The sequence below is a fragment of the Nicotiana tabacum genome, chromosome 1, assembly GCF_000715075.1.
Source record: "Nicotiana tabacum cultivar K326 chromosome 1, ASM71507v2, whole genome shotgun sequence".
NCBI classification, from domain to species: Eukaryota; Viridiplantae; Streptophyta; class Magnoliopsida; order Solanales; family Solanaceae; genus Nicotiana; species Nicotiana tabacum.
Window position 1 is genome coordinate 95,705,888 of NC_134080.1, and position 144,179 is coordinate 95,850,066.

The following is a 144,179-nucleotide window of genomic DNA, read 5'->3' on the forward strand; positions in this document are numbered from 1 at the left end:
AGATCCCTTTAGGCACATACATTTTAGATCCCTAGTTTAGCTCAAACCTTCTTGGAGGGCTCAATGACATGTGTTCTTTCTTGTGGCCCCGGGGAACATAAAGAACGGTATCTTTTGAAGGCGCTGCCCCAATTTCGATTTCCACTTTCTTTTCTGTATTCTAAGGGGTGGGTTTACTCTTCTTCTCCCCCTTGTCTTGTTTTGTGACAGCCTTTGGCTTCTTTTCCACATCGGTTATGGCAATGATGGACTTTAGAGCTGGGTCAAACTCTTTGTCTTCTTAAATCATTCCAATAACCGGCCCGTTGTTGTGAGCCGATAATGGATTGTTGGTTACATTAGGAACGTCTTCGTCCTTTAGCACTATTCGTTTTTGTTCTATGAGGTTCTACACATCCCTTTTTAGGGTCCAACAATCATCTGTATCATGCCCTTCTGCCCAGCACATCGAGTACTGGCTCTCTAAGCGAGCGACAATGGGTTCTGCCTGGTTTGGGGTACAGGATACAACAAACCCATCTGGACAAGTTTGGGGAAAAGGCTGGAATATGACTCACCAATGGGTGTGAAGTTTGCCATCTTGGGTGGTTCCTGGGCATGGGCATTATAGGGGAAGTTGTTCTGTGAAGGTCGGGGATTATACTGAGCTTGGTGAGGAGGTTGATTTCTGGGAAATGAAGCTCGGTTTTGATTGAATTGTTGTTGTGGCCTAATGTAGGGTTGGGCATTCATCATTATGTATGGCTGAGGAACCATAGCATAGGCCACATCCTGATGGGGATAGTAATGTTGTGGGGTTCTTTCAGAGAAATAAAGTTTGGATTGACGGGGTTTTCTTACACTTGAAGTTGCCATTACTGTTTCTTCCTTCTTTTTTCGGTTTGCTACACCTCCAAACCCTCCTTGAATTGCTTGGGAGGTAGCCCTTATAGTAGACTAACTCAAGATGTGACCCTGGTTCATTCTCAACCATTTCACCAATTTTGATGGTTTCGGCAAATGGTTTTCCCATCGCAGACATCATGTTCTGATAATAATCAGCCTCTTGGGCTTGAAGAAAAACACTAACCATCTCTATTTCATCCATTGGAGGCTTGACTCCGGCTGCTTGTTCACTTCATTTGACAGCATACTCTCGAAAGCTTTCCGAGGACTTCTTTTTTAGATTTGACAATGAATTCCTGTCAGGGAAAATGTCGATGTTGTATTGAAACTGCCTGAGAAAATCCCGAGCTAGGTCATCCTAAATATGCCACCAAGATATATCCTGATCCATGTACCATTCAAAAGTAATGCCGACTAGTCTCTCTCCGAAATAAGCCATGAGAAGCTCTTCTTTTCCGCCAGCTCTTCGCAATTGGTTGCAGTACCTTTTGAGGTGGACTATGGGATTCCCATGCCCGTCATACTTTTCAAACTTCAGGGTTTTAAAACCCAAGGGTAAATGCACGTGGGGAAACATACATAGGTCAGCGTAGGATATGCTCTTCTGCCCGCTCAATCCCTGTATATTTTTGAGACTCTGCTCCATACTCCTCATCTTTCTGGTAATCTCCTCTTGTTTAGGGTTTTTTGTGGTTTCTTCCTGCCCTACTGTAAACTCATACCGGGGTGGCTGAGGGTAAGAATTAGTAGTGAACTGGGTTGGTTACATTGGGAAAGATGGTGCTTGAAAAGAGAAAGATGATGGATCAAAGCTAGGCTTGGGTAGAGTGGGTTATGCCGCAGCTGAACAAGGCAGCATAGTGAATATGTTTGAGGCCGCACCTGAGATTGACACCTGGGGGCGGGCCTCACAAGGTGTTCCAGCAAAGTAGGCTAAGATGGTAGGATATCCCAGTGGGGTGTTTGGATAACTTATGGGGATGTTGGAAGTCCCACTTGCCCTGGGAAATAGCTCAGGGAATCTAGGTATCGCACTTGGTGATTCTCTTCCGTTGGCCCAGGCGTCCCACATTTCCATCATGCGGAGACGTAGAATTCTATTTTCCTCAGCAGTTGCTGACTCATAAGTTGGGATGGCCGAGATCGGGCTATCCTCCGGAATAAGAACTGTTGGTAGATGACTTTCCGAAGACATTTCAACACTTCCTTTCGACCTTGTGAAGTATGGATGTGAAGCCATACTACCACAAAACCAACCACCTTAATACAGAACCTGTACCTAACAGTAGAAAACAAACTAGTCAGTTTAAAGCAATTAACACATAGGTACGCACGTTGGGGTGTGATGCACCTATATAGTTAAATGTGTTTCTACATGTTTTGCAACTGTTGCACGTTTCATCGCGGCTTTTGCTTATTTACCAATTTTCTTTTCTTTCCACTTTGGCCCTTTGATGTTTCTCCTCTTATTCCCATTTTCCTCTCTTTTCTTTCCTCCCTTTCCTTGCTATCTTTTTTTTCGTTTTTCTTTTGGTTTTTCTTTGGCTCTCTTTTTCTTTCTTTTTGGTTTTTCTTTCGGTTTTTTTCCTTCCACATCCCTTTTTTATTTGAGTTATTTACAAAAAATTATGATCGTATCCAATGAGGATTGCCTATGTATCATGACGCCGCGTGAATCAGATCATTACGAGTTTAAGAAATAAATGCAAAATAAAACATTTTTTTCTTTTCAAATTTTCATTAAAACAAAACCTTTAATTTCTCTATTACAAAGACTCGATCCTACATACTTGAGAATTGAAAACTACAACAGACTCAAAACAGACTTTAGGGAATGAAAATACAGACTCGAAAAATAAAACACAATCCGGAGTACATCAGTGCCTACAATCCTATCGTAGGAACACCAACTGGTCTTGTCGCAGGCCTACGTGCCATGTCATCCTGGAGGCGATAGAGATCGTCCATTATCTGACGGACAAAGATCATTACTGAGGCGAAGAACATGGACCTGGTCATGTCCTCGCACTCATTGCATTTCATCACGATGTAGTCGGCCCTTTTCCTGATGATGCTCTTTTCTTGCAACAACTGCCCAATCTGCTGAGATCTAGCCTCTAAGACCTGAGTGGTAGTATGATTCTGTTCTTACAAATGTTGTAGGTATCCCTCTGGATGTGACATCAAAGCATACCAATGTTCTCTCTCGACTTTAAAGCTCTTGGTTTGTTTGGCCATTTCATTCTCGAGAGTGGTTAGCTTTTTCTTCAAATTTGTGACTTCTCCATCGTATTTCCTTTTTAGTTGTCGAACAAACTCTACCCGCCCCTCGACGTTCTTTGCCAACTGTGCTCTAGCTCTTGCCAAACTGCCTTCAAATTTTTCTAGATCATTCCCGTACTCACATATTTTATTCCTAAGGCCATTAATGAGTTTTTCATCTGCTCGGCTTCTTTCCGGATTCTTGGCAGCTATCTTCATCCTTTGGATCTGGGCCCGGAGGATTTCATTTTCTTGGGCTAATTTTTTTTTCTCGCCCTCATCTGTAGTGGCTTGCACATCACTATCGAACTTGAGGTCTCTGATCTGTCCTTCTAACCTGCTTATGGTAGCCCGATATTCATTTTTTGCCAACTACTCCCACTGTTCTTGTGATGCTTCGACAAACTCTTGGAGGTGGGGTCTTTTAGCCGGCCTTCCAAACTCAACTTTCTTTTTGTACCAAGTAAGGTAACCGGCTGAGACATCACCTCTAGATAGATCACGCACTCGGGTATTTGCTGTCAGATATTGGCATTCACTCCAAATCTGGTGAACTACTTTTTCGTGAAACTGTCCATCAGAATGGATCTTGACCACATGGTGGCTAAGGTTTTCATCCTTGGGCACTATTTGACATCTCCCTAGCTGTCTCAAAACCCGGTATGTGGCATAAGGCTGGATGCTTTTGAGACCCATCAGGAGGAAGTGAGGACCGGTAGCTGTCATGTATATGATTTCATCAACAAGAAGCCAACCCAACGTCCACTCTATTTGATTTGTAGTGACAGAGGGGAGGCAAGATATCCATTCTGTGACCCCTTCTGGCATGTTAAACCCGTTAACCCTTGTATAAAACTCCCTATGCAACTTTTCCATGTCGACCCATAGTTCATGTACTAAGGACGATGACATAGATGCTCAATCATCCATATTTGTAGCAGCAAGTTGCACCCTTCAAAAAAGTCTCCTCCGGCTTTACAAGATGTGAGAGCTCGGAAGATTTCAGACACTATCATAGGTGCGAAGGTGCTTTTGGCCTGAGTAAGCAAAGTGTTGATGAACCCAGCTATCTGTACATCGATATTCCCATCTTTCCTGGGAAACACTAGAAGACCCAAAAATATCACCATGAAAGTGAAGCACCTATGTTCTTCCCATTTTAGTTGGTTCCCTTTGTTGCAAATTTTTCTTTCTGGATTGTTGAAACCCCCTATGTGTCTGTATCGCTGGTATATGAACTGTGGAGTGGAAAAACCAGCTGCCAAATCTGGGTATTGGACTCCCCTACTTATTTTTAGCAAATCTAGAAACTTGTGTGGAGTGATAGCTCTTGGAGCGACCAAATACTTGTGTCTCAGAGCTTCAGTGCTCCCAATATACCCAGCTATCTCTTCCAAAGTGGTTGTGAGTTCAAAATCCGAGAAATGGAACACATTGTGAGCTGGATCCCAAAATGTAACCAGTGCCTTTATTATGTCTCCTCTAGGCATGATCTTCAATAACCCCGTGAGACCCCCCAAGTAAAGTTTGACCACATCTTGTCCTGATTCACCCAGATTTTCCCACCACATATACAGTTTCAAAGGAATCTTGGTCATGACCGTCATTGGAAAGTTTTGACTCGTGCTAATTCTGCACATTTAAATTAAGGTGATTGGTTTTAAAACAAGCCGAATTTTTACAAAAGAGGTCAGTTTTGCAAGCATTTAAATAACACGGCTACTTTTACAAATACGGCCCTTCAGCACTTCGAAAGGGAAGATTTTAGGGTTGTGCTTGCTGGGTAGCCAACAATTTGAAAAAGGGCAGTAGGTGATTATTCTTGCAAAAACAGCCTTCCGGCGTCATTTTGGGGACATTTTGGGCTATTTAGACAAGAACGACACTACCTAGTTTTATTTAAGACAGAATAACAACATTTTATTTTTTGGGTTATTTTTGAAAAAATGAAGTTGGACCCGATAGGGGTTGCCTACGTATCTCACATTCCGGTAAGAATCAAACTTGCGTAGTTTGGTCAGTTTTGACAAAATAAAATAGAGAAAAGACATGAAACTTTTGAAACCAAATTCTTTTTTCTTCTTTTCAAAATTTCGATAGAGTTTCAACGTATTTTGGACACCAGGTTTTTTCAAAGGCGGGTAATTAATTCTATCATACCTCAATTTTATTTTCACAATTCCTTCCCTATTCTAGCAACCGGTCAACATGCAAACCGAAGCAAAAACTGTACAAGTAGCACGTAGAATATGCATCAGGATGGTCTTTGATTCTGGGGTCCACGTGTCCTAGACGGACCCAACCCCTGTGTTGAGTCCCCAAAGTCAAATGCACATGATGCAGATAAACGTTCCTACTAGGGATCCTGCATGAGGTTGAGTTATTCTAAGTTTAAAACCTGGGTATATTGTTCTACACTTGTGTACCCGAGAGGACAACTCGATCCGGGAGGGGGCTACGTACCGGGAACCAAAAGGCCATCCGGCTTTGTAACTTGTCTGAGCCTCTTTCTTATTTACAGGTATGACACTAACAGAAAGAGGAGTCACGACAGTGTGCACATCCCCGAAGATGAGAATAGAAGGGTTTCGTAACAGTTTATATACAGTTCAAATAATATCAAAGCGGTAAAAAGCGATATTTAGCACATTAGGCCCAAACATGCAATAAACAATCAGATAATAAATAAAAACCAATTATAAAAGTTATTCTAAGCTCGAATTCTTAAACCCTGAACAAAAGTTCTGGGTTATGATCCCCAGCAGAGTCACCAGAGCTGTCACACCTCCTTTTTTACATCCCGCAGGGGGTATGGGGAGTTTTTCCAATTAAAGTGACATAAATCGTAATGGGATTATTTAATTTATCAGAGTCGTCACTTGGATAGTTTAATTGGTGTCCTAAGTCACCGGTTCATTTTAAAATCCCAAATCGAGGAAATTCGACATTTATTTTTTAAAGTCCGCGAACCAGAAATTCTGAATAAGGAATTATGTTAACCCGGGAGAAGGTATTAGGTATTCTTAGGTTATATGGTTCTAACACGGTCGCTTAAATTATTATAATTGGCCTATTATCTGATTTTAATACATGTTACTTATTAACCGCTTTTAATAATTATTGTTACACATTGCAAATCATGTCACGGGAACCGTACCCACGATCTGCAACATGTTTAATTTTAAAGATTAAATTGTGACCGGGTCACATAAATGTACCCCCAGATTTTATAATTAAGGGTCACAACTAGGTCACGGAAACCGTACCAGTAGCTATGACAATTAATTAATCCACGCGCCTAAAGAAAACTACGAAAGGTCAAAGCATTTCTAAACTAATTTGGTATTTATATGAGGGCCATAAATTAAAAGATTTTATTTGTATATGGCACACCTTAATTATTTGATCTAAATTTGTGAGGGCCAAGTGTTATAGATTTAAAGTATGGCGCACCTCAAATTATTCTTTTTAAACAAAAGGTTGTACATATTTTAAAAGGCAAGCTAGAGCTATTTCTATTTTTGAACTAATTTAAAACTAACTATCACAACCACGCCATGGGAATTGTACCCGTAGTTGTAATAATTTTAATTGCGCGCCCAAAAGCAAACTACGGTGTTCAAATTATTTCCTAAAACTATTTTGAGATTATTGTGAAGCCATGAATCATGGAACTATTATAAAAAATGTGACATAATCACTTAGCCGATGGTCCAAGAAATGGAGAAAGTTGGTAATTGTTTAACAACTAAAGTAAGGAAGCTTGGTATTCACGAAGAAATGAGCCAACTATAGTTTTTATTGACTTGTCATCCAAATAAAGTGATACAACAAAAAATGAACAAACATTTTTATGAGGAACCCAACAGAATGCCATGTTCTTGATTTATTTAGTAGTATTCAAGTTCTGATTTTCATAGAAAACATACAAACAAGGATTGTTATATGGTGAGTAAAATAACAGAAAGATTGTTCAATTCAAGGTCATTTTCTTTTGTCTTCAAACAACTATTTGCGGATCACAAAATGCAAAGTTTTAATAGTAAAGGGCAAATGATGCAATAAGTTCTGAAGAGTTTTATACCATACAACACATCAAAGGGATAAAAATGTAAATCGAGCATAAAACCTTATGTTCGCAACATAAAGCTGTACATTACTAATTTGACAACTCCTAATGGCACATCACATTAACCAAATGGACCATAAGTTAACAACGAACTCTTTAGCTCTAAAGAAATTTCATTCAACTACTTTTTTAGCAAATAAAAGCAGTGATGTTTACCAAATAACCCTCATTCCCTTCAGATCTTCAATTCCTTCTTAGTAAGAAAAAGATTAGTTATTCTAATGTTAAAGATAGGCAAGTGACGATACATATTATAATTCTTAAAGATCTATGCTAAAACTCAACTAAGGAAGTAACTCTTCAATGCAAAAGGTTTTGAAATGCTATTGAAACTCTTTAACAAACACAGCGAAGAAGGCGTAACATGCTGAAATTAAGCAACAGAATACTTCAAATACTAAGACATATGATTGTTACAGTGCTATAGCAATGTGAGGTCCAATCAAATTTATGCTCACTCAAGCATTAGTGTAACTTAATAGAAGAAGTTGAAAAATGACATTCCAAATAAAATAAGCCAACTGAAAAGGATCTAGTAAACCTCCAACAACGGTTACTAATTTTCATTCAACAGGTTCATAACTTCAAAATAGGTCATGTGAAATTAAACAAAACTACAGGGATTCCATGTGTACTTAATTGAGAGCATGAAACAAGTGATTCACATAAACATCCCATTTTTGAGTTACTTAATTGTTTCAGTCAAATGGAGGCTAAATACACGTTTGGTAAACAAAAGAATCAGCACTAGTCATACTTGAACAAATAAGTGGAAAAGAAAACTAAATAGGAATCCAACAATTTTCATTCATAATTGAAATCATAATACGGAAAGGGTTCGAGCTAACCTGATAGAACAAATAAAAGCTAGAATGAACCGACTAAGAAAATAGAAGCAAACTCGCAAGAAAGCTCAGCAATTCCAGGAAAAAGCAGCAAAATCAGTGGAAATCAAACGGCAAATCCACAAGTTTTAGAACCAGAAATCACCTCAATCCAACTTCATTCTTAAGAACCCAGAATCAAACAAAATGCTGAAAAATAACGTTTTTTTTGTGCTTTCCTGATTTCTTTTGAAATGAAACTCGAACGAGGAAATAAACTCAAACCATTTTTTTGTTTTCAAACAAAGGGTGTCGACTCAGAGAATTGAAAGTCTCAGAAGAAGAAAAACTTCGTAATCCTAGAAATTTACTACTAAATTTTTCTGAAGATCTCATCCCAATTTTTTCTAGCACATAAGACTTACCTCATATATATAGCCTTCAAAAACTTTCAAAAATCTGCCCAAATCCTAAAAAATCTTCAGGTTTTTGAACAATTTTGGGACAAATAGAGGGCGTGGATTGATTCACATCTATCCATTGCTCCCATTCATCCAACAATTGTCCTGTTGGTACAAAAATCCGTGATTTTGAGGGAATATTCGTACTCCTCTCTAACAAATCCATTGGGAAATAGAGATGACGTGGAGAGGAGGGGACCAATAAGTGAACTTGGGTGAAACTTAGGCGAGTTGAGGTGAGTTCGAAGGTGAGGAAGATGAAGGAATAGTGCCCAGCGCCATTTTCTGATATTCTCTAGGGTTTGGGAAATTTTGGGGAAAATGTTATAAATAGGCTTATATATTGAAGGTCACGGACGGGTCGGGTTGGCGGGTTAGCCCGATTTGTTTGAGACTGGGGCGGTGAAGGTTTAGGATAGGGAATTAATTTGTATAGGGGAAGCTTTTGGGCTAGATTGGGTGCATGGGGCTAGCCCAAATCCAAAAATGAACCCCTATCCAATTCCTCCTTTATTTTCTAATTTCCCTTTTCTTTTCTTCTTTTTTTTTAATTAAAAACCTAATAATTAAAAAATCTTAAATTATCTAAAAATGTGATATTAAACTAATTAACTAATTATAAAAATTGTAAACATCACTTAATTCTAAATTAAAAGAGGAAAATCAATAAACTAAAATTAAAGGACAAAAATATAACAATGAGCTATTTTTTGTTATTTTTAAATTTTTATAAAGAAAATAATTACTGATTAATTCAAAAAATGTAAAAACAAATCCTAAATGCAATGCGTGATATTTTTGTATTTTTTTCATAATTTAAATAAAAATTAAGTATGCACAGAAATGCAGACAATTAATAAAAATCTACAAAAATTCATAAAAATGGCAAATAATTAAGAACAAATCTATCTTCTTGGATTTTATAGGAGCAATTCATATAGGGCAAAAATCACGTGCTCACATGAGGTAACAAGAATAAAACATAAGAGAACACTTGACATAAAATGACCCAACCTGATATACTAATACATATGACGTACGGGCCTATAAGGCAAAAATAGTCACTCGTACACTAAATGCAATGCATGAGAAGTATGTCAATAAAATCTCTAAGAACATCATAAGACCATTATGCCTTTGATTAATATCATGAAATAAGCTTTATCAATTTACGTATTTTCTGAGACCCATGAACATATGATAGAATAATAGGACATATGGGGAATCAAGAACATATGCATCTCTTGTATTTCTATGAATAGAGTCATTTATGAAAATTGTGCATTTGCTCGTTTTGTTTGTATCGTATGGATCATGCTATAAGAAAAGAAGGGATATCCTTAACATACCTGAGCCAATTTTCTTGACAATCCCTTTAACACACGTCAATTGTGCAAAAACACGTAATGACGGATCGAAGTAGGGGAAAATCCGTGTGATGTTCTTAAGAAATATTATACTGTGCTCTCTTAGAATTACAAATCTCGTTGCTATTACACCGTATAACTATGTGTGAAATTTTATTGAAGCTTCATCAATCACTTGGCACACCTAGCATCATACCTTAATAAGGTAAGAAATCTCTTAAAATTGTTGGATTTTGTTGAAGATTTCATATAAGCTCATTGTTTGAGATTTCATTCGTTAGCTAGCTTAGTAGAGACGCAAATATTTCCATTTGTGAATTAGAGAAGCTTTTAAGTTGTGGTGGTATGGGCCCCACTTTGATAAGATGACTAAGCTTCAAAACCCTTTAGATGTGCCACCTTACCTTGTGAGTCTGTCACTCGTTTGATTGAATCTTGTTGTCACCTTTATCCACCAAACTTTATCCACAACTTTCCAATTACATGCTAATCTCCCATTAACAATTAATAATTAATCAATTATCCAAATAATTAAGAATTATCTCAAACTACTTAAAATACTACTCACTTTTAACATACCTTATACACCTTACTATCATGGTCATGTGGTGCCTTGTATATGGCACTAGTTCATAAATACCGGGTATTGTAGCTTGGACCGTATTATATTCCATAATGTCAAATTTCAACGGAACTCATTTTCTTCGATTCGTTTACCCACTCACTTTCACGAATTTACTTATCACTTGTTTAAAATTGCATAATGCTTATAATCTCAAAATGTCGATTAACTTACGATGAAACTTTAACGTACAAAAATACGGGATATAACATCTCATTTTCGAGCTCTTATCAATTTACATATGGCGTACTTTTACGTACGAAAACATAAGGTGTAACATCATTTCCCCTTTTGGAACATTCGTCCTTGAATATTGACTGATGCACTTATTATTGTCGTAACTTATGTCTTCTGAATACTTTAGTACTCTTCTTGGCATCTAGGCAACTGTTCTGTGAATAAATCCAAAGGTTAGGGCATTCCTCCCTTTAGGCCTGTTTCTCACACCACGACTTGTGGTCAGAATTCTTCCAATCTCATAACTGTTGCTGCCTTTTGTCATGCAGCCTGTACGACTTTTTCCTTGTATGTGCGCCTATGCAACTCTTCTCTCCTTTTTCCTCCAGCTTTTAGCCAATCTCTAGGCATCACTTTGCGAACATATATAGAATTATGACAAGCTATACCTCTGGGTGTCTATAGGTATACTTGAAGTTCTTCGTTTGGTACTCTGTTTACGAATATTGTTATATCTTGTTTCATAGCTTTGGTTATATATCCTTATGGCTTTACTACATCTAGGTAGGTTAGTATACTATCACTCTTACTTCGATTTATCGTTACTGAGGTTTGTTACCAAACTCAAGGTTACTCTCGTTGCTTATCCTATATGTATAAATCTAAGTCCTTTAATGATTCTTCATTACCGTTTATCTTAAGAATGATAGCCTAATCTCATCTCATATTTTATAACTTTTATTCATCCATTGTTGATTCACCTCAATATTAATCTATAATCTACCACTGATAACTTGACCTCTTATGTAACACTGCTGCTAGGGCTCCATCTCATCGGGGAACATCTGAAATGATTAGACTGATCCACCTGGGGGCAATACCATGCTTCCATAACCGTATTTCATAGTATTATAATGTGATTCACCTTACGTAGGTATTTTAATCCTGTATAATTCACTAAATCATTACTCAATCGAAGGCCCAAACTCATCCATTATCTATCACAATTACACCCTCATTCCACTACCAGGGGCAACATTCCATCTCTTCTAAATACTACTAGTCTTAGACTCATTTGAGTTCATTCAGGCTATATGAGCTTTCTATAACTTAGAGAAACCATTAGCTCTTTTGTTTTCCTGGGCTTAATCCCGAGCTTATCCATTTCTCGTCACCTTCTCACTCGCCATTTCTTATTCTTACTCCTGTCTTCCAAAAATCTTGTCGTTTTACCATACTTTAGCTTGCGACCTATACATGTCTATTTATACTACTCGCAACCTTCCTTCAATTTGCTTGCACTATTGATTTTCTTATGTTAATCTGGAACATCAAGAGAGACATCACATCGTCTCTAACTCTTCTTTTACTCTCTTAACTAGACCTCTTGGTACCTGAAAACCATAGGCAGGAAGAACTGGCGATGCTTCTATCATTCCTGGATATTGAATCCCCGCTTTTCTAGCCTTCTATCCGAAGTAAGGACTATTCATAACCTTCTGCATTTGAGTATCTCGTACGTTGTTCACTTTTACCTTACTTACCTTAAAATCTTGCATCAGATCTTCTATCTCTTTCATGACCTCTTTTCCACATAGGTATAATTCATATTCACAACTTGAAGCTCTATTGTAATACTTGCACCTCTTGTGTGTACACAACCTGGTGAGAGCTTCATAATGACTTCTTATAAGGTTGGTACTTCTTCTAACTGACTTCCTTGTAGAGCCATTATAGAATATGGTTGTTGTATTATCTCTCTTGTACCTCTGATATTAAGAGTGATTCTGCCATGTTCTGAAGCACAATTTCTATAATTTTCTAGATCCAATAATCAGACTCCTGATTTACTTCGTTGTTGTAACTCTTTAGTTTTCTCTTCCTTCTAATCAGCCTTTATGTAGGCTTAAGCTATCTTTCGATATGTGGCTCATGGTACTAGTCATTACTTTAGCCTTACAAGGACGTTATGGAATATCCATGATACAATCTTCTAACAATTCAATACTTTGTCTATGACCCGGGCTCAATTATTTATTTTAACTTATACCGGAATCTTCTACGGCTATATGATTGTCAACATACATGCTGCATGGATAATACTCCAAACTCTTAAGTACGTTTATAACGTAACTAACTCTGGATCATTAATCGAATAATTCTTTTCATTCCTTCTCAGCTTTCTTTAAATGTAAGCAATTACTTTTCTTGGTCTTTCTGCCCCTTATTGCGTGCATACTTAGCTTACCTTAGTGCCCACACATTTTGGAATTCCATACAACTCATATGATCTTGAATATCACTTCTGATTTTACTCCCCGTTCATTAGCCACGGTAGGTGCCACTTTCTTATGGAGTGCATGCAATGTTGCTGTGAGACTGTTATTATAAGACCATTCCCTCTTTGGGTCACTGAGCTTAGGTTGAAGCCTTCTTCCTTACTTCCTCAGCTAGTCTTTCAGTGTAGTATTTAGGGAGGACCCTCTAACTCTTGTAAAGCTGTGAGCTTATTATGGACCTTTTGATGTCCTTCCTTGCATATAATTATCCGTAGTTACTTACCTACATGCCCTTGTTCTTGTAGGGTTGCTTCTGAACTGATATTTTGACTGTCTTTCCAATGTGACTCTCATTTATTTCCATAATACTCATACGGTATCTTTAACTACCCCAACTCCTAACTAAATATTTCTCAAGGTCACGATGTCATATCTGCAAGACTGAATTCCCCATGTTGGGGTTCACTCTGTTTATCTTGCACGATCTATTGATTTGTCTGTGTCCTCTTGTTTAGCCATAACTAGGCTCTTCCTGGATCAACTACTAACTACTCGTTGGCTCATTCTCATGTCAATATTTCGCATAATCTTCTTGGGTTATCTCCTTTATCTTAACTTACGTCTCGCACATGCTCCTTATCTATCAATAACATCTCGGGTAGGAACCCTTACTTCCATTCCTTGACATCGTGCTTACATAATATTCTGGAATCATAGCATATCGGTAGGATTTGGATAATTGTAATCTCGTTCCTTTCTCATTTTTATCGCATTCATCCTTTACCATTCCATAATTACTAGAACCACTTAATTCTGCCTTACTTCCACATTATTCCATATACCTATAGATGGTTTACCTCTTCCTCTTTGGCGTCTTTTCACATTATCGATGACCCTTACTCGCCTTGCGGTAATCCTTCTATACCAAGGATAACAAAATTCCTTACCCACGAGGGTGACACTTAGTGTAACTGGCACACATAGTCCCTTAAGCTTAACTTTACTCACATTGCTTGCAATTCCTGGATGACCATTCTCTGAATTTCTCATGAATATTCTTCTGTGGTCCATTCTATTCTCCCCGGAACGCAATATGAAATTCTCATGATTCCAATTATTATCAAATCACTCAGTCCCTAATTCATGTTCAGTTTATCTTGTTCACCAGCCCATACTGATTTATATTACTCCGGGGTGTAACTTTTACTTTTGGTAATCGCGTTAGAGTCACAAACTTATATCTCGAAATGAGGATGTGACTTTATGGCCTATACTCTTTTGTTGCCTCAAGGCCTGTCACCTCTCGTCTTTCCCTTTACTTGACTATAGACTCTGTAATACTATAATCTTTTTGATCTACCGTTGTCATCTATGTATCACATCTTACTCATAATGCTTCAGTAACTCTCTTCTTATTTCCCGCTAACATTTATGTCTATCACTTTATTTTGAAAACTCGAACAAGACATTTTTTTGCTTTTAGCTCCCCTTGCTCCATCCATTGGCTCTTCGAGTTGCCTAACATTCTCTCTCTACTAGGGACGGGATCCATACTAAAATAATATTTATCCTTTCCAGGCTTCCAGTGCCTATCTTTGTAGTACTCATATCTGGTTGTACTATTTTAGAGTGCACCATCTAGGTGTCTCACAAGGAGATCTATATCCTTCAGAAATGTCAACCAATGCAAACCATCCATCCATTATTTTGGGTCATTCTAACCCCAGTCGGATCTTGATATCCGTACTTCTCTTATACTACTTCTGTTAGCCCCCATAGGGCATAATTGAGATGGGTGTGGCCAATTGTACATACCTCAGTTATTGTTGAAGGTGACTCAACAATAATCTTCATTAACTGGGCGCCTCGTACCCTTCTTCATCTTGCTTCTTTTACTTGTTGAAACTTGTATCTATCTTCTAAATATCTCATTGATTTTCGCCATATCTGTGGATTGACATCCTTGCCTTAAGGTTCCTTATTAAGAAGTTATACGTCTTAGTACACACATGATCAACTGAAGACCTTATATTTACTCATCATAAGCATCATGAAAAATCACGTTCCCCTGTCTCAACTCTTCCATGACTGCATTCAATCCCCTACCAACCATCTTTCTAGATGTAGGTATCATCTTATTATGAATAGAATAGAATTTAAGAGTCTGAATTCTTACAAGTGAGCTCTACCACACGATCTAGAGTAAGAAGAAAGAGTTTCAGTCCTAAATACCCTGTAGCCTACTACTTATAAGTGTGGTGCACAACACACCCATAAACAAGATTCTACTAGACATGGCTTGTAGACTCCCTAGGACAGAACTGCTCTGATACCACTTTTGTTACGACCCAAACCGATGGGCCAAGACAGGAACCCAGTGCCCTTACTCAACCGAGTACCAACGTAACGTATCTTTCTCATTACATCAATATGGGTAAATGGGCCAAAAGGTCCGTATGAGGTAACAAGAATAAAATATGAGAGAACACTTGACATAACACAACCTAACCTGATATACTAACTTATACATATGACGTACGGGCCTATAAGGCCAAAATAGTCACTCGTACACTGAACATAGGCCGACAAAGCCATACAATCTTTCATATACATGACATATGTCTACAAGCCTCTAAGAGTACATAAATGTCATGAGGCCGGGACAGGGCCCCGACGTACCCATCAATACATGTCTAAATCATACTAACCAAATAAGCAACTCCGGAGCAAATGGAGCGCAACAACATCTTCCGCTGAGCTGATAGCCTACTTGGAGGATTCTCAACCTATCTATTGGGACCTGTGGGCATGAAACATAGTGTCCCCAAGTAAAAGGGACGTTAGTACAAATAATATACCGAGTATGTAAGGAATGAAAATCAGTAAATAATAGACATGAGAGAAATATGGAGTAAAAAACTTGACATGTAAGTTTGGATAGCTCTGTAAATCATGTGATACTTATAGTATCATGCATATGCATATGAGTGTATACCATGCATAGGTATATGCGTTCATAACATCATCAAGCTTCTGAGGGCATCCCATCATATCATCTCGGTCACTGTGGGCAAATCATCAACGTATACCAGCTGATCAAGTGGTGGTGCGTATATAACGCCATAACCTTTTCCCATATCCCATATACATATAATTTTCCCATATCCCATATACATATATATACATATATACGCGTATATAACGTCATCTGGTCATGGGTCAATGTACATGTATAAATGAATGCAATGCATGAGAAGTATGTCAATAAAATCTCTCGGAACGTCATAAGACCATTATGCCTTTGATTAATATCATGAAATAAACTTTATCAATTTACGTATTTTCTGAGACCCATGAACAGATGATAGAATAATATGACACATGTGGAATCATGAACATAAGCATCTCTAGTATTTCTATTAATAGAGTCATTTACGAAAGTTGTGCATTTGCTCGTTTCGTTTGTATAATATGGATCATGCCATAAGGAAAGAAGGGATAGCCATAACATACCTGAGTCAATTCTCTTGACAATCCCTCTAACATACGTCAATTGCAATAAATCACATAATGGCGGATTGAAGTAGGGAAAAATCCGTATGATATTCTTGAGAAAGATTGTACCTTGCTCTCTTAGAATTACAAATCTCGTTGCTATTACACCGTATAACTTCGTGTGAAATTTTATTGAAGCTTCATCCGTCACTTGGAACACCTAGCATTATACCTTAATAAGGTAAGAAATATCTTAAAATTGTTGGCTTTTGTTGAAGATTTCATATAAACTCATTGTTTGAGATTTCATCCATTAGCTATCTTAGTAGAGATGTAACCATTTCCATTTGTGAATTAGAGAAGCTTTTAAGTTTTAGTGGTGTGGACTCCACTTTGATAAGATGACTAAGTTTCAAAACCATTTAGATGTGCCACCTTACCTTATGAGTAAAGAGTCACTCATTTGATTGAATCTTGCTGTCACTTTTGTCCACCAAACTTTATCCACAATTTTCCAATTACATGCTAATCTCCCATTAACAACTAATAATTAATTAATTATCCACATAATTAAGAATTATCTCAAACTACTTAAAATATTATTCATTTTTAACACATCTTATACATCTTACTATCATGATCATGTGGTACCTTGTATATGGCACTAGTCTATAAATATCGGGTATTGTAGCTTGGACTATATTATATTCCATAATGTCAAACTTCAATGGAACTCATTTTCTTCGATTCGCTTACCCACTCACTTTCACGAATTTACTTATCACTTGTTTGAATCTTAAAATAATCTTATTCCCGAACTTATGTCGATTAACTTACGATGAAACTATAACGTACGAAAATATAGGATGTAACATCTCATTTCCGAGCTTTTATCAATTTACTTATGGTGTACTTTCACGTACGAAAACATGGGGAGTAACATCATTTCCCCTTTTAGGAACATTCGTCCTCGAATGTTACTGATGCACTTATCATTTTCATAACTTATGTCTTCCGAATACTTTAGTACTCTTCTTGCCATCTAGGTAACTGTTCTGTGAATAAATCCAAAGGCTAGGGTATTCCCCCCTTTAGGCCTCTTTCTCACACCACGACTTGTGGTCGGAATTCTTCCAATCTCGTAACTGTTGCTACCTTTTGTCATGCAGCCTGTACGACTTTTTCCTTGTATGTGTGCCTATGCGACTCTTCTCTCCTTTTTTCTCCAGCTTTTAGCCAATCTCTAGGCTTCACTTTGTGAACATATATAGAATTATGACAAGCTGTCCCTCTGGGTATTTATAGGTATACTTGAAGTTCTTCGCTTCGTACTTTATTGAACTTATAAATATTGATATATCTTATTTCATAGCGTTGGTTATATATCCTTATGGCTTTATTACATCTAGGTAGGTTAGTATACTATCACTCTTCCTTCGATTTATCGTTACTGAGGTCTATTACCAATCTCCAGGTTACTCTCGTTGTTTAACCTATATGTATAAATCTAAGTCCTTTAATGCTTCTTCATTACCGTTCTTCTTAAAAATGATGGCCTAATCTCATCTCATACTTTATAACTTTTATCTATCCATTGTTGATTTACCTCATTATTAATCTATAATCTACCACTGATAACTTGACCTCTTATGTAACACTGCGCCAAACTGTTTACCCTTAAAACTGAGAACAATTAAATTTGTACGCGGTTTAATTTAACACAAATAATCAAAGAATTGTAAATAAGTGAATTGAGATGAAATAAAACGATCAAACCAATGTGGCGAAGTAGTTAATCATTGCGTTATTCTTGAATGCTAATGGTCGGGTTTAATCGAGCCCTCGAGATAGAGCTAGGATCCAACTAAACAGTAAACAATTGAAGAATGCTTAAACAATTGATGAAAGCTAAACTAAATTTTATTTTCCTTGATATGTGTGCCAGAAACAGTCTCAAAAAACAAACGGATGCTAATCTTTTCCTTCCTTCTTTCCCACAAAAATATGATCTGCGGCCAATACTGAGCGTGATCCACGTTGCAATATTCAGCCAGCGATAGATATTTCGGCTCCCCGTTTGTCTTCTTTAGTCATCTTTCTCTTACCCTCGATTCTTCATCTCACTCGTGCTTGATTCTCTCCGGGCTCGGCCATGCTCGAGACCGTTGTATCATTTGTCCGATCCTGGTTCCAATCTGTAGGCACCTTCGATTTCACCTGAGCCCATGACGAGTAATGCCGTACCTCCCTTTTAGGGCTGCTTATCGGGCGGATTGGGCAGTTATTTACTTTTAATGGTTTGGCTTATCGGTTATCGACTTTTAAATGTATTAATCCGCTAGCCGCCCGATAAGGTATCGGGCGGATTGGTATCGATTTAACTCTTATCGGGTGGTTTATCGGCCTAGCAAAATTATCATTCATTCTAGGAATCTAGCAGTACTACCAGAAGAAGGAAAATAAGCAAAAAATTAGGACTTTGCCAATGAGTTATCCCCATTCATTTCTCGATTTAAGTAAGAATAATAATGAGCAACATCAAGGTTTGACTCTTGAGTTTATAGTTTCAGTATCAAATTATCATGTCCTAACAACTAAATCATTCCTCCACTCCTTCACCACTACTTCCACCAAACCTGTTATATCAGAGGATCTACTGACACGTGCAATGATGCTTCTCGATGCATGTTTCATTTTCAATCACATTGAGATAAAGCATATCAGACGCATTAGATAAAAAACAAGCAACAAAAGGGCATGTATTAATATGTTGGTTTTGTCAACAATACTTTGAGATAGCCTGGATTGACTTGGCTACAAACTGGATGTTTTTCAATGTTTTGATAGTAATCAGCAAGGAAGTTCGCAATCATGTGACCTTGCTTTCTGAATTCTTCAAAAAAGGATGAAACAACATAGTGTAAGCAACTAGATCAAAAACAAAAAAGTACAATAAAAGGAAAAAGAACACATTGAATCAATTCCACTTTCTTCTTATCACCATGCTTCTGTACTCATATGTACTGCAGCAATCAATATCATAGTCTCACTTCACAGTCTCAGCAATTAAAGTCACGGTCTCACCTGCAACCAGTATACATAAACAAGAAGTAGGTATATGAGTTTTTCAGACCCTACATACACATTTAAAGATAACCAACAAAAGTACAAGAGAAATAGGTACCAGAAGTAATCTTAATCCTTCAAAATATCAGAAGTTGATGACAACACTTAACTATATGAGTTTCAGACCCTACATCCACATTTAAAGAGCAAGGGTATAGTGAAACTCATATTTTAAGCATATTAAGTAGTCAGGGAAAAAAATTCATTGTGAAAAACTCAAATAAACTTATAGTTTCAGAAGAATCCAATATGATCATTTGTAATGTAGTTTCACAGTAAGCTAAAGAAATGTGACATGTCACATGTTTGAGGGTACCACATTAGCCTAAATTCGAATTATTACCAGATATATTAACACTACACGTCAATTACGAAAGGGTCTTTTCCATTGCTGGCTAAATCTGAAGAAAAAAATTAAAATAATGAGTCGTGCGATAAATATAAGCATATCAACAACACTTATATACAACAAATATAGTAACAATATTATAACCTTGTTCAAGCTACTCGATTTTATCAAGATCTTCCTCAACACTAATAGGTTGTTTTAATTTTTTATTTCGAAGCCAATCTTGAAGACATACTAGAGCTTGCACCAATTTAGGAGTTAATGAACTCCTAAATGAATCAAGAAGACGTCCTCATGTACTAAACGCACATATGGATGCCACACTTGAAACCGGAACAACTAATACATCACGAGCCATCTCCGCAAGAATAGAAAATCTAGTTGAGTTCAGTTTCCACCAAAGAAGAACATTAAATTCTTTAGTGTCATCCTCAGTTTCTTCACCTAAATATTTATCTAACTCTGTTCTAGTATCAATACCTCCACTCCCACTTTTATATTTTTTATATCTTGCATGAGTGATTCTAAAAGTCCTATATTTTGGGTGTTTGCTTGACTGGCAGAAAGCCCGGAAGTCGAAGTGTCCAATGAAGAACAATCTAAAGATGAAGCAAGTACAACACCTTTTGAGCTGGACTTTACATACTCACTAAATAATGAAGTCATGTACTTCGTCACTTCTGCTTGTATAGTTGCCCCCTGATTTACACCAAACATCTTTACAAGTGCATAGCCAACCGATTCGATCTTGTAACGTGGATACAAAATACATGAGATAAAAATTATCTTGTTCATTTTCCCTGGATCGCCCCAATACTTATCAAACTTTTCTTTCATATTCTTTGCCATTTCACTTAAAACTGTATCTTTATTTGCTATCAATTGCTTCAAATAAATAGAAACAACACAAATTTTAAGAAAATGAATATTCTATGTAACATAACATGATCCAGATATCTTCAAAGTAAGAAGATAGAAGATTTCAAGAAACTTTGTAATTCTTTTTACATTCTCCCAAACACTACTCAAAAGTTCACATGTAGGAATTCCAACATCAATATAAGAATGCTCAAGATAATGTCTCAAGCCAATTTCACTAGAAGCATAATGTGAAAATGCACTTTCAAATTCAACAGCCCTGCGCAACATCAAGTAGGTGGAATTCCATCTAGTTGGAACATCTAAGCATAAAGTTTTTTTAGAATTGAGTTTTCAGCATCAAAACATTCTTGAAACCTCTTCAACCTCGCAGGAGACTGCCTAACATATCTCACTGCATGCCTAACACGTTCAATATACACTAAAGATTCTTTTAAACCATCCTGGACCACAAGATTCATGATGTGAGACATATATCTCACGTGAAGGTGAGTACCATTCATCAAATTAGTTCCCATTTTTGTTAATTACTTAGATAATTCTTTTACTGTCACATCATTTGAGCTTGCATTATTAACTGTGACAGTGAAAATCTTATTTATCCCCCAGTCACGTAAGCACCTACCAATACCATTTGTCATATCTTCGCATTTATGAGTAACAATAGGACAAAAATTAATTATTCTCTTATGCATATTCCATTAACTATCAATCCAATAGGTAGTGATACACATGTAATTGATTCTTTGTATAGAAGTCCAGGTATCAGTGGTAATACATACTCTTTGTTTTGTTTCTAGAAAAAAACCTCTTCAATTTTTGCTTTTCTTCATTAAAAAATATCAAAACAATTCCTAGTTACAATACTACAGGAAGGGATCCAAAATTAAGGTTGCGCCACTTTCATAAAGTCTATAAAACCTTCTTTCTCAACAAAGCTAAAAGGAAGCTCATTAACTATTACCATACGACATAATGCCTTCCTACATTCTTCTTGATCAAATTTCCAAGTAACAACAGCTACGTCACCTTGACTACCCCTGGAGCAGATTGAAAGTCTAAATTTGATTGTTTTTTTTATCAACAATAGCAGGGCGTTTAGGACACATAAGCATAAGAGAAAGAAGTGTCGACGTACCATCTTTGGTCTTAAATACATACTCAATAAAGCAATAGTCACATTTTGCTTTTGTACTCCCTTCAGAAGTAATAGTTTCTGTAAAATGATCCCACACAACAGACCTTTTTCTCCTTTTGTTGGTTATATTTGACTTCATTGTTTGAGCTTGACTTATTGCATTTGAATTAGAAGCCCCACTTTCACCCATCATCAACTTATCACTTTGTATATTTTCATCCATGTATGAGTCACTGTAACAAAAAAATAAAAGGAATGAGAATAAAGACATCAAGTTGTAATAGACTATTTTTGAGCTTGCATTAAACAAAACTAGAGCTTGTTCTAGCAATGAACTAAACGATGAAAACACAGTTATTAAGGATCAACATTTAGTCTTGATTAATTAATTTAAGTGTCACTGGCTTCTGAGAAGGGATAGAAATAAGCAGAGATCATCGTGCCATATCCATGGGCTAAACAATACTAGCGCTTCGTTTGTAACTCACTAGCTCTGAGTTTCTTGAATTGAAATTGAGACAGAAAGGGCACAGTACAAAACATAAGAACAGAGAAATGAAGACGAAGAAGAAAACCCTAAAATTATCAAAATCAACAACAACTTCTTAAACTACTTAAGTTGCCTCAGATTGCACCTCTACTGTCATGTTTGATTGATAAATAACACAAAGTATTGGATCTTGGCAATCACCTCCTAAACAGCTGCAAATTTAAGAAAGTGACAAAAATTGGGATCCCAATCATATGCCCTAAAAATAGCCAAAAAGTACTCATAATATAACAACTATGTCTCCATCCCAAACAAGCTAGGGTAGCTATATAAATCATAACTAACCATGTTCCCCATTCAAAACTATATCAAGCAAACATTTTATAAAATAAAAATAAAAATGAAAAATACTACTTCTCGATATCTCCTATACTAGCATAAGAATCTCTAACAAGGTGTAGTTGAAATTTGTGAGAAATACTCCTTTGTAAAGTCCCAACAAAAACCAAAAAACATATTCATGATGTTAGAAAATGACATTTTTTATGATAATCTAGCTGAATCTCGTCAATCCCTACTAAACCACTAGATAAATTTTCTTACTACAAATTGTTCTAAAAACCAAAGAAGCTGCTCCTGTGAATTCATTTCAGAAGCAGAAAATTGAAACTTGGAAAATGTCACAATTTACTACTATTTTATTCCTACTGTAAACATATCCGTTTAACAAAATCGGCAAATTCAACAACAAATAGTGAGAAAAAATTGTAAATTGAAAAAAAAAATGACTAGCAAACTTCTGATAATTGAGGGAAAAGTTTGCTAGCCATAGAGCAGAGATGATAATGTTGTCCAAGGATGTGATGATGGACATCTTGTCAAGGCTATGCGCAAAGACATTGTGTAGGTTAAGGTGCATTTGCAAACAATGGAGAAGCTTAATCTCTGACCCATTTTTTAAATCCCTTCACAAGGCACGCTTATCTCTTAAATCCAGTTTGGTTTTTCTCCAAGAAAAATATTGTGGTACCTCTACTACTAGAGTAAGTATGTCATCAGTTAATTTTGATGGGAATCATAAGTAAGAGTACTTAGATAAGAAGATAAGAAGCCGCGAAAAGGAGAGACGAGACGGCAAGAGGGAGACCGGTGGCTGGTGGAAGTCGACGACGAGGAGGACTGGTGGGTGGTGGCTGCTGGTTTAGGCATTAGGGTTTCTATGATTTTGTCTTTTGATTATTTAGGAATGCGTTAGTTTTAGTCTTAGAGAATAGACTATAGAGACAGACGGGTCAACCGGTCAAGGGTTTTTTTTTTTTAATTATTCAAGGGTTTTTGTTTTTTTATATTTAATATATATAAATAAAAATAAATTATATATATATATATATATATATATATATATATATATATATATATATTCTTAACGGGTTAACGGATTATCCGTTAAGAAAATTGAATAATTCGCCCCCAAACCGATAAGCCGTTAATAAAAAAATTTCAATTCGTTCTCCGTCCGTTAAGCCGTTAAACTGATACTAGTAAGCCATTAAGCTTCGATTCGGTTTCGGATCGATTTTGAACACCCCTACTCCCTTTATAACAGAAAATTGGGGGTAACTCTATCCCCGATTTTACCCATATACAATAAGTAATACTAAGAAAGAGAATATGGCAAATTTTAAAAGCAGTTGACAAAGTCGCAAGGGTCATTATCTCCTAATAACGACGTGCTATTAATTTCACCACGAAACTCCCGCGTTTTGTGGCGCAACTTTTTGCCATTTTGCCCCCTTTTCCTCCTCTTCTCAATTTAATATTTTTGTGTTCATCATGATAATCCTACTTGTCCATAAATAAATTAAAATAAAAGAGGAATATTGACTTTTTGTACAGAAAAAAAAAGGATACAGACTGAAAAAAATCGAGTATGTTAATCTCAAATGTGGAAGCGATTGGCCTTTTGAAAAATATTACTACTAGTATCAACTTAATACATCCATATTATTAGAAAACCTCAAGAATATCACCACTAACCTTATCACCATAACAAGGTCTCATTGACAACATTTTGTTGTAATTATCTATAACGTATTGAATAACGGAATCAATCATCTGTTTTGATTCAAAAATTTAGAATATAATAAGTAAACTTGAGGGTTTTTTTTCCATCTACATGGTTGGCCCTTAAATATCACAATCAATGACATATAGCCTTTAATTTTATGTAGAAATTATACGGTAGTTGAAAGACTACACAAGAAAATATAATACGTCTATAATTTTTGACTCGCTCAAAAAAGGAAAAAAATGTCCTGAGCATTCTTCTTTTTGTTATACAAATCATCATGTTAAAATTATTTTTGTAAATATTCATTTCACCAGTAGACTGTATAATTAACTTTCTTAACAATATAAGAAGTGTCTTCAGGGGGATAACCAATTCAACTTGGGACTCGCATTTCTTCTTTCAATGGGTTACGTATAGCTTGTCCTTGTAATTCGGATGATCTATCGAATTTGGTGATCCATTACCAAGTCCAACAAGAAAAAGTTATACGAAAGATCAGCTAAAGAGTAGTCAAAAAGTCAGTAGCCAACACAATAGAAGAGGACGACACGAATAGCAAAAAACCAATTTTTTTGAATCTGCTGCCGAAAAGTTCCCAAATCCCTTTTTTGAAGGAAAAAACCATTGATATTGATTTTCAAGTATAACTCAATTCTCCAGATCAAGAATCGTACAGGGCCTATTACTGTTTGATTTATTGTCTCAGAGAGAAATATGAGCAATAAAAATCCTGTGAAGTTAGATGATGAGCAGTTGGCTGAACTGCGAGAAATCTTCCGGTCGTTCGACAGAAATGATGATGGGAGTCTGACCCAACTCGAGCTTGGCGCGCTATTGAGGTCACTTGGTTTAAAACCAAGTGCTGATCAGCTTGACACATTGATCCAAAAGGCCGATAAAAATGACAATGGCCTTGTTGAATTCTCAGAGTTTGTTTCACTTGTTGCACCGGAGCTTCTTCCTGCAAAGTCCCCTTACACGGAGGAGCAGTTGAAACAGCTTTTTAAGATGTTTGATAGGGATGCAAATGGGTATATAACAGCTGCTGAGTTGGCTCATTCCATGGCTAAGCTTGGACATTCTTTGACCGTGGAAGAGCTTACTGGTATGATCAGAGAAGCTGATACGGATGGAGATGGCAGGATCAGTTTTCAGGAATTCACTCAGGCGATTACTTCGGCTGCTTTTGATAACTCATGGACTTGATATCCTTAGGTATATCTTGTCAGATTCCTAGTTTAAATATTATGTTTTGTTCTTTTCCTTGTATGTTCTTTTAGTTAGTTTACTTCCGGACTTTCTCTGCAGATGTTAAGGTTCTTTGTATATATCATTTCAAAGGGTGTTTACTGTGTAATTAATGGAATGTATACTGAAATATCCTCCTCTGTCCGAGTTCTTCTCCCTTTCGTTTTACCTATAGTATTAAGTTTTGCTGGATTTTTGGATTTAAGTATATTTGATTGAGTAATTGACATAAGTGTTACTGGATGAATTTGGGCTTTGAATGAAGTGAATAAGTTAGATCTCAGATATCGTTTCTTTTTCCTTTTATGTCAACAGCAATGTGAAAATCTTTTTGAAAAAGCTTCCTTTGCTTAGCATGAATTTGTGAGAATAACGTGCCAGCAAAAGCATCAACACTATGTCTATGCGTCATTTTAGTAATTTGGCACAGTAATAGTTGAACTTGTAATTAACTGCTGAGTTCTCAACAGACATTAGGCAGCCAATTGTTATGGTTTTCAGTGGCAGTTTACTTAACCAAGAAATTAGGTTGCTCTTGCTTTTTCTCTAAGCTCCCTTGGTTCAGCCCATATATAGAGTATTCATAAATTTCATCCTAACTAGAATGGGATTGAGACGTCGTTTTGATCAAATGGACATTTTCCCAAAGCATAAAGGAATATGTGTAGAAAGATGGTGAGCATGGGAATAAGCCTTCTTTGTGCTTAACCTAGTGATTTAGGTGGAATGAACTTTTTCTGGCAGCAGAAAGGAATATGTAGTGCAATGGTCTGGACGGTGGGTATATAAGGCTCCTTTATACATAACCTAATCACGAGCTAGGAAATTTATAATCTCCTTGTTAATACTAATGTGCAATAAATTTTGTGGAAATAGACCAACTTATGTTCTATATATATTCTGATCAATGAACTTCAATTATCTAATTGTGGCAGGCCCTTATTCTGTGGCAAAGTAGAAATGGGTGTGGTGTGTTGACCATGATGAAGAAGAGAATTTCAGATGCAGTGTTGCTTCTGTTGTGCTTCCATCTTAATGCACTGCTTCTATCCGATAGAATATTTCTTTGCATTTTTCTCTATTGCTTTCTTAGACTGAATAATGTTTGAGTGATAATTTTCCTCTTCTTCCCTTAAGAGTAGATTACTGGATTTGAAGATATGTCATCTACTTCAGTAAAAAGACTCGGAACTTTTCGTATCACATTTCTTTGAATGAGGTTGGATGTTAGTCGTGAACTGCAATGGGTAAAAGTAGAACTATTATGGATTCGGAACTTGTTAATGTCTCATTAGGAACGAACGTGGAACCTAATACGTGGATGCTTATGGTTTTTTAATTTTTCCAGTTCTGCTGCAATACTGTGTTAGCATTTTATTGTGACCATGATGCATTACGATCAGGAATCATTATTAAGACTAGAATCATCAATGAGAATTACTCATTGGCTTTTAAAAATGGTAAAACAAACTCATTCTGTCTGTGTAATGTATATTGTTTGATCAGTGAATTAATTCCTCTAGCAATTAGCAACATGTTGCATGTTCTGCTCCATTCATATCTAACCTCCTCTTAAGAAAAAGAATGTAGGCGGTAGAGGCAATTCGCTGCATGCACTAAGGACAGTACGACGATGATTTTATCGAGGTCTTCTATCGTAAACTATTATATGTATCGTCTCATGAATTTGAGATTTGGTAGTACATATGCCATGCCGAGATGCAATTCTTTAGTTGAATAGAATCATACCTATTTAAAATGAATACATCACTTAACAAGTTCAAATTTAGACAGACAGGCTTGGTAGGTTTCAAAATGTATTCCTACACCCACTGCTTCCCTTAAATCGACGAATAAGTCAAGTATAGTTCACTCACCCAACTTCATGACAAACTACACCCCACTTGACATTCGATTCTCCCGTATTCTTTGCTGACTTCTTTTATATAGAGAGCTTCCCATTTGAGATCTTACTTTTATTACTGTTTACCTTGAAAATGGTAATTATAATTAGATTTGATTTTGTGGTTCTAAAAATATGTGATCTATTTTTGTGTTAGTTGTTAGGCAATAGATGCTAGATAAGATATTAGAAAATGAGATAACAACCTGTAGATAGTGTAAAACCAAACCAAATGGCTGGAGATCAGGGCCTCGAGCTTGCGTACACGGGGCCTCGAAGTCGAATCGGGCGCCCGGTCGAGGGCAATCGAAGGAGGATTAATAGTTATGGTAGCTTTGACGGAAGCCTTTTATGACCAATAATAAGCAATAAATGAAGAACAATAAATAGAACACAATGAATATAAGCAATAAATGCAAGTAATGAGATCAAGAGAATATGTTAGAGAGTAGAGAGAATATTCTTGTATATTCAATATCAAGCATCAGATCCTTTACAAAATGACAAGGGTCTCCTTTATATATGAGGGAGAATCCCAACATAGTACAAATGCATGTGTAATTATTACATAAAATAGATGGTACAACCATTCAGTCAGCCTGGTGTAGACTGTCACTGTTTGCGCAGGTGTTTGTCAGAAAATACAGCTCCTAGGGAACTTCCCACTTATCTGCGACAAACACATGTCCATTCTGCCCCGATGTCGGGCGCGATGGCTCCCCGAAGGCATCGAACTCTGGGCTATCCTCCGGGACCTTCGAGGTGAGATTGTGCAATGCCTTGTCGACCGTAAATGGGTCTTCCTGATTTTAGCTGTATACAGATAGTCCCCGCGTTTCTTAGAGTAAAACGAAGAGAATCGTCCTCGAAATATTGCTCATCGAGCGCCTCTATCGAAACAAATAGTTTTGCGCTGCCAAGCGAATGATGTAATAGACAGGGCCTCTAAAGGTCGCGTCCACACAATCCTCAAAATCTTCGAATTAATCATAGTGGTTGGCTGTCTTTTGGTCTGCTCCAATCGCACACGTCAGGCTTCTATAAATACTCATTTCTTCGCCCCTTCCTCTCTACCGCATCATCAGGCTCCTAATAAAGTTTTCTTTTCTCTTACCCATCTCCCGTGTCCTTTCCCGAAACGTGATTTTTCGTTTCTTCTTTGCAATCTTCTGGTAAAAATGGCGAACACTTCCACCTCTATCCCTCATGAAGATGCGCCTTCCTCTTCTACGCTCCCCTCTTAGGGTAAAGCAAGAGCATTTCCTAGTCCTGGAGAATGCATTCCAGAGGCCTTTGAGACGACCTCTGATTTTAAGGTCGAGAGACCTTCTTCGAAACCAGGGCGATGCGAACCCGCATCTCGATATGTTAGTTTAATAACGGACATCGAAAGGGTAAAAATCAACTGTCGCTGGGGAAATGCGGTGTTAGTGGAGGTTCCTTCTCGGGGGGAGGACATAACGACGTATAAGGCCGACTTCCTCAGTATGTATACTTATCCATTTACCTTCGGCCCGGCGGTGCCCTCCATGCCTTCGATAGACCCCGTGATCCTCGACTTTTGCGAACGATATCAAGTGACCCTCGACCAAATTCATCCGTCATTCTGGCGTATCGTTTACATGACAAGATATTATGTGAATATGATTGAGGGGATGCCCTTCACCCTTGACCATTTGATCAGAACGTACAGTCCCCGGCTCTTATGCGGGGGCTTGATTAAGCTCCATTGCTAGGCCTCGAGGGCCCTCTTTGCACTAACGAGGTTAGGAAGGGGGTGGATGAGCCGATTCGTCCGAGTAGGACTTCGGACTTGATTCTTGCAGAGAGGATGTCGTTCCCCAAAAGATGGAACATCAAACGTAAGTAGACATACTTAATTAAATGCCCATTTCTTTCATTTGGATACATTTCTTCGTGGACTGACTTCCTCCGCTGATACAGCTACCGCAACATACCCTGATGCGGTAAGGAATCTTTCAGGCTGAAACTGGACTCGATTTGCCCATATGTCGAGCGCGCGTGGTGCGATTATCCAAGGTTCAATGGGAATACAAGAATCACGATGGGACTTCATTGTCTGCTACAGTTTCAGTTTTACGAAGGTTGTTGCTAATTGCGCTCTCATTCCTCATGCTTGTTTTTGTATTTGGGCAGGTCTGGGGGAGGTCTTCTTGATGAGAGAAACTCTGCCCGGGGAATCGGGTACTCCAACACCCGATGAAGAGAGAGAAAGATGAGGGGGATCACCGGTTTGTCCTCCGAAATCCAAGAAAACTAGAATGGAAGATCCTAAGGATGGTTCAACGGTCTTAATTCCAGAAAGGTCGGGGAGTCCCCGAGCTGGAGGCGAAAGGAAAGACGATCCTTTGCTAGCACCCGAACGGGGGAGGATTTGACTACCTCTCATACTGTTGAGTTGGTGGCTTCCAAATCACTGCTCGGTTCCGTCGCTGCCCCACCTCAGGCTGAAGAGTCCTGCTGTGACGACTCGGCCAGTCGTCTTGAGAATTAGCACCCCGATCCCCTATTAACTACCTTCCCCGAGTTTATTTCTGCTATTTAGATTTTCCGGGATGTTCGGTTTTGTGTTTCGGAGAGTTTTGGGACACATAGTCCCTAAATGAGAGCTTAAGTGCTGGAAAGTTGACCATAGTCAGAATAGTGATGAATACGGACTCGGAATAGAAATTTGATGGTTCCGGTATCTCCGTTGGGTGATTTTGGACTTAAGGCGTGATCGGATTGTATTTTGGAGGTCCGTAGCTAATTTAGGCTTGAAATGCCGAAAGCCGAATTTTTTAAGTTTCCGGTCTGATAGTGAGATTTTGGTCTAAGGGTCGGAATGGAATTCCGAAAGTTGGATTAGCTCCGTAGTGTTGAATGTGACTTGCTTGCAAAATTTCAGGTCATTCGGACGAGATTTGATAGACTTTTTGATCGAAAGCACAATTTAAGAGTTCTTGGAGTTCTTAGGCTTGAATCCTATGTTAAATTGGTGATTTGATGTTGTTGTGAGCGTTCCGAAGTCTTGAACAAGTTTGAATGATGTCATGGGATGTGTTGGTATGATTGGTTTGAAGTCCTGGGGGCTCGGGTAAGTTCCGGGTAGGTTCCGGGATGTTTTAGGCCTAAAATCATAGCTGTTGCAGGTCCAGAGGAGTTGCAGACCTCTGAACCCACCAGTGCGGTCCGCACAGGATTTTGTGCTGCCGCGGTGGGGCTTTGTGGCCACACACAAATCCAGTGCGGTCCGCGGTGAGGAAAGTTTCACCGGTCTGACTTCAGAAGTTTATATATTTTGTTCTACAAGGAATTGTGAGATGATTCAAAAACGAAAGTTATAGCCCTTCGTGTCTAGTTTCCAGAAAGGTAAAGAATTCACAATTTGGACATCTGTAGAGAAAGTTATATCCAAAATACTAAAGCCTGTCACTGCAGTCAAATCCACCGCGGACAACAGTAGTTTTTGTGCGGTCAACGGTGGTTTTTGTGCGGTCAGCAGTGGTGGCAATCCGGGGGGTGCACTATAAATACGAGGTTTAAGGTTTTATTTCATATTTTGACTTAGAGAGCTCGGACTTTGGCAATTTTTCGAAGGTTTTCAAGAAATTTATCGGGGTAAGTGATTCTAACTCGGATTTGGCTAGAGTACATGAATCTATCATTGAATTCATCATTTAATTCGTGATTTGGGATGATTTGGGAAGAAAATTGTGAAATCTTTCGAAAATATAAAATGATGATTTGAAGGACCAAATGGTATCAGAATTGGATAATTTTGGCATGGTTAGACTCGTGAGAGTATGAGGATTCCGATATTATAAATTTTACCCGATTCCGAGATGTGGGTACGAGGGGCATTTTGGTAATTTTACCTAATTCCGCGTATTATCTTTGAATTTAATTGTAGAATTAGTTACTTGAAGTGTTATTTACATTATGCAATTGAATTGAATAGATTTGGGCCATTTGGAGTCGAGTACTCGTGGCAAGAGCGTGGTTTTGGATTGATTATTGAGCCGGTTCGAGGTAAGTGGCTTGTCTAACCTTGTGTAGGGGACCTTCCCCTTAGGATTGGTATATTTGGTAACTGAAATGCCTTGTACGTGAGGTGACGAGTGTGTACTTGTGCTAATTGTTGGAAATCCGGTTTTCTTTAAGTAATTACTAGTATGTTTCCTTTCCTAATTCTATTACTTGCACTATTAAGCCTGTTGTTAGCTTAGAAAAGTATGTCTAAGTGACTTAATTTCTTTATTTTCTCAACCTGCCTTACTTGACCTCTTGCAACATGCTAGGCTAGAATCACTTGTTGCCTTAATATGAAATTTTTGCCATTTCTGTATATTTTCCTGTTACTACTGTGTATTTATTTTGGGACTACGGATGTGGGATTCTGGTAGCTCCCCCTTGTCTGTTTATTTTGGGACTACGGATGTGGGATTTCGGTAGCTCCCCCTTGTCTGTTTATTTTAGCACTACAAATGTGGGATTCCGGTAGATCTCCCTGCACAGTTCTATGGAACTACGGGAATGCACCCGGTAGAATCCCCAAGTATTGGATATTTACATTTGGGACTACGGAACGGGATTCCGGTAGATCCCCGTGCACTATGAGTTGGACTACGGGACGGGATCCCGGGAGATCCATTGGATATGTACATATGGGACTACATGACAGTATCTTGGGAGATCCCCGATTGATATTATTGGTGCTGAGCTGTATTTCCTTTCCGTGTTTACCTTGCTTCTGTATAGTTGTTGCTGTCATGTACCTCCTGTGTTATTTTACTGTTGTACTTATTTATACTGTTCTGTTCTATATTGTCGATCTTTATATTTTATTTAACCTCAGTAGGGCCCTGACCTTCTTCGTCACTACCCAACCGAGGTTAGGCTTGGCACTTACTGAGTACCGATGTGGTGTACTCATGCCCCTTCTGTTCATGTTTATCATGTGCAGATCCAGGTACCGCTACTCAGGCCTACCATCCTTGAGGGAGGAGACTGCTCTAGAGACTTCGAGGTACATCTGTCGCATCCGCAGACCGAGAATTCCCTTTCTATTTTAGCCGTTAAACATTGCCCTTCTGTATTTTCTTTCTTGTTAGATATTCTGGAGTTAGACTGTTAGATATTCCAAAGGCTTGTGTTTCTGTGAGTTTTTGGGTTTTGGGATAGTGTACTTGGCTTTGAGAATGTTGTATTGTATATGTCGAGCGGTATTATAACTATTGTTCCCATTCAGTTATTTTGGTTTTTGATTATTTCTTTTGCAAGTTTCATTTATGTTCCGCATTTGTTATACCTAGTCATAGAGACTAGGTGCCGTCATGACAGTTCATGGAGGGCGAACTGGGGTCGTGACAAGTTGGTATCAGAGCTCTAGGTTCATAGGAGTCATGGATCACAAGACGGTTTATTAGAGTCTCGCTGATTGGTACGGAGACGTCTGTACTTATCTACGAGAGGCTATGTAATCATTAGAAAAATTTCCACTTCATTTGAATTCCTTGTCGTGAAAGATTTTTGATATTACAATTCTAAACTTCTATCTTCTATTCTCTCATCGATGGTGAGGACACGCGCTACCAGAGATGATCAGGCACCCGCGCCCCTGCGAGAGTCACCAGAAGTTGGGGCCGGGGTAGAGGCCGAGGATGCGCACGCGATGTAGCAAGAGCACCTGTGCAAGCTGCCACCGAGAAACCACCAGTAGTTACAGCCAGAGCCCAGGCACCGGATACGCCTACTGCTACTACTACTCCAGCACTTTAGGAGACCTTAACACAGTAAATGAGCATGTTTGGTACATTAATTCAGACGGGGTTGATTTAGGTTGTACCAACTACTTCACAGATCAGGGGAGGGACCCAGACTTCAACCATGCCCGCTCCAGAGCAGCGAGTTCCCATTGTTCAAGTTCCCGGTGTCATGGCGACATAGCCTGTGGTCCTAGTTCAGCGGGTGGTGAGGACCTTTCGCCGAGTAGAGGACAGGTGGGTCCAGGAGAGAGAGGATAGACGAGTTCAGGAGAGAGAGTATAGGGAAGTGAGGAGACCTTGTAGACTAGAGAGACCCACTAGTCCTTATTTTGGAGGAAGAGTATGGCATGGTAGAGGTTTTGTAGGTCAGCCAGCTCAGTTTGCATCTCAGATTTCACACAGCATTTCAGGTGTTCAGGGTTCTTGGAGTACCTGTACCGCACAGTTCCCACTGCCACATCCTCCCAGAGCTTGTTTTGAGTGTGGTGACACACATCATATGGTGAGGGATTGCCCAGACTTGGGAGGGGTGCACCTCCACAGACTTCTCAGCCACAGCGTGCCCCGCATAGTTCTCAGGCTATGGTTACAGCTCCAGTTGCTACCGCACCTGCTCAGCCAGCTAGAGGTGGAGGTCAGGGAGGTAGAGGTCACACTAAAGGGGGAGGCCATGCCAGATACTATGCCCTTCCTGCCCGTACTGAAGTTGTTGCCTCCGATTCTATCATCCCAGGTATTATACTGGTTTGTCACAAAGATGCATTGGTTCTATTCTATCCAGGCTCCACCTATTCTTATGTGTCTTCTTATTTTTCTCCACATTTGGGTATATCTCGGGATTCTTTGAGTTCCCATGTTTATGTTTCTACTCCTGTGGGAGATTCTCTTGTTGTGGACCGCGTTTATCGGTCGTGTTTGGTTGCTCTTAGTGGTTTTGAGACCAGAGCCAATTTATTATTGCTCAGCATGGTAGATTTTGACATTATCTTGGGCATGGACTGGTTGTCGCCCCATTATGCTATTCTTGATTATCACACCAAAACTGTGACGCTGGCTATGCCTGGTATACCACATGTTGAGTGGAGGGGTAATTTAGATCACACTCCCAATAGAGTTATTTATTTTCTTAAAGCTCAGCATATGGTTGAGAAAGGGTGTGACGCGTATTAAGCTTATATGAGAGATGTCAGTATTGATATCCCTTCAGTTGATTCAGTTCTAGTAGTACGGGATTTTCCCGATGTGTTTCCAGTTGATCTTCCGGGCATGCCGCCTGATAGATATTGATTTTGGCATTGATCTATTGTCGGGCACTCAGCCTATTTCTATTTCTCCATATTGTATGTCTCCTCTTGAGTTGAAGGAGTTGAAGGATCAGTTATACGAATTGGTTGATAAGGGTTTTATTCAGCCCAGTGTATCACCTTGGGGTGCTCCTGTCTTGTTTGTGAAGAAAAAGGATGGTTCTATGCGTATGTGTATTGATTACCATCAGTTGAAAATTCGGGAGCTAGATATCCCAAAGACTGCTTTCAGGACTCGATATGGTCATTACGAGTTCCTTGTTATGTCATTTGGGCTGACCAATGCCCCAGTAGCCTTTATGCATTTGATGCATAGTGTGTTCCGGTCGTATCTTGACTCCTTCGTCATTGTCTTTATTGATGATATTTTGGTGTATTCCTGGAGTCGGGAAGATCATGAGCAACACCTGAGGACTGTTCTTCAAACTCTGAGAGAAAAGAAGTTATATGCTAAGTTCTCGAAATGTGAGTTTTGGTTGGATTTAGTGGCATTCTTAGGCCATGTGGTATCGAGTGAGGGTATTCAGGTGGATCCGAAGAAGATAGAGGTTGTGCAAGGTTGGCCCAGACCATCCTCAGCTATCGAGATCCGCAATTTCCTTGGCTCGGCAGGCTACTACTGTCGTTTTGTGGAGGGGTTTTCATCGATTGCAGCCCCTATGACCAGGTTGACCAGAAGGGTGCTCCATTTCAGTAGACGGAGGAGTGTGAGGCGAGCTTTCAGAAGCTCAAGACAACTTTGACTACAGCCCCAATTTTGATACTGCCTACATGTTTGGGGTCTTATACGGTCTATTGTGATGCCTCGAGAGGTGTCCTCGGAGCGGTGTTGATGCAGGACGGTAGGGTGATTGTCTACACATCCAGACAGCTGAAGATACATGAGAGGAATAACCCTGTTCATGACCTTGAGTTAGCTGCCATTGTTCACGCCCTGAAGATTTGGCGCCATTATTTTTACGAGGTTCCCTGTGAGATTTATACTGACCATCGGAGCTTGCAACACTTGTTCAAGAAAAAAAATCTAAATTTGCACCAGAGGAGGTGGTTAGAGTTGTTGAAGGACTATTACATCACTACTTTGTATCACCCGGGCAAGGCCAATGTGGTGGCCTATGCTTTGAGTCACCAGGCGGAGAGTTTGGGGAGTTTGGATTATTTACCAACATCGAAGAGGCCTATGGTGATGGATATTCAGGCCTTAGCCAGCCAGTTTGTGAGATTGGAACTTTCGGAGCCTAGTCGAGTTCTAGTTTGCGTGGTTTCTCAGTCTTCCTTATTTGATCGTATCAGGGAGCGGCAGTATGATGACCTTCATTTGCTTGTCCTCAAGGACAAGGTTCAGCACGATGATGCCAGAGATGTGACTATTAGTGATGATAGGGTATTGAGAATGCAGGGTCGGATTTGTGTACCCAATTTTGATGGGATTCGGGAGTTGATTTGGAGGAGGCCCATAGCTCGTGGTATTCCATTCATCCGGGTGCCGCGAAGATGTATCAGGATTTGAGGCAGCACTACTGGTGGAGGCGAATGAAGAAGGATATAGTTAGATTTGCAGCTCGGTGTCTCAATTGTCAGTAGGTGAAGTATGAGCACCAGAGACTAGGTGTGTTGCTTCAGCAGATAGAGATTTCGGAGTGGAAATGGGAGCAGATCACTATGGACTTTGTAGTTGGGCTCCCACGGACTTTGAGAAAGTTCGATGCTATTTGGGTGATTGTGGATCGGCTGACCAAGTCCGCTCATTTCATTCCCGTGTGTACTACTTATTCCTCGTAGCAGTTGGCGAAGATCTATATCCGGGAGATTGTTCGACTGCATGGTCTTCCGGTTTCCATCATTTTAGATAGAGGTACTCAGTTCACATCACGGTTCTGGAGAGCCGTTCGGCATGAGTTGGGTACTCAGGGGGAGTTGAGTACAACATTTCACCATCAGACGGATAGATAGTCCGAGCGCACTATTCATATTCTTGAGGATATGCTCCGTGCATGTGTGATTGAGTTTGGAGGGTCTTGGGATCAGTTCTTGCCATTGGCGGAGTTTGCTTATAACAACAACTATCAGTCCAGCATTCAAATGGCACCGTATGAGGCTTTATATGGGAGACGGTGTAGATCCCCAGTGGGTTGGTTTGAGCCGGGTGAGGCTAGATTATTGGGCACAGACTTAGTTTAGGATGCTTTGGAGAAGGTTAAGGTGATTTAGGATAGACTCCGTACAGCTCAGTCCAGACAGAAGAGTTACGCGGACCGTAAGGTTCGTGATGTTTTCTATATGGTTGGAGAGTGGTTCTGCTTCGAGTTTCGCCTATGAAGGGAGTTATGATATTTGGGAAGAAAGGGAAGTTGAGTTCGAGGTTTATTGGCCCTTTTAAGATATTGAGGCGCGTTGGGGAGGTTACTTATGAGCTTGCCTTACCTCCCAGCTTGGCCGGAGTTCATCCGGTAGTCCATGTTTCGATGCTCCTGAGGTATCATGGTGATCCTCGCACGTGTTGGATTTCAGTTCAGTCCAGTTGGAAAAGGATCTATTTTATGTTGAGGAGCCAGTGACAATACTTGACAGGCATGTTAGAAATCAGAGGTCAAAGAACATTGCATCAGTAAAGGTTCAGTAGCGGGGCCAGCCGGTCAAGGAGGCGACCGGGGAGACCAAGCAGAATATGTGCAGTTGTTACCCTCATCTTTTCACTACTTCATGTATGTCTTTATGCTCATTCGAGGACGAACGAATGTTTAAGTGTAGGAGGATGTGATGACCCGGCCGATCGTCTTGAGAATAACGCCCCGATCCCCTATTAACTACCTTCCCCGAGTTTATTTCTACTATTTTGATTTGTCGAGATGTTCGATTTTAAGTTTTGGAGAGTTTTGGGACACTTAGTCCCTAAATGAGAGTTTAAGTGTTGGAAAGTTGACCGTAGTCAGAACAGTGTAAACACGGCCTCGAAATGGAAGTCTGATAGTTCCGTTAGCTCTGTTGGGTGATTTTGGGCTTAGGGGCATGATCAGATTGTGTTTTGGAGGTCCATAGCTAATTTAGGCTTGAAATGCCGAAAGTCGACTTTTTGATGTTTCCGATCCGATAGTGAGATTTTGATCTAACAGTCGAAATGGAATTCCGAAAGTTGGAGTAGCTCCGTAGTGTTGAATGTGACGTGCTTGCAAAATTTCAAGTCATTTGGACGAGATTTTATAGACTTTTTGATCGAAAGCATAATTTAAGAGTTCTTGGAGTTCTTAGGCTTGAATCCTATGTTAAATTGGTGATTTGATGTTGTTGTGAGCATTCCGAAGTTTTGAACAAGTTTGAATGATGTCATGGGATGTGTTGGTACATTTGGTTTGAAGTCCCGGGGGCTCGGGTGAGTTTCGGGATGTTTTAGGCCTAAAATCATAACTGTTGTAGGTCCAGAGGAGTTGCAGACCTTTGAACCCACCAGTGCGGTCTGCATAGGATTTTGTGCTGTCGCGGTGGGGGCTTTGCGGCCGCACAAAATCCAGTGCGGTCTGCGGTGAGGAAAGTTTCACTAGTCTAACTTCGGAAGCTTATATCGTTTGATCTACAAGGAATTTTGAGATGATTGAAAAACTAAAGTTGTAGTCCTTCGTGTCTAGTTTCCAGAAATGTAAAGAAATTACAATTTGGACATCCGTAGAGAAAGTTATGGCCAAATTACTAAAGCCTGTCACTGCAGTCAAATCCACCGCGGACAACAGTAGTTTTTGTGCGGTCAATGGTGGTTTGTGCGGTCAGCAGTGTTGGCAATCCAGGGGGTGCACTATAAATATGAGGTTTACGGTTTTATTTCATATTTTGACCTAGAGAGCTCGAATTTTGGCGATTTTTCAAAGGTTTTTCAAGAAAGTCATCGGGGTAAGTGATTCTAACTCGGATTTGGCTAGAGTACATGAATCTATCATTTAATTCATCATTTAATTCGTGATTTGGGATGAAATTTGGGAAGAAAATTATGAAATCTTTTAAAATGTAAAATGATGATTTGAAGGACCAAATAGTATCAGAATTGGATAATTTTGATATGGTTAGACTCGTGAGGGTATGAGGATTCCGAAAATGTAAATTTTACCCGATTTCGAGATGTGGGCCCGAGGGGTGTTTTGGTCATTTTCCTAATTCCGTGTATTAGCTTAGAATCTAATTGTAGAATCAATTACTTGAAGTGTTATTTACATTATGCAATTGAATTGAATAGATTTGGGCTATTTGGAGTCGATACTCGTGGCAAGAGCGTGGTTTCAGATTGATTATTGAGCCAGTTTGAGGTAAGTGGCTTGTCTAACCTTTTTGGGGGGACCTTCACCTTAGGATTGATATATTTGGTAATTGAAATGCCTTGTACGAGAGGTGACGATTGCGTACTTGTGCTAATTATTGGAAATCCGGTTTTCTTTAAGTAATTACTAGTATGTTTCCTTTCCTGTTTCTATTACTTGCACTATTTAGCATGTTGTTAGCTTAGGAAAACATGTCTAAGTGACTTAATTGCTTTATTTTCTCAACCTGCCTTACTTGACTTTTGTGCAGCATGCTAGGCTAGAATCACTTGTTGCCTTAATATGAAATTTTTGCCATTTCTGTATATTTTCCTGTTGCTGCTGTGTATTTATTTTGGGACTTAGGATGTGGGATTCCGGTAGCTCCCCCTTGTCTGTTTATTTTGGGACTACGGATGTGGAATTCTGGTCGCTCCCCCTTGTCTGTTTATTTTGGGACTACGGATGTGGGATTCCGGTAGATCCCCCTTGTCTGTTTATTTTGGGACTATGGATGTGGGATTCTGGTAGATCCCCCTGTACAATTGTATGGAACTACGGGAATGCACCCGGTAGATTCTCCCTGTACTAGGTATTTACATTTGAGACTAGAGAATGGGATACCGGTAGATCCCTGTGCACTATGATTTGGACTACGGGACGGGATCCTAGGAGATCCATTGGATATGTACATATGGGACTACATGACGGTATCCGAGGAGATCCCCAATTGTTATTATTGGAGCTGAGTTGTATTTCCTTTTCGTGTTTACCTTGCTTCTGTATAGTTGTTGATGTCATGTACCTCCTGTGTTATTTTACTACTGTACTTATTTATACTGTTATGTTATATACTGTCAATCTTTATATTTTATTTAACCTCAGTAGGTCCCTGACCTTCCTCGTCACTACCTAACCGAGGTTAGGCTTGAAACTTACTAAGTACCGTTTTGGTGTACTCATGCCCCTTCTGCGCTTGTTTTTCATGTGCAGATCCAGGTACCGCTACTCAGGCCTACCATCCTTGAGGGAGGAGACTGCTCTAGAGACTTTGAGGTACATCTACCGCGTCCGCAGACCGAGAAGTCCCTTTCTATTCTAGCTGTTAAACATTGCCCTTCTGTATTTTCTTTCTTGTTAGATATTCTGGAGATAGACTGTTAGATATTCCAAAGGCTTGTGTTTCCGTGAGTTTTCGGGTTTTGGGATAGTGTACTTGGCTTTGAGAATGTTGTGTTGTATATGCCGAGCGGCATTATAACTATTGTTCCCATTCAGTTATTTTGTTTTTTGATTATTTCTTCCGCAAGTTTTGTTTATGTTTCGCATTTGTTAGGCTTACCTAGTCGTAGAGACTAGGTGCCGTCACGACAGTTCATGGAGGGCGAACTGGGGTCGTGACACCTGTGAGGGTGTATCGGATGCTATTGCTGGCGGCCAAAATTTCCCTCGAGCCGAGGGGCGCTTGGCAAGCGATCTAGGGGAGCCTAATTTTAAAGCTCTTCAGAAGCAAGGGGCAGCCCCGATTGACCCAGTCGAGGTCGTTGAAGTGAGTGATTCCCCTTCTGAATCGGCCTTTGCTCTGAGGGAGATGCAAGATATCCCCAATATAGAGTCTCTCGGCATGAGGACGCCCGTGGGTGATAAATATATGTTCAAAAAGCCTTCTATTGTGCTTCAGGAAAAGCATGAGCCTTATATTTTACTTATTTTTACCGAGATCGACAGGCTATGCGAGCATGTAATCTATTTGTAAATTCTGCTTGGCGCTCCGACCTTTGCCCTTCTAACCTTTTTTCTTTCATGGTTCCAGGCCAAGGTGCTTTATGACCAAACGTTTACCAATTTTGAAGTCGAGCTGACTCGCCGCGAGGGCGAACATAAGAAGCTTACCTCGGAAGCCGATAAGCTCAGGGCTCTTTCTACCAAGAGGGAGGAAGAACTTCGTGGCCTTTGGGATTGCTTGGATGTGGTGTCCCGGGAAAAGGCTCGTCTTACTGAACAGGTTGCACACTCCTGTTTGTTTTTTGCCTGTATGTCTGACTGAATTCTGTACTTTAATATCTTTGGGCAAATTTTTGCAGTTTAAGGAGAAAGAGGTCCTTATGGTGAAGGAGCTCCGAGCTAGGGACTCTACAATTCTCGAGATTATGCGGCATCTGAGTGAGGTAATCTCTGAGAGAGATGTCCTCTGGGGAGAGGTAGTTTCAATCGGGCGTTGCCTCGAAGATGCGAGGGCCGAGAGTAGTAATCATAAGGATCTCCATACTGCGTTGGTTGCTACGATGTCCGAGGTCAGGGATGAGGCCGAGGCACTCATAGCCTCGCATAACAAGGACGCCTCTACTGCAAATGCTCAGGCCCAGAAGGTGTCCAAAGAGGCTGAGATGCGCTTGACCCGAGTAGTGGATCATGCCCGGTTAAAGTCCCGAAGATAGACGCTCGAGGATATATATGCGGGGGAATTGATTTAATTGCCGAAGTTGAGAGGGTGAAGACCCTAGAAGAGGGAGCTGCGGCCCTGCTTCCTTCCGAAAGCGAGTCGGGCAGCGACTCAGGAGGTGATGAAGATGGAGGCGAGGTCCGTGAAGGGGAGGAGGCAGTTGGAAACCCGGAGGCTATTGCCAAGGCTGCTTGAAAGCATATTTTCTGCCGTCGAAGGCATAGCTCCGGCGCTAGATTAAAGTTTTCATTTGCTTTTTGCCTTTGCAAGGGTTTTAAATGTAGACTTCATAATTGTACTCTTGTGAATCCTTTTGTATGTGTATCAATTTTTTGCCTTTTTCCGACTTATGGCATTCGTTTGGCAATTGCTCCGAAGTTGTGGGTCTCAATTTTAGACCTTTGTATTCTTTCCACCTTCAAGCGTTTATCAATGGTCGAGAGTCGATCTGTAAGTCTGTCATGTTGGCTCCGAGGCTACTTGCGCGAAGTTTTTAGATTCTCATGCGTTAGGTCGGTACGACCTTTTAATATAAGCTGGCATCTTAGGCTCTTATGCTTTTGCTCTTAGGCATATGCAATTAACTGCTTCGGGTTCAGTCTCCGAATCGATTAATTGCTGGCCCTTGGGCTCTTGCGCGTTGGGTCGGTACGACCTCTTGTATGGGCTGGCGGCAGTGGCTCTTACGCATTGGGTTGGTACGACCTCTTATATAGGCTGGTGACAGTGGCTCTTATGCATTGGGTTGGTACTACCTTTTATATGGGACGGCGATAGTGGCTCTTACGCATTGGGTCGATACGACCTCTTATATGGGCTGGCGGTAGTGGCTCTTACGTATTGGGTCAGTACGACCTCTTATATGGGCTGGCGATAGTAGCTCTTTACGCATTGGGTCGGTACGACCTCTAGTATGGGCTTTATTTTTCCCTATTTAAGGACTTTTTTGAAATTATGTTTGCCTAACTCTTCGACGGTTTGATAAAAACCTCGATTGTGAGTCGTTATATGGAGATGATCGAGCACCTCGAGAGGTTTTGCTCGGTGGCTGAGTGTTTCGAAGCCTATAGTTTGGAGCTGACATGGTCGAATCTCTTTTGCCTATGTCGAGGGTAGCCTGTTTAACCGGTTCTTTTCGAAGTATATTCATAGTAATTGAAGGCATGTGATTTTATAGCGACGCTCGGGCATCCCCGAGCACGTTAGTTTGGCTAGTACAGCCTTGTGACCACAGTCATTGTGTTTGGCCGGAGCCTTTAAGTCCCCGAGTGAAATAGTTTCGGTGTCTATATCGAGGGTATGCCTTTTTAGGGGTCTTACAAGTTTGATATATAGCCTTACCTTTAAGATCGGGTTCACGCCTTGCTTGAGGTCTTACAGATATTGGTACTTGGTACAAGTATGGTTCATGACTTGCTTGAGGTCTTACAGATATTGTTACTTGGTATAAGTAGGGTTCATGCCTTGCTTGAGGTCTTACAGATATTGTTACTTGGTACAAGTATGGTTCATGCCTTGCTTGAGGTCTTACAGATATTGTTACTTGGTACAAGTATGGTTCATTCCTTGCTTGAGGACTTACAGATATTGTTACTTGGTACAAGTATGGTACATGTCTTGCTTGAGGTCTTACAGATATTGTTATTGCCTTATATAGGTCTTACGAGACCGAGGCTGCCCGCTTGGGGTCTTATGGCCTCGGGTTTTTGATAAGTCGATAGGGGTGGCTATTGGTGGCAATCCCTGAGTCATCAAAAATTTCCTGGCTCGGGAGCCATTTCTTGTAAACTTGGTATTTTCTCATTGAGGGATTACGAGTTTGGAGTTTCCGACCCAGAGGTCATGTAGCTTTTGACTTTTTCGACGCCAGTCCCCGAGTGTTCAGGATATTTTTTGGCTTCTGGAGCCATTTTATGAGCTTGAAGTTGCCTCGTTGAGGGCTTACGAATTTGAAGCTCCGACCTGGAGGTTGTACGGTTTCGAGTTGTTGATGCTAGTCCCCAAGCGTTTGTGTTGTTTTTGGCTCTGGAGCCGTTTTTGCAAAAATACCGAGCTTATTTGAAATGCGAAATGCTTTGGAAAGTATTCTTTGATTACTTGGTACAAATATACATGTTTTCACTGTTAAGGTCTCAGTTATTCTATATGGACACGGTTCGTTCAACTGTTTGTCCCGGTACATTATTTTCCAATTAAGACCCCATTCAACACATCTTGGCTTCTCCGAGTAGGTGACCTTCCGGGGGGATGCCCCCCAGTATTCGAGGTTGATTGCAAAAGAAGCCTTGAATACTTGTTGAGTCTTCCTTAGGTAGCATATATGTGTTGCCTCGTTAAAAACCTTGTCGGTAAAACCCTTCTTGGGATAAAAACCCGATCGAAGGAAAAGAGTGCAACGCATGCTTTTGAAATTTAAGGCCTTTGAGCTTTTAGCAGTAATAGCATTTGAGCATTGATACATTCCAATTGCTTGGAAGCTATTCGCCTTCCATGGTGCCCAGTTTGTAGGATCCTTTGCCAACTATCCCGAGAACGCGGTATGGTCCTTCCTAGTTCTAACCTAGCTTTCCTTCATTAGGATTTCGAGTATTCAAGGTGATCTTCCTTAGGACTAAGTCCCCGATTCCAAAATGTCATAGATTTGTTCTCCTATTGTAGTATCATTTGATCCTCTATTTTTGTGCGGCTATTCAGACCAGCCTGGCTTCTCGCTTTTCATCCAATAATTCGAGAGTAGTAGCCATGGCCTCATTATTTGAGCTCTCGGTGGTGTGTCGGACTCTGGTGGTAGGTTCTCCGGCCTCGACCGGTATCAAAGCCTCGATGCCATATACCAGGGAGAAAGGTGTTTCCCCCGTGCTTGATTTTGGAGTTGTTCGATATGCCCAGAGTACTTCGAGTAATATTTCTCTCCATCCTCCCTTTGCGCCTTCCAGTTTCTTCTTTAAGTTTTGAATGATGGTTTTCTGTGTGGACTCGTCTTGGCCGTTTGCATACGGGTGGTAGGGTGTTGACAGGATCCTTTTAATCTTGTGATCCTCGAGGAACTGAGTCACTTTGCTTCCAATGAATTGCTTCCCGTTATCACGCTCTATCTCGGAAGGAATTCCTAATCGGCATATGATGTGGTCCCAGATGAAATTAATGACTTCTTTTTCCCTTATTTTTTCGAAGGCCGGGTTTCAACCCATTTCGAGAAGTAGTCAGTCATAAATAAAATAAATCTAGCTTTACCTGGCGCCGTTGGTAGAGGTCCGGCAATGTCCATCCCCCATTTCATGAACGGCCATGGTGACAAAACTGAATGTAGTTGTTCACCATGTTGGTGGATCATTGGGGCGTATCTTTGGCATTTGTCGCATTTGCGGACGAACTCTTTGGTGTCCTTCTCCATGATGTCCCAATAGTAGCCTGCACTTATTATTTTTCGAATTAAGGAATCGGCACCGGAATGATTTCCGCAGGTGCCCTCGTGGATCTCTCGGAGCACATAGTCCATATCTCTCGGCCCTAGACATACTGCTAGAGCGCAATCAAAGGTTCTTCTGTAAAGAGTTCTACATTCATCGAGCGAGAATCGGGCTGCTTTGGTACGCAGGTCCCTCGACTCTTTTGGGTCCGCGGGTAGCTTTTCCAAATAATCGATATATTTATTTCTCCAATCCCATGTTAGGCTAGTGGAGTTGATCTCGGTGTGGCCTTTCTCGATCACTGACTTAGACAGTTGAACAATAGATCCGGGGAGTATGTCATCTTCCTCGACGGATGATCCCAGGTTTGCGAGTGCATCAGCTTCGCTATTCTCCTCTCGGGGTATGTGGACCAGGGTCCATTCTTTGAAGCGGTGCAATGTGATTTGAATTTTGTCTAAGTATCTTTGCATCCTGTCTTCCCGAACCTCGAAGCTCCCATTTACCTGATTTACCACCAGGAGAGAATCGCATTTCACTTCGATGACCTCAGCTCCGAGGCCATTGGCCAATTCCAGACATGCAATCATAGCCTCATACTCCGCTTCATTATTAGTTAACCTTATGGTTTTTATAGATTGTCTAATAACGCCGCATGTAGGTGTCTTTAGACTATGCTGAGCCCGGACCCTCTTACGTTCGAGGCGGCGTCAGTGAACAAGGTCCATATCTTGGAGGATGTGCCCGTTTTTAACAAAAGTTCTTTCTCGACCATGGGTGCAAGGGAGGGAGTGAAGTCGGCTATGAAGTCTGCTAAAATTTGAGACTTTATAGCCGTACGAGGCTGATACTCGATATCATATCCCCCGAGTTCGATGGCCCATTTGGCCAACCGGCTCAATAATTCGAGTTTATGCAATATGATTCGAAGGGGATACATTATTAAAACACAAATATGATGGCATTGAAAGTAAGGTTTCAATTTTCGAGATGCACTTATTAATGTAAGAGCTAGTTTTTCCAGATGCGGATACCTGGTTTCGGCATCACCCAGGGTCCGACTTACATAATAAACAGGGAATTGCGTACCTTGTTCTTCTCGGACCAGCAAGCCACTTACCTCTATCTCAGATACGGCCAGGTATAAATATAATGTCTCTTCCTCTTTTGGGGTGTGGAGCAAAGGCGGGCTCGTCAAGTATCGCTTCAACTCCTCCAAGGCGCGTTGGAACTCCGGAGTCCATTCAAAGTTGTTTTTGTTTTTGAGCAAGGAGAAGAAATGATGACTTCTATCCGATGATCTTGATATAAACCAGCCCAAGCCTGCTATCCGCCCGGTCAGCCACTGTATGGCCTTTACATTATTTACCACCATAATTTCTTCGATGGCGTTGATTTTATCAGGGTTGATCTCGATTCCTCTATTCGATACCATGAAACCTAAGAATTTGCCTGATCCTACCCCGAAAGCGCACTTCTCAGGATTGAGTTTCATGTTTTAACTTCTGAGGATGTCGAATGTTTCCTGCAAATGAGTCAAATGGTCCTTTGCGCACAGGTACTTAACTAGAATTTCGTCAGTATAAACTTCCATGGACTTGCCTATTTGATGTTCGAACATCTTGTTAACTAGGCGCTGGTATGTGGCCCCTACATTTTTTAGCCCGAAGGTCATTACATTGTAACAGTACGTACCGTGCTTTGTGATGAACGAAGTCTTTTATCTATCATCGGGGTTCATTTGAATTTGATTATACCCCAAATAGGCATCGAGAAAAGTAAGGGTTTCATGGCCGGCAGTGGCATCAATCAATCGGTCGATGTTGGGCAGGGGGAATGAGTCTTTTGGGCATGCCCTGTTTAGATATTTATAATCTACGCACATTTTTAGTTTATTCCCCTTTTTGGGAACAACCACCACATTGGCCAACCATTCGGGATATTTTACTTCCCTAATTGACCCTATCTTGAGGAGCTTTGTTACCTCATCTTTGATGAATGCATGCTTTATCTTGGACTGGAGTCTCCTTTTTTGCCTCATCGATTAGTACCTGGGGTCGACGCTTAGTCGATTGGTAGTTATCTCCGGCGGGATCCCTGTCATGTCTAAATGGGACCGAGCAAAGCAATCGATGTTGTTAATAAGGAATTGAATGAGTTTTTTCCTGAGCTCGGGGGTTAATCCCCTCCCCAGGTATACCTTCCGGTTTGGGAGATGCTCGACCAATACGGCTTGCTCCAGCTCTTCGATAGTCGACTTCGTCGCAGCCGACTCTTCAGGGGTAATGAAGGTTCTGGGAGTGAGGAAATCCTATTCATCTTCCTCGAGGGTCTATTGGCTTCTCGACTCCTCCGAGGCGGAGTGTACAGAATTCAGTACCTCTTTATGAACCGCAAACATTTCCTTTGCCGCAAGTTGCTCTCTGTATATCGTCTTTATTCTGTCCCTTGTTGGAAACTTTATCATCTGATGGAGGGTCGACAGTACCGCCTTCATGTTATGTGTCCATGGTCTACCGAGCAAGGCATTGTACCTTGTATCACCTTTAATAATGTGGAACCTGGTCTTTCGAACTGCATCTGATATGTTAACTAGGAGAGTCATTTCTCCAGCTATTGCTTCGCCGGCCATATGGAAGCTGTTGAGGATTCGGGAGGTAGGTATGATCTGATCGAGCAATCTGAGATGCTCTCGATCTAATTACGTTGGTCGAGCTACCTGGATCCATGAGTACACATTTAATTTGGGTGTTATTTAAGAGAAACGAGATTACCAGGGCATCATTATGTGGATGAGACAGAGTCTCGAAGTCTTCTTCGCTGAATGCGAGGATGTCCTCAGATGCCCGGCCCCGGGTTTGTCCTTGTGTTGCCGTAGAAACCTTTATCTGCTTGATTACGGGTCCCTGGGGAATGTCGGTCCCCCCGATAATCATATGAACGGTGTGCTGAGGTTTTCCCATTTTGCTTCACCAGTTTGCCTCTCTTTCTTCTCGGGTGGGGTTTTTCCGAGTGTGTTGTTGATTTCCTTAGTGCATACTCTTGTTGGTGTGGGAACTTATGCCAACATGTTGAGTGTTACGTGAACCCACGTCCACGGGAATTGGTTCTGGTGCATTCTCAGGGTTTCGTGGTGGTACACCAACATCTGGAACATCCACCTCATTTTCTCCATGGTCTTCAAGGTTGTTGTTTTCACGTGCATTTATTGAGTTAGGCATTTTGATCTGAAATCAAAGATCTTGGAAGAAAATAATCATTATTATTTTTAGCCCCACGGTGGGCGCCAAACTTTTTACCTTGAAAATGGTAATTACAATTATATTTGATTTTGTGGTTCTAAAAATATGTGATCTATTTTTATGCTAGTTGTTAGGCAATAGATGCTAGATAAGAGATTAGAAAATGATATAACAACCTGTAGATAGTGTAAAATTCAAACCAAATGGCTAGAGATCGGGGCCTCGAGCTTGCGTACACAGGGCCTCGAAGTCGAGTCGGACTCCCGGTCAAGGGAAATAAAAGGAGGATTAGCAGTTATGGTAGCTTTTATGGAAGCCTTTTATGACCAATAATAAGCAATAAATGAAGTGTATACGCTAAAATCAGAGGGTCCAATTTTTTGTCATTACGATGCCTCGTCGGCACGTTTTCAAAGTCTTGAGGCTATGGTCGAGACTTACCCCCAAGGGGCTATCGACACCCAACCTCGGGGCAGTATGGATCAGTGGTTATGGTAAAGAAGTGGGAAGTTCCCAAGGTGCGTAGCTAGAGCCGACAAAGTCTGCCAGGCTAGTCTAAGCCCGCATCATGGCATTAACTAGTTGTACCAGTTCCATATCTTTGTAATAAATGTATTTGTACTATGTTGGAATTCCGCCTCACATATAAAGGGGATCCTTGTCATTTTGTAGGGATCGGATGCTCAATATTGAATACACAAGAACATTCTCTCTACTCTCTAACATATTCTCTTGATCTCATTACTTCCATTATTTCTTATATTCATTGTGTTCTATCTATTGTTCTTCATTTATTGCTTATCATTGATCATAAAGAGCCACCATTTTAGCTCTCATAACTGTTAGTTCTCCCTCGGTCACCCTAAGCTGGCCGCCGAACTCGACCTCGAGGCCTCATATACGACAGCTCGAGGCCCGATCTCCAGTTGTCTGGTTTGATTATCATATCATCTCTAAGCTATAATCTTTCCTTCTAATCTCTTACTCTAATTCATTGCCTAACAACTAGCATAAAAATAAATCATGTATTTTTAGAACCACACAATCAAATTTAATTGTTATTGTCATTTTCACGGTAAACAGTTTGGCGCCCACCGTGGGGCTAAAAACAATAGTGATTATTTTCTTGGTGGTTTAACTATATAAAGTAGGTTACCTTTCACACTTTTTCTTGACCAAAATCTTTGATTTCAGGTCAAAATGTCTAACTTAGTAAACAACAATCTTGAGGACCATGGAGAGAATGGTTTGGATGTTCCAGGTGTTGGTGTACCACCACGAAACCTTGAGAATGCACCAGAACCAATTCTCGTGGACGCGGTCTCACGCTATGCCCAACACGTCGATATAAGCTCCCACACTAACAGGAGCATACATCAAGGAGATCAACAAGAAGTCCAAAAAACCCCAGGTCGAGAGGAACAGAAGGTCAGCCTTCACGTTATTTTTGAGATGTTGCAGGCACAACAGCTGGCAATCGCTCAGCTGCAGAGCCACCAAAAACCCCTAAGTACAGCGGCCTCGGGAATAGCCCCTCGGACCAAATATGCACTAGAAAGATCAAGCAACAACGGGTCGGCAGCCGACCTCGCCATCGTAATGATGCTCGAGGACCTCACAAAGAGGATCGAGTTGGGCGAGAAAAAGATAGAAGCCAATGATAAAAAGGTCGAGACCTACAATTCCAGGGTCGACTAAATTCTGGGCACACCTCCGATCTTGAAGGGTGTGGATTCAAAGAAGTTCGTACAAAAGCCGTTCCCACAAGAAGCATCTCCAAAACCCATTCCAAAGAAGTTTAGGATGCCAGACCTTCCAAAGTACAACGGAACCTTAGACCCCAACGAGCACGTCACTGCCTACACTTGTGCAGTGAAGGGCAACGACCTAAGGGACAACGAGATCTAGTCCGTCCGGCTAAAGAAATTCGGGGAAACACTCTCGAAAGGGGCCATGATGTGGTATCACAACCTAGCTCCTAACTTTATAGACTCATTTGCCATGCTGGCAGATTCTTTCATAAATGCACATGTCGGTGCCATCAAAGTAGCAACAAGGAAATCCGACGTCTTCAAAATCAAGCAGAGGGAGAATGAGATGCTGCGAGAGTTCATATCTCGTTTTCAAATGGAACGAATGGAACTACCACCAGTCCCCGACGACTGGGCAGTGCAGGCCTTCACTCAAGGTCTGAATGAACGAAGCTCGATGGCTTCGAACCAGCTGAAACAAAATCTAGTTGAATATCCCGTCGTGACCTGGTCGAACGTTCACAACCGATATCAATCGAAAATCAGGTTTGAGGACGATGACCAATTAGGAGCCCCCTCGGGCTCGGTATACCCAAGCAGGCTTTTAGCGAAGGAGTCGAAGTCGAACAAAGAGAGATACCAACCATACACCGAAGATAGAAGAAATGCCCCGAGGCATAACATACCCCAGAATGATCGAAGAACGGACCGAGGGTAAAACACTCAGGGACTTGTCACCAGAGCTGGATTCGATAGGCACACAGGGCCAACAGAGGCACCTCGCTTATTAGAATACAACTTCAATGTCGATGTTTCAGACATCATATTCGCCATTAGCAAAATTTGAGACACCAGGTGGCCTAGGCCTGTATAATCAGATCCTTCGCGAAGAAATCATAACTTAGTGTGTGAATTTCACAACACACATGGGTACAGGATCGAGGATTGCCACCAGCTCAGGGAAGAAGTATCCCGACTACTCAGCAAAGGTCACCTCCAATAATTCCTCGGTGACCGGGCCAAAAATCAATTTCGGGAAAGAGAGGCGACCAAAAAGAATGAAACAAATGAGCCACAACATGTCATCCACATGATCTTGGGAGGCATCGATGCCCCATAGAACCCATGATCAGAAGAACAAAATATCCATCACTAGAGAAAAGCGAACTCGGGGTTACATACCTGAGGATGCTCTCACATTCAGCAACGAGGATATAGAGACCTTGTCTCAGCCTCACAACGACGTAGTGGTAATCCCTTCCTTGTGAATACATTTCAAATTAAACATGTACTTGTGGATCCAGGTAGCTCGACCAACATTATCAGGTCGAGGGTGGTAGAGCAGCTCGGACTGCTTGACCAAATCGTGCCCTCCTTTTGAGTCCTCAACGGATTCAACATGGCGAGCAAAACAACGAAAAGGGAAATCACCCTCCCAGTCAACATGGCCGGCACAACCCAAAATGCCAAATTCCATGTCATTGAAGGAGGCATGAGATACAATGCCTTGCTCGGAAGGCCATGGATACACTGCATGAGAGCAGTACCATCAACCCTTCATCAAATTATGAAGTTCCCAACGAAGGACGGAATAAAAACCATGTACGAGGAACAACATGCAGCAAGGGAGATGTTCGCAGTACACAACGTGGTGCCGACACCAGTACCTCCACCTTCGAAGGAGCCAAAGGATAAGCAAATAGTAAAATAGCGATAACAAGCTACACTCTTAGTTGTACCCAAATGAACAAATAAAGGACGGTACCGTGTCCTCGGAGCAAATACTGAAGGCCTACCGAGGCTCAAAGCGCCATCGCCACTAAGGTATAACCATCACTCTTTTAATTTTCACTTCACACTAACCTTTATGCAGGTGTCCGACTGAGACAACCGAAGCACTATCCAAATCGAAGACCTTAAGGTTTCAAAGTATATGTTGCACTCTATTCCTTCGACCGGGTTTTTATCCCAAAAAGGGCTTTACCAGTAAGGTTTTTAACGAGGCAACATCTATATGCTACCTAAGAAAAACTCAACAAGTATTCAAGGCTTCTTTTTCAATCAACCTCGAATACTGGGGGCATCCCCCCGGAAGGTCATGTACTCGGAGAAGCCAAGATGCGCTAAATGGGGTCTCGATAGGAAAATAATGTACCGGGCCAAACGGTCGAACGAACTGTGTCCGTATAGAATAACTGAGCCCTTAACAGCAAAAGACATGTATACTTGTACCAAGTAATCAAAGAATACTTTCCAAAAGCATTTTGCGTTCAAAGAAGCTAGGTATTTTTGCAAAAATGGCTCCTCTATCAAAAACATCCCGAACACTCGGGGACTGGCATCGAAAACTCAAGGCCACATGACCTCCGGGTCGGAAACCCCGAAATCGGAAGCCCTCAATGAGGCAATACCAAATTTACAAGTAATGGCTCCCGATCCAAGAAACCCTCGATGACTCGGGGACTGCCGCCAATCGCCACCTCCATCGACTTATCAAAACTCGAGGCCACAAGACCACATGCTGGAAGCCTCGGTCTTTTAAGACCTATATAAGTCAATATCTGTAAGACCTCAAGCAAGGCATGAACCACACTTGTACCAAGTGACAATATCTGTAAGACTTCAAGCAAGGCATGAATCATACTTGTACCAAGTAGTCAAAACTGTAAGACCTCAAAGGCATGTAAAACTTGTAAGATCTTACTAAAGGCATAATCTTGATCTTAAAGTTAAGGCTATATATCGAACTTGTAAGACCCCTAAAAAGGCATACCTTCGATATAGAAGACGAAACTACTTCACTCGGGGACTGAGAGGCTCCGACCAAACACAAATGACTAAGGTCACAAGGGTGTACCAACCAAACTAATGCGACTCGGGGACCCCCGACTGTCGCTATAAAATAATAGGCCTTCAATTACTTTGAAAATACTTCGAAAAGAACCGGTTAAACAGGCTACCCTTGACACAAGCAAAAGAGCTTCGACCATGTCACCTCCAAACTATAGGCTTCGAGATACTCAGCCACCGAGCCAAACCTCCCGAAGTGCTCGATCATCGCCATATAACGACTCACAATCGAGGTTTTAATCAAACTGTCGAAGAGTCCGGCAAACACAATTTCAAAAAGTCCTTAACGAGGGGAAAAATCCCATATGAAAGGTCGTACTGACCCAATGCGTAAGAGCCAGTGTTGCCAGCCCATACAAGAGGTCGTACCGACCCAATGCGTAAGAGCCACTATCGCCAACCCATACAAGAGGTCGCACCGACCCAATGCGTAAGAGCCTAAGGGCCAGCTTGAAATTCAAAAACTTGAGGGTCGAATGAGCTCGAGTCGAAACCCGACTCGGAGACTGAACCCAAAACAGTTGATTACATATGCCTAAGAACAAAAGCATAAGAGCTCAAACACCAGCTTATGCTAAAAGGTCGTACCGACCAAGCGCGTAAGAGCCTACGGGCCAGCCCAATGAGCACCAAGGCCATACCATGAATCTAAGGGTTCCTTTTAACTCGAAGACCAGTTCATCAAGCTAAAATCAAGGACAAGAGAAATGCATGAAAAATAAAATCGCAAGGCTTCATTTTATACATATATGCGAGAGAATACAAGCTTCATTTACAAAGTCCTTTGAAAGCACTCTACGCAAAACAAGGAAGGAAAGACCTAATCTAATCTACGTCCCCCTCGGGGACTATAGTCTGTCGGCCTCTTCCTCCCCATCTTCGACATCAGACAGAAGGAACTTAGCATCATATTCCTTCGACTTTGCCTGCTTTATCTCTTACGATAGATCGAAGCCCCTGTCATAAATTTCCTCGAGGGTTTCCCTCTGAGATTTACACCTCACGTACTCTTTATTCCTACTCTCTTGGTCGAGAGCCCTCTTTAGCTCAACACGAGAATCGGCAACATACTTCAAATAGACAACCACCTTTTTATCAGCCTTAGTTTGGATTGTTACGGCTTCAGCCCGGGCATCTGCGACTTCGGCCTTCATCTTCAGGAGCTTAGACTCGAGCCGAGGAATCATGTCCGTTTGGACCAAGTTGTTCTCATGAGCGTTGCGAAGTTGCACTTCGAGGGAGGAAGCCTTGGCCAAAGCATCCTTCTTAGCCAATATCTGGGTGTCCACCTGAGCCTTTATACCATCTTGCTCGAACATGGCTTGACCAACTTCATTCCTAAGGCGTTCCAGGTCCTCCGTCTTTTTCTGCAACTAAAGTAAAAGAAACATTAGCCTCGGAGGATAGAAGAGGAAATGCGCACTCCCTAGAAATAGAAGTTACCTGTTCCTTGAGGTAGCTTTCATCGTTCAGACTGCGACTCGCCTCGTACCGCAAGTGTGCCAACTCGTCTTCCCTTTCATCTCAAAAAAGCCTGAGGGATTTCTCCACATCTACGTCTTTTCGCAATCCATCCTCACATCGAAGTAGCTCAAATTCGAGCTTATAAAAAGCCTGTGGAGGAGAAACGTGATAAGAAAGTGAAAATTACAAAACTATAAAACCAGTACGAACGACCCAAACCTACCTCCGAGTAAAGCTGTTGAGCTTCCTCGAACGTTAAGCATACATCTACTAGTCTGGCTCCACCTACCTCGGTAGAACCACCCCGATTTGGGACACGGTCGCCCAATATACGCGCCCCTTGGCGTCGAACATCCATCAAAGTGCCTTCGACGGGAGAAAAAGCCAACGGCAGAGAACCCTCATTCCTCGAAGTACCTTCAATGGTAAAGGAAGATGGCAGCGGAGGAGGGACCATTTTTCTAAAGCCACAGACCTCAGGTACGCAGGTTCGGCCGATACGCCCTCTCTGAGCCTCCGGGCCGGACTCGTCTTGCTACAATTAATGTCATCCTGCAAAGGCCTTTTCTGCTTATTGTTATTATTATCATCCCTAGGTCCCGAAGCCAGCGGTCTTTCTCCCTCTCCTAGAGGGCACGACTTTGCTTTAAGGGACTCCCCAATGCTTATGATGACAGAGTTAGTACGTAGAAAGGAAAAGTGCCCTTCCGAAAAAAGGGGGAGCAAATCACATAGCACGTACCATGGTGTTTTGCCTCCCACCTATCCTTGGACAAAGCTCGCCACTTACGCTCATTGTAGGCCAAGTGGGTTGCCAACTTCCGAGCCCAATCCGACAGATCGGGTACCTCGAACGACATCCATGAAGTTGCTGCAGAAAAAGAAAGGAAGGCACATTTACGGAGCCCGCCTTCTCCGTAAGCAAAACTACGAAGGCATGAGTGTACCACTTACGTGTAAAATTCCATTCCTCAAGAAATGGTAGAAACTCCATAGGGATAATATCGACAGTCCGCACTCGGACGAATCGGCTCATCCATCCCCGATCTCCGTCTTCTTCGTCGTGAACGATGAAAGGCAAGGTGGATTGGCATCGCATGGTTAGCAGACTTCGATGGTGAAAGGGCTGGTATAGCCTGATACGATGGCTAAGAGTGAATTCAAGCCCTGCTTTCTCCGCAAAGAACCTCATCATCAATACTATCCGCCAAAATGACGGATGAATTTGCACCAAGGTAACCTGTTACTTTCGACAAAAGTTGAGCACAACCCTATCAAGTGGGGCCAACATAAAAGGGTACGTGTACACGTTCAAAAACCCCTCAGCATGGTTCATGATGCTCTCCTCCGGGGAAGGTACCCGCAGTACTACCTCTTCACCCCATCCACAATCCTTCCTCGCCCACTCAAGAAGATCCCCCCTCAAAACAGAGGCGGAACTCCCTTCTCTTTGCCGAGCGGACCCTGATGTAGCAGCCATGACTATGGTAAAATTAAGGAATTGGAGCGAGAATTTGAGCAAGGGCGTCAAAATTAAAATTATGGAGGACCTAACACAGGAAAGGAGAACTCTATAAAAGAGAATAACTACTCAGAATAGCGAAATCTTCAAATGAGCGAAAACAATCCTATATATGGAAAAAGCGGCGACTATCCGCCTGCCTCAAAAGCCAATTAAAAATACTGGCTAAAGCTTTTATCGCTTTAGGAAGATGTGCCGGCAGGATGGCCTTGGTCATTTCGTAACAATGTCATACACTTGACGTCGCCATACGACGTTTTGGGGTCAGAGACCCCTGCATCAACCAAGCCTCGAGATGGTACCCGATTTCGAAGGACTCCGTCAAAAATAAGAAAGGGCTCTAAGGAGCCATCAGTATATTTATAGGCCTCGAGATGGTACCCGATCTCGAGGATCTCCGTCAAAAAGAAGAAAGGCTTTAAGGAGATATCGATGTCATTGCAGGCCTCGAGATGGTACCCGATTTCGAGGACCTTCACCAAAAAGAAGATAGGCTCCAGGAAGCCATTTGCATAATTGCAAGTCCCGAGATGGTACCCGATCTCGAGGACCTCCACCAAGAAGAAAAAAGGCACTAGGAAGCCAATGACATCACTACACGTCCCGAGATGGTACCCGATCTCGAGGACCTCTACCAAAAAGAAGATAGGCTCTAGGAAGCCATTTGTATCCTTGCAAGTCCTGAGATGGTACCCGATCTCGAGGACCTCCACCAAGAAGAAGAAAGGCTCCTGGAAGCCAATGACATCACTACACGTCCCGAGATGGTACCCGATCTCCAGAACCTCCACCAAAAAGAAGATAGGCTCCAGGAAGCCATTGGCATCACTACACGTCCTGAGATGGTACCCGATCTCGAGGACCTCTACCAAGAGGAAGATAGGCTCTAAGGATCCATTAATATCATTACGAGACTCGAGATGGTACCCGATCTCGAGGACCTCTCTCAAAAAGAAGATAAGCTCTAAAAACCTACTCATATGGGCTTGGCCTCGAGGTACCATCTAAACCCAGGAAAGACCTCATCCGGGGTCTATCTGCAATGCCTTAAGGCTATCTACACTGAGTTCAAAACAAGTTTCCAGGTAGCCCGAGCTTGAGCGAACCCCCACTCGGGGACTGCTCCCGAAATCCTAAAGGCTACCTTTATTCTCAGGCATCCGAGCAAATCCCCCCATCGAGGACTATCGTGGGGTCTAAAAGGCTGAATCTCATACTGAAGTTTGAAACCCTACTCTTATTCAACTTGAAGTCAGGGATCCCGACGACCCGAGTTTATCAATCCAATCCGGGCTCAGTCCAAGGAATGGTAAAAGGGTTCTACGGGGAATCATGTTAATCAATCAAGAGCCAGAAAAAATACTTGCGCCCGGGCTCGATTTCGCACCAATTGGTGGAGTCGTGCATTTAGATTCTTCACAAACGCAGATAAAAGGAAATATAGCATAAATCAGAAACAAGTTGAAGAAACATCTTTATATTTATAAACATATTTTACAAAAGCCCACGAAGGGTCCTTAAATATGATTTATGCTATATTTCCTTTTATCTTTGTCTTTATAAGCATATTTTACAAAAGCCCACGAAGGGTCCTTACATATGATTACAAAAGCCCACGAGGGGTCCTTACACAGAAACAAAGAAGCAAAAAATATACATATAGTAAAAGCCAAGAGCCTAATCTATTCTCGGGGGTGCATCCTCGGCGGCAGTATCTTCGAGCACCATCTCCTCGGGGGTCTCATCTCGGTCTTCCAAAATGGTGTCTTCAAGGGAGAAGATGAAGAAGAGGAAAGTGAGAAGATAAAGAAGAGGAAAGTGATGAAGAAGAAGCACAAAAAGATGAAGAAAAAGCCATAGCCGCCAAAGAGCAAAAGCTTTTACCAGGCCAAGAAGATCATGACCCGATAGAAGACTTGGCGAGCGTCGGCCTTACAAAAGCTTTTACCAGGCCAAGAAGATCATGACCCGATAGAAGACTTGGCGAGCGTCGGCCTTACCTGCACGGCTACTTTGAGTCCACTTCTTGGAACATTGTGCCGTGCAAGTTAGCGGCCGGTAGCGCCACTTCACCCCACGAAAAGCAAAAGGGATGAAGTGCCACACTAGGCCAGAGTAGGGAGGTGAGCAGCGGTGTAAAGTCCGAACATCCTCCTGAGCAGCGGTGTAGAGTCCAAATATCTTCCTGAGTCGGAATAAATCGGCACCCCTATCTCATCGCCTCGAGCCAACGACGACAACAATAGCAACAACAACAACAACAACAACAACAAGAAGTCAGTGCCATCTCGCTCGGTAAGGGAAAGCCCTAGAAAAAGGCCATGGTGTGACTGATAAGAACTCCGCCATGTAACCTTAAGGCCACGTGCCTCAAGCATGGGAAATACCAATGGATGAAGATGAAGAGAAGGAAGGGGTGAAAGGCTGTTAGAGAACATTTGAATGAAGAGTTGGTTCAAGAAGGTCTCCATTTATAGAGAGGGTGGCAGCGTAACCGACGGAGCCATCAATGTCTTTGAAAGACGTATCAGCATGCACAATCAATGCGCTTTTGGGAACTGGGCCGGCGGCGACATTATCGCTTTGAAAAATAAGAATAGGCAATGCATTGAATGATTCTGGAAAGATGAACCGACGGGACGCCTCGGTTATCACAAAGGCTCACATCATAAGTATGACATCATCATGAGAAGATCGAAGAGATGGATATCGAAGTCATTTCTTATCGTTCCACTCTAAGAAACATGAGGACTATCTGTATACAGTAAAATCAGAAGATCGAATTTCCCATCATTGCGATGCTTCGTCGGCACGTTTTCAAAAGCTCGAGGCTATGGTTGAGACTCACCCCAAGGGGATATCAACTCCCGACCTCGGGCAATATAGATCAGCGGTTATGGTGAAGAAGTTGGAAGTTCCCAAGGCGCGTAGCTAGAGCCGACAAAGTCTGTCAGGCTAGTCTAAGCCCGCATCATAGCATTAACTGGCTGTACCAGCTCCATATCTTTATAATAAATGTATTTGTACTATGTTGGGATTCCCCCTCATATATAAAGGGGATCCTTCTCTCTGCTCTCTAACATATTCTCTTGATCTCATTACTTCCATTTATTGCTTATATTCATTGTGTTCTATCTATTGTTATTCATTTATTGCTTATCATTGATCATAAAGAGCCATCATTTTAGCTCTTATAACTGTTAGTCCTCCCTCGGTCGCCCTAAGCCGGCCACCGAACTCGACCTCAAGGCCTCATGTATGACAGCTCGAGGCCCGATCTCCAGTTGTCCGGTTTGATTATCATATCATCTCTAAGCTATAATCTTGCCTTCTAATCTCTTACTTAGCATCCATTGCCTAACAACTAGCATAAAAATAGATCACGTATTTTTAGAACCACACAATCAAATTTAATTGTTATTACCATTTTCACGGTAAACATGAAGAACAACAAATAGAACACAATGAATATAAGCAATAAATGCAAGTAATGAGATCAAAAGAATATGTTAGAGAGCAGAGAGAATGTTCTTGTATATTCAATATCAAGCATCAGATCCTTTACAAAATGACAAGGGTCTCCTTTATTTATGAGGGGGAATCCCAACATAGTACAAATGCATGTGTAATTATTACATAAAATAGCTGGTACAACTACTCACTCAGCCTGGTGTAGACTGTCACTGTTTGCGCAGGCGTTTGTCAGAAAATACAGCTCCTAGGGAACTTCCCATTTATCTGCGACAAACACCGGTCCATTCTGCCCCGATATCGGGCGCGAAGACTCCCCGAAGGCATCGAACTCTGGGCTATCCTCCGGGACCTTCGAGGTGAGATTGCGCAATGCCTTGCCGACCGTAAAATGGGTCTTCCCGATTTTAGCCGTATACAATTACCACAGGACGATATAATACAAGCTAAAAGTCAACATAATTTATATTATATTAAAAGCACGAAACCCCTTAGCGAAAATATCATTCATTTTTTTTTACCTTTTAAAATTTAATTTTATACTAGACAAAATAGTCCTTTGTTTATTTCCCTAATAGTTAAAACTTTAAAATTACTATATACTGTTTGTCAGTTTTTCTTTCTTTAATATTTTTCTCTTAATTTATGCCTACACATTTCTACATATTAATTCTCCTTCTACTATCTCTTTCCACAAAAAAATATGAACAAAGCCAAAAATTATTTATCTGGAAAAAAATAAACTTTTCTTCAAACTAGAGATATATAAAAAAAATTGTTAAAGTTTTATTCATGTCAATACATTTAAGCTGAATATATCTATCAAGATGACGAAGAATTATATGGGACCTAATTTCTTCTTTATTGAGTTAGTTAAATAAGATTAACTATTATTATTTTCAAGAACTTACACTTTAACTTTTAAATAATTTTTATGTAACTCAAATATAATTTTTAATATAATAGCTATATGATCTTTTAAAGTATGTATTGATGGAGATTGGGGTGCGTAACTAAAGACTAGTAGATAAAATAACCAAGAAAGCAAATTTCACTGGTCTTAAAATGGGATATGCCATTGATCAAGGGGAGGAACACCAAACACCTTTATCTATTAGAGTGCAAATACAATAAAGAAAAAAGTAGCACTGTGTTCCGGTTCTTTGGGATGGAAGATAATCTCAGGTCTTGATACACTTCCACAACAGAAATCAAATTCCAAAGAGAGCAACTCAACAATCAAGGTTGGTTGAAGTGCAAGTACTGGGCAGAATCCCAAAAAATGGGATATGCAATTGATCAAGGGGAGGAACACCAAACACCTTTATCTATAGAGTGCAAATACAATAAAGAAAAAAGTAGCACTGTTTTTCGGTTCTTTGGGATGGAAGATAATCTCAGGTCTTGATACACTTCCACAACAGAAATCAAATTCCAAAGAGAGCTACTCAACAATCAAGGTTGGGTGAAGTGCAAGTACTGGGCAGAATCCGAAAAGAATTTACAAGGTTGACTGGAAAGCACTAGGCAGCCAAAAGAAAACAGAAGCCGCAAAGTCTACAATTTAAAACCATAACGCTTTTAGTTATTGCCAGAACTAATTCTTGAATGCTTCAGCTCCACAAGTGAAAAGGCCAAAGCAGCAACAGAGTAGTTAATGGATTAGCTTCGTTGAATCCACTGCAATATATCCGGTCGGATCACTCCCTCAAAACCATGTTTCGCAAGATTCATGCCTTTGAAACTAGCTGGCAAGACAGTTTTGAACTGCCTGCACTGGATGCTTGTTCCAGCAGGGCTTCTTGGTTTGATCATCATAGAAATGGTTGGATAGGCTTTCTGCCATGTGTTCCTCCCTGAGGTAAACAGATGCCTGCTGCTGGATCCCTTATCCTGGCCAGCACCATATTTCTGGAATCCCTCCGGCTTTGGGGAGTGAGATGATTTCCTAAGCTGCTTACTTGCGCTCGTAATTACATTGCTATCTGAGGGATTTCCTCGAATATTAGCTGATGGCTTCATTTTATCAAGCCAACGAAGGATCCAATTCCCAAGATTCTTACCAGCTTCAATATCTCTTTCTTGTATCTTGCGATGAATGGTCAGTGCCATGTCAAAGGCAGCTCGTGTTCGCCTGGAAAAGAAAGAAACAATTTATAACAATATTACAACCAACAAAGCAGCCAAAATGGTAGAAAAGATCATGAGCAAGCATCCCACAGCAGGGAATAACCATTTTTGGCTAATTTGGACAAGTTGCAGTCACGGGTTCGAACCGTGGAAACAGCCTCTTGTAGAAATACAGGGTAAGACTGCGTACAATAGACCCTTGTGGTCCGTCCCTTCCTCGGACCCCGCGCATAACGGGAGCTTAATGCACCGAGCTGCCCCTTTGGACAAGTTGCAGTCACCAGAAAACATCTTAATTTTTTTTTTAAAAGGTGAGAATGTTATATGAAGCAGAGTGTTGGCCTGTCAAGAACTCTCATATTCAGAAGATGAAGGTAGCAGAGATGAGGATATTGAGGTGGATGTGCGGGCACACTAGAACGGATAAGATTAGGAATGAGGATATTCGGGAGAAGGTGGGCGTGGCCCCTGTGGATGACAAGATGCGGGAAGCGAGGCTCAGATGGTTCGGGCATGTGCGGAGGAGAAGCCTTGATGCTCCGGTGAGGAGGTGTGAGCGGTTGGCCGTGGTGGGTACGAGAAGAGGTAGAGGGAGGCCTAAGAAGTATTGGGGTGAGGTGATCAGGCAGGACATGGTACGACTGCAGATTTCCGAGGACATGACCCTTGATAGGAAGGTCTGGAGGTCAAGCATTAGGTTTGTAGGCTAGGGGATAGTCAAGCTTTCTCTTCTTCATACCAGGGGTGAGGCGGGTTTGATAGGGTTGATCTTAGATGGTTAGGGGTTAATGTTGAGTCCACACTATCCTTTCTGATTATCATAGCCCTGAGCCTTAATTACTAGGTATTGTTATTGGATGTCATCTATTTTATGGTTTTTATGCTTCTATTACTATTTATATGGTTTCTGCTGACGTTACTGATGAATTGTCTCTTCTTGATTTACTTCCGCCTTCCTGAACCGAGGGTCTATCGGAAACAGTCTCTCTGCCCCATCGGGATAGGGATAAGGTCTGCGTACACACTACCCTCCCCAGACCCCACTTTGTGGGATTTTACCGGGTCGTTGTTGTTGTTGTTGTTGTTGTATACTTCGTGCAAATCAGTTGAATACATTGGTGAATTTGATTCCATAAAGCAATAACAAAGCTGGGATTCAGAAGGGAATGATCGATTAAATTAAGAGAAACCCAGAGAAAAAGGATGGTGTGCATCAGTTGCCAGCATGATGGAGGTATTGTGGTAATGAGGCATCATGGCCGAACCAACATGGGAATTGATCAAGACTTATGAGTGAGATGAAGGCTGCTGACTTAAGCAAGATCTTGGTGGGCAAAGCATAAATTGCACTTAGTAATTGATACAAGAGTGCTGTTGAAAGAGAATCTCTGGCAAAGAAGAGAATTGAAAAAACGGAACAAGAATTATGAGAAAGAGAAAAGAAGAATAAAAGGAAACTGTGGAAAAGAAAACTCTGAAGGCAGAAACAAATGGGAAAAAGCAAAAGAATAAGATTGTCATGGAAGACACTCTGACGATGCTATTTAGCAACTAACAATCTTTAGTCTCATTAATGCATGAACTAGAGAGAGTTCTGCTTCCATATTAACCAGACACTAGTTCGTACAGTATACCCATGTCAACACAGCATGATATGGGCAGGGGGTGAAAATGTGGTTCATTTGGTCATTGATATACTACCTACCAACTCGTGACAATCAACTAGTAGAAGATTTTGATGAAGAGGAATATGGAGAAATTCTTTCTCCATATGTAAAAGTACTACACTCTTTAGCATCTATATGTTAACTTTTAAGTTTATGCTTCTTCGCTGTATTAGCCTACATTTATGCAACGCTTTGTTAATATCCTTGCATCTTGAACATAAAAGCATTGGATAATCCAACACCTCAAGAAGCACGCATGCCTAACATGACTACAAAAATCAAAGGTAATCTACACCCAGTTTTGCATATTTAAGTGTAACGTGCTCAACTACCACATACGTCTATTATCAGCTACAAGAATATTTAACAAACAACTTTTGCAAAGAGAACAGACAAGCAGATATTCCAGTCCCATTGCTAATAGAAAATTTATCTTCACAAAATTCAAGGAACAAAAGAAAGACGATGCACATGTAACGATCTTATTCGAACAAGATTGTCAAATGTCAGGTAGACAGACTGAAAAATGGAACACTAGTCCAACATCACCACTTACTGGAAGAGTGATCATATTAAGCACGAAGAGATACTTTCTTCAAGAATTGGGGATAATGTCTAGTATTTTATAAACATCGAAAATCCATATGAGCAATATTCAAACAAATAAGAAAAGCATCAAAATACAGAAGTCGGAATAGCAGATGTTTGCCATTCTATTTATGAGAAGATGACAATCCTTGTTGCTGAGAATGGCTAACAGCAGAAAGATGCATGGGACGGGTATCATGTCACAAAAGTAATTGGGAAAAAGAAGCATAAACTACTGATAATTGAAGAACCAGCACCGCAGAGCTAAGACGAAATAAAAAGTTGATGAAGACAAAACTATCAAAAGAAGCAGCAAGATCATATTCCAGCTTAGCCACCTAAGAGAAGTGATCCTCTCACGCAACACTTTGATTTGCAGTACCGACTAATCACCAGGATTTACAGAACCTATGCCAGAAATGAAATTGCATATGCATTCGGAATGGGCCCCAAAACTGGATACTAGACTTTGTTTTTTAAAACATCATCCAAAACACCATACTGTTTCTATTATTTAATCCATCAAACAGGAATTAGTGTTGCTACATCTTATTCGCTGATACATTTCTCTCTGAATTACTTTAATCATAGTAACTCCAATTAGTGTTACCCTAACTATCATTGTCTTAGAATGACAAATCATTTAGCCACGAAAAGGGAATCATTACAAATGACAATAATATTAAGATCTAATTGAAATCAAAAAGTACCTTTGAGCGAAAGCACGAAGCCTGGGGTGATTGGGAGTAATGAGCTTACGCTGAATCCTCAAGAAGAGCTTGTAAGTTCGTTTCAGACCCAAGAAATACGCCGTTGCCAATGTGATCTCCCATAGCACCATTCTCTCTCTTTCTCTACAACTTTCTTCAGGAAAGAATATCCAAATGAGAAAAGAGCATATTATGTTTGCTTGTGCTTTCTCTTCTTCTTCAATATGTATATTATGACTATATAGTGAACCGTTTTCGTTTTCAACAAGACCAAAAAAAGTCGTGGAATTCTGGGGAGCCGCCAGCATTTTCTCCCTTCTCTGCCTTTCTCTCTAATATATTTTGGGCCAGTTTTGGGCCACGATATGTATGTTTTATAGCAAATGAGATTGACCCAGCCTATTATTTCGTTTTAGTTCCATAGTGAATGCTTTTGTTTTCTTTTGATGGTCCAATTGAACACAAACTCTATCTACAATTTAAACTTTCAACAACACAATTTGATATTGCAACTTCTCAACCAAAATTCATCCGATTAATTTTGGATTTTAAGTTACATGAACTGAGGGTCGTTTGATTGGTGGACAAATTATGCCGGAATTATAATGACGAAATATTTGCAACATATTTTCTTCAAAAGGAGATTCATATTCACCGCCCCAATTACTTCGGAGAGCCAACCACAAGAACTGTTGTTTGTATCACAATAGAGCTAGAATTAATAAATGGTGAAGTTTTTAATCTTAAATCAATCTGACACATTCAGGATTAATAAACGGTGAAGTTTTTAATCTTAAATCAATCTGACACATTCAGGATTAATAAACGGTGAAGTTTTGAATCTTCTAAGCGAATAATAAATTGGAGTAGAAAATCACTAAGATTTTAATCTCCAAAACGAATATAAAGTCACTAAGACTATAATTTCCGACAAATGAGTAGAAAACAACGAAGTCTTTAATCTCAACGAACGAGATTTTCTCGAAGTAGGAGTAGAAAATCAGGAAGATTTTAGTCTCCATAATGGGTGTAAAAAATCACGAGAATTTTAATTCCCTTTCCAAATAATTTTTCAACTAAACCATTATAACACTTTAAACAGTTTGATCTCTTTCTCTAATCAAACACATGTATCTTCATCTTTACATATATTATATTCAGATCTCAAAAATACTCTAAGAATTAGTGTAAGCCTCATACTTACAGTGGAGGCAAATGAAAATAAAGTCACTGGACGAAATTTATTTGAAAGCCACGAATCCAATTGAAACGATCAGTACAAAAATCTCATTGGCATCGCACCAGTCCAATTTCATTAGGTGTATCGTTCTTGTATTTTGTCCTTTAGGCTACCATAATCAGAATAAGTCCTCAACCAAAAAGTACAAGCGCACCTTTAACGATCTATAAATTACGCCGTCAAAGTCGTTTCCTTTGACGTCTTTCTGACTGGATACTTCGTTATACATGAATCCGTCTTTCAATATTCTTGACACCAACTATCACGGGTTACCACTCCAATCACGAACGCCAAATCCCTATTATCTGTGGTAATTAATTTCGCTCAGTCCCTTGCATGCGTTTTTTAGATAATGTTGGAATCTGAAAAACTCCCTTTTACGGTGCCCAATAATATCCGAGTACTTCAAACACAATTTTCTTCAATCGACCATCGTAACAGAAATTTCATTAAATTTCTTAAGATTGTTAGGATTCTGGATTCAAAATCAAAAAATCGGAGAAGGAAAAATGTTAGTTCAATAAATAAAACATAAAATAATTTCGAACTCATAAGTTGTTTGTGTGTCTTTAGTAATTTTTAATCCCTTCGAACTCATGTGTGTCCAATATGAGTTGTTTGTGATTTGTAGTCCAATATGTGTGTCCTATAATTTCGAACTCATAGGTTATGGATTAATTTCTCTCATGATAGCTTAAGCAAATAATAGGAGGCAACAAAGCTACGAAATAACTAATATTTTCAACAAAGAGAAGCAATGTCTAACAAGTAGCAATTAAGCAAGGAAATACAAGTAAAGCATGTAACAGTTACGACAGGGAAAGAGACAATATGAGAAAAATGGGAAAGAAACATGCAAAAACAGATAAATTGGCGGCGCATAAGTACTCATCACCTCACATATATGCCGCTCTATGATAGCGGCACTACAAATCACAGAACATCAGTGCACTCAACAAACGGAGCAAATCACACTTGACACTTATATTTATTTGAAAAATAATGCAATAATGTAGAAGAGGGGATAGCTCGGGCTTATGTAAAACATTTCGAAGAGGATAAGTAGTTAACACACATATTGGGTGACACTGGAAATATGGTTTTAGCTTTCTAGATGCGCTTATTAATGCAAGTGCTAATTTTTGGAAAGCTTTTATGTTAAAAGTTGGGTTTAGGGTATTGTGTGAAATTTGGAGTGGGCATTTTTTAGACTTGTTAGAAATATTATAAGGAGGTTGTATATAAAATTTGAAGTAATTTAATGGAGATTTGGACTGGTTTTGAACAAGAATTACAACTGAAAATCGTGGAAGAAGTTCGTCTGCAAACACTTGTATAAAGGTGTATAAAAGTGTATAATAGTGTACAAGATGTGTTTATACACTCAGATACACTATTATAAAAGATTATACATAAATATACAAAAAAATTGACTTCGTCTTCTTCCTTGCGTCTTTTCTGAAATTTAACTAAAATCTTGCTCAAATCTACTCCAAATCACTTCAAATTTAAATTTTGAACTCCTTTGATATTTTCAATCAATTAGAACAACACTCAATCCAAACAACTAACAAACTCAAAAAACTCATTTTCGAAAGCAAAGCTTTGAATGGTCTTCAATGGTGGACTTCTACTCTTCAATTTTCTTACATTGCAAATAGGTGACACAAGAGGAGAAGCAGAGGTAGAGGATTAAATGTTATAGAGGCTCTCAAGATCTCAAAGAATGGCATTGAATGTCATGACCCAAACCGAAGGGCCGCGATGGGCACCCGGTGCCTTACTCAACCGAGTACCAATGTAACATATCTTTCTTATCATGTTATCATGAGTAAATGAGCCAGAAAACCCGTCATGAGATAATAAGAATAAAACATAAGAGACTACTCAACATATGAAGACCCAACATGATATACCAACTAATATATGTGACATACAGGCCTATAAGGCCGACATGACCATTAGTAAACTCGAAACATAGGCCGACAAGGCCATACAATTATCCATACACCTGACATCTGTCTACAAGCCTCTAAGAGTACATAAAATCATAAAGGTCGAGACAGGGCCCCGTCATACCAATCAATACATATCCAAAGCATACTGACCAAATAGGCAACTCCGGAGCAAGTGGAGTGCACCAACACCTTCGCTGAGCTGATAGCCTACTAGGAGGACTGTCAACCTATCAATCGGGACCTGCGGGAATGAAATGCAGCGTCCTCGGGCAAAAGGGACGTCAGTACAAATAAAGTACCAAGTATGTTAGGCAGGAAAGCATAAACAAGAATAGTAATGTAAAGAGAGAGATAAAGGAGATACAACCTGTAACATCTGAGTGCCTCTCGGGGCTATGATATGAAATGCATAATACATATATATACATAAACTTTTTAAAACATTTGTCTCTATGGGCATCATCATCATCATATCGTACCCGGCCTCAAAGAGGACTCGGTAAAAGCGTACCCGACCATTATAAGGTTCGGTAGAATCGTACCCGGCCACGTGGAGCTTGGTAAACCAACTGATCAGTGGTTGCACAATAGGTGTCGTACCCGGCCGACTATAGCGCGGCTCGGTAGAGTAAAATAGATACTATATATAATGCATGCTAGACTCATGGAATCACCTTCTAAACCTTTTGGAGTGACTTAAGAACACTATGGACATCCATACCCTCAATATGAACCTTAGTAGGATTCAAGGATCATACACACTTGCTTAGAATAATTTTATAAGGAAAGAACAACATGGACAACCTTAGTTCCTAGGAGTAGATCCGTTATGAAGTAGCGTATTCATTTCACTTTAGATCATGCCAAAAGAAAGAAGAAAGTGCCTTAACATACCTTAAACCCGTTGAGTCCTAAATCACTTCCAAGCAACTCTTCAAACAAGTCAACTCAATCTATCATAGTATAAGGAGATTCAAAATCAGTGCTGAGCAGAGGCTAAGTCTATAACTTAAGATAGTAGCTCGTTTACGTAAATTTTGGCAGCATTTCCCTGGTAACAAGAGCCTCCTCCAATACCATATACAAACAACAATGACCAGAGCAATCCATAAATACATAATTATCAATATCAAGACACCATATAACAACAACAAGTCACAACTACATTACGACGAGCGGCAAGCTCCGATTGGAATCCATATACCCCTTATTAATCCTTATAGACTTCTTACTTCAACATAAAAGTATCATTAACATAATAATGAATTCATTAATCAATGATTCCACCCTTAAACCATATATTTATAACAACGAAAATAATCCACAATTTCAACTATCCTCAATTAGCAACGTTATTCACTAGTTCATGTCTAGCCCATCCATTTAACTTAATCAACATCAAGATAACCTTATGCACAAGTAATAACACAATATAAATACCTCCTACAGTAACCTCAAGTCAAAATCCAAGTTATATTCAGTTTACAACAACCCTCAATAGCAATACAACACCATAGAAGTGACTTAAGCTAACCCAAGTATTATCTTGTAGTTTATCATCCTAACAACTTAACCAACATACAAGCAAGATTAAGCACAATTAGTAGGCTGTTATAATCACCTTAGATAGCAGCAACAACTTGGAATTTCATCCAAATACAGCCCACAACAATCCTCAATGACAACACAACCTTAAAGAGGTGTTGTTCTTCACTAGAACTAAGTTTTGATGTTGAAATATGGTGTAATCACTTTGGAATCACTTCAAACCCTTGTGGTATATGTTTAGGAGGGTTAGGAGAAGTTTGGAGACGAATTTTAGTTGAAAAATGAGCAAAAATAGGCGTTCAAATCGTTTATAAATTGAAGTAGGTCAACCACCGCCTAAGTGGGTCCCATTGGGAGCTGCTTGCGCGGTCTCGCGAAAACACGAATATCTCTCTACTCCGATGTCGTATTGACGAACGGTTTAATGCGTTAGAAACTAGACTCGTAGATCTTCAATTTGGTAGGTATAACACCCCATGATTCCAAGTATATTTGGATAAATTCTCAGATACATTTGACCTAAATTTCAGCAAATTTATTAATGTAACTTGTGATGACCTTTGCCAACTCTTGTTCCACAACTTGCTTGCCTTTGAAATGTAGAAAATGATTATCATACGACTAAAATAACTCATAGAATAACCTCCTTATCATGTTAAGAACCCTAGTCTCACCCCAAAGTACATATTATAACATTCCAAACTTGTCGACTTTTGACGAAACTTATTTTCTTCAATTGGTTTAGCTTCTAAGATTTCCAAGCCTCTTGGTACTCGTTATTCATGATCTTAAATATTTGTAACCTCCAAGGTAACATGATTAACTTACTTTATTTGCTTCCAAATATAATCTAATTTTCGAGCTTACATTAATGATTTACGACGTACTCTCACGTATAAAAACTTGGGGTGTAACATCTTTCCCTCCTTTGGAACATTCGTCCTCGAATGTTGATTGATGCGCTTATCTGTTTCATAAACTATAGCTCTTACGAATACTTTAATACTCATCTTTCCATCTAAGCCACTGTTTTGTGAATAAATCCAAACGCTTGGGCATTCCCCCCTTTTAGGCCTCTTTGTCACGCCATGACATGTGGTCGGAATTCTTCCAACATCGTAACATTTGCTACCTTATGTCATGCAGTATGTATGACTGTGTCCTTGTATGAGTGCCTAGCGACTCGTATTCTCTTTTTCCTCCATCTTTTAGCCAATCTCTAAGCCTCACTTTATGAACATATACTGAATTATGACAAGCTTTCCCTCTAAGCATCTATAGGTGTACTGATGTCTTTCGCTTGGTACTTTATCGAACTTAAGACTATTTCTATCTCTTGTTTCATGGACTTGTATATCTATCCTTATGGATTTACTACATCTAGGTAGGTTACACTATACCATAAAACTTACTTCGGTTTATTATTACCGAGGTTTGCTACCGAACTCCAGGTTACTCTTTCACTGCTTATCCTATATGTATAAATCTAAGTCATTTCGTGCTTCCTCATTATTATTCATCTAAGAATAACAAACAAATCTCATCTCGAACTTTGGAACTTGTACCCATCTATTGTTTATTCACCTTAATGTTGATCTATAATCTATCACTGATAACTTGCAACCTCTTACGTAATACACTGTCACTAGGGCTCACATCTTATCGAGGAACATATGAAGTGATTTTCGTGATCCACCTAGGGATAATACTATACTTCAATAACCGTATTTCATTGCATCCAACGCGATTCATCTTATGGGGGTATTCTAATCCCGTGCAATTAATGAAATCCCTTTTTCGTTAAATCATTACTCAATCAAAGGCCTAAGCATCATCCTCTTATCTATCACAATTACACCCTTATTCTACTGCTAGGGCAGCATTCCATCTCTTCTAAATGCACCTAGTCTCAGACTCCTCTGTGTTCATTCAGGCTGTACCGAGCATTTTATTACATATGGAAATCATCAGCTCCCTTGTTTTGATGGGTTTAATCCTGAGGACATACATATTCTCATCACCTTCTCACTCACCTTTTCATATCCTTACTCCTATCTACCTAAAACCGTGTTGCTCTACAATACTTTACCTTAGGACCTACACCGATCTATTTATACTACTCGCAACCTTCTTTTAACTTTCTAGCACCATAAATTTCCTTTCGTGCCTTCTAAGTTATCCTTAAATGTAAGCAATTACTTTTGCTGGTCGTTCTATCACTTGTTGCATGAATACTTGACTTGTCTTTTTGCCCACGAATACTATAATTTCCTGTACCTCATATGATCTCAAACATCACCTTTGATAGTTTTTTTTACCATTCATTAGCCATGATAGGTGCCACTTTCTTACGGAGTGTATACAATATTGTAGTGAGACTGTTGTTACAGGATCATTTACTCTTTAGCTCACTATGCTTAGGTGGAAACCTTCTTCCTTATTTCCTCAACTAGTCTTTCATTGTAGTACTTAGGGAGACCTTCTAGCTCTTGTAAAGTTGCGAGCTTGATATATCGTACACCCGAAGGTAATTTTCGTTATTCTTACTCACCTATAATAATCCTTAGTTACATAAATTTATGCCTTTGTGCTCGTAGGGTTACTTCTAAGCTCAAATTTTTATTGTCTCCTTAGTGGCACTCTCTCTTATTTTCATAAACCTTAAAAATGGTACCTTTAACTGCCTCAACTCCTATCTGCATTTTTTTTCAAATGATTGTGATCTCGTATCTACGAGACTGAATTCACTATGCTACGATTCACTACATTTATCTTGCATGATCTATTGATTTATCTGTGACCTCTTGTCTAGCCATAACTGGGCTCTTCCTGAATCAACTACTAATTACTCGTTGGTCCATTCTCATATATATATATATATATATATATTCTGCATAATCCCTCTTGGGATATATCCTTTGTCTTATTCTGCATAATCCCTCTTGGGATATATCCTTTGTCTTAACTTATCTCTCGCTACTAGCTCCTGATGTATCAAGTGTCCATTCACACTTATTTATCAATAACATCCTGGCCGGAAACTTTTACTGCCTCTCCCCTGTGTCGTGCTTGTATAATGTTCTGGAGTCGCAACATATCTGCAGGAACTGAATAAATGCAACATCATCCCTTTCTCCTTTTTACCACATTCTTTCTTTACCATTCCATAGTTAACTGAACCGCTTAACTCCGACTTAATATCATATCACACCATATTCCCCCCTTTAGGGGAGTACTAAGATTTAGTACTACGACGATCTACCTATAGTTGTTTTACCTTTTCATATTTGGCATCTTTTCACATTATCAATGAACCTTAATCACCTTATGGTAACCTTCTGTACCAGGGATAACTAAATTTCTTACACACGAAGGTGGCACCTACGGTAACTGGAATACTTAGTCCCTTAAGATTAACTCTGCTCAGAGTGCTTGCTTTAGGTAAGCGACTTCCTAAATGGCCTTTAAAGTTTATTCGTCTGTTGTCTATTCTATTATTGTTGGAGCACGATCTTTGAAATTCTCACGATGTCGACCATTATCAAATCCTCCGGTCCCTAATTCATGTTCGGTTTTATCTTGTTCACCAGCCCATACTGATTTTTATTACTCTGGGGTCTAACCTTTCCTCCTGGTAATCACGTTGAAGTCACCATCTCATTTCTCGAAATAAGAATATGACTTTATGGCTTATACTCTTTTATTGCCTTAAGGCTTGTCACCTCTTGTATTTTCCTTCACTTGACTATAGACTCTGTCATCGTGTCATATTTTGATTTACTGTTATCACCCATATATCACATCTTACTCATGATGCTTCATTTATTTTCTTCTTATTCTCCGGATAATATTTTTTTTGTCTATCACTTTATTCTAAAAACTTCAACAAAAAGTTCTTTCCCTATAAGCTCCCCTAGCTTCATCTCACTGGCTCTTGGGAATGCCTAACATTCTTTTTTTACTCGGGGCTAGAGTCATACTAAGGTAAATATTTGTCCCTTCTAGGATCCCACTGCCTATCTTCTGAAATTTCTGAATATTCCAGTATTCGTATCTGATTGTACTACTCTAGAGTTCACCATCTGGGTGTCTTAGAAGGAGATCTATTACCACATTTGCACCATCTTTCGGAAACGTTAGTTAATGATAACAACCTATCCACAATTTTTGGGTTACTCTAACTCCAACTGGATCCTGATATCCCATCTTTCTCTTAAATAATATCTGTTAGCTCCCATAGAACATAACTGAGATAGGTGTGGCCAATTGTACTTACCTCTGTCATTGATGAAGGTACCAAAATGCTTATATTTCTCTGCCTGATTTGAAAATATTGATAATCTTCATTATCTGGGTGCCTCGTACCCCTCTTCACCTTACTTCTTTTACTTGTTAAAACTTGTATCTAGCTTCTGAATTCCTCATAGATTTTCACCATATTCGTGAATAGATATCCGTGCCTTAAGGCTCCTTATTAAGAAGCATACACATCTTAGTACACACATGATCTATTGAAGATCTCATATTTACTCATCATAAGCATGATGTGAAATCGAGTTCCTCTGACTCAACTCTTCCACATCCACATGCAATCTCTTACCAACTGTCTTTGTGGATGTAGGTATCGTTGTATTATGACTAAAGTCAAATTTAGGAGTTTGAATTCTTACAACTGAGCTCTACTGCACGATCTAGAGTAAGAAGAAAGAGTGACAGACCTAAATGCCCTGTAGCCTCCTGCTTATAAGTGTGGTGCACAACACACCCATAAACAAGACTCTACTAGACACGGCTTGTAGACTCCCTAGGACAGAACTGCTCTGATACCACTTCTATCACGACCCAAACCGAAGGGCCGCGACGGGCACCCGGTGCTTTACTCAACCGAGTACCAACGTAACATATCTTTCTTATCATGTTATCATGAGTAAATGAGCCAGAAAACCCGTCATGAGATAACAAGAATAAAACATAAGGGAATACTCAACATATAAAGACCCAACATGATATACAAACTAATATATGTGACATACGGGCCTATAAGGCCGACATGACCATTAGTAAACTCGAAACATAGGCCGACAAGGCCATAAAATTATCCATACACCTGACATCAGTCTACAAGCCTCTAAGAGTACATAAAATCATAAAGGTCGGGACAGGGCCCCACCATACCAATCAATACATATCCAAAGCATACTGACCAAATAGGCAACTCCGGAGCAAGTGGATTGCACCAACACCTTCGCTAAGCTGATAGCCTACTAGGAGGACTGTCAACCTATCAATCGGGACCTGCGGGAATGAAACGCAGCGTCCCCAGGAAAACGGGACGTCAGTACGAATAAAGTACCGAGTATGTTAGGCAGGAAAGCATAAACAAGAATAGTAATGTAAAGAGAGAGATAGAGGCGATACAACCTGTAACATCTGAGTTCCTCTAGGGGCTATGATATGAAATGCATAATACATATATATACATAAACTTTTTAAAACATTTGCCTCTGTGGGCATCATCATCATCATATCGTACCCGGCCTCAAAGAGGACTCGGTAAAAGCGTACCCGACCATCATAAGGTTCGGTAGAATCGTACCCGGCCACGTGGAGCTTGGTAAACCCAACTGATCAGTGGTTGTACAATAGGTGTCGTACCCGACCGACTATAGCACGGCTCGGTAGAGTAAAATAGATACTATATATAATGCATGCTAGACTCATGGAATCACCTTCTAAACCTTTTGGAGTGACTAAAGAACACTATGGACATTCATACCCTCAATATGAACCTTAGTAGGATTCAAGGATCATACACACTTGCTTAGAATAATTTTATAAGGAAAGAACAACATGGACAACCTTAGTTCCTAGGAGTAGATCCGTTATGAAGTAGCGTATTCATTTCACTTTAGATCATGCCAAAAGAAAGAAGAAAGTGCCTTAACATACCTTAAACCCGTTGAGTCCTAAATCACTTCCAAGCAACTCTTCAAACATGTCAACTCAATCTATCATAGTATAAGGAGATTCAAAATCAGTGCTGAGCAGAGGCTAAGTCTATAACTTAAGCTAGTAGCTCGTTTACGTAAATTTTGGCAGCATCTCCCTTGTAACAAGGGCCTCCTTCAATACCATATACAAACAACAATGACCAGAGCAATCCATAAATACATAATTATCAATATCAAGACACCATATAACAACAACAAGTCACAACTACATTACGACGAGCGGCAAGCTCCGATTGGAATCCATATACCCCTTATAAATCCTTATAGACTTCTTACTTCAACATAAAAGTATCATTAACATGATAATGAATTCATTAATCAATGATTCCAGCCTTAAACCATATATTTATAACAATGAAAATAATTCACAACTTCAACTATCCTCAATTAGCAACTTTATTCACTAGTTCATGTCTAGCCCATCCATTTAACTTAATCAACATCAAGATAACCTTATGCACAAGTAAGAACACAATATAAATACCTCCTACAGTAACCTCAAGTCAAAATCCAAGTTATATTCAGTTTACAACAACCCTTAATAGCAATACAACACCATAGAAGTGACTTAAGCTAACCCAAGTATTATCTTGTAGTTTATCATCCTAACAACTTAACCAACATACAAGAAAGATTAAGCACAATTAGTAGGATGTTATACTCACCTTAGACAGCAGCAACAACTTGGAATTTCATCCAAATACAGCCCACAACAATCCTCAATGACAACACAACCTCAAAGAGGTGTTGTTCTTCACTAGAACTAAGTTTTGATGTTGAAATATGGTGTAATCTATTTGGAATCACTTCAAACCCTTGTGGTATATGTTTAGGAGGGTTAGGAGAAGTTTGGAGACGAATTTTAGTTGAAAAATGAGCAAAAATAGGCGTTCAAATCGCTTATAAATTGAAGTAGGTCAACTACCGCCTAAGTGGGTCCCATTGGCAGCTGCTTGCGTGGTCTCGCAAAAACACGAATATCTCTCTACTCCGATGTTGTATTGACGAACGGTTTAATGCGTTAGAAATTAGACTCGTAGATTCAATTTGGTAGGTATAACACCCCATGATTCCAAGTATATTTGGATAAATTCTCAGATACATTTGACCTAAATTTCAGCAAATTTATGAATGTAACTTGTGATGACCTTTGCCAACTCTTGTTCCACAACTTGCTTGCCTTCAAAATGTAGAAAATGATTATCATACGACTAAAATAACTCATAGAATAACCTCCTTATAATGTTAAGAACCCTAGTCTCACCCCAAAGTACATGTTATAACATTCCAAACTTGTCGACTTTTGACGAAACTTATTTTCTTCAATTGGTTTAGCTTCTAAGATTTTCAACCCTCTTGGTACTCGTTATTCATGATCTTAAATATTTGTAACCTCCAAGGTAACATGATTAACTTACTTTATTTGCTTCCAAATATAATCTCATTTCCGAGCTTACATCAATGACTTACGACGTACTCTCACGTATGAAAACTTGGGGTGTAACATTGAAGTTGACAAGGCGAAGATTGAGGTGATTTCTAAACTTCCACCTCCAACTTTAGTGAAAGGCATGCGGCGTTTCTTAGGCCACGCGGGATTTTATCGGCGTTTCATCAAGGATTTCTCTAAAGTGGTAAACCCGTTGTGCAAGCTTTTGGAGAAGGATGCTAAGTTCCATTTCAATGATGAATGCATGAGAGACTTTGAATTGCTAAAGCTCAAGTTGACTACTACTCCCATTATCACCACTCCAAATTGGAGTATTCCTTTTGAGCTCATGTACAATGCAAGTGATGTAGTGGTAGAGGCTATTTTGGGGCAACGCATCAACAAGATTATCCATCTGGTTTATTATGCAAGTAAGACTATGAATAGCACCCAAGTCAACTACACCGATACGGAAAAAGAGCTTCTTGCCATTCTATTTGCTATTGAAAAGTTTCGCCCGTACTTGATGGGTGCAAAAGTAATTCTCCATACAGATCATACGACACTTCGTTATCTTATGAGCAAGAAAGATTCCAAAGCCTGATTGATGAGATGGGTAATTTTGTTGCAAGAGTTTGATATAGACATCACAAATCGAAAAGGGAGTGAAAACCAAGCGTGTCTCGTTTGGAGGAGGAGGGGAGGCCTCATGATGGACTTAAAATCAATGACTCTTCCCTGATGAGCAACTCTTGGCTATTTCTATGAAACAGGTGCCTTGGTTCGCGGATCTAGAAAATTATCTTGTGAGTGGTATCATCCCGGTTGAGTTCTCTTCAAACCAATAGAAGAAGCTCAAACGGGATTGTCAAGACTATTATTGAAATGAACCATACCTTTTTCGGATTGACGGTTTCATATGTTTAGAAGAATGCTGGCACTATTTGGTATTACCTGAGAAGAGTGTGCATTTCAGAATGGCGCATTGTGTTTTGACTTGCGGATGCTTGATTGGTATTATGGTAGTCACCGGGTTGTTGGTTGCAGATGTTCAGATTTTACTATGTGTGCAGAAGATTCATGGGAGTGTCTCTTGTGAGATGATTTTGTATGAGGGATGTATTAGTTATTTGAGTGGTGGAGTTGAGTTCGGGTGTGGAGATTCTTGTATTATTGGGATTTGGAGAGTGGGAGTTCTCAGAGGCAGATTGTTCCTTGGTTGCGAATAGTGAAGATATGTTAAGAGTTTGACGGCTGATTGTATGTGTTATGGTTAGGTTATTGTGCACTTTTGGAAGGTTATTTACCTATTTGTGGATGATCAGAGTTGATTTGGATACCCATTGTTAGGCCTAATGAGAATGTGTGTTCTATGTAGGATCAGGTTTGTTTACCTCGCACAGCTAGTGTTGAAGGGGAGTGCCATAAGCTAGAGTTTATCTTATTTATGTTCTTATATGTTCCATGTGTTAGTCTCCTATGCTACGATGGGTTCCAAGACAGTTCGCTATTTGCATATGATGCTGTTTTATTTGGTCTTTGTGAAAAAATTCGAGCGAGATGGTTCTGTCACGACCTGAATTTCCCACCTTCGGGAATCATGATGATGCCTAATCGTGAAAGCTAGGCAAGCCGATAGTTACAGTTTTACCAATATTATTATTATTTTAATAGGAACAAATAATAACTAAAATAAAATAATTATGAAATGCGGAAGTGATATATCAAACCAATAGTTCTACCCAAAGATCTAGTGTCACAATCCACGAACGTCTAAGATTTACTACAAATATAAGTTTGAAAGAAGTACAACTATTCTCGAAATAGAAGAGACATAAGAAACTAAAATGGAGAAAGGGGACTTCAGGATCTGTGAACGCTAGCAGATCTACCTTGGTCTCCCTGGACTGAAGGAAGCAACCTCGAATCTACTCACAGGATCCGGCGTCGAGATCTGCACAAAAAGTACAGAGTGCAGTATCAGTACAACTGACCCCATGTACTGGTAAGTGTTGAGCCTAACCTCGGCGAAGTAGTGACGAGGCTAGGACACGACAACCATATAAACCTGTGCAGTTAAATCATATATAAGAAACAGTAATAATAGAATTGAACAGATAAAGACGGGAAAGGGAAACATGCTGAGGAGAATATCAAGTTCTGACAGTAATAAAGTAAAGAAGCAAGGTAAATATCAAACTTGAACCAACAGGAATGATAACACAATAATACGTGCATGGCATCACCGTTCGTGCTTTTACTCTTGTCCTCACCATAGAAATCAACAAAAACGGCACGACATCACCCTTCGTGCTTTTACTCTCTCATAATCATGGCACGACATCACCCTCCGTGCTTTTACTCTCAATAATGTAACATGGCATCACCCTTCGTGCTTTAACACTCACAGAATATGGCACGACATCATCGTTCGTGCATTAACACTCTCTCACAATATCGTGCACGACATCACCCTTCATGCTTTGCATTCTTCCTCACCCAAACAATAGAAACAATAACATCCCAGCAAAGGAATCAACAATAGAAACTATAACATCCCTGCAAGGGAATCAACTATAACCAATCTCGTTTCAACAATTAACTTCACAGAATAAGTCTCAACTCGAGTCAATACTCAACAATGGTCAATTACCAAGGAAATATCATAAGTCTTGTTCAACATGAATAATCATCAATTTAAGCATGAATAGTACATAATAAGAATCACAACGATCACAGTTTAAGACTCACTTCCATGCTCAACACCAACGTATAGTTACTCGTCACCACACCTATACGTCGTACTCTACACTAACACGTAACAATTAAGACACAACACTTATTCCCTTAAGGTAAGGTTAGGCCAAACACTTACCTCGATTCCACGGCCAAAAGTCAAGCCTCAATTACCGCTTTACCTCTCGATTCCACTTCCAATCCGCTTGTATCTAGTCATAATTAACTTATTAACATTAATTATTGCTAATGGAATCAACTACAATGCATAAATTTAGTTCTCCCAAACTTTCCCCCAAAAAGTCAAAAATCGACCCCGGGCTCGCTAGGTCAAAACTCGAAGTTCAGACCAAAACCCATTCACCCATTCATCCACGAGCCCAAATATGTAATTAGTTTCAAAATCCGATCCCAAATCTAGGTCTAAATTTCCAATTTTGTAAAATCCCCAATTTCCCCAAAATCCCTAATTTCTATCCTTAAAGAACAAGATTTAGACCTAGAAATCTATTGGGTATTGTTGAAAAATGAAAGAAATGAGTTTAAGAACATAAACCTATGATTTGGTGATGAAATCCCTCTTCAAAAATCGCCCAAAGTCGGTTTCTATGGAAGAAAATATGAAATTATGGAAGACTCCCATTTTGATTCTGTTTTTAAAACAATAGACAGACCTTCTTCGCATTTGCGAGAGGTCTGTTGCATTCACGATGCATTGCGGCCAGAAAGGCCTACACATTTGTGATGAGTTGCTCGCGTTCGGGATGGTCTGTCCCCCCTGACCATTGCATTCGCGGACCTGGGACCGCGTTCGCGAAGAACAACTCAAGGACTCCCAAGCCACTTCCATTGCACTAGGCGTTCGTGGGTGGTCAGTCGCGTTCGCAAAGAGCAATCTCCCCAGTGCTCCGCGTTCATGACCATGGCCTTGCGTTCGTATAGAAGAAACCCCTCCCCAGCCCAACTTGCACTTCGCGTTCGCGAACGCGAAGATCAGAATACAGAAGCAGCAATACATCAGAAATCTCTAAGTCCAAAACACCCCGAAAGCTATCCGAAACTCACCCGAGCGCTCGGGGCTCCAATCTAAACATGCACACAAGTCTAAAAACATCATACGGACTTGCTCGTTCGATCAAATCGCCAAGTAACATCTTAAACAACTAATTTAGCATCAAATCAATGAAAATCTCAAGAACTCTTAAAGTTTCTATTTTCACAACCGAGGGTCCGAATCACGTCATATAAGCTCCGTTTCTTACCAAATTTTACAGACATATCTTAAATACCATATTAATCATGTACCAAGCTCCGAAACTAAAATACGGGCCTGATACCAACAAGATAGAACGTTATTCAATTTCCAAAAATCCTTATATTTTCAGTTAAACAATTTTCTTCAAAAATTCATTTCTCGGGCTAGGGATCTCGGAATTTATATCCGGGCATACGCCCAAGTCCCATATTTTCTTACAGACCCTCCGGGACCATCAAATCACGGGTTTGTACCTATTTACCCAAAATGTTGACCGAAGTCAACGTAATTCAATTTTGAAAGCAAAATTTAACATTTTTCTCAAATTTTCACATAAAGGCTTTTCAGATATATGCTCGGATTGCGCACGCAAATCAAGGAGAGACAAAAGGAGGGCTTTAAGGCCTTAGGAAAAAAATTTGACTTCTAAAACAAAAGATGACCTTTTTGGGTCATCACATTCTCCACCTCTAGAACAACCGTTCGTCCTCGAACGGACATAGAAATGTACCTGAGTCGGTGAAAAGATGGGGATATTGGCTCCACATATCAGACTCGAACTCCAAGATAGCTGCCTCAATAGGCTGACCTCTCCACTGCACACAAACCGAAGGATAACTCTTCGATCTCAACTGACGAACCTGCCAGTCTAAAATAGCCACCGACTCCTCCTCGTAGGTCAAATCCTTGTCCAACTGGACAATTCTGAAGTCTACACGTGGGATGGATCGCCGTGATACTTCCGAAGCATGGGCACATGAAACACTGGATGCACTGCTAATAAACTTGGTGGCAACGCAAGCTCGTAAGCCACCTCTACCACTCTCCGAAGAATCTCAAAAGGCCCAATGAACCTGGGGCTTCACTTGTCCTTCTTTCCAAATCTCATCACGTCCTTCATGGGTGACACCCGAAGCAATGCTCGCTCTCCAACCATGAATGCCACATCACGAACCTTGCGGTCGGCATAACTCTTTTGCCTGGACTGAGCTGTACGAAATCTATCCTAAATGATCTTAACCTTATCCAAGGCATCATGTACTAAATCTGTACCCAACAACCGAGCCTCTCCCGGCTCAAACCATCCAGCTGGTGACCGACACCGTCTACTATATAATGCCTCATAGGGTGCCATCTAGATGCTCGACTGATAACTGTTGTTGTAGGCAAACTCCGCTAATGGCTAGAACTGATCCCACGAACCTCCAAAGTCAATAACACATGCGCGGAGCATATCCTCCAAAATCTAAATAGTACGCTCAGAGTATTCGTCCGTCTGAGGATAAAATGTTATGCTCAACTTGACCCATGTACCCAACTTACGCTATACTGCCCTCTAGAAATGCGAGGTAAACTGTGTACCTCGGTCAAAAATAATAGACACGAGCACACCATGAAGACGAACAATCTCCCGGATGTAGATCTCAACTAACCGCTCTGAAGAATAGGAAACTCCCACATGAATGAAATGCACTGACTTGGTCAGCCTATTCACAATAACCAATACTGCACTGAACTTCCTCTGAGTCCGTGGGAGTCCAACAACGAAATCCATAGCGATATGCTCCCACTTCCACTCAGGAATATCAATCTTCTGAAGCAAACCACCAAGTCTCTGATGCTCGTACTTTACCTGCTGACAATTCAAACACCGAGCTACGTATGCAACAATATCCTTCTTCATCCTCCTCCACCGATAATGCTGTCGCAAGTCCTGATACATCTTAGCGGCGCCCGGATGAATAGAGTATCGAGAACTGTGGGCCTCATCTAGAATCAGTTCACGAAGTCCATCCACTTTAGGCACACAAATACGACCCTACATCCTCAAAACTCTATCATCTCCCACCGTAACCTTCTTGGCACCTCCGTGCCACACTATGTCTCTAAGGACAAGCAAATGAGGATCATCATACTGCCGACCTCTGATACACTCAAATAATGAAGAATAAGCGACTGTGAAAGCTAGAACATGGCTGGGCTTAGAAACATCCAACCTTACGAACTGATTGGCTAAAGCCTGAACATCCAAAGCAAGCAGTCTCTCACCGACTGGAATATATGCAAGGCTGCCAATACTGGCTGACTTCCTACTAAAAGCATCGGCCACTACATTGTCCTTCCTAGGATGATACAAGATGGTGATATCACAGTCTTTCAATAGCTCCAACCACCTCCTCTGCCTCAAATTTAGCTCATTTTGCTTGAACAAGTATTGCAAGCTCTTGTGATCCGTGAACACCTCACACGACACACCATATAAATAATGCCTCCAAATCTTCAGCGCGTAAACAATGGCTGCTAGCTCCAAATCATGAACTGGATAATTCTTCTCGTGGATCTTCAACTGACGTGAAGCATATTAAATAAGCCATTCTGCATCAACATCGCACCAAGTCCAATACGAGATGCTCACAATATACTGTATATGGCCTTAAACCTGGGGGCAATACCAACACCGGCGCCGTAGTCAAAGCTGTTTTGAGCTTCTGAAAGCTCACATCACACTCATCTGACCACCTGTATTAGGCACCCTTCTGGGTTAACCTAGTCATCGGGGCTGCTATAGATGAAAATCCCTCCCCAAACCGACAGTAATAACCTTCCAAACCCAAGAAACTCCGGATCTCTAAAGCTGATGCGGGTCTAGGCCAGTCCTTAACTGCCTCAACCTTCTTAGGATCCACCTAAATACCCTCTACTGATACAACGTGGCCCAAGAATGCAACTGAACTCAACCAAAACTCACATTCCGAAAACTTAGCATATAATCGGCTATCTCTCTGAGTCGGGAGAATGACTCGAATATGCTGCTCATGCTCCTCTCACCTGTGGGAGTAGATCAAGATATCATCAATGAAAACAATCAAAAAGGAAACCATATAGGGCTTGAACACTCGGTTCATCAAATCCATAAATACTATTGGGGCATTTGTCATCCCAAATGACATCACTAGGAACTCATAATGCCCATATCGAGTCCGAAAAGCTGTCTTAGGGACATCAGATGCCCTAATCCTCAACTGATGGTAGCCAGATCTCAAATAGATCTTCAAAAACACTTTGGCACCCTAAAGATGATTGAATAAATCATCAATCCTCGGCAATGGATACTTGTTCCTGATGGTGACTTTGTTCAACTACTGATAATCTATACACATCTTCATCGACCCATCCTTTTTCTTAACAAGCAACACCGGCGAACCCCAGGGTGAGACACTAGGTCTAATAAAACCCTTATCAAGAAAATCTTGCAATTGCTCCTTCAATTCTTTTAACTCTGGTGGGGCCATGCAATACATCATAATAGAAATGGGCTGAGTGCCTGGAGCCAAATCAATACAAAGGTCAATATCCCTGTCGGGTGGCATCCCTGGCACGTCTACAGGGAACACCTCTAGAAACTCTCGAACAACTGACACAGAATCCATAGAAGCAACCTCAGCACTAGAATCATGAACATAAGCCAAATAAGCCAAACACCCCTTCTCGACCATACGCTGAGCTTTCATATAAGAGATAACCCTACTGGTAGAATGACTAGGAGTCCCTCTCCACTCCAATAGAGGCAACGCCTTCAAGGCTAAGGTCACGGTCTTGGCGTGACAGTCCAATATGGCATGATAAGGTGACAACCAATCCAGCCCCAAAATGACAACAAAATCGACCATATCAAGAAGTAGGAGTTCTACATGGATCTCAAGACCCCTAATAATAACCACACACGAATGATAGACATAATCTACAACAATAAAATCACCCACCGGTGTGGACACATATACAGGAGCACTCAGAGAATCACGAGGCACAACCAAATACGTAGCAAAATAAGACGACTCATAAGAGTATGTAGACCCTTGATCAAATAGAAATAAAGCATCTCTACTACAAACTGAAACTATACCTGCGATAACGGTATCGGATGCCTCATGCTCAGGCCTGGCTGGGAAAGCATAACATTAGGGTTGGGCCCCACCACTCTGAACTACATCCCTGGGATGGCCTCCTGCTAGCTGGGATCCACCTCTAGTGTCCTGACCTCCACCTCTAACACCTCGACCTCCACCTCTAGCTGCCTGACCCCTACCTCTAGCTAGCTAAGCGGGCGGTGGAACACATGGTGCTGGAACCATGGCACGAGAACCCTGATGCTGAGAACTGCTAGATGCTCGTGGGTAAAATCTAGCAATGTGCCTCGGATCACCACATGTATAACAAGACCTCAGCTGTTGAGACTGTTGTCCTTGAAACTGACCCCGACAGCCAGAATAACCACCCTGAAAACTTTGGAGCGGAGGTGCACTGATAGGAGCTGGTGGTGCACTCACTGTAGGGTAGCTAATTAGAATATTACATATGAGAACCACGACCACCTGGAGCAGCGTGAGAAGTCTGAAGTGCTGAATGAAACTGTAACATCCCATATTTTTATACGTGAAAGTACGCCATAAGTAAATTGATAAAAGCTCGAAAATGAGATATTACATCCCGCATTTTCGTATGTTAAAATTTTTGTCGTAAGTTAATCGACGTAAGTTCGGGAATGAGAGTACTTTGAGATTATAAGTATTACGCTATTTCAAACAAGTGATAAGTAAATTCGTAAAGGTGAGAGGGTAAGCAAATCAAAGAAAATTAGTTTGTTAAAGTTTGACATTTTGGGATAAAATACGGTCCGAACTATAATACCATGTATTTATGGACTAATGTCATACAAGGTACCACATAACCATGATAGCAAGATATATGAAGTGTGTTAAAAGTGAGTAGTATTTTTAGTAACTTGAGATAATTCTTGATTACGTGGATATTGGGTAATTATTGGTTAGTGGAAAATTAACAAGTTAATCAAGAGATTAGTGGATAATTAATAAAAATTGTGGATAAGCTTAAGGTGCCTCAACGTGGCAGCCAACAAACCCAAAGAATTTGACTCTTAAGTTCACATATAGGTGGCCTAATTAGAGGCCTTTATGAAAGGATTAGTCATCCTTTTGGGGCCCACACCTAAAGGATTAAAGATAACCTTTCAAATTCACAAAATCAATTCCTCTCATCTACTAAATGAAGAATAAAAATCAACAAAGGTTATGGTTTGCAATAGCAACATAGTTGCTTCAAACATTTCATATGAAGACCATTTAATACTATAACAATATGAGACTTGCGATTCTAAGGGAGTACGGTGCAATCTTTCTCAAGAATATCATACGAATTTTTCCCTACTTTGATCCGTTGTTACACGTTGTCATAAAAGACATGTGTTAGAGGGATTGTCAAGAGAATCGGTTTAGGTATGTTATGGCTATCCCTTCTTTCTTTTGACATGATCTATACGATACAAATGAAATGAAAAAATGCACAACTTCCATAAATGACTCTATTCGTAGAAGTATTAGAGGTGCCTATGTTCTTGAATTTTCATGTGTCATATTATTCTATCATCTATTCATGAGTCTTAGAAAAATACTTAAGTTGAATTTTCTTTTACTTCATGATATTACTCGAAGGCATAATGGTCTTACGACATTCCAAGAGTTTTTATTGACGTACTTCTCATACATTGCATATATGGGATATGGGAAAAGGTTATGGCGTTATATACGCACCACCACTTGATCAGCTGGTATACATTGATGATTTTGCCCACAGTGGCCGAGATGATATGATGGGATGCCCTCAGAGGCTTGATGATGTTATGAACACATGTACCTATGCACGACATGACATTCATACGCATATGCATTACACTTTATTTCATGATTTACAGAATTATCCAGACTTACAGGTTGAGTCATTTACTCTATATTTCTTCCATGTCTTTTATGTACTTATTTATGTGCCTTACATACTCGGTACATTAGTTGTACTGTCGTCCCTTTTGCCTGGGGATGCTGCATTTCATGCCCGAATGTTCCGATAGGTAGGTCGAGAGTCCTCCAAGTAAGCTATCAGCTTAGCGGAAGGTGTTGGTGCGCTCCATTTGCTCCGGAGTTTCTTGTTTGGTCAGTATGATTTAGACGCGTATTGTTTAGTATGGCGGGGCCCTGTCCCGACCTTTATGTTAAGTGTGTACTCTTAGAGGCTTGTAGATAAATGTCATGTATACGAATGCTTGTATGGCCTTGCCGGCCTATGTTTTGAGTTTACAAATAATCATGTTGGCCTTATAGACCCGTATATCACATGTATAAGTTTTATATCAGGTTGGGTCGTCCTATATTGAGTATTCCCCTATATTTATTCTGGTTAGCCCATGGCGGCCTGTTTGGCCCATTCGCCAATGAAAGTACAATAAGAAAGATATGTTATGTTGGTACTCAGTTAAGTAAGGTACGGGGTGCCCGTCGCGGCCCATCAATTTGGGTCGTGACAGAAACGGCCTGAGAGGATGGCCTCTCCCAAAATAATCCATACCTCCAGACGAGGCACCACTGAACCTGCCAAAATGACGAGGCCTCTTGTCAGACCCTTGACCACCCCCTTGTAATAGAACCATCTCAACTCGCCTAGCCACATTGGCTGCATCCTGGAAAGAAACCTCACTCCCTGTCTCCTTAGCCATCTGCAATCTGATAAGCTGAGCTAGTCCCTCAATAAACCTCCTCATCCTCTCTCTCTCAGTGGGAAGTATAAGAAAACATGATGGGCTAAGTCAATAAATCTGGTCTCGTATTGAGTGACGGTCATAGAACCCTGCTGGAGACACTCAAACTACCTATGATAGTCCTCCCTTTGAGTGATAGGAAGAAACTTCTCTAGAAATAGCTGAGAGAACTGATCCCAAGTCAAAGCCAGTGACCCAGCCAGTCTAGCCAAACAATAATCCCTCCACCAAGTCTTGGCAAAACCTGACAGACAAAAAGCAGCAAAGTCGACCCCATTGGTCTCCACTATCCCATGTTCCGTAGAACCTCATGACAGCTGTCCAATTAGTCTTGGGGATCCTCTAAAGATGTACCGCCATAGGTAGTATTGAAAAGCTTGGTGAACCTGTCCAATCTCCATAAAGCATCAAAAGACATAGCTGCTCCATCACCGGTATGAGCTACAATACCCGGCTGAACTACCCCAACTGGCTGAGCTACTGGAGTTTGAAACTGGGGAGCCATCTGCTCCGGAGAGCGAGTAGCGGGAGTCTGTGCTCCTCCCCTAGCCTAAGAGACGGATGGTGCTACAGGGAGTATGCCTGCCTGAGTGAAACTTTCCATAAGGCCCACTAGACGGACCAATGCGTCCTGAAGTACCAGGGTAGTGATGAACCCCTCTGGAACCTAAGTTGGCCCTACTCGAACGGTCTGGGCTAGAACCTCATCATCAAACTCTACCTGAGGCTCCGCTACTGGTGTTGCTGCTTTGGGCTAAGCCTTGCCCCTGCCTCGGCGTCTAGCATGGCCTCGTACTCGTCCTTTGTCCCTCGCAGGAGCTGCCATTGGGGGCTCGGGCTGCTGATCAGCGGATGAAGAGGCACGTGTTCTCACCATCTGCGAAAGAACAGAGTAGAAGTTCAATTAGCATTGAGAAGTCAAATCGCACGACATAGAAGAATAAATGTGAAGTTATTCCTAAACGTCTCCGTACCGATCCCTCAGACTCTGCCTAGCTTGTTGAATTGTGAGACCAAGACAACCTAGTTCTCTGATACCAACTTGTCACGACCCGGATTTCCCACCTTCAGTAATCGTGATGGCGCCTATTCGTGAAAGCTAGGCAAGCCGACAATTACAGTTTTACCACCATTATTATTAATTTAACAGGAACAGATAATAACTAAAATAAAATAATTATGATATGCGGAAGTGATATATCAAACCAACAGATCTAATACATAGCTACCACAAAGATCTGGTGTCACAATCTACGAACGTCTAAGATTTACTACAAATATAAGTCTGAAAGAAGTACAACTGTTCTCGAAATGGAAGAGACAGAAGAAACTTAAACAGGGAAAGGGGATTACAGGCTCTGCAAACGCCAGCAGATCTACCTTGGTCTCCTTGGACTGAAGGCAGCAACCTTGAATCTACTCATAGGATCCAGCACTGAGATCTGCACAGAAAGTGCAGTATCAGTACAACTGATCCCATGTACTGGTAAGTGTCGAGCCTAACCTCGGTGAAGTAGTGACGAGGCTAGGACACAACAACCATATAAACCTGTGTAGTTAAATCATATACGAAAAACAATAATAACATAATCGAATAGATAAAGATGGGGAATGGAAACATGCTGATGGGAATATCAAGTTCTGGCAGTAATAAAGTAAAGAAGCAAGGTAAATATCAAACTTGAACCAACAGATATGATAACACAGTAATAAGTGCACGACATTACCCTTCATGCTTTTACTCTCGTCCTCACCATAGAAATCAACAAAAATGGCACGACATCACCCTTCGTGCTTTTACTTTCTCATAATCATGGCACGACATCACCCTTCGTGCTTTTACTCTCAATAATGTGGCGCGGCATCACCCTTCGTGCTTTAACACTCACAGAATATGGCACGACATCACCCTTCATGCATTAACACTCTCTCTCAATATCATGCACAACATCACCCTTCGGGCTTTACACTCTTCCTTACCCAAACAGTAGAAACAATAACATCCCGGCAAGGGAATCAACAATAGAAACAATAACATCCCGACAAGGGAATCAGCTATAACCAATCTCGTTTCAATAATTAACTTCACAGAATAAGTCTCAACTAGAGTCAATACTCAACAATGGTCAATTACCAAGGAAATATCATAAGTCTTGTTCAACATGAATAATCGTCAATTTAAGCATGAATAGTACAAAATAAGAATCACAACAATCACGGTTTAAGACTCACTTGCATGCTCGACACCAACGTACAGATACTCGTCACCACACCTATACGTCGTACTCTGCACTAACACGTTTTAATTAAGACACAATACCTATTCCTTCAAGTTAAGGTTAGGCCAAACACTTTCCTCGATTCCAAGGCCAAAAGTCAAGCCTCAATTACCGCTTTACCTCTCGGTTCCACTTCCAATCCGCTTGTATCTAGTCATAATTAACTTATTAACATCAATTATTGTTAAAGGAATCAACTACAATGCATAAATTTAGTTTTCCCAAACTTTCCCCAAAAAGTTAAAAATTGACCCCAGGCCCGCTTGGTCAAAACTCGAGGTTCGGACCAAAACGCATTCACCCATTCACCCACGAGCCCAAATATGTAATTAGTTTCAAAATCAGACCCCAAATCAAGGTATAAATTCCCAATTTTGTAAAATCCCCAATTTCCCCATAATCCCTAATTTCTACCCTTAAAGAACAAGATACAGGCCTAGAAATCTAATGGGTGTTGTTAAAAAATGAAAGAAATGAGTTTAAGAACATAAACCTATGATTTGGTGATGAAATCCCTCTTCAAAAATTGCCCAAGGTCGGTTTCTATGGAAGAAAATATGAAATTATGGAAGACTCCCGTTTTGATTCTGTTTTTAAAACACTGGACAGACCTTCTCCGCGTTCGCGAGAGGTCTGTCGCGTTTGTGATGCATTGCGGCTAGGAAGGCCTACGTGTTTGCGATGGTTTGTCCCCCTGGGCCATCGCGTTCGTTGACCTGGGACGGCGATCGCGAAGAACAACTCAAGGGCTCCCCCATTACACTATGTGTTCGCGTTCGCGAAGAGCAATCCCCCCCAGTGCTCCAGGTTCGTGACCATGGCCTTACGTTCGCGTAGAATAAACCCCTCCCTAGCCCAACTTGCACTTCGCATTCGTGAGAGTTGCTTTGCGAACGAGAAGCACAAAGCATCAGAATCCCAAAAGCAATAATACAGTAGAAATCTCTAAGTCCAAAACACCCCGAACCTATCCGAAACTCACCCGAGCCCTTGGAGCTCCAATCCAAACATGCACACAAGTTTAAAACTATCATACGGACTTGCTCATGCGATCAAATTTCCCAAGTAACATCTTAAACAACGAATTTAGCATCAAAATCAATGAAAATCTCAAGAACTCTTAAAGTTTCTATTTTCACAACCGAGGGTCCGAATCACGTCATATAAACTCCGTTTCTTACCAAATTTTACAGACATAACTTAAATACCATATTAATCCTGTACCGGACTCCAAAACCAATATACGGGCCCGATACCAACAAGATAGAAGGTTATTCAATTTCCAAAAATCCTTATATTTTCAGTTAAACAATTTTCTTCAAAAATTGATTTCTCGGGCTAGAGATCTCGGAATTCAATTCCGGGTATACGCCCAAGTCCCATATTTTCTTACGGACCCTTGGGGACCATCAAATCACAGGTCTGGGTCCGTTTACCCAAAATATTGACTGAAGTCAACTTAATTCAATTTTAAAGACAAAATTTAACATTTTTCTCAAATTTTCACATAAAGGCTTTCCGAATATACGCTCGGACTGCACACATAAATCGAGAAGAGACAAAACGAGATTTTTAAGGTCTCGGAACACAAATTTAACTTCTAAAACAAAAGATGACCTTTTGGGTCATCACAGGTTCTTAGGATGTTGAATGATGGATGGCACCTTGGTTATGGTCTTCATGTCTATGGTATATTATGCTATCCGTTTCTTCATGGTTATGATCATGGTCTTGGCATGTTTGTTGATTTTGAGCATTATGTTTCGATGGATTATCCATGTGGGTTGGTATGTTGGATCGGGCTACGTGATGCAATAAAATTATGTTGGGATATGATCCTTGGTGTTTATTTCGTGTGTTTTGTTTCTCCTCTATGAGATGGGTTCATAGCATTGTGCATTGTGGTGGTATCTTTTGGGCTTGCGAGAAAGTTCTTGTCACACCCTAAACTCGGGGAGCGCGACCGGCGCTCAACTGAGAGAACCCGGCTGAGCAATCCTATTAGATTTTTTATATTGAATATCACCCAACCTAACACTATAATTAAAATGGGCTCATACTTTCGGATCTTACCTTACACTAGGAGCATATTTTGGAACAAAATTTTACGACTGAATAGATCTTAGCGACGCTTGTTCTTCTTCTCCCAACTTCATTGACCACCTTTTCTATGTTTTTTACGATAATATCCAAATCAAAACTTAGGTTGGGGAAGTTGGAAGCTTTTCAAATCTGAAATTTATGAAAGAATCGTGCTCAAGGTCAAAATCTTGACTTGAGCAGGAAGCTTCAATCTAGAGATTTGTTGGGGTGTTTGCTGAAATTAGCTGATAATAGCCTAGGATGATTCAATTTAGATATTTGGTTCAATTGAGACTAGTTTGTGACTGGTTGAGAGCAAATTTGGTTAGGTGAAATTGGAAGAAGACGAACTTGGTTCTTAATTTTTAATAAACCTCTTCAAGATTAAAGCTTTGGTATGGTTTAGCTGAGATTTGGATCCTATTCTATTTTTTTGAGATTTTTGTATGAATTTGAGGAAGACGTATATTGGTGAAGAAAATAGAATGAGTGTTGATTAATATTAGTGAATTTGTTTGGGTGAAGCTCGTCCTAGATTTTAAGATCCATTTAGTGATATTTTAAACCAATTTTAAATGGAGTATTGGAGTTTCGTGAGCTGAAATTTAACAGAGAGAATGATGGTAGGCTAGAAACCCGTGTTTTAGCAGCATTTTGCACTCTAGTTACTGCAGTTTGCTTGTGTTTGAACTTAATTGATGATGATTTTCACCTATTACATGTTTTATGCCTTGTAGGAGATAATTTCAAATTGAAGATATTTTGGAGCTAAATTGGAATTTGGAGCTTTAAAGTCGGAGTAAAAGCCTAAGGAATTAAATTAGGATCACGCTCAAGGGTCAAGGATCAAGTATGGATATCAAAAAGTGAGAAACAAATCCCACTCTAAGAAAATTACACTATCGTGCCGCATGTGCGGCGCGACAGCAGTTGAAGATTTCTGACAAAAAAATGCTCTCTAAACGGGAACCCAGTACCTTACTCAACCGAGTACCAATGTAATATGTCTTTCTTATCGTATTATCATGGGTAAACGGGACAAAAGGGCCGTCATGAGATAACCAGGCTAAAACATAATGGAATACTAGACATAGGACGACCCACCATGATATAGAAACTTATACATGTGATATACAAGCCTATAAGGCCGACATGATTATTTGTAAACTCAAAACATAGGCCGACAAGGCCATACAAGTATCCGTATACCTGACATATGCCTACAAGCCTCTAAGAGTACATAAAGTTATAAAGGCCGAGACAGGGCCCCGCCATACAAGTCAATACATGTCCAAATCATACTAACCAAATAGGCAACTCCGGAGCAAGTGGAGTGCACCAACACCTTCCCCTGATCTGATAGCCTCCTAGGAGGACTATCAACCTGTCTATCAGGACCTGCGGGCATGAAATGCAGCATCCCCAGGAAAAAGGGGCGTCAATATAAATAAAGTACCGAGTATGTAAGACATGAAAGCAGTATAGAAAGACATGAAAGAAACATGGAGTAAAGAACTCAACCTGTAAGTCTGAATAGCTCTATGAATCATGAAACATTTATAATGCCATGCATATATGTATAAATGTCATATCATGCATAGGTATATGCATAGATAACATCATCAAGCCTCTGATGGCATCCCATCATATCATCTCGGCCTCCATGGGCAAAATCATCAACATATGCCAGCTGATCAAGTGGTGGTGCATATATAATGCCGTAACCTTTTCCCATACCCCATATACATATAATATATGCGTATGTAATGCCATATGGTCATGGATTAATGTACATGTATAAATGAATGCAATGCATAATGAAGTAAGCCAATAAGATCTCTCGAAATGTCATAAGATCAATATGCCTTCAGATAAACTTTATCAACTTACGTATTTCTGAGACCCATGAATAGACGATATAATAATAGAACACATGGGGAATCAAGAACATAGGCACCCCTAGTTCTTATATGAATAGAGTCATTAATGAAAGTTGTACATTTGCTCGTTTTGTTTGTATCATATGGAACATGCCAAAATGAAAAAAGGGATAGCCTTAACATACCTCAATCGTTAATGAAACTCAACAATAAGCCTACAACAACTAGCGCGCCAATCCTATAACAAAGAAATACATGTACAACTGTCACGACCCTAAAACTGACCCGGTCGTGATGGCGCCTATCGTGAAACTAGACGAGCCGACACAAACCCAAAACCAACCAGAAAATCATAAGAAGTCATTTAAGCCATTAATTACCTAAAATCCCATCATATAAGTGTAAATAAGCAGTGCAGAAATATAACACATGCCCGACATCGGGGTGTCACCAGTCGTGAGCAATTACAAACTCGTCTAAGAAGAAGAAAAGCTAATATAGAACGAAAAATAAAATACTAAGACAATCTGAGTAAGATAAGAAGGAGAAGTGTAGGGCTACGAATGCCAAGCAGCTACCTAGACAACTTTAGAGACCTGCTGGAAGACTGACCAACACTCACTATCGCGTCCCGATACTCCTGGATTTGCACACAAGGTGCAAGGAGTAATGTGAGTACACAAACTCAGTAAGTAATAAAAGTAAAAGAAGCTGAGCAGTAAGAAAATAGGTAATTCCACGTCATAGCACTATAACAAAATAGTATATGTCCAGTACAATACCGTAAATCAATTAACTCATAAAAACAACTCAGTTCAGTAAAACCATTTTAAAACATGTACCATAAACCGCCCCTCGGGCAAAATATCAACAAAACCAGCCCTTCGGGCTTCCTCACAATCACTCATAATCAGCCCCTCGGACAACAACGTGAAACAACAACAGCCCCTCGGGTAATGTCACATCTCTTACACTGGGTACCCGCACTCACTGGGGGTGTTTAGACTCCGAAGGAGATCCTACAGCCCAAGCTCTATCACAAGCCATCTCATGGCATAACAAATCAGGCCCTTGGCCTCTCATATATCACAAATTAGTACAACATGCTGCGGCGTGCAGCCTGATCCCATAATATCCTCACAACACAGGCCCTCGGCCTCTCTCAGTCATAAATCTCTCAAGCCCTTCAAGCAACAATAAAATATGATGCTCAGCCCAAAATATCATTTAAAAATATCAAAACGAAATAAATACGACTGAGTTATAAAAATAGTAGAATACAATGTGACTGAGTACAGATATTAAGTTAAATAGTGAGGAATAGTTGTAAAAATCCCCATAAGGGTCCAAAACAGTTAGCATGAGGCCCAAATATGGTGTTCCGCCCAAAACATAAGAAAACTTTCCAAAACACAATGGTATCAAACAGTTTTCAATCAAATACGCGACTTAACAGTCATACGGGATGGACCAAGTCACAATCCCCAACGGTGCATGACCCCACGCTCGTCATCTAGTGTGTGAGTCACCTCAAAGTAGCATAACGATGTGAAATCCAGGGTTTCATACCCTCATGACAACCTTTACAATCATTACTTACCTCAATCCAGTCCAAACTCTAGCCCACGATGCCCTTGCCTCTCGAATCGGCCTCCAAATGCTCTGAATCTAACCAAAACCAGATTCATACCATTAATACGCATTAAAGGAACAAAGCCCAAAGTGAAAATAATTAAACTACATCAAAAATCCCAAAATTGGCCAAACCCGACCCCGACCCACGTCTCGGATTTCGATAAAAATTACATCACTAGAATCCGCATCCTCCCATGAGTCTATGCATACCAAGAATATCAAAATCGGACTCCAAATGGCCCCTCAAATCCCCAATGAAAACTCTCCAATACCAAGCCCTATATCTCCAATTTAAACCCTTAATTTCCAATAATGTCAAGCCTAATTAGGAAGTTAATGCCATAGAATCGAGTATTGGGTTCAAAAATCTTACCTCTAAGCGTTATCCCTTGAATCCCTCTTCAAATCCCCTCAAAAAGCTCCAAACCCATCTCAATAATGGAGGAGATAAGCTGAAAATCGTGAAGGAATACTTATATAGTTTCTGACCCAAGGATTCCGCATATGCGGTCCCTTAAGCGCACCTGCGCTACCAGTTCTGCGGTTTTCACTTAAGAGGCCAGCTTTCAAATCTGCGCCCACGCACATGCAGGCCCACAGGTACGGTTATCCATCTGCTCCTGCGACTAAATCCATTCCTGCGGTCAGCCCTAAGCACCTGCAGTCCCCAATCCGCTGGTGCGGAAACAATAGAAGCAGAAAATTCTGCAACTACACTCAAACTCCAAATCTTCAGCCAACCATCCAAAACCATCCCGAGACCCTCGTGACCTCAACCAAATATGCCAATAAGTCACATATCACTATTCAAACTTATTCCAACTTCGGAACACTCAAAACAACACCGAAACACCAAAACACCCTCGGATTCAAGCCTAAGGATTCCAAAACATCCGAATTTTGCAAACGATCAAAATGTCTATCAAACCTCATCCGAATGACCTGAAATTTTGCACACACATCCCAAATGACACAATAGACCTATTCCAATTTCTAGAAATTTCATTCCGACCCCGATATCAAAATTTCCACTACCAACCGAAAAAAGCCAAAATTCCAATATCGCCAATTCAAGCCTAAATCTACGACGAACCTCCAAAATACATCCCGATCACTCTCCTAAGTCCCAAATCACCTAACAAAGCTAACCAAACCATAAGAATCAAATTTCGAGATCGTTTAATCTCAAGTCAACTTTCGGTTGACTTTCCAACTAAAAGGCCAACTTAGGAGACTAAGTGTCTCATTCCTCTCCAAAACCACTCCGAAACCGAACTAACAAACCCAATACCACATAATACAACTGAACAACACATAAAGAAGTAGAACAAGAAACATACTTGAAGCCTCAAATAGGTGAGGATATCTTCTCTACATCTCCCGCTCGGTCTCCTAGGTAGCCTACTCCACTGGTCGACCTCTCCACTACACTCTCTCACTAAAGCTACATCCTTTGAACTCAACTTTCAGACCTACCGCTCCAAAATAGCCACTGGCTCCACATCATAAGTCAAATCACTATCTAACTGAACCGTGCTAAAATCTAAAATATGAGAAGGATTGCTAATATACTTCCGGAGCATAGAAACATGAAATACCGGATGCACACTTGACAAGCTAGGTGGCAAGGCCAGCTTAAAAGCCACCTCCCCAATCCTCCGAAGCACCTCAAAAGTACCAATGAACCTGGGACTCAATTTACCCCTGTTTCCAAATATCATAACAACTTTTATGTTTGAAACCTTCAGTAGAACCTTCTCCCCAACCATGTAGGACACATCACGAACCTTTCTGTTAGCATAACTCTTTTGTCTCGACTGCGCTGTATGAAGCCGCTCCTGAATCTGTAACAACCCGACCGATCATTTTAAGAATTTATACCCCGATACCCTATTAACTACTTTCCCCGTGTTTGTTTCTGCTATTTTGAGTTGCCGGGAGGAATTATTTGGAGTTTCGGAGAGTTTTGGGACACTTAGTACCTATATGAGAGCTTAAGTTTTTTGAAATTTGATCGTAGTTGGAACAGTGTGAAGATGTCCTCGGGATGGAATTCCGATGGTTCCGTTAGCTCCGTTTGGTGATTTCGGGTTTAGGGGCGTGTTCAGATTGTGTTTTGGAGGTCCGTAGCTAATTTAGGCTTGAAATGCCGAAAGTTGAATTTTTGATGTTTCTGGTTCGATAGTGAGATTTTGATCTAAGGGTTGGAATGGAATTATAGAAGTTGGAGCAGCTCTGTAGTGTTGAATGTGACGTGTGTGAAAAATTTCAGGTCATTCGGACAAGGTTTGATAGACTTTTTGATCGAAAGCATGATTTGTATGTTTTTGGAATTCTTAGGCTTGAATCCGATGAAAAATTGGTGTTTTGATGTTGTTTTGAGCATTTCGAAGGTTGGAACAAGTTTGAATGATTTTATGGGATATGTTGGTAGGTTTGGTTGAGGTCCCGGGGGCCTCGGGTGTATTTCGGATGCTCAAACGGGCACTTTTGGTCTTTGGGAGTTTCCTGATTTTATGGTGTTTTAGTAGCAGTGGCTTATTAATTGCGATCGCGTGAGTTCATCTGCGATCGCATAGAGTTTGAGGCCAGGCAGATTTTGTGAATCACGATCCCGAAGGTAGGAGTGCAATCGCGTATGTTGAGCAGCTTTGGTCACTGCATTCGCGTGGAGAGCTTTGTGTTCGCGTAGAAGGACTTGGAGTGGCAGTGAGGTGATGGAATTTCTCTATGAGATCACGTAGAGGGAGGAGACCCAGTGCTATGCGAACGCGTGTGATGGGTCGCGAACGCACTGGCGACCCACTGAAGAATTTTCATAAAAACCTGGGCAGTTTTTAAATAGCCCATCCGCGACCCGTCTTCATTTTTCCACCATTATTTAACGCGATTGAAGCTTTTGAGGGAGATTTTTGTGGAAACCAAAGGGGAATCACTTGGAGGTAATCATAACTCGTTTATATGTGATTAAAGGTCTAATTAGTGGTGAAACATTAGGGAAAAATTAGTGTAAAATGGGTAATTAGGGCTTGAGATTAAGAGACCTTAAAATGGGTATATGAGGGGTCAATTGAACTCCGATTTCAGTGTTCTTGATATGTATAGACTCGTGAGAGTGAGGATTCTGAAAATATAAATTTCACCCTATTCCGAGATGTGGGCTTGAGGGGTATTTTGGTCATTTTTCCTAATTTCGTGTATTAGCTTATAATGTATTTGTAGAATCAGTTACTTGAAGTGTTATTTACATTATGCAATTGAATTGAATAGATTTGGGCCATTTGGAGTCAAGTATTCGTGACAATAACGTGGTTTCGGGTTGACATTGTGCCGATTCGAGGTAAGTGGCTTGCCTAACCTTGTGTGAGGGACCTTCCCCTTAGGATTTTGTATTATTGATAATTGAAATGCCTTGTACGTGAGGTGACGAGTTCGTACTTGTGCTAATTGTTGAAAATTCGATTTTCATTAAGTAACTATAATCGTGTTTCCTTTCCTATTTATACTACTTGCAATTTAAGCATGTTGTTATCTTAGGGAAGCATGTCTAATTGACTTAATTCCTTACTTGATCAAACTGCCTTATTTGGATTACGTGCAGCATGCTAGGTTAGAAATACCTGTTTTACCTTGAGTTGGAACTTGAATTTAACTGTGTACTCTTCTTGTTGTTGCTGTGTGTTTACTTTAGGACTACGGGATGGTATCCCGGGAGATCCCCCTGTATGTTTACTTTGGGACTACGGAACGGTATTCCGGGAGATCACCCTACACATTTACATTGGGACTACGGAACTGCACCCGGTAGATTCCCCTTGTACTGAGTATTTACATTTGGGACTACGGATCGGTATTTCGGGAGATCCCCTCGCATTATGAGTTGGAGTACAGGATGGTATCCAGGAGATCCACTGGATATTTATATTTGGGACTACAGGACGGTATCCTGGGAGATCCCTGGTTGTTATCTTTGTGCTGAACTGTATTTTTTTCTGTGTTTACTTTGTCTCGGTAGTAGTTGTTGCTGTTCTTTATATCCTGTGTTACTTTTACTATTGTATATTTATACTGTTATGTTCTACACTATTGAACCTTATATTTTATTTAACCTCAGTAGGGCCCTGACCTTCCTCGTCACTACCCGATCGAGGTTAGGCTTGGTACTTACTAAGTACCGCTGTGGTGTACTCATGCCCTTTCTGCGCATGTTTTTCATGTGCAGATACAGGTACTTCTGCTCAGACTTATCACGCTTGAGACGAGGTGCTTGTAGAGACTCCGAGGTATATCTGCCGCGTCCGCAGACCGAAGAGTCCCTTTTTACTCTCCCTTTTTGTATTAGCCCTTCTGTACTTTCGTTTCTTTGTTAGATATTCTGGAGTTAGATGCTTGTAGACATTCAAAGGCTGATGATCATGAGATTCCGAGTTTTGGGAAATGTTATTAGTTTTGAGAGTTGTTATTGTGTATGTCGAGCGGCATTTCGGTTTTTAAACTATTTTCTTCCGCAATTGTTGTTTATATTCTGCATAAGCTTACCTAGTCATAAAGACTAGGTGCCGTCACGATAGTTCACGGAGGGAGAACTAGGGTCATGACAGAATCACCTTCACCTTGTCTAAAGCATCCTGCACCAAGTCTATACCCAAAAGCCTAGCCTCGCCGGGCTTAAACCAACCAACTGGAGATCTACACCGTCTCCCATATAAAGCCTCATATGGAGCCATCTGAATACTCCACTGATAACTGTTGTTATATGCAAACTCCGCGAGTGGTAGAAACTGATCCTATGAGCCACCAAAATCAATGACACAAGTGCGCAACATGTCCTCCAATATCTGAATAGTGCGATCGAATTGCCCATCCGTCTGAGGGTGAAAAGCTAGGCTCAACTCAACCTGAGTACCCAACTCTCTCTGCACGGCCCTCCAAAACTGCAAAGTAAACTGAGTATCTCTATCTGAAATGATGGAAACTGGGACACCATGCAAGCGAACAATCTCTTGGATATAGATCTCTGCCAACTGCTCTGAAGAGTAGGTAGTACATACAGGAATAAAGTGCGCGCGACTTGGTCAGCCAATCCACAATCACCCAAATAGCATACTTTTTCAAAGTCCGTGGGAGTCCAACTACAAAATTTATGGTGATCCGCTCCCACTTCTACTCTGGAATATCCATCTGCTAAACCAAGCCACCCGGTATCTTTTGCTCATATTTCACCTGCTGACAATTGAGGTACCGAGCTACAAAACCCACAATATCCTTCTTCATTCTCCTCCACCAATAATGCTGTCTCAAATCCTGATACATCTTCGTGGTACCCTGATTAATGGAGTACCGTGAGCTATGGGCCTCCTCTAGAATCAACTCCCGAAGCCCATCTACATTGGGCACACGTACCCGGCCCTGCATCCTCAATACCCCATTATCACCAATAGTCACATCTCTAGCATCGGCGTGCTGAACTCCTTAAGGACAAGAAAATGAGGATCATAATATTGGTGCTCTCTGATGCAATCAAACAAGGAAGACTAAGAAACCACACAAGCTAAGACCCGACTGGGCTCTGAAATATCCAACCTCTCAAATCGATTGGCTAAGGCCTGAACATCAAATACAAGAGGTCTCTCCCCAACAGGAATATATGCCAAGCTGCCCATACTCATCTCCTTCCTACTCAAGGCATCAGCCACTACATTGGCCTTTCCCGGATGGTACAAGATAGTGATATCATAGTCCTTTAGCAGATCCAACCATCTCCGCTGCCTCAAATTGAGATCCTTCTATTTAAACAAGTGCTGGAGGCTATGATGATCAGTAAACACCTCACAAGACACACCATACAAATAATGCCTCCAAAACTTCAACGCGTGAACAATGGCAGCCAACTCTAGATCATGAATGGGGTACTTCTTCTCATGGGGCTTCAACTGACAAGAAGCATAAGCAATCACTACCCTCCTACATCAACACACACCCAATACCAACTCTTGAAGCATCACAATACACTATATATGAACCTGAAGCTGATGGCAAAACTAACACTGGAGTTACGGTCAAGGCAGTCTTGATCTTCTGAAAGATCCCTCACACTCATTCAACCATCTGAATGGAGCGCCCTTTTGAGCCAAGTTGGTCAAGGGTGATGCAATAGATGAAAATCCCTGAACGGACAGACGTTAATAACCCGCCAAACCAAGAAAGCAGCAAATTTCTATGGCTGAGGACGGTCTGGGCCAACTCTAAACTGCCTCTATCTTCTTCAGATCAACCTGAATACCCTCATTGGACACCACGTGCCCCAAGAAAGCCACTAACCTGAGCCAAAACTCACATTTGGAGAACTTTGCATAAGCTTCTCCTCCCTCAACTGCTACAACACAACTCTTAAATACTCTACGTGCTCCTCCTGACTAGGCGAATACACCAAAATATCATCAATGAAAACTATGACAAACGAGTCGAGATAAGGTCGGAACACGCTGTTCATCAAATGCATGAATGCTGCTGGGGCATTGGTCAGCCCAAAAGACATCACAAGGAACTCATAATGACCATATCGGGTCCTGAAAGCTGTCTTAAGAATATCTGAGTTGCTGATCTTCAACTAGGGATACCCTGAACGGAGATCAATCTTGGAGAGCACCCTCGCTCCCTGAAGTTGGTCAAATAAATCATCGATACGGGCAAAGGATATTTGTTCTTGATTGTGACTTTATTCAACTGCCTATAATCAATGCACTTCCTCATCTTGCCATCCTTCTTCTTCACATATAGAACAGGCGCACCCCAAGGCGACACACTAGGCCGAATAAACCCCTTATCAAGGAATTCCTAAAGCTACTCCTTCAACTCCTTCAGCTCCATTGGCGCCATATAATACGGTGGAATAGAAATGGGCTGAGTGCCCGACACCAGATCAATACCAAATTCAATATCCCTATCCGGTGGCATGCCCAGCAGGCTTGCAGGAAACATATCCAGAAAGTCCCTTACTACCGGGACCAAATCAATAGTAGGAGTCTCTGCGCTGACATCCTTCGCAAAAGCTAAGTATGAAAGAAAACCTTTCCCAACCATCTGCTGGGCTTTCAGAAATGAAATCACCCTACTGGGAACAAAATCGGTCGAACCTCACCTTTCAATCTGTGGCACACCCGGAATAGCCAATGTCACTGTCTTAGCATGATAGCCTAAAATAGCACGACACGGAGATAGACAATCCATGCCTAATATTACATCAAAGTTAACCATACAAAGTAACAAAAGGTCCACTCGGGTCTCCAAACCCCCAATAGTCACCACACACGACCGATACACGCGGTCCACAACAATAGTATCTCCCACTGGAGTAGATACATGAACAGATGAAACAAGACACTCACGGGGCGTATCCAAATAACGAGCAAAATATGATGACACATATGAAAAAGTGAAACCCGGATCAAATAACGCAGAGGCATCTCTGTATCAAACTAAGACAATACCTATTATCATAGCATCTGAGGCAATATCATCGGGTTTAGCTGGGAGTGCATAGAAATAGGCCTAACCGCCCCTGATCGACCTCCCTCTCTAGAGCGACCCCTAGCTGACTGTCCTCCACCCCTAGCTGGGCGCGTGGGTGGTAAAGTAACTGGTGCTGAAGTTGATGGCTGACTCCTCTACTAAGATGAAACCCCTAGATGACGAGGACGCTGTCTCCACATATTCCCCAACTCTCCACACTCATAACAACTCCCTGGTGCTGGAGATGGGGACTGAAGGGAACCCTAGCACTAGGATGACTAGCAGAAGGACCTAGCATAAAAGTGCCCTGAATTGGTGGAGCGCGGGATGAACTCTAGGTTGTGATCACTACCGACTAGACACTACGCTGTGGTAGGAAGAGCAGGTCATAATAGCTTTTACCCGAATAGAGGTCCGGGATCGAATTTCCACAAGGAGCTAGTCGTGGAGTTGTATTTTCTGTTTAGCCTAGATTTGCAGCTGTGCTTCTAAAGTCACTTCAAACATTTTTGGGTTTTTGATTTATAACTATTTTTATAAGACTATTGATTAACACTAAATTATACTAAAAGAATATTGCTAAGTTGTATCTAATGGGAAGAAGGGCACTAGGGTCGTGACACTACCTAGGTGGCTAATTGACGGGTAGATGTTACTTAGGTTCGATTGACATATTTGGGGCTTATGCTATAACCGTTGCACAATCTTACCCACTCTCACACCTTTCGGCAGAGAGAGTGATTTTTGCCCAATTGACTCTCTCGAGACCAAATGGGTAGGCAAATTAGACCAAGCAACTGGGGTTCAAGTAGAGTGATTACTCTCTCAAGATTTAACCCGTTAATTGGGACTATCATTTCTCATGAGTCCATCCCAATTCCTTGTTGGGTCAATTTTGGGGTCATAGACTCTCTTTCTCAGAAAGAGTTTAACCCACAAAGCTTGAATCAGTGTTTGCAACCACCAATTCTAAATTAAATCATAAATTCAACCCAAATAACAAACACCCATATTCAATCTAAACTTAGATGGCAACACCCATCAATTACCCACACTAGGGTTGAGCCACAACCCTAACTAATGGGTTTAGCTACTCATGCTAGATACAAAAATTGAAGAAATAGATGAAGAACTAAACATATTAATTAATTACTAAGAAGAAACTACAGTAATCTATATTTAATGGAAAGCAAAATATGCCAAAAATGGCTACAACACCAAGCGCAGTTTTTGTCTCTAGTTCCCAGATAATTCGATCCCTAAAAAAATAGTAAAATATTCTATTTATACTAGGTTGGAAAAATTGGACAACAATACCCCTGAGGGGTCAGTGCGGGCTGCACAAAATGGACTGCGGCCGCACTGGCTCTTGAACTTCAACTGTTTGATGACTTGAGCTGGGGGATGCGGACCGCGTGGAAGTGTACCGCGACCGCGATGGCAACTGGCGCGGTCCACGCAGTCGTGATCACAGACCACGTGATAAATAATGCCCTTCCCTAAACCTTATGAACATGGACCGCACAACGCAAGAGTGCGGCCACAAAGCTCCACTGCGGACTGCGAAGATCCTACCGTGGCCGTGTTCCTTTGAGCCTGAATATGTCAAGTCTCTGAACATTCTAGTGCAGCCGCGGTCACTATTGTGCGGTCCGCACTAGGCCCTTTCTTCTTCAATTCTCTTGGTCTTTGGTACTTGAGCAGGTTTTACTCCTTTTTGAGCCGATCTTTGACAATTCGTCACTTTGTCAATCAAACCTGCAATCAAGCACAACTTGTGAGCATTTAGGAACTAATTTGTAGCAATTTATATTAAAAGCATAGGCAAGTAGGGGCAATAACACGTTAAAATCCTAACTTATCAACTCCCCCAAACTTAAACCTTTGCTTGTCCTCAAGCAAACAAAATAAGACCCACCCCTTAGAGGAACATCCAAGTAAATCTAGCTATCCTAAAATAACCTCAACAAGCATCAATTGGGACTAACAATTGCCCTCAATACGAATGCATCATTAACGTATTTAAAACTTTGAAAACTATGGATCAAGTGTGACACAAGAGCATCAAGAGTTGACACATTTCATCAACGAGCTTTTTACTTACTTTGGTCATTGTGAAACCCAAACTCTCACATCCTCAACTCCCCTTAAGTGAACCTCACCTTTTAAGTATTGACACACAAATCAAGGTTAATGAAATTTCACTCATCTCTCTCAACAAGAAGGTCACAAGTCCGACTCTGAGTACCACATGCTTTCCCCTTATGTAAGTATCCACTAATGTAAGCTCCCTTCAACTTGAGATCAAATAGGGTTTTTGTGGAGTCATTGTGAAGGATTTTAGGTAAGGGTTGGACATATTTTTATTCAAATGGGTTAAATCTTCCCTTAAGCATTTCTTTTGATTCATTTTGGCACAACTCTCTTGACTCTTTTGAGTATTTAACTTCTTCACAAGGGGTTAGAGAGACACATTGTCACTCTTTCTTGTACAATTCAAAACATTTCTCCTTTTTCTACTTTTTCCACACCTTTTTCACTTTTGTTTTCCTTAAATCCCTTTTTATTCTTGTTCACATGGGACTTTCTTTTTGTCCTTTTTCTTTTTATTGCTTTTTCATTGCCTTCTTTTCTTTCTTTTGTACCTTACTGCTTTACTTCCTTTCTTGTCTCTCCCCCCAAACTTAGATTTTTGTCATTACTCAAGGGAAGATTTGGGTGCCAAGAGAGGGTAATCATTTAGAACGGGTATAGGCTTGTAGCATTGGTTCTTGAAAGAGAAAGGTTTAAGGCTCAAATGGGTTAACTAGGGATCATCTCATTTGTAGGCTATGGAATTGTTCAATTTAACATTTGGATCAAGGAGAGCCAATAATCATTTCTCAAGTCAAATTTCACCTAAGATTTTGCCTCAACAAACATTCAGGGCAAGTTCTAGACCATTGGCTCGGGACATGGACTCATATTTCGATTCCTCACCACACACGCTAGGGAATTGCTAAAGACATCGAGTCGAGGGCCCACAACAACCTTAGTTATGATTTAAGCACATAATGGTCCAAAAAGACCACATGATGATTGTTTGGTCAACGCAAGAGTCTCAAAGCCATGACTTTTGACCATCCTGAACACAACATTATGTCTTTGACCATGGGATCAAAGGCAAATGTGCTAGGCCTAAGTGAAGCTTTCCTTGAGGTACCTTCAACTACACTATCAAAAACAAAAGAAAAATCAAAGAAACGGACTCAAACCCTTTAGAAGGTTGTCACGCCATCTATCATTGGGAAGAGCCACCCGGTTCGCACAATACTCCACCCTTGGAAAGAACCGTGGCATTAAAAGGGCTTATTGGAGGCGTCAACAACAAAATAAGAGGTTATGAGCCTAACTACAAAGCTAAAAATGAATTTTTTTTTTGCGAAAATAGAAAATAGAATGAATATATACAATAAGGGAGTAGAATATACAACAGGGATGAATACATACAGAAATGTAAAGTTATATACAACCCAAAATAAAAAAAATATCAACAAAAACTTAAACTAAGAATCTATATATACGATCATCCAGATAAAAGTAGGGCGCACTCCCACGAATAAAAGCTGGCATTGTCCTCAATGCCAGCTATCAAATAAGCATAAAAAAAAAGTAAAGGATATAGGAGCTCCCTATACCTGGTCCATATGCATGGGATCATCAGTGGTCCCCAAGTCCTCTGTATGTATGGGAACCTCAGACTGGTTCCTGATCTCATGTTGCTCAACTGCTGGGACTGGGGCCTGCTCCTAGACCGGCTGGATGATAAGTGCATCACTAGAGGGGGTTTCCTGTGGGTCTGCTAGCTCAATAACTGCACCAACTGAACTGGGGAGCTTCCTCTTCTTCCTTGGAGGCCTGGGTGCCTGCTCCTACTCATGCTGTGGCTGTGGCACTAGTGCTGCTGCTGGGGCTGGATCCCCGAATAGCAAGTCTAAAGGCATCTAGTCCGCCAATAGCTTGTCCACATCAGTCCTTAGCACTCTCACTGACTCCTTGGAAGCCCTTGACTTCCTCATCTTCTTGTGCTCCTTGGCAAGCTCCCTCAAAGCCTTGTCATGTGAATCCACTGCCTTAGTCAAGGCGTCCTGAGTCCTCATAATCTTCTCCTGATTGTCCAGGAGCTTCTTCAGTGTATCCTCAATGGACTGAGGAATCTGAGTAGTGGAAGGTGTTAAGTGGGTCTCAACTGTAGCAGACAATGTAGACAACTTTGATGTCGCAGCTAACATCCAGTTGTTCAAACTGGCTAGTGTTCGGCTCAATTGATGGGTCGTGAAAGGATGAGTTCATGAAGAAGGAACCCCCGGGTCAGCTAAAGTACTGGGATAGTAGAAGAGGAGGGTCTTGGAGGCAAATCATCAATAGTGGTGGCAACAGGCATGGTAGAAGGCTCTATGGAGGGCTCAACAGAAGACTCTACCGCAACTGGCTCCTTAGACTGGCCAGCTAGGGTAGAAACAGGCGGCTTGTAATTTTTGTCCTTGGGGTTGTCTGACCCTTTCAAACTGTACCAGGAGAACGGAGCCACATGTTTGACCTTGACGTCAAACGATCTCTTCTCCACCTCCAAGTCCCGTAAATACATAGTGAGGGTTCTGGGAAAAGGGTAGTTCCGGTCATGATCAACCCCCACTGCAGAAATGGTGCGGGACATCACATTGCCCACATTGATAGGATAGCCTGCCATAATAGAAGCAATAAGAACCGCCCAGGTAAGTGGAATAATTTGATCATGGGTAGTCGGGTCGAGCCGACTGCACACAAAGGTCAACCACCCTCTAGCCTCGAAGTTGAAAGTTTTCCAAAGTATTTTGGCCCCTACTTGTAACCATTCTGGAACTGTACCAGGGATTGCCAGGTATGAAGCTAACCACGTACGAACCTCCTTGCCCATTGCTAACTTTTCATTGTAAAGGGACTCATCTTCATCAATGAACCCCAAGTATTTATTCAGTGCCCTCCCTGTGAATACCACATTTTTGTTTCTCACCTTGGTGCCCTTCAAGATATGGGCCACATTGCTGTAAAATTCCTTGACCATATGCTCATTCGCCTTCAAACAATTGTCTTTAAAGAACTCCCAACCCACTCGAGCCTGAAACTGTCTATGCATATTGGGGTGTAGGGGTAGAAGGTCTTTGTCAATGGAGCTACTCTCAAGAATCAACTTCCGTGATGGCCACCACTCCCTAAACTTATGGAACGCCACCTGGATAACAAATCGATCTTCCCAAACTTCAAGTTTTATAGTTCGTTCAACATCCCCAACCTGGGGCATACCGCTGCCTGCTGCTGAGCCATCAGACGACTCAGACGGTACACGTTGTGGGGCTTGGGCAGTATGTGAAGTTGGGACTGCAGGAGCTTTCCCTGAATCATAAGAGAGGTCTTGAGAGGGTACGTACTCACTCCCCGATTGGTCATCTATAACAATTTGTTTCCTTGTTTTCAGTTTAGGTCGGGGAGTGAGTTTAACTTGTTTTCATTTTCCTCCCCGGGAGGAGTCACCTCGGTCGGGCTGTTTGGCACCTCTTCCTCGTTGTTTCACCATTGTCAACAAGAAAACACACCTAACATTGTTAGTTGAAGCATAGGTAGTGAAACAAGTGAATGACTTAAAGTTGCAGACAACAAAATGAAAGTTGCAGACACTGCTGCAGAACCAGGCACCGCGGACCGCACCATCAGGAGTGCGGCCGCATTGGAGGCATCACGGACCGCGTTAAGATGACCGCGGGCCGCACTGAACAAAGCCCCACGAAAGGTCTTCTCTGAATTTCACACCGCGGTCCGCACAAAATGGGGTCGCGGCCGCGATGGGCCAGCGCGGACCGCACAAAAGTTACCGCGGCCGCGCTAGACAGAAGTTGTTCTTCAGTCAATCAAGCATCACGGACCGTATGGAAGTATAACGCGGACCGCGTTGGGGTACCGAGGACCGCGCTAAGGCGACCGCGGGCCGCACTAGGTCAGTTTCAAGGACTAAGCTACGGTTGCATGCTTTGTTCTATTTTTGTTCAAATTTTTACCCCTACTTGTCCCTACTCAGGTACCCAATCCTTAGGTACTTTAAACTAATCAAGAAATCTAACCTAGACTAATAATTCGAAGAAAATCATGAAGAGAAAGAAGTTACAGACTACTGGCAAGCAAATAAAATAAAAATAAGAAAGTAATTAATCATGAATGCATGAAATATTACCAGGATTAGGAAGAATGAATGCAATCTATCCACGCAAGCAATAATCTCAATCTTGGAAGAAGGTGAACAGTAGAATTAGGGTTTTGGGTTTCCAATTTGCATAAAGGGTAAAATTAGACCCTTGGTCTCTATTTATAGATACCTAGTGGGACCCGTACTCACCTACCAGCGCGGCCGCACAAAAGTGACCGTGGACCGCGCTGGGTTTATTTGTGTGACCCTTCATGAAGCACCCTACGTGGACCGCACAAAAGTGGAACGCGGCTGCGTAGGTCCTTCGCGGACCGCACTAACTTGACCGCGGTCGCGGTGAAGAACTTCAGAGAGTATCCTTTTTGACTCATGCTGGTGCGGACCGCACAAAGTGCACGGCGGCTGCACTGGCAGTCTTTAGAGATTATGCAATTTTCCTAATTTGTTTTGCACTGCTTCAACACAATCCCTGCAGCATCTTGCAAACAATTAGCTCAAAAATCCTAAGCTACAAAGAAAATCAAAAAGATATGGGTTGCCTCGCAATAAGCGCCTGATTTAACGTTGCGGCACGACGCATGTTACCACCCCATCACTTTAGATGAAGAAGCGCCACTACGTGGCTGCCATCGAACTTTCCAAGATAATGCTTGACCCGGTGGCCGTTGACTCTGAAGACTTCACCATTTTTGTTTTTTAGATCAAGAGCACCAAATGGGGTCACGAACACAACTTCAAATGGCCCACTCCACTTTGACTTGAGCTTACCCGGAAACAGACGTAACCGGGAATTAAACAAGAGAACCATATCCCCAACTTTGAACTCCTTGCCCCGAGCATATTTGTCATGAAGGTATTTCATTTTGTCCTTGTACAAGGATGAGCTGGAGTATGCATGGAATCTAAACTCATCGAGCTCATTGAGTTGTTAAACCCTCAGATTTGTAGCAACATCCCATTCTAAGTTCAACTTCCTCAAGGCCCACATAGCCTTGTGCTCCAATTCCATCGAAAGATGGCAAGCTTTCCCAAACACCAATCGGTACGAAGATATACCAATCGGGGTCTTGTAAGCTGTCCAATAGGCCCAAAGAGCATCATCCAATTTTTTCGACCAATCGGTCCTATTTGCATTTACAGTTTTAGACAAGATACTCTTAATTTCTCGATTGGAGACTTCCACTTGACCGCTAGCTTGAGGATGATAGGGGTTGGTTACTTTGTGATTAACTCCATATTTGGCTAGCAATGAATCAAAAGCCTTGTTGACAAAGTGAGATCCCCCGTCACTAATGATAGCACGAGGAGTGACAAACCTCGTGAAGATACTCTTTTTAAGAAATGCCACAACACTCCGGGCTTCATTGTTGGGCAAAGCCACGACTTCAACCCACTTGGAGACATAATCCACTGCCACAAGAATGTAAGTGTTTCCACAAGAGCTCACGAAAGGACCCATGAAATCGATGCCCTAAATATCAAAAATATCTACCTCGAGAATCCTATTGAGGGGCATCTCATCCCTTTTTGAAATTCCACCGGCTCGTTGGCATTCATCACATCTTTTGACCACATCACCGGCATCTTTAAACAAAGTAGGCTAATAAAATTTGCAACTAAGCACTTTAGAAGCTGTTCTCGCCCCGCCATGATGGCCACCATAGGGTGAGGAATGGCAAGCTTCCAAAATACCCAATTGCTCCTCCTCCGGGACACATCGTCGAATCACACCATCAGTGCAAATCTTAAACAAATAGGTCTCGTCCCAATAATAATCCAAGCTATCCCGCTTGATCTTCTTCCTTTGGTTAGAAGAGAGCTCACACGGGATGATTCCGGTAACAAGATATTTTGCAACATCGGCGAACCACGACATTCCACTCATTGACACCGCAAGGAGTTGCTCGTCGGGAAATGTATCATTGATCTCAAGGCCGTTACAAGGCCTCCCCTCCTCCTCCAAACGGGACAAGTGGTCCGCCACTTGATTCTCACTACCCTTTCGGTCAACAATTTCTAAATCAAACTCTTGAAGAAGAAGAACCCATCTCATCAATCTTGCCTTTGAATCTTTCTTGGTCATCAAATACCTAAGGGTGGCACAGTCGTTGTGCACAATAACTTTGGCCCCCATAAGGTAAGGACAGAACTTTTCCATAGCAAAAATAATAGCCAATAACTCCTTTTCGGTGACTGTGTAGTTCCTTTGAGCCTCATTCATGGTCTTGCTTGAGTAGTATACCGGATGGAACATCTTGTTGATCCTTTGGCCTAAAACCGCCCCCACCGCAACGTCACTAGCATCGCACATGAACTCAAATGGTAAGCTCCAATTTGGTGCGGTGATGATGGGGGTAGTTGTCAGCTTTTGTTTAAGGAGCTCAAAAGCCTCCATGCAATTCTCATCGAAAACAAACTTGGCATCTTTCTCTAGCAACTTGCACAACGAGTTAACTACCTTAGAAAAATCTTTGATGAACCTCCGGTAGAAACCCGCATGCCCAAGAAAACTCCTCACCCCTTTGACAGAAGTAGGGGGAGGAAGCCTTGAAATAATCTCGATCTTGGCCTTATCAACTTCATTCCTTGATATGAGATCTTGTGACCCAACACTATACCTTCTTCTACCATAAAATGACACTTTTCCCAGTTTAGAACAAGGTTGGTATCTTCACACCGAGCCAACACTCTATCCAAGTTTACTAAGCATTCCTCAAAAGAATACCCAACCACGCTGAAATCATCCATGAAGACCTACAAGATATCCTCCACCATGTCGGTGAAAATAGCCAGCATGCAACGTTGAAAGGTCGCCGGAGCATTACATAATCCAAATGGCATTCTAAAGAAAGCGAATGTGCCATAAGGACATGTAAAGGTGGTCTTATCTTCGTCTTCCGGGGCAATTAGAATTTGATTGTACCCCGAGTAAACATCCAGAAAGCAATAGAAAGCCTGGCTCGCAAGACGATCAAGCATTTGGTCAAGGAACGACAACAGGAAATGATCTTTTGTAGTCACCTTGTTAAGCTTCCGGTAATCCATACAAACTCTCCAACCCATCACTGTCCGAGTCGGAATAAGCTCATTGTTGTCGTTGGTCACCACAGTCATTTCACCTTTTTTCGGTACACATTGCACCGGAGAAGTCCATGAACTGTCAGAAATGGGATAAACCACACCTGCGTCAAGCCACTTGATAACCTCTTTCTTTACTACTTCTTGCATAGCCTCATTTAGTCTTCTTTGATGCTCAAGTGAAGGCCTTGCATCCTCCTCCAATATGATTTTATGCATGCAAAAGGCGGGGCTTATACCCCGAATATCAGCTAGAGTCCATCCGATTGACCTTTTTTGCTTTTTAAGAACCGCCAAGGTGGCCTCAACCTGCATGTTAGTAAGGCAAGAAGAAAGAATAACAGGTAAAGTAGAATTTGAACCCAAGAATTTATACCTGAGGTGTAGAGGAAGTGGCTTCAACTCCAACACCAGTGGCTCCTCAATCGATGGCTTTGTTGGTGGAGTTTTGCTGTTTTCAAGATCTAAAGATAGCCTTCTAGGCTCATAAGAATATGAACCCATACCGTGCAATGCATTCACGCACTCCACTCTACTAGCATCCTCATTGACATCCATATTAAGAAGCACGGACTCAAGAGGATCTTCAACATTGATCATGGAACTTGTGTCATCCACTATCACAGTTGTGACAATGTCCACAAATGAACACACCTCCGTGCTATTGGGTTGTCTCATTGATTTGCAAACATGGAATACCACCTTCTCATCTCCCACCCGGAATGTCAACTCACCCACTTCAACATCAACCAATGCCTTCCCCGTAGCCAGGAAAGGCCTACCAAGAATAATCGGCACTTCAAAGTCCATCTCACAATCTAATATGACAAAGTCGGCCGACAATATGAATTTATCAACACGGACAAGAACATCATCAATTATGCCCAAGGGTCGCTTCATCGATCGATCCGCCATTTGAAGTCTCATTGAGGTAGGTCAAGGTTTCCCAATTCCCAAAGTTTTGAAGACCGAGTACGACATCAAATTAATACTATCCCCCAAGTCACAAAGAGCCTTAGCAAAATCCGCACTTCCGATAGTAAAAGGGATAGTAAAAGCTCCAGGATCCTCAAGCTTGGGTGCCATTGAATACACTATGGCACTCACTTGATGAGTCATGTTAATTGTTTCACACTCTATCGACCTCTTCTTTGTAACCAAATCTTTCATGAACTTCGCATACCCTGACATTTGCTCAAGTGCCTCAACCAAAGGGACATTGATTGTGATGCTCTTCATCATGTCAATGAATTTCTTTAATTGATTGTCACTCTTTTGCTTTGCTAACCGTTGAGGATAAGGTAGAGGTGGCCTAGGAAAAGGTGCCTTGGCCTTTGTACAACCGGCTCGGGCATGTCAATCACGTGTTCCCTAGACGGGTTCACGACATCTTGAGTCTCCACCTCGGCTTCATCATCAATATCAATCCGCACATCATTGTTCACATTTTGATTAACCATATCATCAACAATCAAAGGTACATCATCATCCCGCAACTCAACATCTTCATCCATAGCTTGCTTTTGCATCGAGGCATTCACATCACCGCCTCTTCCACTTCCTGTTGTAACTGCCATCACATGATTATTATTCCCACCCTTCGGGTTCACCACCGTATCACTTGGTAGAGCACCCTTGCGACGAGTATTCAATGCTTGAGAGATTTTGCCTAATTGTACCTCCAAATTCCGGAGAAATGTGTTATGCGAAGCTAATTGGGCCTCAGAATCTTGGTTCTTTTTTATTATTTGCTCGAACATGCTCTTAATTCTTCCCATATCACTTCCGGACGAACTCGGACATTGAGAAAGAAAGGGGGGTGGATTGTTCGGTTGTTGGTACATGGGGGGTCTTTGAAAGCCTTACCCCCTGTTGCCTTGGTTACCGCTATTGTTCCACCCTCACTAAGTGTTGTTGTTGCCCCAATTATTGTTATTGCCATTCCAATTTCCTTGGTTGCTTTGATTACCCCAATTGTTGTTTTGGTTGTTGTTATTCCAATTACTTCCGCCTTGTTGTTGATTGTTGCAATTTCCTGGAGGATGCCATTGTTGATTCGAAGAGTTGCCTCTATTCCCTTGGTAGTTATTGACATATTGGACCTCTTCACTTTGATCGTCATAGCATTCATTTGAATAACCACCACCATCATTGTTGTTGTCATATTGTTCTCAATTACCTTGAGGTTGTTGTCCTCTTTGCCTCCTTTTCAACATAGACACACCTTCCATTGCATTGACTTGGCACGGGTTTTGGACTTGTTGCAATTGCACCTTTGCCAATTGATTCATAGTTGTTGTAAGCTCGGCGATGGCTTGGCCATGATTATGTAATTCCTTGTGCAAATGGATGACCGTGGGGTCACCTTGGGGCACATTTGCTCGGCTTTGCCATGCCGAAGAGGTGTCGTCCATTTCATCAAGTACATCACATGCCTCTTGGTAAGAAAGTTTCATAAAGTTCCCTCCGGTCAATTGGTTCACAATGCATTGATTCGTGGTGTTGACGCCCCGATAAAAGGTTTGTTGAATCATAGCCTCGGTCGTGTCGTTATTAGGGCACTCTTTCACCATTGTTCTATATCTTTCCCATATCTCATGCAAAGGTTCCATTGGCTCTTGCTTGAAAGCTAGAATTTCATCCCGAAGAGCTGCCATATGACTTGGAGAAAAGAACTTGGAAATAAATTTATCCGCCAAATTCATCCCATGTTGTAATAGAATGATTGGGGAGCCTTTCTAACCAATCCAATGCTTTACCCCGAAGAGAGAACAGGAAAAGCCTCAACCTCAATGCATCCTCGGACACGTTTGTCTGCTTGCTAGCCCAACATGTATCCATGAACCCCTTCAAGTGCTTGTAGGCATTTTGATTGGAGGCACCCGTGAAATACCCTCTTTGCTCGAGCAAGGTCAACATAACATTTGTGATTTGAAAGTTACCACAAACGACCAATACATACAGTCCACAAAATAGTATCTCCCACTAGAGTAGATACATGAACAGATGAAACAAGAGACTCACGGGGCGTATCCAAAGAACGAGCAAATTATGATGACACATATGAAAATGTTAAATCAGGATCAAATAACGCAGAGACATCTCTGTAGCAAACCCAGATAATACCTGTAATCACAACATCTGAGGCAATAGCATCGGGTTTAGCTGGGAGTGCATAGAAATGGGCCTGACCGTCCCCTGACCGACCTCCCCCTCTAAGGCGACCGCTAGCTGACTGTCCTCCACCCCTAGCTGGATGCGTGGGTGGTAAAGTAACTAGTGCAGAAGTCGATGGCTGACTCCTCTACTAAGATGAAACCCCTAGATGACAAGGACGCTGTCTCCACATATTCCCCAACTCTCCACACTCATAACAACCCCCTGGTGCTGGAGATAGGGACTGAAGGGAACCCCTAGCACCAGGGATGACTAGCAGAAGGACCTGGCATAGAAGAGCCCTGAACTGATGGAGGAGTGAAAATTCTAAGGAGGACTGATCGCTGCCGACTCGACACTACGCTGTGGTAGGAAGAGCGGGTCGCAATAGCTTTTACCCGAATAGAGGTCCGGGATCGAATTTCCACAGGGAGCTAGTCGTGGAGTTGTATTTTCTGTTTAGCCTAGAGTTGCGGTTGTGCTTCTAATGTCACTTCAAACATTTTTGGGTTTTTGATTTATAACTATTTTTATAAGACTATTGATTAACATTAAATTATACTACAAGAATATTGCTAAGTTGTATCTAATAGGAAGAAGGGCACTACGGTCGTGACACTACCTAGGTGGCTAATTGACGGGTAGATGTTACTTAGGTTCGATTGACATATTTGGGGCTTATGCTATAACCGTTGCACAATCTTACCCACTCTCACACGTCTCGGTAGAGAGAGTGATTTTTGCCCAATTGACTCTCTCGAGACCAAATGGGTAGGCAAATTAGACCAAGCAACTGGGGTTCAAGTAGAGTGATTACTCTTTCGAGATTTAACCCATTAATTGGGACTATCATTTCTCATGATTCCATCCCAATTCCTTGTTGGGTCAATTTTGGGGTCATAGACTCTCTTTCTCAAGAAGAGTTAAACCCACAAAGCTTGAATCAGTGTTTGCAACCACCAATTCTAAATTAAATCATAAATTCAACCCAAATAACAAACACCCATAGTCAATCTTACCTTAGATGGCAACACCCATCAATTACCCACACTAGGGTTGAGCCACAACCCTAGCTAATGGGTTTAGCTACTCATGCTAGATACAGAAATTGAAGAAATAGATGAAGAACTAAACATATTAATTAATTACTAAGAAGAAACTACAGTAATCTATATTTAATGGAAAGCAAAATATGCCAAAAATGGCTACAACACCAAGCGCAACTTTTTTCTCTAGTTCCCAGATAAATCAATCCATAAAAAAATAGTAAAATGTTCTATTTATACTAGGCTGGAAAAACTGGACAAAAATACCCCTGCAGGGTTAGTGCGGGCCGTACAAAACAGATCGCGGCCGCACTGGCTCTTGAACTTCAACTATTTGATAACTTGAGCTGGGGGACGCGGACCGCATGGAAGTGTACCGCGGCCGCGATGGCAACTGGCGCGGTCCGCGCAGTCGTGACCGCGGACCACGTGATAAAAAATTCCCTTCCCTGAACCTTATGAACACGGACCGCACAGCGCAGGAGTGCAGCCGTGAAGCTCCACCGCGGACCGCGAAGATCCTACCACGGCCGCGTGCCTTTGAGCCTGAATATGTCAGTCTCTGAACCTCCTAGTGTGGCCGCCGTCACTATTGTGCGGTCCGCACTAGGCCCTTTATTCTTCAATTATCTTGGTCTTTGGTACTTGAGCAGGTTTCACTCCTTTTTGAGCCTATCTTTGACAATTCGTCACTTTGTCGATCAAACCTGCAATCAAGCACAACTTGTGAGCATTTAGGAACTAATTTGTAGCAGTTTATATTAAAAGCATAGGCAAGTAGGGGCGATAACACGTTAAAATCCTAACTTATCAGGTTGGAAAGGCACTGAGTGAGGAATAAACCTGATGAGAACTGTGAGAACTATGGCCCGATGATGCCCCACGATAACCTAGGTGAGCTGACTGAGCATGCCTAAATGGACGGTCTCTGCCGTGCTGAAACTAACCTCCGTGATGAGTACCACTGAATCCACCCTGACCACGAGGCCTCTTAGCCTTCCTCTCAACCCTCTCATGGCCATGAACCTTTTCAATCTGTCGAGCTATGTCAACAATGTCACGCCCCGAAAATCGAGGAGCACGACTGGCGCTCAACCGAGTAAACCCGACTGAGCAAGCCTGTTAGATTTCATTCTACCCAAACTAATTCATGAATAAATAGGAGATGAACTCCATTAATCATACCTTGTAAATATTTCATTAACAACTTCCATTTTATTTCCATTAGCAGTTTCAACCATAAAGTCCAAAATATTACAATTTTTATAGTTATGATGATGTAAAACATATTTGCCAAATACCAATACTTCTAATTTAATTCCAATACTCGACACCACCCACAACCTGTCTACGGAACCTCTAAATACAACTGAAGAGAAATATGAAAATGCCGGCAACAAGGTTCTGACTATACCTCAATATACAAGCACATGACGAATAGAAGTTACAGGACCCCAAAATGAAGTGGGGTTCACCAAGTCAGCTGAAAAGAGGATTCGCCACTAGCTGCTGTCACACCTCCTTTTTCCGCCCCGCGGGGGTACAAGGGAGTTTTTTCCAATTAAAGGACAATGGAAACGGGATTGGTTTATTTATTTCAGTGTCGCCACTTGGGAGATTTAGGGTGTCCCAAGTCACCAATTTTAATCCCGAATCGAGGAAAAGAATGACTCCATATTACAGTCTGCATACCAGAAATCCGGATAAGGAATTCTGTTAACCCGGGAGAAGGTGTTAGGCATTCCCGAGTTCCGTGGTTCTAGCACGGTCGCTCAACTGTCATATTCGGCTTGATTATCTGATTTAATACAAATATGAGCTTATGTGCAAAATTTTATCTTTTTACCGCTTTCTTAATTATTGTTATTATTTTTACGAGAATTGCAACGTCGTGGAAACATATCTCGAACCACGTTACATCAATGCACCCGTGGTTGTTTGACATATCTCGACTCGGTTGAGATTTAGATTTAGGTCACATAAATGTGCACCCGAGTTAAGGAAAATAAATTATTAAAGACGTGCCTAACGCAACTAGCGTATTGTTATTTTGGGGAAGGCCGTAAAATTCGCTAAACGGCCTGTCCCGAATTCTAAGTGTTTTAATATACATACATTTAGAGGGCCCCGCAACTTGTGCATTTTTTGTTTGTCGAGGCTCGTCTCATTCATTATTAAAAGAAATTTGCAACATCATGGAAATGCATCTCCGACCACGCCACAATCAATGTACCCGTGATTAGAGACACATTTCGATTCCATTGAGATTTGGATTTGGGTCACATAAATGTGCACCCGAGTTTAAGAAGAGAACATTATTAAATACGCGCTTAAAGAGACTATCGCGTTATTATTCTGGGAAGACCGTGAGATTTGCTAAATGGCCCGCCCTGGAAGCTAAGTGCTTTGATATATACATTTAACGAGGGCCCCGCAGCTTGTGCGTTTTTATTTGTCGAGGCTCATCTCGTCTTCATTTTAGAAGGATGCCCTATAGTAGCTACGTTTCTTGTCGCGTTTGTCTCTACTAATTGGAAGCAGAAATAGCCCTAGTTAATTACATGCTTGCAGGTTATTTATAGCAGGATTCCGAATGCTTTTACGAAAATCAGAAACAGGGCCTCGCCTACGGGCAAGCGATCGAATGCTCATGGGCCCAAACCCAGCTTATGCAGGATTGGCCAGGCCTGGGCCACTGATTTTCCGACGAGGACCTGCTTGGTCCGTTTCAACTTGTGCTCGACCTTCATGAGGTTGAGACCGTAAACTTATGTTCTTTGTTCTAAAGGTGTGGCTTATCAATTATAATAAGGCAGTTTATTAAAAGGGAAGGAGATTAACTAATGATGGATAATTTTTATGCCTTGATGGACATGCTAATCACAGACATAGCTAACTTCTGAGCTATAGCTTATTATACTGTTACACCTTTCATCTATCAACCTACACACATACTAAAATATCAAGTTACCCTACAATTGACATTTGCTATGTATGAGAGCTAACTCAAGTATCCAAATAGAAATGTAAGAATACTATACATCCCGTGATATTCAGTATACAGGCTATGTCTAAAAATAAACAATCTTCAACTCTTCTCTTTTGTATTCATGCTCAACTTGCAAATTACATGGACACTTTTAGTCGTGTACCTGGTATAGCAAAGAAAAATAAGGATAATGATCAGCTGAGTAGTATGCAACAAACACAACAATAGCAGATAAACAGCAACAACACAGCAACAAACAACCAGCCGCAATGATGAAGCTCACAAGTGGTCGAGCAATAAACAAGCAATCCCAGAAACAGAATGGTGAACCAACAGAAAACCAGAGTATTCAATGTAACAACACCAGCAGTTCAACAATCACAAACAGCTCGGCAAATAACCAACAACAATTAGCAAAGATAGCTTGACCAACTTGAACTCTTATGCAGTTTTCAGACAGTACTCATTCACAGTATTCTGAAATTTCTTTCTGTTTTTCCCTCTCTGAAGACTAAAAGTGTCCAGCCCTTTTTATGTTCTGAAACAACTTATTTATAAGCTAATAACCCAGTACAGTCAAGCTGCCTGGATCATGCAAATTGCAGTCTGCCCATACCCCTCAGCTTCCCATGCCTAAAGGCATTTTTCTTGGTAAACTTAATCAGCCCCCATGCTTTGTCCTATTGCTCTAATCAAGAGTTATGGGTTTAAAGTATTCATTTAATTCCCATGCTCTTGTGTTTTGTTCCCCATTGTCATTAGGCTAATAGTATTTTAATTGACACTTGACAGATCCTTTAATCCTGAACCCTTAATCAGTTTCTTCCCCCAACCAAAGCTATCCCACAGACCTTTGATCATTGCTGTCTTGCCCCACCCTTTCATTCTATTGTATCTACCAGTTACTAGTTCGAATCCCCCCTCCCACAGCTAACAAACGACCATTCAACAAAATCAACCAGTAAGAGTTAGGTCGTTTGTTATTTGATGCTGTGAAACTAACGACAACATGTGTCGAGTCGACTTTTCGAGTTATAATGTATACTAACTAGTCACTGATCGACTGAACTCAAAACAGAACAAATGAGTGATTCAGGCATTTTTCAAAACAACGATGGAACTTTACGACACTTAATTATTTGACGACGTTACTCAAATCGACTATACGAACTAATATACGTAACAATTAATCGACAAACAACACAGACTAAAAAAGGCACCAATTTATTTCAACACTCGGGGCATTTAACATGGAGTTTATGAAACTTAACTGGTCGACAACATCAGTCGAAGCGAACAAACATCTTATAACACTCCATTAACATTTGAGAAAAGAAATCGACCAAACAAAAGGGTCTTTGAAAATGGACAAAAAATAATCAAAAATAATCTAGAACAAATCCACAAACATATGCATAACACCTAAACAAGAGGAAAGAAAAGACGATTACATCGAAAACTTACCTCAAACGAAACATGTTTGGTTTTTTAGGGTTCTTGAACTCAGATTCGGGATTTGAAAAGTTCTGCTTGTATTTGACCAGAACCAAAGCTGATTAGGGTGTGAGGGATGTTAGGTGAGTGACTAGGGTGAATTTGGGACTCATCCGGTGACTTAAGGTTTTGGCTCGAATCTTTGATCGAAGATTTGAGCACCCTGGAGGTGATTCGAAGTTAAGTGGTTAGGGATTTGTGTTCAGGGTGGCTCGTAGGTCCCGTGGTGTAACTATGGTAGCCATCAGCATCCTGGCCGCCGGATTTATGTGGAAAGGGGCACCAGGGTGGCTGCTAGGGTTTCGGGGGTTTGGGGTCCTTTCTGAGAGAGACGAAGGAACGGGGTGGGTGTTTGGATAGGGGGCGGGGTAAAAGGGTTAGGTTTATATATGCATTGAGGGTTTAGATCCTGGCCGTTGGATCAAGTGAGATCTATGGCCAGGATCTATTCACTTGGGAAGAACGATGTCGTTTAGGTGTGTGGTAGGTGCGACCGGGTGGGGGACTGGATCGGGTCAAATTTTGACGGGTCTAGGGGAAGGCCTGGATCCGTTGGATCAAAGGGGTTGGACGGCTCAGATCAATTGCCTAAAATGGCGTCGTTGAGGGTAAATGAGCAGCCTGATCAAGACCGTTCGTTTGAATCAGATCAACGACTCCAACAGGGACGCTGATACGACGTCGTTTGGGTCCATGCTTGGGCAGGCCTGGTCTGAACTGGATCTGTGTGCGGTTTTGGGCCTCACTTTGGGGCCCAATCTGATTTTCCTACAACCTTTTCCCCTCTTTGATTAACAAAATTTAAACCAAAACTCCTAAATAAATTGCACAAATTAAAAATAAAATTACACATATATTGGTTAACACCTATAACAATTAACACACAGTTTTAAATTAAATACAAATCGCTCAATGACAAGACATATATTTTTTGATTTTATTTCTTTTTGGAGTACTTTCGTGAAGCAAAAATCAAGTGCTTACAGCAGCCCCTCTTTGCCCGAAGACACGAAGGGTTTTCGCGCAAAGATAAAGCGGGCGATTTTTGCTCGTCCGAGTACTCCGTGTGAAGCATTTTTTGAAAAAGATTTGACCGAACCTTTACTTCAGAGGTTTCCTACATATCCTGGGCTGAACAGGAATCAGGTCAATGTAGTTCGGGAAGTTTTGGTAGCTGGGACTACCGTGTGACTGTAGTGTTCGCTGCTGTCGTGTGCTGTTACACGCTGCTGTCGTGTGCTGTTACATGCTGCTGTAGGATGTTACTGCTTACCGATCTCCTTGTTACATTGTTCTAAAAGAAAAAGGAGAAGCTAGGCTAGACTATGGATCACAAGAACTCATCCATCTTCGATTTGTTCTTGTCGCCTCGCTTTCTTGCGGCCTTGTGCTTCGTCTAGTGCTTTTCTTCCGTGAATTTGGGGATGACACTGGTCTTTTGCCTTTCTGAATGCCAGTTTTCATCATCTTGCTTGGTCCGCTGGGGACATGGCTCTTTCATTAAGCTTTTCAGTGGTTCCTCTGGTGGTACGACTCTCTTCATCATATTTGCTATGCTGGGCATGATTTAATATTCATAAGCCGCTTCTTTCAAAATGCGTCCTTTCTTCCCTTTTGACATATGCACTTGACCTGGCGACCTTCTGCTTCCTGGTGCTGAGGATTTTTGTTGTTTCCTGCTGGGCATTCCTGCTGTAACCTTCCGCCTTCTGATAGAGTTACTAATTCAAAAATCTGCAGTATAAGACAAAAAAATATTCCTCTTGTTATACAGGTGAGCGTCTGAATGCAAAATTATGAAATGTATGCCTGCATTATACTGGTGGGCGACCTAGAACATGAAGTATTCCCGCATTTTACTGGTGGGCGACCTAGAACAGAAAGTATTCCCGCATTTTACTGGTGGGCGACCTAGAACATGAATGTATTCCCGCATTTTACTGGTGGGCGACCTAAAACATGAATGTATTCCCGCATTTTACTGGTGGGCGACCTAGAACATGAATGTAGTCCCGCATTTTACTGGTGGGCGACCTAGAACATGAATGTATTCCCGCATTTTACTGGTGGGCGACCTAGAAAAGATGTATTCCCGCGTTTTACTGGTGGGCGACCTAGAACATGAATGTATTCCCGCATTTTACTGGTGGGCGACCTAGAACATGAATGTATTCCCGCATTTTACTGGTGGGCGACCTAGAACAGAATGTATTCCCGCGTTTTACTGGTGGGCGACCTAGAACATGAATGTATTCCCGCATTTTACTGGTGGGCGACCTAGAACATGAATGTATTCCCGCATTTTACTGGTGGGCGACCTAGAACATGAATGTATTCCCGCATTTTACTGGTGGGCGACCTAGAACAGAAAGTATTCCCGCATTTTACTGGTGGGCGACCTAGAACATGAATGTATTCCCGCATTTTACTGGTGGGCGACCTAGAACATGAATGTATTCCCGCATTTTACTGGTGGGCGACCTAGAACATGAAAGTATTCCCGCATTTTACTGGTGGGCGACCTAGAACAGAATGTATTCCCGCATTTTACTAGTGGGCGACCTAGAACATGAATGTATTCCCGCATTTTACTGGTGGGCGACCTAGAACAGAAAGTATTCCCGCATTTTACTGGTGGGCGACCTAGAACAGAAAGTATTTGAATTTGTTTCCTCGTTCCTCCGAGAAAATTTTTGACAACGGTAGAAAATTTTCTGCCCCGGTTTTGGTGTCTTTTCTGACATCGCGTCCTTCTGCCATCATCAGCCTTTATTTTCCTGCAGCAGACAAAAGGACTTTGTTAGTTTTAATCATGGTGGGCAGCGGTGTCTTTTCCCGCTGGGGATGATTTTTCTCTTTTCACTCTTGCTTTGTGCCCCTCACAACTGGTTGGTGGACAAAGTTGCTTGCTGGGGGTGACCTGTCTGATGGGGATGGTTTTCCATTTATCCCCTTTTCTGCTTTTCTCTTTACAGAACCAAACTGCGGGAGTCCGCTTCCCTCCCGAAACCAATTCCTTTAGGAGTTTTATTTCATCCCGGAACTGCAAGGCATAGAACTTTATTGCCTGGGGATAACCCTTAGAACTGTTAGGGTTATCTTGCATCGGATTAATTTCCCTTTCCTGTGGAGTCTGACCATTTCGGCCTCGGGTCCGTGATTTATCGACATTATGCGGGGAAACCTTCTCGGAACTTGGTCCACAGGTCCTTCACCCATCATTTTCCACTCTCTTTCCGTCGCTCTTAACTTTCTACGCAATTCGTCCTTTGGTTTTGCAACCGACGCCTTTTGTCTTATTCTCGGCTTTTGGCCTATCCCTTTCGTATTTTGCTTTTGTACCCCTTCGGACTCTGGTAGTAAACTTTGAAAGATCCTTTCAAAACATATTTTTAGAAAGAAATAAAAAAGGTAGAAAAGGAGAGAAATCTTTCTGAACCAATACTTGGTGGAAAGAAAAACTTATCTGGATGACCTGACTGGTCCTTATGATCATGACGTGCACCATAGATTCCCGACCCAGTCTATTTGTATAAATCATCTGCCTTATGGACTTACTTGCTGGGGAGAAATGAGTGTCCATTTCTTTGCGAACGTGGACCCTTTTGTCGATCTGTCTTGTCGCCTCATAGCGCCCTTCGAGGGGTTTTCACTAATGAGACTCTCTCTTTTCTCTCAGCTCCCGGCGCCTTATGGTGCCTGTGAAGGTTTTCACCGATAAGACTCTCTCATTTTATATCTCTCATCTTTCGTCGCCTCGTGGTGCCTGCGAAGGTTTTCACCTGCCAAGACTCTCTCATTTTATTTCTTCACCGGAGAATTGGAGTGCTGTCGATATGATCCTCTCTTTTGGAGATTCCTTTGGACTACAGATTCATTTCCAGTTTTATGATCCTCTTCTTTGCCGGGGATTAGTGTATTATTCTCGGCTTTATTTGCCTGACTTGGCACCTCTTGGATATTGATCGGGAGGTCTTTGGGACGTCGATGTTGGTTTTGGTGTGGGGCTAAAAGAAAGGCTATCAAAAAAATGAAATAACTTTGATGGGTGATCCACTACAACTTTTGGAATCAAACCTTTGTTGGAACTTCAAAACATAACCTCTGCCCCAGTTTTCTTGCTTGGGGGATTTTATTTTTTACACTATGTTGAGCTATGTGCGTGACGCACACTGTGCCTATTATGCACACTTATGTACACTGTGCACACTATGCACACTATGCACACTATGACCGAGCCGTGAGGTGCCTACGTATCCTCTTTGAGGAATCAGGTCAAACGTAGTTCCCATGGTTTTGTTTTTCTTGTAATTTTTATCTCTTTTTTTCCTTTTTTTTTTCTTTTAAAAAATAATTTCTTTTCTTTTCTTTCTCCTTTTCATATCTTTCCATTAGTGATTCCAAAAGAGGGGAATGAAAGAATAAATTAAGGCTCAAAAAGGGGGAAACAAGGGTTAACAGTGTTTGGATAGAAGAAAGAATTGCCTCCGTCATTTCATTATCCAATAAGTACCAAGTACAAACAAACGAACCAGTAATTGCCATAATCAAAGAAATTACGCATAATATCTTTTGACTGCATCTGAATTGATAGCCATGTCAACACATCTTCCCTCGATATCCGTCAAACACAAAGCACCGTTGGACAACACTCTGGTCACGATATAAGGCCCTTGCCAATTTGGGGCGAACTTGCCTTTTGCTTCGACCTGATGTGGGAGGATCCTCTTTAATACCTGCTGCCCTATTTCAAACTTCCTGGGGCGTACCTTCTTATTATATGTCCTTGCCATTCTCTTCTGATACAGCTGACCATGGCACACTGCTGCCAATCTTTTCTCGTCTATCAAGCTCAACTATTCCAATCGAGCTTTGACCCATTCATTATCATCAATCTCGGCTTCAGCGACAATCCGGAGGGACGGAATTTCGACCTCCGCCGGTATTACGGCTTCAGTTCCGTGCACCAACAAATAAGGAGTTACACCTATGGAAGTCCGGACGGTAGTGCGGTAACCCAACAAAGCAAAGGGTAATCTCTCGTGCCATTGTCTGGACCCTTCCACCATCTTTCGCAGTATCTTCTTAATGTTCTTATTGGCTGCTTCGACCGCCCCATTCACCTTGGGACGATATGGGGTGGAATTGCGGTGTGTAATCTTGAATTGTTGGCATACCTCTCTCATTAGGTTGCTGTTAAGATTTGCACCGTTATCTGTGATGATTATTTTTGGGATCCCAAATCTGCAGATCATATGGGAGTGCACAAAATCCACCACTGCCTTTTTAGTTACCGACTTGAAGGTTTTAGCCTCAACCCATTTGGTGAAGTAGTCAATGGTTACTAGAATGAATCTATGACCGTTGGATGCTGCGCTCGATAGGTCCAATGACATCCATGCCCCATGCCACAAACGGCCAGGGTGCTGACATCGTATGTAACTCTGTTAGCGGAGAATGAATCAGATCTCCATGTATCTGACACTGATGGCATTTTCTCACGAAAGAGATACAGTCATGCTTCATGGTAAGCCAATAATACCCTGCTCGAAGGATCTTCCTTGCCAATACATATCTGCTCATATGTGGCCCACAAACTCCAGCATGTACCTCTGCCATAACCGTCGTGGCTTGACCGGCGTCTATATATTTTAACAATCCCAAATCCGGGGTTCTTTTGTACAACACTCCTCCGCTGAGGAAGAAACCATTTGACAAACGCCTAAGGGCTCTTTTTTGGTCTCCAGTGGCCTGTTCCGGATATATCCCCATTTTGAGGTACTCCTTGATATCATGAAACCAGGGCTCGCCATCCGCTTCCTCTTCCACCGTGTTGCAATAAGCGTGCTGATCACGAACCTGGATGTGCAGAGGGTCAACATACATTTTGTCAGGGTGGTGCAACATTGATGCTAAGGTGGCCAATGCATCCGCAACCTCGTTATGAACTCTCGAGATATGTTTGAACTTCACCGATCGAAATCGCTTGCTCAGATCGTGCAAGCATTATCGATATGGTATGAGTTTCAGATCCCGTGTTTCCCATTCACCCTGAATCTGATGTACCAAGAGGTCCGAGTCTCCCAAGACCAAAACGTCTTGGACATCCATGTCCGCATCCAATTGCAGACCCAAAATGCAAGCTTCATACTCGACCATATTATTGGTGCAATAGAAGCGTAGTTGAGCCGTAACAGGATAATGACGTCCTGTTTCAGAAATGAGTACTGCTCCTATTCCAACCCCTTTCGCGTTTGTAGCTCCATCGAAGAAAAGCTTCCAACCCGGTTCCTCGGGTAACGCCAGCTCACTTGTATGCATCACTTCTTCGTCGGGAAAATACGTTCTTAAAGGCTCGTATTTTTCATCAACGGGATTCTCTACCAAATGGTCGGCCAGCGCTTGGGCTTTCATGGCTGTCGTCGTCACATAGACGATATTAAATTCTGTGAGCAGAATTTGCCATTTTGCCAACCTCCCTGTGGGCATAGGTTTCTGAAAGATATACTTCAATAGGTCCAAATGAGATATGAGATAAGTAGTATACGAGGACAGGTAGTGTTTCAACTTCTGAGCTACCCAAGTTAGGGCGCAACACGTTTTCTCGAGTTGAGTGTACTTGACCTCATATACTGTGAATTTCTTGCTGAGATAGTAATTCCTGTGTCATCGTGTTGCCCCAATACACAACCAAATGAGTTTTTCAAGACCGTCAGATAAAGAATTAAGGGCTTCCCTGGCTTAGGCGGGACCAACACGGGTGGATTAGACAGATACCCTTTGATTTGGTCGAAAGCCTCTTGACACTCTGTCGTCCAACTTACCGCAGCATCCTTTTTCAGCAGCCAAAATATGGGCTCACAAGTTGCTGTGAGTTGAGCGATGAACCTGCTGATGTAATTGAGTCTACCCAACAGACTCATTACCTCTGTTTTGTTCTTTGGCGGTGGCAAATCTCGGATGGATTCGATCTTAGATGGGTCCAGCTCAATACCCCGTCGACTGATGATGAATCCTAACAGCTTTCCTGATGGAACCCCGAATGCGCATTTGGCCGGGTTAAGCTTGATATCATACCTTCGGAGTCTTTGGAAGAATCTCCTTAGGTCTGCTACATGGTCTTCCTGAAGCCAAGATTTTATGATCACATCATCTACGTACACCTCAATTTCTTTGTGTATCATGTCGTGAAACACAGTAGTCATTGCTCGCATGTACGTTGCCCCGGCATTCTTCAGTCCGAACGGCATTACCCGATAGCAGTAAGTTCCCCATGGCGTGATAAATACTGTCTTTTCCGCATCTTCCTCGTCCATTAGGATCTGATGATAACCCGCATAGCAATCCACAAAGGATCCGATCTCGCGCCCAGCGTAATTATCGATCAAGATATGGATGTTGGGCAATGGAAAATCGTCCTTGCGACTTGCTTTGTTGAGGTTGCGGTAGTCGACGCACACCCTAATTTTCCCATCCTTCTTTGGAACTGGTACCACATTGGCCAACCACTCGGGATATCGAGTGACTCGAATGACCTTCGCCTGCAACTGCTTAATCACCTCTTCTTTGATCTTTACACTCATTTCTGTTTTAAATTTCCTTAGCTTTTGCTTGACCGGAGGGTATGCCGGGTCAGTGGGCAATTTGTGAACCACTAAATTGGTGCTTAATCCCGGCATATCATCATATGACCATGCAAAAACATCTTTGAATTCCACGAGGGTTTTGATCAATTCCTCCCTGACATTCGGCTCAATGTGGATGCTGATTTTGGTTTCTCGGACGTTATCAGCGTCTCCTAAATTCACAGCCTCAGTGTCATTTAGGTTAGGCTTGGGTTTCTCTTCAAATTGGCACAGTTCTTGGTTTATCTCTTCGAAGGCTTTATCTTCGTCATATTCAGATTCATCGTCACAAACGACCACTTGTATCATTATGTCAGACTCAGATTGATTTATTAGACTAGGTCGAAGATCCGCTGTGCATGCCATGTCATTAGAACCAGTAAAAAGAGAACTGTTCAGAAAGAAAAAGAACAAGACAAAATTAAAATGAGACAAAAGAAGAGAACTTTATTAAACTTGCGGGATAAAAGGGTTCACACTTTTACAAAACAAAAGTAAAATTTGGATTACACCCTGGGATAATCCGAACAAAACAAAACAAACAAAAACATAAATCAAAGCCTACTACCAAGAATCCCCTCGGACAGGAAGAGGAGTAACCGTCCAATTGTTGGTCTTGGCCTCAGGCCTCACAAATTGTATCTCCGCTCTGCTGGAACTCTCTCCAGTTTCTACCATACTGACATCAGCGAATAGCCTCTCGAAACTCTGATTCAGGTCCCCATCCATACCGATCGATGGTCCTAGAATATTTGGGACTGGCGGCCCCTTGGCACTTGCTCTGACAAAAGACCTTGAGAGACGTGGCACCGGCTTGGGCAGAAACCAAACTCTCTTCTTCATTTTTCGTGCTTGCTTCCTATCTGCCGCGGTTGGTTTGAACCCCAAACCGAAGTTTTCCAAGTTCTTGGGCAGGAAGACAGGTTGGACAATCCCCTGAAGCTCAACTCCCAGGCCTTTTCCCGGCACGAACCCGTTGCCCAGCATTTCCGAGACCATCATGATTGTTGCGGAAGCTACCCTAGGGTACTGAAGGATCTCACCCTCAGAAATCTTGTTTGCCGACATTGTATCGAAAATCTGGTAGACCCAAGGACCTTTGTCATCATCAGTCTCTATGAATGGTACAATGGCGCCACCCATGGTGCACGCCATGTCTTCGCCGTGCAGTACGACCTCTTGTCTATCCCACTCGAACTTAACCATCTGATGTAGGGTGGAAGGCACTGCTTTGGCTGCATGAATCCACGGTCGTCCCACCAGAAGGTTATAAGATACTGTGGCATCTAACACCTGGAACTCCATGGTAAACAGGACTGGACCGATGGTCAATTCAAGTACAATATCCCCCACAGTGGTTGTTCCATTTCCGTCAAACCCTCGGACGCAGATGCTATTCTTGTGGATTCTTCCGTCGTCGATCTTTAACTGGTTCAGGGTGGATAATGGACAAATATTGGCACTTGACCCGTTATCCACCAATACCCGAGTAACTACCGCGTTTTCATATTTGACAGTCAGATACAGAGCTTTATTATGCTCCGTAACATCTACTGGCAGATCATCATCTGAGAACGTTACCATGTTCACTTCGAAAATCTTGTTGGCAATGGTTTCCAGGTGGTTTATAGAAATCTCGTTGGGTACATGAGCTTCGTTCAGTATTTTCATCAGGGCCCGGCGATGTTCCTCAGAATGGATCAGTAATGATAGCAGCGAGATCTATGCTGGTGTTTTCCTCAGCTGCTCGACCACGGAGTAGCCCTGCACTTTCATCTTCCTCAAGAAATCCTCAGCCTCTTCTTCGGACACAAGTTTCTTGGTTGTAGCGGGATTGGTTCTTCTTAGCTCCACCGGAGCAAAACACCGACCTGATCGAGTCAGTCCTTGCGCTTCACAACTAACTTCCTCCACTTGTTTTCCTTTGTACATCACCACTGCCCTCTCGTATTTCCAAGGCACAACCTTACTATCAACCATCGGCAACTGAACTGCGGGCTTTATTGTGACCAGTTCCCTGTATACCCCTTTTAACACAACTGCAGGTGTGGGCGGAGTCCCTGATATTACCAACTTGTTTGGCTCGGGTTTGCTTGTTATGGCGGACGGTCTCTTCCCCAATATCACTACCGGCTTGACGCCTTCTCCCTGGGACTGTACCCCTGTTCCTCCACTGGTCGGTCCTTCTTTCAGAGCGGCCTGGATCATCATCACTGTTTGTGAGGGTTTTCTCAACTCTCCTCCCTCATACACCAACTCAATCATGTGAGTCTCGTGGTGCGCTGACAATGGGTTTTGGTTGATGTTAGGAGCTTCCGGTGTCTGGACCTCGATCTTATTGGTATCAATAAGATCTTGTATGGCATGCCTCAATTTCCAACACTTTTCGGTATCATGCCCCAGCATCCCTGAGCAGTACTCACAACTTATTGATCGGTCCAAATTCTGGGGTGGGGGATTTGGTTCTCGAGTCTGGACAGGACTAACCAAACCCAACTGCCTCAATTTGTGGAACAAAACGGTGTAGGTTTCTCCCAACTCCGTGAAAGTTCTGTGCTTCCGCAGCCTGTCATTCCTAGCATCTGGATTTCCTCGAAAGCCTGCACCTGGAGGGTTTCTATATGCCCTCGGTGGAGGATAGGTGTTTTGGGGTGGTGCATATGTGTTCTGGGGAGCCGGCGCCTACCATTGCGGGCGAACCGGAGGCTGAGTGTATGTCTGGGCTTGGTGTATGGAGAAATGTGGTTCTCGAGGTGGATAGTAGTGCTGTGGTGGGCTGTATGGGTAGTTTGGCCCGTGGGGCCAGGGTTGATTGTAGTGGGGTTTGCCAGACCTGGCCCAACTGCTTGCCTCAATCGTGGCAATTTCTTCTTTCTTTCTTCTTCCCAGCGCACCTCCCATGCCGCTCTGAATAGCCTGGGTCGTGGCCTTGAGTGCCGAGTAATTCAGGATTTTGTCAGACCTCAGACCCTCTTCTATCATGACCCATATCTTCACTACCTCGTTGAAGGATTTTCCGACCGTTGTCACCAAGTGACCAAAGTAGGTTGGATCCAGTGTTTGCAAGAAGTAGTCCACCATTTCTCCCTCTCTCATGGGAGGATCCACTCTAGCTGCTTGCTCTCTCCAGCGGAACCCGTACTCGCGAAAACTTTCCCCGGGCTTCTTCCCGGTCCTCAATAATGTGAGACGGTCAGGGACTATCTCGAGATTGTATTGGAAATGACCTGCGAAAGCCTGCGCCAAGTCATCCCAAGTGTACCATCTGCTGGAATCCTACCTGGTATACCATTCTAGTGCAGATCCGCTCACACTTTGGCCGAAATAAGCTATCAGCAGCTCATCTTTGCCGCCTGCCCCTCTCATTTTGCTACAGAATCCCCGCAAATGCGCCATGGGATCACCGTGCCCTTCATATAAATCAAACTTAGGCATCTTGAACCCAGCCGAGAGTTGGACGTCCGGGAAAGGGCATAGATCTTTGTAGGCCACGCTGACCTGGTTGCCCAATTCGTGCAGGTTCCTGAAGGACTGCTCCATTCTTTTGAACTTACTTAATACCTCATCTTGTTCTGGGGCTTTAACCGGCTTTTCAATTTCTGCCGGTACCTCCAAATGCGGATTGTAGGCATGTGGTTCGGGGGCATGGAATGTAGGCTCAGGGGGATAGTATTGCGTATCGGGAGCCTAAAACAATGGCTCGCTGGCCGTTCTCTGCAGGGTGGCTGATGTGGGTCCCACAAAAGTGGGAATATTTGGTGTTGGGAGAGGTTGATGGGGTGGTGGAGCTTGGGAATCATGTGGTCTTCTTTCCTGATGATAATGGGGATTCGGGAGGCTTGTTGAAGGGCCGGAATGAGGGTATTCCGGCATGTCCCTCAGTGGCTCAGGGCTCTTTTGTGCTTTGGCTAGAGCTAGCTGCATTGCATTCATCTCTAGTCCCATTCTTTCAATCTTTTCCATCACTTCTTTTAACAACTGGTCATCGACCTTTCTTCCTCGGTACTATTCTCCGAAGTAGTCATGCTTGTTGCTACCGGTCCTTTGGATCTGGTTTGGTAAGGGTGTGTTGCCAGAACTCTTTAACAACAAACTGTCTGGATTTAGACAAACAACAAACTTCGTTAGCGTTAGAGATTAACAGATTTGATAACAACACCTTGAGGATGCAATGCTCCTAGGCAGTTAACTGTTTCTAACATGCTATGCTTCAAACAACATGTGTCATCCCGACTTGCTCATTTGTCCCTTTTTAAAGCACTTTGAAAAATCCTGTATTTATATTTTTTTTTAATTTTTGAGACAGTGTTGTATTTATTTCTTTCAAACCTTATTTGTAGTACTATTAGACCGTCTGTGAAGCTGTGACTCCAGTTCTGGGTAGTCTTGTGTAAACAATTGTAATGGTTATACTAAGAAATTTTATTATTTTTCTTCCGCTTGATATAAATTCCGCTGTCTTTAAGTTATTGTTGTATAATTGTTAAGGAATATAAACTGGTAAAAAGGTAATTTGTTCAAATAGTCGGCTTGCCTAGCTCACACTAGTAGGCACCATCATGACTCCTGAGGGTGGGAAATCCGGGTCGTGACAAGTTGGTATTAGAGCTCTAGGATACATGGGTCTCACAGTTCACAGACAAGCTAGTAGAGTTTGAGGGATCGGTACAGAGACGTCTGTATTTATCCCTCAGAGGCTATAGAGTTAGGAATAACTTCACATCTATTCTTTCCTGTCATGTGATTTTGTTCTCTCAATGCTAAATTAGAACCTCTACTCTTGTCCCTTTGCTAATGGCGAGGTCACGTACCGCTTCTTCAGTCGAATAGCAGCAAAGGCCGGTGTTAGATCAGCTACATCTTCGGAGGTTTTGCGGAGGTTGGATAGGTTTCACCAAGCTCTTCGTTACCACTTTCAGCAGTGTATCTTCTGAGGATCCCCAGGATTATCTAGACAGTTGTCATGAGGGTCTCAGGAACATGGGGATAGTGGAGACCAATGGGATTGACTTTGCTACTTTTTGCTTGTCTGGATCCGCCAAGACTTGTTGGAGAGATTATTGTTTGGTTAGACCAGTTAGGTTATCAGCTTTGACTTGGGATCAGTTTCTCAGTTATTTCTGGAGATGTTTCGTTCTGTCACTCAGAGAGATCTACCCGAGGTAGTTTGAGCGTCTCCAGCAGGGTTCTATGACTGTTACTCAGTATGAGACCAGGTTTAATAATTTGACTCGTCATGCTCTTCTTATACTTCCACTGAGAGAGGGAGTGGGGAGGTTCATTGAGGGACTCGTTCAGCCCGCTCAGTCAGCTAGAGGTGGAGATAGAGGTATTAGAGGTAGAGGTAGAGGTGTTAGAGGTGGAGGTAGAGGTATTAGAGGAGGAGGTACAAGTACTATTCTGGTTTGTAGTAGAGATGCTTCCGTTTTATTTTTGATCCAGGATCTACATACTCTTATGTGTCATCTTATTTCGCGTCGTACCTGGTCATGCCTAGTGATTCTTTGAGTGCTCCTATTTATGTGTCTACACCGGTGGGTGATTCTATTGTGGTAGACCGAATCCATCGTTCATGTATAGTTGTGATTGGAGGTCTTGAGACTTGTGTAGATTTGTTGCTTTTGGATATGATTGATTTCGATGTCATATTAGGGATGGACTGTTTATTACCTTACCACGCTATCTTGGACAGTCATGCCAAGACTGTGACCTTAGCTTTGCCGGGTTTACCTCATTTAGAGTGGAGAGGGACTCCTGGTCATTCTACCCATAGTGTTATCTCGTATATGAAGCCTCGGCATATTGTCGAGAAGGGGTGTTTGGCCTATTTGGCATATGTTCGTTATTCCAGTGCCGAGGTTCCTTCTATTGATTCTGTGCCTGTTGTTCGTGAGTTCCCCGAGGTATTTCCTTCGAACCTGCCGAGTATGCCACCCGACAAAAATATTGACTTCTGCATTGATTTGACTCCAAGCACTCAGCCCATTTCCATTCTACCGTATCGTATGGCCCCGCCTGAGTTGAAAGAGTTGAAGGAGCAGTTGCAAGACTTGCTTGAGAAGGGTTTCATTAGATCTAGCGTTTCGCCTCGGGGTGCGCCGGTGTTGTTTGTTAAGAAGAAGGATAGATCGACGAGAATGTGTATTGATTACCGACAGTTGAACAAGGTTATAATCAAGAATAAGTATCTATTGCCGAGGATTGATGATTTGTTTGATAAGCTTTAGGGTGCCAAGGTATTTTCGAAGATTGACTTAAATCTGGCTACCATCAGTTGAGGATTAGGGCATCCGATGTCCCTAAGACATCTTTCCGCACTCGGTACAGGCATTACGAGTTCTTGGTGATGTTATTCGGGTTGATAAATGCCCCAACAGCTTTTATGGATTTGATGAACCGAGTGTTCAAGCCTTACTTGGATTCGTTCGTAATAGTCTTCATTGATGATATTTTGATATATTCCCGCAGCCGGGAGGAGCACAAGCAACATCTTAGAGTGGTTCTTCAGACTTTGAGGGATAGTCAGTGGTATGCTAAGTTTTCGAAGTGTGAGTTCTGGTTGTGTTTAGTAGCATTCCTGAGTCATGTTGTATCAGCAGAGGGTATTCAGGTTGACCCGAAGAAGATTGAGGTAGTCAAGAACTGGCCTAGACCAGCATCAGCTATAGAGATTCGGAGTTTCTTGGGATTGGCAGGCTACTATCGTCGGTTCGTGGAGGATTTTTCATCTGTCGCAACCCCGATGACCAGGTTGACCCAGAAGGGTGCCCAGTTCAGATGGTCCGATGAGTGTGAGGCGAGCTTTTAGAAGCTCAAGACAGCTCTGACTACAACACCGGTGTTGGTTTTGCCCACAGGTTCAGGGCCTTATACAGTTTATTGTGATACATCTCATATTGGGCTTGGTGTGGTGTTGATGTAGGATGCCAAGGTCATTGCTTATGCTTCACGGCAGTTGAAGATTCATGAGAAAAACTATCCGATTCCTGATTTGGAGTTGGCATCCATTGTTCACACGTTGAAGATTTGGAGGCATTATCTGTATGGCGTAGCATGTGAGGCATTCACGGATCACAAGAGTGTGCATTATTTGTTCCAGTAGAAGGAGCTAAATTTGAGGCAGAGGAGGTGGTTGGAGCTATTAAAGGACTATGATATCACCATCTTATATCATCCGGGAAAGGCCAATGTGGTGGCCGATGCTTTGAGTAGGAAATCAGCTAGTATGGGCAGTTTTGCTTATATTTTGGTCGGTGAGAGACCGTTTGCCTTGGATGTTCAGGCTTTGGCCAATCAGTTCGTGAGGTTGGATGTTTCTGAGCCCATCCGTGTATTAGCTTGCACAGTCACTCGTTCTTCCTTATTGGAGCGCATTCGTGATCGGCAATATGATTACCCCCATTTGTGTATCCTTAAAGACACGGTGCAGCATGGAGGTTCAAAGCAGGTTACCTTAGGAGACGATGGAATTTTGAGATTGCAGGGTCGAGTTTGTGTGCCTAATGTGGATGGGATTCGAGAGTTGATTTTAGAGGAGGACCATAGTTCTCGGTACTCTATTCAACCGGGCACTGCGAAGATGTATCAGGATTTGCGGCAACATTATTAGTGGCGGAGAATGAAGAAGGATATCGTTGCATATGTGTCTCGGTGTTTGAATTGCCAGCAGGTTAATTATAAGCATCAAAGGCCTAGTGGTTTGTTCCAGAAGATTGAGATTCCTGAGTGGAAATGGGAGCGGATCACTATGGACTTTGTTGTCGGACTCCCATGGACCCAGAGGAAGTTCGATGCAGTGTGGGTTATTGCTGATAGGCTGACCAAGTTAGCGTATCTCATTCCTGTGGCAGTCTCCTATTCTTCCGAGAGGTTAGCTGAGATCTATATCCGGGAGATTGTTCGTCTTCATGGTGTGCCCGTGTCTATAATTTCGCACCGAGGCATGCAATTTACCTCACATTTCTGGAGTGCGGTTTAGTGAGGGTTGGGCACATGGGTTGAGTTGGGCATAGCGTTTCATCCTCAAACGAACGGGCAGTTCGAGCGAACTATTCAGATTTTAGAGGATATGCTCCGAGCTTGTGTCATTGACTTTGGAGGCTCGTGGGATTGGTTTTTGCCTTTAGTAGAGTTTGCCTACAACAACAACTACCAGTTGAGTATTCAGATGGCTCCTTATGAGGCTTTATATGGTAGGCGGTGTCGGTCTCTGGTTGGATGGTTTGAGCCGGGAGAGGCTCGGTTGTTGGGTACGGATCTAGTAAAAGATGCCTTGGACAATGTCAGGATTATTCAGGATAGGCTTCATACAGCTGAGTCTAGGAAAAAGAGTTATGCTGACCGTAAGGTTCGTGATTTGGCTTTCATGGTCGGTGAGCGGGTATTGCTTTGAGTGTCGCCTATGAAGGGCATGATGAGATTTGGGAAAAAAGGCAAGCTTAGCCCTAGGTTCATTGGCCCGTTTGAGATTCTTGATCGAGTGGGAGAGGTGTCTTATAGACTTGCATTGCCATCGAGCTTATCAGTCGTGCATCCAGTGTTTCATGTGTCCATGCTTCGGAAATATCACGGCGATCCATCCCACGTGTTAGATTTCATCACTGTCCAGTTGGACAAGGACTTGCCTTATGAGGAGGAGCTGGTAGCTATTCTAGACCGGCAGGTTCGTCAGTTGAGATCGAATAGTTTTCCTTCTGTTCGTGTTCAGTGGAGAGGTCAGCCTGCTAAGACATCGACCTAGGAGTTCGAGTCCGATATGCGGAGCCGTTATCCCCATCTTTTCCCTGATTCGGGTACTTCCTTCTTCTATCCGTTCGAGGACAAACAGTTGTTTTAGAGGTGGAGAATGTGATGATCCAAAAGGTCATCACCTGTTTTTAAAATAATTTCTGCATTTTGGGGCCTTAAAAACCTCTTTCTCTATCACCTCGATTTGCGTGCGCAATCTAGGTGCATAGCCGGAAAGCTAATATGTGAAAATTTGTGAAAAATGGTAAGTTTTAATTATAAAATGAATTAAGTTGACTTCGGTCAACATTTTGGGTAAACGGAGGTCCCGTGATTTGACGGTCTCGGAGGGTCCGTAGGAAAATATAAGACTTGGGCGTATACCCAGAATCGAATTCTGAGGTCCCAAGCCCGAGAAATGAATTTTCAAAGAAAATTGTTTTCTGAAATTATTTATGAGATATGGAAATGAACTGTGATTAGAACTCGATGGTATCGGGCCCGTATTTTTGTTTTGGTGCCCGGTACAAGTCTTATATGTGATTTAAGATAAGTCTGTGAAATTTGGTAAGAAATGGACTTGAAACGGCATGAATCGGATCATTTTTGAGAAAATTGGAAATTTGAAGTTCTTAATAAAATTTCATGATTTTGATGCTAAATTCCTAGTTATTGATGTTATCTTTGTGATTTGAATGCATGAGCAAGTCCGTATGATATTTTTAGATTGGTGTTCATGTTTGGTTGGGAGCCCCGAGGGCTCGGGTTGAGTTTTGGATAGGCCACAGAGTGAAATTTTAACTTAGGGAATTGCTGGTATGCTTCAGGCCTACAGGCTTTGCTAATGTATCGCAAATGCGAAAGGTGGCCTAGGCTGCCTTCTTCGCAAATGCGAAGTGTCTGTCGCAAATGACATTTTCCTGGAATCCCCTTTAGTAGCAAATGCGAACATAGCAGAGGTCGGGGTTCGCAATTCCCATATCTGCAACCTTTAATTTTTATACTTAGCCGAAAAATCAACCTTTTTTTCACATCCTTTCAAAAAATAAACTCCCTAGAGCGATTTTTCAAGAACAACTCTTCTTCTAAATCTATTGTAAGTCAATTTTAACTCGTTTCCTTCAATCATTAACATCTTTTAACATGATTTCAGCTCAAAATCAATGATTTTCATGGGGAGAATTGGGTGATTGGGGTAGAACGTAGGTTTTTCAAAAATTAGGGATTTGGACCTCGATATGAGGTCCGATTTCAAAATAAATTATATATTTGGGTTCGTGGGGGAATAGGTAATCGGGTTTTGGTTCGAACCTCGGGTTTTGACCATGTGGACCCGGGGGCGATTTTTGACTTTTTGGGTAAAACTTGAGAAAACTCATTTTAATGCATTAGAATTGATTCATTTAGCGTTTATTGATGTAATAAAGTAACTTGTGGCTAGATTCGAGCGAATTGGTGGTGGAATCAAGGGGTAAAGCAATAATTGAGACGTGAATTGTGTTCGTGGCTCGAGGTAAGTGTTTAGTCTAACCTTAGCTTGAGGGATTAGGAGTCGAGTCCTAATTGCTATGTGGTATTTGTCGAGTACGACGTATAGGCATGGTGACGAGTATCTATACGTTGATGTCAAGCATGCCCGTGAGTCTTATATTGTGATTATTATGGCTTCGTTTTAATATTCATGCTTTGATGGTGATTTTTATTGTTGGGCAAAGTTTGTGGAAGTAGTTGTGACATTTGAATATTGAGGAGTGTTGGTTCACGTTGTATAATGAAATGTGATAGTATAAGTGGAAATTGAACCTTTTAAAGCATCAGCTCAAGTTGTGAAGTGAGTTGTGAAGTAAATGTGAAAAGGGAAAGAGAAGAGGATTTTTGATGTTGTTCCCTCGCCGAGATTCGATTGTTTTACTGTTGTTCCCTTGCCGGGATTTTATTGTGACTTTATTTATTTCCTTGCCTTTATTTCTTGTGAGTATTGCTTTGGTAAGAGAGAGTTAAAGCACGAAGGGTGATGCCGTGCACTTGTCCTTGATTTTCCTGAATCTTGCTGATAATTTAGATATGTTGTCCTTTACATTTATTTACTGTTGTCACTTGATTCTATTATGTTGTTATTGATTCCGTTGTCCGGATATTGTTGTTCCCTTATTGTTCCCTTGTCGGGGCTCCATTGTGATTGGTGTTAAATTGTATATTGGGATCGGGTTGCATGCCGCAACAATATTTTATTTGGATCGAGTTGCACGCCGCAACAATATTATATGTGGATCTGGTTACACGCCGCAACAATATTATATGTGGATCGGGTTGCATGCCGCAATAATACTATATTTGGATCGGGCTGCACACCGCAACAATATTATATTTGGATCGGGTTGCATGCCACAACAGAGTGATTATGTTTTGGGATCGGGTTGCGCGCCACAACAATTGATAATACGAAATGTTTATAGATTGGTTACGAGTTCCTTATTGTTTTGCTGTAAATTCTAATTGTTCTTATGCTTTTCTCTTAATTTAGAGTTCGTACTGATATTTCCCCACAACATGTACCCCCTCCCACCTTTACTTGTTATTCCTGTTTTATTTTTCCGCTGTATATTATATAACTGCACAGGTTTATTTGGTAGTCTGGTCCTAGCCTCGTCTCTACTTCGCCGAGGTTAGGCTAGGTACTTACCAGCACATGGGGTCGGTTGTGTTGATACTACACTCTACACTTTTTGTGCAGACCCCATTGTTGTAGACTTCAGACCGTAGTGAGATTGCTGTTTCTGGTTCATCAAGCGACCCGAGGTAGTCCTGCAGGCGTCCGCAGGCCTTGACGTCTCCTTCTATCTACTATTCCTGTTTCTTTCATGTATTTCCAGAGACAGTGTTGTATTTATTTCTTTCAAACCTTATTTGTAGTACTATTAGACCGTCTATGAAGCTGTGACTCCAGTTCTGGGTAGTCTTGTGTTAACAGTTGTAATGGTTATACTCAGAAATTTTATTATTTTTCTTCCGCTTAATATAAATTCCGCTGTCTTTAAGTTATTGCTTTATAATTGTTAAGGAATATAAACTGGTAAAAAGGTAATTTGTTCAAACAGTTGGCTTGCCTAGCTCACACTAGTAGGTGCCATCACGACTCCCGAAGGTGGGAAATCCGAGTCGTGACAGCTGGCGGGTAAATAAAGCTCGTAAGCAACCTCCCCAACTCGCCTTAACTCCGCAACTGGGCCAATAAACCTTGGGCTCAACTTGCCCTCTTCCTGAATCTCATAATACCCTTCATTGGCGAGACTTTTCAGAGAACCTTCTCGCCAACCATGAATGATACATCGTGTGCCTTCTGATCCGCGTATCTCTTTTGTCTGGACTGAGCTATGCGAAGTCTTTCCTGAATTAACTTAACCTTTTCCAAGGCATCTTTCACCAAATTTGTACCATACAACTTAGCCTCACCAAGCTCAAACCACCCGATAGGAGAACGACATCGCCGACCATATAAAGCCTCGAAGGGAGCCATCTCGATGCTAGAATGATAGTTGTTGCTGTAAGCAAACTCGGCCAAAGGAAAGATTTGATCCCACTGCCCTCCAAAGTTAATCACACATGCCCTAAGCATGTCCTCCAAAATCTGAACTATCCGCTCCGGCTGCCCGTCGATCTGTAGGTGAAATGCTGTGCTGAGCTTTATCCGGGTCCCCAACTCACTCTGTACGGCTCTCCAAAAATGGGAAGTGAACTGAAGGCCTCTATTTGATATGACGGAAACAGGCACACCTTGCAATCGAACTATCTCCCGAATGTAAATCTGGGCCAACCTCTCTAAAGTATAAGTAGTCACGATCGGAATAAAGTGTGTTGACTTAGTCAATCTGTCAACAATGACCCACATTATATCAAACTTCTGCAAGGTCCACGGCAACCCAACTACGAAGTCCATAATAATGCTCTCCCACTTCGACTCAAGTATAGGCATCTGCTGAAGTAGGCCACCTAGCCTATGATGTTCATACTTAAACTGCTGGCAGTTCAAACACCAAGCCACATACTCAACTATGTCTTTCTTTATCCGCCGCCACCAATAATGCTGCCTCAAGTCACGATACATCTTCGTAGCACCCGGATGAATGGAATATCATGAACTGTGTGCCTCCTCTAGAATCCTCTCCCTCAAGCCATCAATATTAGGAACGCATAGGTGACCCTGAAGTCGCTGAGCACCATCCTCGTCAATAAAAACCTTCTAGACACTGCCCTGTAGCACCGTCTCTCTGAAAACTGCCAAATGCAGATCATCGAACTGCCGGGCCTTGATCTGCCCCAATAATGAAGACTAGGCAACAACACATGCAAGGACTCGGCTAGGCTCTGAAATATCCATCCCACGAGTTTGTTATCCAAGGACTGAATGTCCAAAGCTAATGGCCTCTCCTCTGCTGAAATGAATGCCAAGCTACACAACTCTCTACTTTCATGCTTATGCGATCCGCGACCACATTTGCCTTGCCCGGATGATAAAGAATGGTGATGTCATAATCCTTCAGTAACTCAAGCCATCTACACTACCTCAAATTAAGATCCCCCTGCTTAAACAAATCTTGTAAGCTTCGATGATTAGTATAAACCTCACATGACACCCCATACAGATAAAGCCGCCATAACTTAAGAGCATGAACAATCGTGGCCAACTCTAGATTGTGCACGGGATAATTCTTCTCATGAATCTTTAGATGACACGAAACATATGCAATAACTCTCTCCTCTTGCATCAATACACAACCCAAGCCAACGCGTACACAATATGCATCCTCGAACCGAAAGGCAACACAAGAACCGGTGTTGTAGTCAAAGTTGTCTTGAGCTTCTTGAAGCTCATCTCACAATCATTGGACTAACGAAAAGGAGCACCCTTCTGGGTCAATCTAGTCAGAGGTGATGCAATAGATGAAAATCCCTATACGAATCGACGGTAATAACCTGCTAACCCTAGGAAACTCCTGATCTCGGTCACTGAAGTAGGACGTGGCCAACTCTAAACTACCTCAATCTTCTTGGGGTCCACCTTAATACCCTCTCCTAACACAATATGCCCCAAGAATTCCACTGACTCTAGCCAAAACTCACACTTGGAGAACTTAACATATAGCTTGTTCTCTCGCAAGGTTTGAAGCACTACCCTCAAATGCTGCTCGTGCTCCCCCAGGCTACGTGAATATATCAAGATGCCGTCAATGAAGATGATAACAAAGGAATCAATATAAGGTCTGAACACCCTATTCATCAAGTCCATAAATGCTGCTGGGGTATTATTTAAGACAAAGGACATCACCAGAAACTCATAATGACCATATCTAGTACGGAAAGCAGTCTTTGGAACATCTGAGTCCCGAATCTTCAACTGATGGTACACTGATCTCAAGTCGATCTTAGAGAGCACCCTAGCACCCTGCAACTCGTCGAACAAATCATCAATGCGTGGAAATGGGTACTTGTTCTTGATGGTAGCCTTGTTCAACTGGCGGTAATCAATGCACATCCGTATGGTCCCATTCTTCTTCTTTACAAACAACACTAGTGACCCCTTTGCTAACAACTCCTCAAGTTGCTCCTTCAACTCCTTCAACTCTTTCGGAGCCATATGGTACGATGGAATAGATATAGGCTAGTTACCTAGAGACAAATCAATACATAAATCAATATCACGATCCGATGGCATGTCAGGAATGTCAGAAGAAAAAATATCGGTGAACTCCCGGACTACTGGAACTGAATCAATCGTCGAAGACTCTACGGTGGTGTCCCGAACATAAGAAAGATAAGCTAAATAGCCTTCTCAGCCATATGTCGAGCCTTCAGAAAAGAGATAACCCAACTAGATGTATTAACTGAGGAACCCTTCCACTCTAACCTTGGAAACTCTAGCATTGCTAATGTAACAGTCTTGGCATGGCAATCTAGAACGACGTGATGTGGAGATAACCAATCCATGCCTATGATGACCTCAAAGTCGGTCATATCATGCAACAGGAGATCTGCACTAGTCTCGAAAACACAGAATGTGACTACACAGGGCCGATATATCTGATCCACAACCACAAAATTGCCCGTAGGACTGGACATATGAACGGGAGTACCCAAGGGCTCACGAGGAATATCTAGGAAATGAGCAAACAGAGATGACACATATGAATAGGTAGACTCTGGATCAAATAGCACTGAATCATCCCTACCACAGATAGAAATAATACCTGTGATAACAACATCTGAGCCAATACATCTGGTCTGCTGGAATGGCATAAAATCTGGCTGGGGGCCCGGCTGGCTGGCCTCCACCTAACTGAGCAGTAGCTGGCTAACCTCTTCCTGTTTGGCCTCCACCTCTAGGACGGCCCCAGCCAGCCTGTCCCCCACCTCTAGGAGGCTGGGCAACCGGTGCTGCAATCATGGGTTGCTGACTCTGCTATACTACCTTGCCCCGAAGCTTGGGGCAGTATCTCCTCATATGACCAAGGTGTCCGCACTCAAAACAACCCTGCGGTGCGGCAACCTACTACCCTAATATCTGACTCTGATGGCCTGTAGCTCCACTGGAAGAAGCCTGAATACCTGGTGGACGGTATGAACTCTCCGGCATAGCATTGAAATAGGAACCAGAAGAACCCTGGGGACCTGAATACCCACTAGAGGAACCCTGAATAGCTGGCGGGTGGTAAGAACTCTCTGGTATGGCACTGAAATAGGGGTGCGCTGGAGCACCTCGAGTAGGTGGTGGTGCTGAATATGGGTGCCTGCTAGGCTGACCCCTCCCAAACTCACCTCTGCCCCTAGATCTAGCCCTCTTGTCCCGCTACATTTGCTCCATACTTCTTAGATGGTAGCCCTCAATCCTCCAAGCAATCTCCACCACTAGATGCGCAATCTCCATCTCTCGGGCTATATTGGCCCTAATTCCAGAATGCAACCATGCAACAAACCTCCGCACTCTCTATGTGTCAGTAGGAAGTATCATCAATGAATGGCGGGATAACTCAGAAAACCTCAGCTCATAGTCGGTCCCGGACATTTGACCCTGTTCAAGCTGCTCAAACTGATACCGTAGCTCTTCCCTCTTAGAGGGTGGAATATACCTGTCCAGGAACAACTGTGTGAACTGACCCCAAGTGATGGGAGGAGAACCTACTGGCTTGCCAAGATCATAAGACTGCCACCATCTACGGGCCCTACCCTTCAACTGGAAAGTAGTGAAGTTAACCCCATGAGACTCCAATATCCTCATGTTGTGCAGTCTATCCCTACACTTATCAATAAAATCTTGGGCATCCTCATGATGCTCACCCCCGAAGATAGGAGGGTTTAGCCTAGTCCATATG

At 41.7% G+C, this 144,179-nt stretch overlaps 3 protein-coding genes across 21 annotated transcripts; 1 reads left to right on the forward strand and 2 right to left on the reverse strand.

Annotated features, from left to right (window-relative positions):
• Window positions 1–19,235: 19,235 nt before the first annotated feature.
• LOC107796731 (uncharacterized) lies at window positions 19,236–23,764 on the reverse strand. 19 transcript variants are annotated; one of them, XR_012708872.1, is made up of 5 exons: window positions 23,631–23,764; window positions 21,994–22,226; window positions 19,971–20,028; window positions 19,686–19,754; window positions 19,236–19,585 (listed from the first exon to the last, which is right to left on the reverse strand). XR_012708872.1 is itself a non-coding variant. In XM_075252294.1 (4 exons), the coding sequence occupies exons 1-3, from the start codon at window positions 23,690–23,692 to the stop codon at window positions 19,985–19,987; spliced, it is 339 nt and encodes a 112-aa protein (XP_075108395.1). In that variant the 5' UTR covers window positions 23,693–23,764; the 3' UTR covers window positions 19,236–19,585; window positions 19,971–19,984. The 19 variants fall into 19 exon arrangements, 2 of the variants coding, with proteins under 2 accessions (XP_075108395.1, XP_016475018.2); XR_001650480.2 differs by adding an exon at window positions 21,820–21,895 and having other exon boundaries at window positions 21,994–23,731; XR_001650486.2 differs by lacking the exon at window positions 19,971–20,028 and having other exon boundaries at window positions 23,575–23,731.
• Window positions 23,765–24,757: 993 nt separating this feature from the next.
• Window positions 24,758–27,002, forward strand: LOC107796730 (putative calcium-binding protein CML18). The gene is made up of 2 exons (XM_016619531.2): window positions 24,758–25,769; window positions 26,738–27,002. Exon 1 carries the CDS (start codon window positions 25,269–25,271, stop codon window positions 25,758–25,760), a length of 492 nt encoding a protein of 163 aa, XP_016475017.1. The 5' UTR covers window positions 24,758–25,268; the 3' UTR covers window positions 25,761–25,769; window positions 26,738–27,002.
• A 33,267-nt stretch (window positions 27,003–60,269) lies between these two features.
• Window positions 60,270–64,641, reverse strand: LOC107796732 (uncharacterized). Its single transcript, XM_016619534.2, has 2 exons — window positions 64,309–64,641; window positions 60,270–61,347 (listed from the first exon to the last, which is right to left on the reverse strand). Exons 1-2 carry the CDS (start codon window positions 64,614–64,616, stop codon window positions 60,876–60,878), a joined length of 780 nt encoding a protein of 259 aa, XP_016475020.1. The 5' UTR covers window positions 64,617–64,641; the 3' UTR covers window positions 60,270–60,875.
• Window positions 64,642–144,179: the final 79,538 nt, after the last annotated feature.

Coding starts and splice junctions, on each gene's coding strand:
- LOC107796731 (XM_075252294.1), bottom strand. CDS start 23,692: ATGCCTAAACCAGCAGCCACCACCCACCAGTCCTCCTCGTCGTCGACT. Junction 22,227..23,630: donor TCGACTTCCACCAGCCACCG/GTCTCCCTCTTG, acceptor TTTTTGTTACAG/TGACTCATACATGGATGAAA. Junction 20,029..21,993: donor TGTATTTAAGACCAAAGATG/GTACGTCGACAC, acceptor TTTTTTCTTCAG/ATTTAGCCAGCAATGGAAAA.
- LOC107796730 (XM_016619531.2), top strand. CDS start 25,269: ATGAGCAATAAAAATCCTGTGAAGTTAGATGATGAGCAGTTGGCTGAA.
- LOC107796732 (XM_016619534.2), bottom strand. CDS start 64,616: ATGCTGGCGGCTCCCCAGAATTCCACGACTTTTTTTGGTCTTGTTGAA. Junction 61,348..64,308: donor CTTCGTGCTTTCGCTCAAAG/GTACTTTTTGAT, acceptor TTTCTTTTCCAG/GCGAACACGAGCTGCCTTTG.